Here is a 144179-nt window from a genome sequence, read left to right as displayed (position 1 = left end):
TAACGGGAAGATTCCATCTGCAAAATAAGTTGGTAGGCATCTAACCAGGGGCAAATCTGTGGCACTGGCTGCTACATCACTATGGATGTGAGCCCCGCTGAGCTAACCTTTCTGTGGTCGGGCACCTCTTCTTGCAGGCCATACTCTTTGTTTGACTATTCAACTTCAGCAAGCAGAGGCACAAACACGACCCAGAGGGGACAACAGAGCATCTCCAAGCCCTTTTCAGAAATGTGCCTCCTCTAGTAAACAAAAGGGGTAGCACTGACTTATCCCTGGGGCTCAACAAACTCTCTACCAGTATTGAGTGCTGAGTGTGCTCTTCTCTCAGCTTGGATGGTGTTCACCCATTATCCAAGGACCTTCCTGGTGGTACGTCATAGGTTCAGACGTCCAGCGTCACCCCCTAATTTCCATTCAGTTTCTATAGAGTGTCTGGTATTGGGGGCCAACAAAATCATTCCCCAAGTAAAGATGAACACAAGGTTTTACTCTGAGTTCTTGTTGATGGAAGGAAGCAAGAGCTGGTGTTAGAACCATGTTAGACTTTCGCAGTTTCAATCTCTTCCTCCTTGAGTCTTTTAGAATGTCCACTTTTGGCCACGTCCACTCTGTGCTGCAAGAGGGTGATTATCTGTATGCTTTTGATCTCAAAATTTTGTACTTCAAGGGTCTGATTTGAACAACTACCCAGGAAATTCCTGATGTTTTTTTAGGGGGTAGCCTCCACCAGTGGAAGCTGTTGAAGGAACTGAGCAGCCTCTTTATCAAGGCAATGGCAATGGTGGCCGACCAACTCGATCAGCTGAAAAAATGCACCTACCCCTACTAACAAGAATGACTGGTTGGGGCCTCATCCTCCACAGCAACATTTTCTTGGCTGAACTAAGTTCTTCCCTTACACTTACAAGCAAATCCTTATTATGAACGTGGAAGGTTCTCCTTTACTGCCCCATAGAAGCTTTTGATCATCAGAGCAGTGCGGACACCCAACGTAATCAAGGAAACCTACAGCTGTATTCAATATCCTGGACTAAACCTAAAATTCTATGAAAACATTTTTTGGACATTTTCTTCACAGGTAATAGTAAGTCTAGGAAAGTATATTGCTAGTTTTTTTATAAACAATTGTGAATTGGGCTCCGAATGAAGATGCCAAGAAGGAGGGAAATGCAATTAAATGGCTACTGAAATATTCAAACTCAGAATAACAAACAAATCGTGCATTGAGGTGCCAACATAGTAGGTATAGAGCATAACAGGAAACTGATCTCCAAAAAACCTACACCGAAGAGTGACTTTGGTGGCAATCAGAAGTATGCTTCATGATATCACTGGAACTTTACAAGATATGTCACACCATACCGCACATTTCAGATTGTTTCATTATGTCCTCTGGAGCAGTGGCAAGCTTTTTGTGAAGAGGGTATTAAAGGAATATTGTGGGGTAAAGTACTTGTGAGCAGGATAATGATGCCAATCCCACGGCAGAGAAAGCTGTGTTAAATGCATAATTGCCCACAGGTAACAAGTATTTCAATTTCCGCTAGTGGTGTGAAACTGTATTTTAACATTCTACTAGACCAATAGATTGAGGATACTGCTATTACATTTAATTCCAAACCTGACTCATGAAGCCTTCCTATTTTTTAAATATTGAGAGTCATAATCTGAGAGTAGGTTATGTGGTAGACAAGGTGCTGAGATAATAGCCTGTAGTTGATTAAATGTGCACCATTTCAGAAAAGATATAAACAATCACTGTCACAAAATACAAATGTTTGCCATGTTTCCCCATTTGTTCTCTCTGGACATCTGGTGGTCTTGTAATTTGGTATTGCTGCAGCATCCTGAAGGTGTGCGCTACCCTAGAAGCACACCTAATGGGCTCTCATTAGAAGCACAACTCATTTTATTCCAAAGTTGCTGTATCTGCCCCTCCGGTAATTCACCTGGTCTTGTGCAGCACTCCTTGCCAGCTGTGCAAATTGCAGGCATGTGCTGTAGGAGTTAAGGTTTATGTCATTACTAATTACCCCATACCTTTTGAACGGAAGGTATTTCCTGGAGAAATAAAAGGAGCCTAAAAAAAGCAGGATGGAGAGTGAATGTTTTAAATGTCCCATCTGCCTATTGTCAAAGTATACGGGAGTGGAGGAAAAGTTGTTAATATTTGGGTAAAGCCTTCCTTTAATGTGTTGTATAAGTAAAAGAGCTTCTCATGAGTTCAGGACAAGCTCTTCTCAAGCAAACAAGGGACACATCCTGATGGTTTCTGTGGTGAAAAGGAGAGTGAATTAGCATTTTATTTGAAAGTATGTCCCTAGAAGAGGAAGTGCACCACACCATTTTAAAGGGGGTGGGAGAACCTCAGGAATACTAGTCCTGTTAGTTGAGGGGGCATCGTTCAGAGTCAAATGATTTTGCTCACCTTGACCCACTCCCTAGAGAGACTGGTAATTGAACAGATGAAAAAACAGGAGACTTCCCTGCTTGCTGCTAAAAACCTGTCTGCTTGACAGGGGGCTCTTGGGAAAATCGCACCCTATTTCTCTGAATATTGATTGATCCAGAAAATTGCTCCAAAGGCTAGTGACAATATCTCCCGCTGAGTGCCAATAACATAGGGGGTTCAGTTCCTGCCAATGAAGTCTGCTTGCCCCGTTGAAACCTTTCTTCTGTAGCTGGAGAGGGAAGCAATTCCCATGACATGCTCATCTTGTATTTCCAACAGGCCAACACATTTCAGTGCAGGACCAGGAAGAGGAAAACACTGGACCTGTGGCAAAATACTTTTTATGCTTTGAAAGACTTTCTCTGCAAAAGCATCCCATCAAAAAACTATTCTGAAGGTTTTATTTTTGGAAAACTTGTGATATCAGAAGGATACCAAGATTAGTCTTTGATAAACTGGATATGCAGATTTGAAAATCCTAAAACAGCTCGAGCATGCTTGACTCTAGACGAAGAAGACTATTCAGCATCCACTGCGATCTTACATAATTCATTAGACAAATAATTAGGGCTAACATAAATTCAATATATACAATTGCCCCTTTTTCAGATTTGCAATTTCAGGTTTAATTGACATTGATTTATACACAGATGTTGAAGGACCTCTTAGACTTGTCTTCTGATTGCACTATGATGCAAAATAAATATTGCTATAATACATGGAAGGCCATAATAACCAAAGGAAATAAAAACGTTCTCAAGCCATTTTCCTGCAATATAACTGTGACTTCACCATTCAGATGTAATAAGATTATGACACCACTACTATTGTAATAAGTTATTGCAGTAAGGTTTTGCATCACAGTGCCGGCTGCCAAAGCCAGCAGACTGCGTGAAAGAGAGAACACTGACCAAAGTAAAAAATTAAAGAGATAATTAGCTTTTCAGCGCTTTTAAGATATTTGGGCCTGAAAATTCATAATTAGTATGCCATAAGGATATCCTTATGCTTATTATCGCACTAAAGGGGATCGTATTACGCATTGTAAAATTCTGCTATTTTTTTTGATCATTAATTACATTACACTGCTTGAAATGTATTCTGTAAAAAAATTTAGGCTAAATATCGACATGCTTATTTTCACAGTAAATATTATATGGTTAATCTACATATGGTATATCTTCTATAAGAATTATCGAGGAAACAAGGATCTAAAAGATGCTTAAAGAATGGGTGATGGTCTGATCATTTATTATATGCAATACCAAATGTTATAAGGGTTTGCAATCCGCCTTAGTGTTCTATGACCTAATGAAGAAACCCTCTATGAGCCTTATTCCTTCACATACGTGTGGCTCCAGAACACCATCGCCAGGTTATCGTCTGTCATAAGTATCATGTCCTAAATTTGGTTTTCAAAAATATCGCCCACATAAAAGTTAGCAGTAGAAACGCTACTCCTATAGGAACAATATTGTAGTCAACAATATGAAGAACAAACTTTATGTCAAATTATATTGTTGCATACAAAATCCTGTCAGGCAATTAACAAATGGTCCCAGAACATTTCTATGAATTGCAAAAGCCTGATAATGTACATTAGGAAATATTGTATTACACATATGTCTAGCAGATAAACAGCATACTAATTTGGAATGTCAGGGGAAGTTTGAAAAGTCATAATATGCTGAAATATAGCTTGAGCATAATTATTATTATTAAGTCTGAAGTTCAGTTTGTAGCAACCAAAGATCGGGCCTATGACACACATACATTTCGATGAAAATATATCCTATATAATATTTGTGAATTGCAGATTGATTTCAAGATACCACTTGTTAATAGTTACGGAAATTACCTTTAAGGTGTCAGTCAATCCAGTTCTCTATAATGAATGCAAGCACAAAGAACTAAAGTTTCTGGAAGTCCAAAACAATGAGGAACCTGTACAGGAAAGACAAGCAACAAAAGACTGTTTTTTATTGAGAATAATTATTTAATACATCCTTCCCTGTTCAGACAACAAATACATATGTCCCAGCGGAACAACAGAGCCAAGTGAAAAATCTATGTCACAGTCTGCAGATATTCTGCTCTAGACAGGTATCAGCTAAAGAACTGTAAGATAGCCCGTCTTTAACATGTTTTTTTGCACAGTAGGCACTATCTTCAGAACATTAGATTTCAAAATAATATTTTCTTCCAGTACTTCCAAAGATGCCCAAAGTCGGATTGTGAGAAACACTTTAAAAAAAAAGAAAAGAGTATATCATATCATAACCATGGTCTGTTTCATCCATTGTATATACAGAATATCTCATACACAACAAAGCGTAATAATATCAATGAGGTATTGAATTTAGCTTAAATGGAATCAGTTCCTTATAGCATCCAAAAGTTACTTCAAATGTGTTAGTTTGGATTTTCACAGAACCGAAAGGCACAATAATGATTACAAAATTATTCTTAAAGTCATACGTCTCACAGTTTGCTGTGACTTCTGTGTATTTCTTATATTATGTTTCTTCTGAAATAACGCCTCTTGTGTAAGTATGAACTCCAAAATCCACAATATGTATGATTATATTCCAATATTTCATATTCTGGAGTAGAAGATGTCATTCACTGTCCCAGATTTCCTCCAGTAAGGAGGTCTGGACAGTCCAGAGTAGTGGTGTGCTATGTAGTTGGGTGCGCTCAGCGTAGGAGAAGTATGACTATAAGAATATTTTTGTAAATTAGCCCTGAAGAAGCTCCGTTGGAACAAAAATTGTTGACTGTAGTTAATGATCAATTTTCGTACTACCGGCAAGTATGGCAGATTTGTAAAGCACTTATTTCAAAGCATCACAAAGAAAAGTCACATATATTGAAACATCACAGCTATAAAAACCAATTGCTAACAGCATCCATTCTGAAGTTTTCAAGAGCTTCAAATGTATATATATAACAAACATTTGAAATACAAATAACACGTGTGCCCCTAACTGCTGTAGCATGACTGGAACAACTGTTTTGAGGTCCTGAAAAAAAAAGCATGAACATTTATTTTGCATTCTAGGACATGATCAAGACTGAAACCATGTTGCTTTGCTGGTGATTTAAGGTTGTGGCACTGCTGTTTGGTTGCTAAAGATGTCTTGGGGACATTCTGAATGCTGACCCGGGAATGCATTCTGCCCATTGTTTACCATTGGCTTTGTGGTTTGTAACTCACATTTGCTTTAATTGTTTTAGGCTGTATTCTTCCACAAGCGCTCGCTTTCTGTTAACAGGCCTTTAAATTTTGTTCTTATCTTGTCACATTTGCTGTGCATTCAAAAACAGAGGTCAAATGTCAGGCTCTGTCTTCCAAGGAAGCTTGGTGTTTCCTTTCTCTGACTTCTAAGGGGTGTTAAAGGAAAGGCTTTTTTGTAGCACACAACAAAATATAAATGTATGTCAAATGAACTGTGCAAATATTTCAGAATATATCAGAATTAGGAAAGCACAAATTAAGCACGTTTTTTGTAGTTCTGAAGTGTGTGGAAACAAATATTTGAACAGGATCAAAACAATTCAATACACTAGGTGATGCCATTTCCACACACTATTGTTTTTTGTTCTGTATAGTTGTACCAGTAAAACATATGTCTGTGTGAATATAATGGTCATTTCATTTGAAATTCTGTTGTCTGTAATGGCAGTGCACTACCACACCATGCCGTACTCCACTCTATGCCATACCACTCTGCAACACTCTCCTCCACTCTTTGTCACTGTATGCCCCTCCACTTTACAACACTCTATGCTACTCCACTCCACGCCACTCTACTCTACTCCACCCCACTCCTCTCTATGAATCTACGCTCTACAACACTCCACTCTATGACACACTACTCTACTTCACTGTACAACACTCTGCGACACCTCACTGTACAACACTCTACTCCACAACACTACTCCACTCCGATACTTTCTGCAACAATCTACTCCACTCTACGCCTCCCCACTCTATGCCACAGGAGGCTGCTCTAGTCTATTCTATGACACTTCAATCTATCCCACCCCACTCTATGACAATCTATGCCACTTCACAACACTTTACTCCACTCTATGCCACTCCTCCCTGAGACCTTCTGTGCCACTCTATTCTATGACACTCAACGCTCCTGCACTCTACACCAATCCACTCTATCCCACACTAATCTACAACACTCCACAAGACTCAACTCTAAGCCCCTCCACTCTGGGACACTCCACTCTACACAACTCCCTCTATGCTACTCCACTCTAAGGCACTCTACTCCACGACACTCCACCTGTGACACTCCACCCTGCGACACTTTACTCTATGCCACCAACTTTTAGCCTTGGACAACAGCAGCAATGCTGGTGTACAACTTGGCTAAAACACATTGGCAAAGCCAATAGCTCTTGTATAGGCGAGACCTATTGTGTTTGCTAATGCTTGTTTTAACATGTAATTTTTCAGTTCATTGTTACATAGTTGCAGACCTACGAATAAATGTATTTTTAAGATCGCAACAGGCTTGGCTGATGCCATGTTATTGCAGACTGTGAGATGTTCAGTTATGTTTGTACATTTACGCTTTCTGGGGCCTGTACGGCAGGAGCACAAACCTAACAAGCTAACTTACTTTGAATTAGCAATCAGCTACTAATTAGAAGTCTACTGTTGATAGTCTATTGTGGCCTAATCCCACTTATATCCAATACACTAAAAATGTGTCAGCTGTTTAAGGAGCTCTGAGTGAGTCAATGTATTGCCAAGGGTAGAGCAATGAGTTAGTCTATGCATTATTAGGAAGAGAGTTATTTTTTACCAGAATTTTAGATTTCTGTGCAGCATAGCTCTTAGAAACTTAGGGATTTTTGAGTGAATGAGTATTATATCAAGAACAGAAATATTAGTGACCCTGGAGTTTTGTAAGGCTAAAGCTGTATAATGTTTAAGCAAAAGGATGAATACTGAATTAAAGTTTCTCCTTGCAGAAAATGTCCATTTTATCTGGGCCTAGATAGGAAAATGAAGTAACATCTAAAACATATTAAATATTTTCAGCCTTAATTAAATATCATCAATTAACAAGGATGGTTTCTAAGACTCATGTGGCAAAAAACAGAAACTTTTTTTATATGTTTAGATAATTATTATGCGGATCTAGTAGTACCACATAATGCTCTGAAAACACAATCTGTAACCAGCTGACCTGTGGCTTGACCCAGGCTCAATGTTTTGGGGAACATTGTTCCACAGCAGAGCATTCTTATATGTAGATGTACAAAAACCTAAATGCAATGATTTCCTGAAACTATCGTCCTTATTTTCCTGAATGCCAGACTACACTTTCTTGAATTTAAGTATTCCATTGTTGGTTTTACCACTCTGTTCTCTTTCTGATGTCTCTACTGTGCTACATAAATGTTTAAATAAAACAAATAATTGTTCTGGGGGTAATTTTCTATTTGATAGTGCTACTGAGGGGGCAATTTTAATTCTTTAAAACAGCAATTGTGACAGTGGCATTTCTTGTTGTGTTTTGAGCCACAGGGCATCATTTCTGAAGATAATAATGTGCACAGCGTGTAGGTGAGGGACATGACCATGCCCTTGAGCTAGAAAGGGCTGCTGCATCAGGGCAGTCTTGCAAATTGTGAACAATTAGTTTAATGAACGCGGTGCATATCAGACCATCTTTAAGCTCAAGGGCATAATTAAGTCCTTGGTGTTCCGACAATGTGACATTAAATTGGTCCTTCAGTGGTTCTACTGTGCTTTTCAACATCCAGGGTATTTGGAAGATGGCTGTTTTCACTATAATCCTATCACTTTTTTACTTATGTAAATATGAAATATTGCGTCATTTGCAGTACTAGCACCTATCTACAAATGACTTTTGGAGGCTCACACAAAGTCCCGCTGTGGAGTTTAAGATTATATGCCACACTGACTCAATGAGTAAACCCTTATATTTTAGTGTGTTGAGGTCGCTGGCAGGCAGCCCCACTCTGATAAGTGTCCCAATGCTACTGTTTCCCAGTGGGCTGCAGGTGTGTGTGTGTGTGTGGGGGGGGGGGGGGGGGGGTACTTTCAGAGTAGGATGGGCTGCCATGACCCCACTATACCCCATTCTAGAGGCATCCTGCAGCAGTGTGGGGCTGGTTTGGACATTTTTGTTATGGCAGATTTTGGATTCCAGTCTGGCCCTAGTGTTGTTAGTGGGCGTTTGTTTGTTACATGTAGTAGTGTACATGCCATGCTTGAATGTTGTCCTCACACAAGGCCATAGTGATGACGGCACAAGATTTTTGCAGGAGATAGTTTAACCCTTTTGTGAATTTCTGAAAATTGCACATTTCCTATTGAAGAAATCTATACACTCTCCCTGAGTCCAGGCTTTTCTTTAACCAGTCGGTGTCTAGTCTCACCACTTCTTTTCAAGATAGCCTTGGTAGATGTGACCAACTCAGGTTGACTGTAATTATGACTTCTTGACAAGGCACACATTTAAATTGACCTTAACTAGCTGGCAATATCCCCCGAAGTGGATAAGCACTCTTGCTCCAAGAGCAGTTTCTTGCACTCGTCTTTACTTCTGAAAGAGCTTTGTGGCATCTGCGGAGAGGCGCTTCTGCACAGGAACAGGACATTGCAAGTTACTTTTATCCTGGGCCCTAAATTCCAAAAAGCATAGGATTATAGCCAAAATGTCGTCAGCATACCTTGGAAGAAGGAAAAGCTGTAGTTTCCCTAGGACAGTGGTTTTCAAACTTTTTAATACCGCGCCGCACCCAGGTGGAAAAAAATCATTGCCCCCCCCCCAATAATTTTTTTAAACAATTATTATAAAAAGTTGGCAATATTTAAATATGTCTAGGCTTATTTAAACGTTGCAGGTAAGATATGCTACCTTTTTAAAAATGCAATAAATTATTTTCTGCTTAAAGCACTGTTATCTGCCTAATGTTTCTTTTGCCAGAGCCTGGGGCCCACCCGGGATCATTTGAGGCTCCCCTCAGGGGGGCCCACCCCCCAGTTTGAAGACCCCTGCCCTAGGCCCTGTTGCCCATTAGCTTTGGCAGGTAGCCCTACAGAGCTTAATTTGTAATATGTCAGTGCCAGGGCTCAAAGCCTTCCAACGCAGCGGACCCCACTGACAGCTCGTGCTACTATTGCCGAATGCCAGCATTACTTACTACCCATCATACTTAAATAAAGTGTGACATTTCGAACTATTTCAGGTCCCCCCAAGCTGTTGGGATGACCTGGAAGAGCGAGTTTTATCGCTTTTGAAGCTCTACGGTTGTGTTCTTCTGAAAAAGAGGACGATAGCGCCACCCTGTGTTGTACTCTTATAAATAAGTGCCGGAGTTTAGAAATGGTGCTGGTGCCAGGCACCAGCAGCACAAAATAAGCACTGCCTGATTCCACCTCTCTTTCCCTGACTTGCAGAGATGCCATCCTTCAAAGATACAGCTGGACCCTAAGCCGACTTCCCCTTTAACCGGTACCTAGCCAGGAATGGTGACTGTAGTAGGGGGTGCACCAGCTCTCACTGGTGCCATTGTCACTGAAACATTTTTCTGCGGCAACTGTCCAAGATATAATGACTCCTAAAGTTTGGTAACCCGGGGTTGGGGTCTACCCTGTTTGTTAAATCCAACTCCAGGGCCCACCTGTTTGAACACTGTCTTGGAGGCCAGTTATGGTTCCAACTGGTCTTCCCTTAATATGTACCCTTCAACGTCCATTGGACTCTGGGTACCCCAAATAACTGGGCATCAGACCTTTGTGAACAGCTTTGATTGTCAGACAGCAGGACTATTACAGTGGGGTGGTAATTCCCTTAGTCCATGGGCTTTTGGTGTTTACAACCTTGAGTTTTTAGGTATTTTGCAGATTCAAAGTCACCCGGCCGCAGTGCTTAATTTGTAAAATATTATGTTCTGGTGCCCAAATCCTTTGCTCAGCTGCTGCAACGACCGGTATCGATTACCAAGGCTGCTTAGTCTTAATTATTCCTCATACATCTGTAATCCGTGATCAAACACTCCCTCTAACTCACCCCGATCATCCTTTTCCGTCCATACTTTCTTCGTTTGTCACAGTTTCCCAAGTTTTTCTTCCTCCTTCTTTCCCGCTTTTGTGTTTTTCTCTTAAGTGTCTGTGGGCCCCTCCGGCTCAAATTAAGCAGCACCTGTCTTAAACCCACTGAGCTCTTATTTCTTGAGGGCAGAAGTGCTGAAAAACAAATACAGAGAGAGGTAAACTCATGCATGGGAGGCATTTTAACAAAGTGTAGAGCAAACACTTAGAGAAATGCAGTTTGAGGGAGACCGACTTTGTAAAGCACATTTTTTTGGGAAAGAGGGGTCAAGGGTCTGTGGTCTTACATAGCCCATAATGTGCTCAAGGTCCACATTTTGGAGAAGATAAGTAGACAAGGGGAGCTGAAGAGGTGGCGTGGAACCTACAGGCTTCCGTAGAGTCAGGTGTGAAAGCTGAGGCCAGAAGAATGTGCCTCCCCTGTGGGGAGACTGAGTGACTGACTTCCCTCTGTCCCAATAGACTTTCTGGGGGCAAAGGCCTGTGGGGAAGACCTTCAGAATTCTCTACAAGCCTCTGTCACGACAAATGACCCCAGGCGACCTAGTAGTGCTTGCACTTTGCAAAGGAGACCCCATCAGCCTCCGTGCCTCCCCTCCCCACAAAAGACTAATGGAAGCCAGATTTCAGTGCGGCTAAGCCTAGCTGGAAGGAGAGTGCTCCAAAGTGGAAATAAAATCCCAATTCTTGGGTTTCTGTGACGAATCCGAGATGAACGGCGTTCAGCGAAATCTGGAATAGGTTAGGGGCCATGGGCAAGAGGGGGGCTGGATCCGTGCTCCAAAATACAACAAAAACATCAAGCTTTTGTTCCATGATCAGAGAGATCTTGATTTACAACCATGAAGTACATTTCAGTTACAGTCTTAACATCAAGATCCTGGAGTGATGCCAAACTCTGATATCCGGCTTCTATAGTGATGTCACAATCAGAAATCAGGTTCTAGAAGTGACTTCACAGGCTAACCTCAGCAGTGCTTAATTTGTAAAAGCGTAAGTGCCGGGGACCTCGTCAGGAGGTCACTGAAGCTTAGCTTCTTTCCCCACCCACTGCCCCCAACAGTGCTGCCAATAATTGAGAGTGACAAGTCAGACTATTCTAGGCCCCCAATGCTATAAGAATGGCTTCGGCAGCATGCATTAGTAATTTTTGAAGTTTAGTGGGTCAATCAACAGCTGTTGTTTTGCTTATCGTTAAATTAGACAGTCAGCGCCACCATGTGGAAGACTGTCAGGACAGTCGGTGTTGGCAATTATGTGCCTGTGCCGAACACCGGAAAACTCCAGCTCCAATTAAGCACTGAATGCCAGGCTTCTGGAGTGATGTTAAAATCTAATATTACGCTCCTGGAGTGTCATCATGTTATGGAGTCCGGTTCCTGTAGCGATAGCACAGTCAGAAAGCGTACGCTTCCTGCACTGAGGTCAGAGTCTGAGTTCAGGTTCTTGGAGTCACGTTGCAGTCTTGCGACAGACTTTTAAAGTCATATCACAAGCAGATTCCTATAGTAATGCCACAGGCTTATGTCAGGATCTGGAGTGATGTTAATGTTTGATATCTGGCTTCTATAGTGATGTCACAATCGGAAATCAGGCAGTGGTGCTGGAACAATTTTCAGAAAGAGGGTGTTTCCATCAATGTAACATCGCTGACTTTAAAGGGTTTGTGAAAAATCCAAGCATCACACCGAGAACAAGTGTGAAAGCTGAGCAGTGTCTATTCAGCAGAAGAGTTGGGTTTCAGCCAATATTTATCATTTGGCATCACCAAGAAAAGTGTCTTGATTTGTTGTGATCCTATTAAACCTTTGTTTCCATCACACTTCAGAATTACAAAAAAAAATAACTTGTGTGCTTTCCTGGCAGCTGATATATTTTGAAATAGGTTTACAGTTAATGTACCAGTAATTAAATGTTGTTGTGTGTTGGAATAAAATTGACGTCCTACAGCTTTGCCTTTCAAACTCCCAACAAAACTGGCATATTGATCGCTGTACAAAACCCTCGCACACTGCAGTCAGCGAAAGAAAAGTAAATACCAATCCCCATGTCAAAAGAAAAGGCAGTAATTTGTCAAAAGACACAGGGCCTCATTACAACCCTGGCGGTCAAAGACCGCCAGGGCTGTTTTGGAGATTGTACCGCCAACAGGCTGGCGGTACAATCTTGTGGATTACGACCGCGGCGGAATCGCTGCGGTCGCACCGCCGGGACCAGCGGTTTACTGCTTTGGTTGTCCTGGCGGTTTTAATCCGCCTGGGCAGCGCTGCCCAGGGGATTACGACTCCCCTTCCCGCCAGCCTGTCCATGACGGTTGAGACCGCCATGGAAAGGCTGGCGGGAAGGGGAGTCGGCGGGCCCCTGCACTGCCCATGCTCTTGGCATGGGCAATGCAGGGGCCCGCAGGCACAGCCCCACACTGCTTTTCACTGTCTGCACAGCAGACAGTACAAAGAGCGACGGGTGCAGCTGCACCTGTCGCACGGCCGCAACACCGCCTGCTCCATTAGGAGCCGGCTCCCCGCCAAGGTTGTAATGAGGCCCATAACCTGCTATTTGTCCACTGTCTTTAGACACACAATAAATGTAACAAAATAACAAAATTAAAAGGCCTCTATTGTTCATCCGCCTTGGAACTCCAGCTTGGTTAAATTAGGGGTGCTGCAGCCAGCCCCACACTGCTGCTTCCAGCACTTATGAAATCAGATTAATGTAGTGACTTTATTGCCCATACCAGGCTTCTGAAATTATGTAAAATTCTAATATCAACTTCTTGGAGTGATATGATCTGAAGTGAGGTTCCTGTAGTGATATCACAGTGTGATGTTAGATTCCTAGGGTGACTTCACAGTCTGGTGTCAGGTCTCTGGAGTGACATCACACTGTGATATCCGGACCTGGAGTGATGTCAAAATCTGATATCATAAATCTCAAATGATTTCACAATCTGACACCAGGTTCCTGATATTGCAATCTAATACTTAGATCCTTGAGTGACATCAAAAACTGATATCTGTCTCTTCCAGTGATGTCACACCATAGCATCTTGCTACCACAGTGAACCTGAAGTCGGGTTACTGGAGTGATGACATGGTCTAGCCTCCTGCTCCTGCCGTGATGTCACAATCTGATGTCAGGTTCATGCGGTAATGTCATAGTGTCTGTGAGAAAGTGGATTTTTAGTTGGGGTGGATGGCCTTTTTGTTTAAAAAAAAAACCTTTATTTTTGCATTTACTGTATTCAATGAAACACAAAACATAGTGCATGTTGCCAAGTGCAGGTGACATTTTACGCATCTGAGTTGATTGACAGTGAGAACCATCACAGAGTCAATAATATCACATATCCCAAGTCCATAAGTGAACATAAATGTGCGTGACTCAGGACCTCACTTGCTAGCTATATCCCTCCTGTGCAACAGTGCTCTGCACACCCTCACATCCCGGGTCTCACTGGTCTGGTGCATTCTCCGAGTCTCTGGGTTCATTAAAAGTGTCCAGCATTAACCTCCAGGCTGCCAAGTCCTCAGTAGCTCTTTCGTCAGTGCGAGAAAGTCACAGGTGCTGCTCCTCCGCAACTCCCCGCTCAAGGACATCCCTGACCCATAGGGCCCCACTCAGAACCCGGGAGCCCACCCACTCAATGGCCACTCTGTGCTTAGCGACAAGCAGCGCTAACTGTAGGAACTTATACGAAATCTTGCATCCCCCGGGCTTTACCACCACACCCAGCTGGCATGCCCCAGGTGTTAGAGCGATGGCAATGCCTGTGGCCTCCTCAATTCGAGGCACCAACTCCTCACAGCAGCTGTAAACCCCGGCACACTGCCATGCCAGATGCAACGTGGCACTCTATGTTACTATCCTTCTTAGGTCCAGTTCAGGTTTCAGTCATTTAAACTTGACATCAACCCTGGTAGCTATGGCACAGAGCAGATGCGTTTAACTAAAGGAAATATGTGAAGTATTTAGAAGCACCAGAACAGTTAAAATGTCGAAAACACAACACAATAAAAACTCCACTCCAATTTATATGAACAGAAAGTATTTTAATGAACAAAAAGACAGCAAAATGACAAAAATCCAATAAGGTGAACCGGACATATTAATTTTCAAAGTCATAAACTGCAAAGGATCAACCTCAGGCAACTGATCGTGCTAGACAAGGACAAAGTCCAACTTCAGGGCTAACTGCAGTTGATCACGGATCAGAAACAGGGTCTGGGTTCATTCCGGTCAAAGAGTTGCCTTCCTCACTTAGAAACTGTTCTAGAAGTCGATGGCTTGGCGATGGGTTTGTCTGTATCGAAGGCAGCTGGGCGTGACAGTGACGGGTTGCAGGGGGATAGGGTCTGGATGCAGTTGTTGAGGAAGGCAGGAGAAGTTTGGGTTTCTGTGCTCTAGAGGTCTTCAGCATCAATCAGGTCCTTATCAATGGCAGCATTGAGGAAACTGCGGGATGAAGTCGAGGCGGCCTCGGCGTCAACCGATTCTAATGTTAATTGGAGAATGTAATAAGAGCTACAGCGACTTTAGGCCCACCGGTGGCAAAAAGTCTTGAAAATGTTTCTAAGTGCCCGGTTCTTAGGGTTAGGCAGAAGGAGTATACTCTGACACCAGCTAAGGGTTCCAGGACACCAGGGCCAGTGCTTGAGGGTCAGGACTCACTACAACAGGAGCCACCAACAGGGCCCAGAGCAGGTCCAGTTGAAACTGGTCATCTGGTCTCTTTCAGCAAAGTGGGTTTCGTGTAGCTTTTGTGTCCCTGTAGCTTAGCAGGAGGTCAGACAACTGACCCTTGGAGTCCACTCCCGAGTTGTGGGTACAAATAGAAGGATGTCCAGCTCTTGGGGTTCTTCTCACAGGTCTCATCCTCAGGTGCAGTCCTTCTGCTATCTTCCAAGGGACAATAGTGTTCTGAAAAGGGTGCCTAGAGATTCCACGTTTATACCTAACAGTTGCTTATCGGTAAGGGGTGACTCAAGGGCCCTCCCTAACTAACAGGGGAGAACGTTCCCAAGGGTAACCCTACCCACTCATGCAGCAATTCCCATGTGCCCTATTGCAAACAATCCCAGATTGTCCCTTCACCTAAAACAAGACGGAGGAGCCTTTTTCCCTTGTGCAGAGTTCCTGTGACCACCATAGAGGTGTGGCCAGGAAAATTAACAACCCCTCCTCTCTGGTCACTCAAAACCGGTTCTGGGGGGGGCTCCTCTTCCACTGGGATAAGAGCCTGTCTGACTAAGAAGACAAAAGGCAGGCAGGCCTAGGTGTGAGCTACATCAGACAGTGACAGGGTGAGGATCCTTTGAGGACGTGCAAGGGGCTGGGCTCAGCCTCCAGGTTGTCATGTCAAGGGAACGTCAACCTCTCCCCACATCCCAGGCCTATTTCTCAGCTCTGTTAGCCAATTCACACCTCATCAAGAAGCTATTCGGCCCCTGGGTGACAGTTGTAGCATCAGACAAATGGGCTTCTAGAGCATTTAGGGAGGTTAAAGGTAGCTTTTTAAAAGTACCTTTTATGGACTATTTGATACAAATCTGAGAAAAAAAACAAGAAAATATAGCAAAAAGATAGTCATGACTGCGCTGAAAGGAGCATTTTCCTGCAGTCTCAAAGTATTTCCTGATGCAAACTGTAAGGCAGAAAAAAACAATAGTCAGGGCCACCAGAATTATTTATCAGGGGTAGGTCTAAATTATGTGGCAGGTTTGAGTAAATTATGCTGCAAGAAAGGGCAAATTATGCAGCGAAATGCAGTTCGTTTTTCAATAGTATTACTTTATTATTTTGCCAATGTTACACTTGTTAACTCTGTCTGAGCATTGGTTGCACCTTTTTTGTACCAGTTTAACATTCAAATATATCAAAAAGCAAAAGAAACGTGACCGGTTAACCTTTGCAAGGGGCTTTCCACTTCGTGGCAACATGCATCATTGAATTTGTGCTAACTTTTGAACCATTTGAGTTAGAAACTATTTTTTGTGCGAAAACCTGCAGATTATGCATCAGAGGGTGGATTACATGGGGAATGTGGTGCATGTATAATAATGCAGAAAACTGCTGCAACTGCAAAACTGCATAACTCCAGTGGCCCTGACAATAGTATATGAGGTCAACATTTAAGGAAAAATGCCTACATTTAAGTTTCTACCAGAAGTCCCAGAGCATTACTCCCTTGACTAGGGGTTAGCAGATGTCCATTTGGGCAGAAAGATGGCCATCACTGCATCGATTGTATTTAATTTGAGTCCAACTAATACCGGCTGTCCACCATGCACAAAACATTTAGCAGCAGTGCACTTAACCCTGTTCCTCAAAGCTCTAGGATGAGTTTTGCTTTATGGCTGTGCAAATAAAATTGATGCGAGAGGACCCAATGAGTAGCAACACAGGCACTACCTGAGGTCCCTGACAACCCAGAATGTGTAGCTAATGATGGAACCATGTGAGAATAAAAAAAACATAGTCAGTTGGTGAATCAACATACAATCCCTCTTAGTAGGGCCTAAAATAGATTTTACCATGCAAACCTTCTACTTCCATGGTTTATACATAGCGGTTACCAACACTGGCTTCGTTGCGCTGTTCGGTAATTTGTGAGCTTATATATAAAATAATACCTGCCACTGTCTTCAACACAGTGTAATACCTATATACTGTTAAATCCCTACAGGCTTCATCTAATGCTTTTTACAATGAAAATAAGTAAGGAATACTCAAGTTTGTCAAAACTTTTCTTAATCGCCATATCAGACCTGTAGCATATGAGATAGCTTTTCCCTCAAGGCTGAGGCTTATCATTGGTTTGTCACCATAAGCTGTCAAGGGGCAGTATATTCGTCATATGCAGGCATACTTTCCTAACATTACAAATTTGTGCAAAATTACTGCTGGCAAACGCTATGCCACTCTTTTTAAAAGGACCTGACTAGTGCTATCACATTGCAAATCGTCAGTCCTAAGTGGTTTCTGATGGCATGGCCAACACCAAAACCTTTGCCTACGAGGGAAATTTGTGAGATTCCATGTGGCCAAATATTTCCCTGCACCCTTTAACACAATGTAATAATACTAAACAGTTAAATGTATATTGCTTTATCATGCGCTGTTAACAGTAAATGGGTCAGGTATACTGTGCTTGTGATAACTTTTCATAATAAAAAGATCGGACCTATGGCATCTAACATATTGTTTCCAGTGAACTAACTCAGGCCCATAGCCTTTAGCAATGACTTATTGCCATAACAAAATCAGGCATATTGTATTGATCATAAACTATCCCACAAGAGATCCATCAGGTATACAGTCAGAAAATTAAAAATATGTACACAGTTAGAGATCGTAAAACAAAATTCAACTCCTTCTAACAGAAGAAAACAACTTTTTTACAGTGAAAACCCTCCACATCAAAGTGCTTGACTTCCTAAGGTAATCTATGAGATTCCATATAACAAATAACCTGTCCATAGCCTTTAATACACTATCAGAACAAAGCACCCTTAAAGATTTAACAAAAGCTTTTCACAATAAATATGCCAGGCCTACTGCTTTTGGCATAACTTTTCATATTAACTTTCTGATTTATGGCATTAGCTATATTATTTCCCATTCAACCAATGAGGCGTACACCCCTTATGATTGGCTTCTCACCATAACAACTTGGACCACTGAACTGAGCATAAAAATCCCCACAACTATCAAGAATAAAGTCATAAAATTATACATCTATAAAATGACTCTTGACAAAACACAGTCCCTCCTAAGAGATCTTACGAGGATTATACCCTGAGAGTTTGTCACAGTGGGTAACTAAAACCAAAATATTTGCCTGCTACAGTAATCACTGAAATTCCATTAAGAAATTCCTCTTTACAGCATTTAACGCCTTGTAAAAACAGCCCACCCTAACAGTCTACTAGCTTTAACATAACAGTATTTAGATCAGACATATGGCAACAGACATAACTTTTCACTGGTTGATCACCATGATCAACTCAGGACTAGTGTATGGAGAGAAACACTTTCCAACAATGTGACCATAAGGCATAATATACAAATACATACCATATTTAAAAAAAATAGGGACCTCCTAGGTGGGCCTAACAAGGATTATCACAATACAAATCTTCTATCCGTACCAAAAGAGATTGTAAAAGTGAGTAATCACCACCAAAACTCTCCTCTAGCATGTAATGTGTGATAATCCACTTAACAAACTTTCTCTTTACTGGCTTTAGCACAGTGTAATAACAATTCACATGCAAATGCCCTTTGCTATCTGCTTGTCACAATAAATCTGTCAGGCCCACTGCTTTTGTTGTAACTTCAAATAATAAATGGATCAGGCCGACCACCCCTAAAGCCTTGGGGGTTGTTTTGACACCATAACCAACCCAATACTGCTTTACTGAGCATAAACTTTCCCAAAAGGCAAAAGGTGAAATACAAGCACTCATTTTTTTAGTGGAAGCACACAGCTTGTGCCCAATCAAATGACGTAAAGTGATTAGCTTATGGGTGAAGCACTATCCCTTTCTCAGTAGTGTTACTGAATGCTCTTGTCCTGTTAGTCACTTAAGGTATGGCGACAACTGCGGTCTTCGGGCAGACCTAAAACCAAGCTAAACATCAGGACATGCAAGAAGACTAGCTCTCTTCTGGTAAAGTCAGGTTATTTTCTGCAAAAGTCAGGGGTCAGAACACACAAGTAAATATTTTCTCTACATCAAAAGCAGTGCTTAATTTGAGCAGGTGGTTGCCAGTGGGGGCCACCAGCACTCAGTTTTAGTGACCAGCACTTATTAATCTTCATCAGACATTGGCACCAAGAGAGAAAAAAACAAACTCATTTTAAAGACGGAAGAAGAGAAAGACAGAAACACCGTCATAAAAGGAAAAAGCGGGGACCTGCAAATGTGAAAAAAATGGGCAGGGAATGCCTGGTGGTTAATTACAGAGGCTTGAGTACTTGCACCATCCGGGGGATTCTGAGCACAGCTGTTTAATAAATTAAGCACTAAAGGCAGAGTCTCTTACACAAAAGTCAGCTTACTTTCTAGTAAACTCGGGACAAGCAAGTAGGTGGTTCTCATTCCCAAAAGTTAGTTGTTTTTAGGTCGAGCGCACAATCCCTTTGACCTGTTGTAAGTATTGTGAGCTTTTAACCACGCCCACTGCACGTCCATCACTATCACTTGTTCCTGGGCTTGCCTTTAAAAAATCCTTTGTTATTATTGGTAAATACTTTATGTTTGTCCATCCTTGGGTCGGTTTTGTTACCACCTTGCAGACTGCCCTTGTTACATGGATAACTGCACGATTGCCGATATGTATAACTGCGAGCAAACGTCTTTTTGTGTCTCTCTTTTGCGCTCATGCTCATGGCGCTTTGAATCGGCTTGCTTATGTTAAATGTTTTACTTTTCATTTTCAATTTAAGTGGGTAAGAAAAGTCCAGTTAGGAATTTACAACATTAACAGCTCTAACTCGGGCAAACGTGAGACCGACTGAATTGCAAATGCTTGTTTTCAAGGGAAAGCACACAAAAGTCAGTCTCATTTTCACCTGAGTGAGGACAAGAAATTATGAAGTTCTTGTCCAGTAAAGTGAGTTTTTTTCCGCGACAGTCAGTGACAAGCAAGTAGACAAATCATATTTCACAAACGTCAGGTACACTTAAACAACAGTCGACCCAAGCTGGCAGACAACCTATTTTTTTGTAAAAGACAGTACAAGCAAACAGGCGGGTTTCTTCCAGAAAATGTAGGTTATTTTACACACAAGCCCCTCTCGTCCCCTCCCATCCCCTCTTCCCCTAACACAGCCAGTCACAAAAGAAACTGTGTTACACCCGTAAAAAAGATACTTAACTCAGACATCTGCCAAAATCACTGCCTCAGAAAGGTTATCCCTTTGGGAGAAAGAAATATAATTTATATCTCAGAGTTTACATTGTTCAAGAGAAGCGCTGATTTACTGCCAAATTGACCCGCTCTGCCTCCAGAGTGCCATTTGAGGGCTAGACTTGAGGTAGGCAGTAAGTGCAAATTCTTTGGTGTGTGGCTGGGATGGTACTTTGCTGTTGACATAATCTCTCTTTCGGTGAAATATTGCTATACTGTTCCTAAGGATGCGATCATTCCAGCGGCGGGGTCCTCCATCTGCGCCACGAAGCCTTTTACTGACAGTGACTAACCTCCTCTAAATCAAACCCTTTGAATATCACGGAAGAAATACTAAAACTGAAAAGTTCCAAAATCCTCAGTCTTCATCAAAATAGGACATCTTTCTCACCGGGAGTGATGCTTCGTTAAAATGGCAGATGCCTGGAGTGACGTCACCGCCTGACGTCCGGTGTGATGAGGGGCTGTGACGGAGAATATGAGGTTCATCGAGTGACGAGATAATCCGACAACGGCTGTAACTGGTGACGTCACCGTGTGATCTGAAGTTCTGGACTGACGTCATACTCGAGGTATAATTGCAGAAGTGGTGCCTGAGTATGGAAACATGCCCCTATAATGATGTCAGTGTCTGCAGTCCTAGGCTCAGGCCAAATTATTATAGTGATTTCTAAGGCTCACATTCCACACATGTTGTGATGTCACAGCTGGACATCAAGTCCCTGTATTGATGTCACAGACGCACCCAGTTCCTCTAGGCAGGTCACAGTCGGAAGTCAGAATCCCATAGTGAGGTCACAGTTGTGAGTCAACTTTCTGTAGCGGTGTCAGAGCCTAAAATCGGCAGCCATTTTGTTTCTGGAACAACCTCACAGTTTGACTTCTCTTGTTCATGAGGTGATGAGATGATATACTTTGGCATTTATTATTCGATTTCACCTTGCCATTCTTTTGCTGGAATGAGGTCACAGCGTCAGGTCTGTGCTTTCTCTGAACAATGAGTTGAACATAAATAGTGTGACCAGGCGTCCCGATTTGCCGGGACAGTCCCGATTTTCCACCAACTGACCTCGCATAATTTTAAGTTTTCCAAAGAAGGGGTAGTTGGCAGGGGGTATAGGAAAGCTATTTAATTAACAGGAATGATATTGGCTTTAAAAATTTCATTTTATTTACGTTCCTATAGCCTCTGCTGTCATTCTGTGCTGACGAGCGCTGTCATTCTGTCCGCTCGTTTGAAGTGAAATTGTAGTCCTTCTATTTTGTGAAATGTTCCGGGTTTGGGCTTTAAAATTCCGGTCACCCTACTTTAGAATCATAAAAGACACACATATTTAAACCTCAACTCTATGCCGTACAGAAACTTCAGAAAACACCAAAACCATAAAACACACAGTTAAAAAGTTCACCTTGAAATACACAATAATAAATATACAAAGCAGTTTGTTCTATGGGGGGACTTTATTCCAGACCATATTGTCGTAGGATGTGTCAGGCGCCATGCCTTTTCCTGGGCTGCTGTAGAGGCCACGCAGGATGGGATGGGATCTACAGAGTGAAGGGGGGGGGGGGGGGGGGGGTAATTAGTTTGTGGATTATTTTTGGAAGGGGGGGGCGTCTTGGTTTGTCTCTTCCAAGGGTCTCGTCTGGCCTGACCAAAGAAAAGCTCCTGTTTATGAATGTATTTCTTGGACACCGATGCGTTTGGGAATGTTCATATCCTCTCTCCTCCATCCCCCTTGTGCCCCAACCTACTGACCCCCTATTCACTGGAGGGCTACCCAGCTGGGAGCCCCGTGCCCTTATTTCATTCTGTTGGTTCTGTTTAAGAATTTTATGTAATGTCCCGCCGCCCCCTCCCCTGGTAATGGTGGTAATGAAATTGGCAGACAGTGAGGGGGCCCTCAGCTGCGCGCTGCCAGGCTATGATGGATTGCTCCCCTCATTAGGATGCCGAGGGGGTTACAGCCTAACCAGGCCTAGTTCAGCGGGTGGGGGCCTGTCACTGTCAAAGTTCTCCCCATCTGCGTCGAGATGCGGACGGGGGGATAACTCCGAGGGGGTCACCCCATTTTTGGGGTCCCCCGCTGCTAACTTCTGTCCCTTGAGTGTCTTCCCCGACCATGTCCACGGCGGCTCCCCTTTCACCAATCACAGCGCTCGTGACACCCACGGGGCGGCAAGGGCTCTTGGAAACAGTGTCATGTTATGGATTTTGGAGGCCTCAGACAGGAAACATTTTGAGGGTCCCCGTTAGGAACAACTTTGACTGTTATTGCCCATTTCCTGCTAAACCGAGCCCCATGACGCCAGAAAACATTCAATTACACGTGAAAGGCAGACCCACGGAAACATGAGTATGAAAAAGAAGGGGGGGTTCATTGGAAATGGCCCACTTTGCACAAGGCTTAAAGCATCTCTGCCTGGAAACCCAGGTGAGTGCGGCTCATAAAAAGCCCGGTGTGGGGGTCATGGGAAGGGAGAGGCTCATGGGAAGGCATGTACAAGGCTCATGGGAAGGCATGTACAAGGCTCATGGGAAGGCATGTATAAGGCTCACGGGAAGGAAGAGGCTCATGGGAAGGCGTGTACAAGACTCATGGGAAGGACTCATGGGAAGGCATGTATAAGGCTCATGGGAAGGAAGAGGATCATGGGAAGGCATGTATAAGGCTCAAGGGAAGGCATGCATAAGGCTCATGGGAAAGAAGAGGCTCATGGGAAGGCATGTATAAGGCTCATGGGAAGGAATGTGTGAAGCTCTTGGGAGGGCATGTGAGAGGCTGACGGGAAGAGGCAGGTTCATAGGAAGGCGGGTGTGAAATTCCAGGAAAGGAAGAGTCTCATGGAAAGGCAGCGGTGTCACCTGGGAAGGCTGAAGCTCATTGAAAACCACGTGTGAAGCTCATGGAAGGCGTGTGTGAGGTTCATGGGAGGCATGTGTGGTGATCATGGAAGGCATGTGTGAGGATCATGGGGAGGCATGTGTGAGGCTCATGGGAAGACATGTGTTAGACTCATGGGAAGCATGTGTGAAGTTTATGGGGAGGCATGTGTGAAGCTCATGGAAGGCATGTGTGAAGCTCATGGGAGGCCTGTGTGAGGCTCATGGGAGGCGTGTGTGAGGCTCATGGGAAGGCATGTGTGAGGTTCATGGGAGGCATGTGTGAGGTTCATGGGGAGGCATGTGTGAAGCTCATGGGAGGTGTGTGTGAGGCTCATGGGGAGGCATGTGTGAAGCTCATGGGAGGCATGTGTGAAGCTCATGGGGAGGCACGTGTGAAGCTCATGGGGAGGCACGTGTGAAGCTCATGGGGAGGCACGTGTGAAGCTCATGGAAGGCGTGTGTGAGGCTCATGGGGAGGCATGTGTGAAGCTCATGGGGAAGCATGTGTGAGGTTCATGGAGAGGCATATGTGACACTTATAGGATGGGAGAGGCTCACGAGAAGGGTGATGTGAGGATGCAAAGGCTGCTGGGAAGGCAAGCGCGAGACACAGGAAGGCCGTGAGATGCTTTGGGACAAGTCTGATGCTCATGCAAGTGCGAGACTCACGGGAATGGACTAGAGTCTGCTTGGACTGAAAGTTCTCTGTCACTACTTATGCTCCAGGGACTCCTCGCTAACATTGCTTTTCCCGTCTCCTGAAAGTACTCGCTTATTTATTTATTGCTCAATCGGGTAAAATAATCCATCAACAAATAAAACAATCATAAAATATTTACAACAATTATACAAAAATCTGCTTTAAAATTCATACAATCATAAGCACAAAAAAATCAGATCAAATTAAAATGTATGCTAAAAGCCTCCATCAGATATGCCAAGGCTGAGAATTCAGAAGCTGCAAAAACTACACCACTACTAGTATCTGTTATCTGTTTTGCATAATCTAAGAAATATTCTACAGTGCCTAATTTCTAAAGCCTACAAAGAAGAATAATGCAATTTCGTCTTGCTTTATAGTATGCTCTACAGAAAAATAAGAGATGTTCCCCATTCTCATTAAAAGAATTACAGCCTGGACATATGGATGACTTCAGTATGTTTTTCAACCATTTTTGAGCAAACTTTGTCAATGAATGTGTGCCTAATGTAAATTTAACGCATAGTGCTCTCATTGTGACTAGTTTGGTGTAATCCAAAAAAATCCTCAAACTTGGACTCACATTTAGCTGCAAGGAAACAGTTTGTAAAGCTCCCACCGCACTCCAATGACCATTTATCGGAAACAACTTTCCAATATCCAATTTGTACAGTTTTTGAGCCATTTCTGAGATCATTTAGGAATTTCAAAATAGTTGGGCAGTTCTAAGGTTTCGAGACATTTTTAATACAGGAAAACCAGGACAGTGAATGGACAGTGGACCTGAGCTTCAGACCGCATAAAGCCTCTCCAGATGGGCCTAGATCTTCTAGGACCCAATAACTTTCAATTATCCATGTTCACCCCAACAAACCTGGGCAAGATTGTCTGTATGGAGTTGGATTAATAAAGAGAGAAAAACCAGAAGAAATGTCTTTCTTTTGTGGTACTTCCCAAATTATTACCCTTGGTACCAGATCAAAGGCTACCCTCAGATCTACAAAGGGCACACAAAGATGACCAAAGTGTTATCCACTTAACTGAAAGGGAGACGAGAGTATGAAAATGGTACCCGTCCTTTGGCTAAGCGGCCGGGCACCACCAATCGGGCAACAGCCAATCAGAGGACATGCCTTCATTTTGCTCTCTCGTCGATAGAGCTATCGATCATTCGAGCTATTACCACGGCCATCCAAAAGTCTGTCCTTGCCTTGAAGAAGTATCAAGGTGACAATTTGGGGCCGCGTCACTACCAGATACAGTTGACTAAATACTATTTGGATACTGGACTACAACAGGTTAACTGATGGACAAAGGAAATGTGACACGTTGATTAAAAATACAAAATAAAACCAACAGAGTAATAAGCGATAGAAGCAAATTCACTCTGGAAATTACACAATGAAATGTTTCACCCTACTGACCAAACACCTCCGCAAAAGCAAATTAGACTTTGGTATGTAAAAGAAACATTTGGAAAATTATATGTCAGAGTACTAAAATGATCTGTAAAGCTGTAAATGCGGTATGGTAAGAGGTTTTTCCCTCATTTGCCCACCAATGAAGGGGGTAGAATAGCAAGGCACAGCAGTTTAGCAAGCTTTTCGAAAAAACTCCCTGAAATGACAGGAAAATGGAAGGTTCTACCAACTTAAGGAGTAGCCAACGCATCTCACTAGTGTACAAAGCTCTGAGTCTCTCTTGAAGGATACTCTGCTCTAGAATAATTCAGCTGGGCAGAAACCTAGACTGTTTCCCTTTCTGTGCACACCACCACTGAGCAAAAGACATTGCTGCTAGTGAAGCAGGCAGGTAAGTGGACTGTCTTCCCAGCAGAGGACCAGTCCTGTTCAGCAGAAGGCCCAAGTTTATCATTACACAACACTGCCATGAGGAGATCAGAGAGCTTAGGCCGGCCAAGGACAATCCCTGCTCAGCCAAGCCATCAAAGGATGCTAATGCCTTTGTAGCAGGCGTGGTCCTGTGCCCTGCATAGCTATGCACACTTTCCTTCAAACAATTCTGATATCATTGTAAGGTCTCTGTGCCTTGCATTTACATGTGCCCTTTTTTAAATGACCAAGGTCACCATATGAGGTATAAGTGACTCTGCCCTGCAGCACTAAACACCCCCTTTATTTAAGTAATGTTGATGCCCATGTGAAGTCTGATTGCCACACTACCCTCGTTCCTTTGCCCGAGACAGGCCCCCCAGAGTGCCAGGTCCCTGGCACCTCTGCCCGCTACTGATGCCCAGATTCCCTGAGATAGTCACTTTTCTCCCCTTTGCAAGTGGCCTTAGACAGCTTGACTGTTACTGATCCAGGTGGGCCAGACACCGCAGTCCTTGTGCGTTTTATGGTATTTATTTTTTAACATTTTCATCTTTATTTATAAATATTTGTTTTGGTCATCTTATTGGTATTTATCCATATTTATTTTGTGCTTTGCTAATAAACAAAGTTGTAAAATGGTATATTTCCACATTTATTTAACTCATAAACCTGCACTTATACTTTGATGCCTGATCAGTTTTAGCAAACTGAGCTTCCGAATATAAGAAAATACTACACCCACATGCACATATAGCATTGTACACAAATATGTGTTAATAATGCCTGTACTTAAGAAATGCTCATCCTGATTTTTAATTCTCTGTGCCTTCTATCTGTTCCACTGCTGGCCTGGAATTCATTAAGAACATCATTAATAGTCACTCACAAGAGACATAAATTTCTGTATGTTCCATTAAAAAAAATACAGACAGAACGCAGATTGTTTTCTGTCTGTATTTATCTGTAAAAAACACTAAAAATTGAAAATTGGGAGCCTTAAATATGCTGTGCTCTGGCCAGAATGCTCCCAAAGCAGAGGTGGGCTTGGCTACAGAGCTGCCATCAACCTATCAGTGTATTCCCTAAAACAATAAGCCACTGGGAATATGGAGGAGACACATTGATAACCTAAGACTCATTCCCCATAGTCCTTTCTTCAAAATCCCACTTTGAATGACAGCCTGAGACCCAATTTTGTTGTTTGTTAGAGATTCATATTCTCTGGCAGTACTTATCATCTGTAGAATAATATTTTGAATCATAGATCCATTACAACCGAAATGAATTTGCATACACAAAACTATGATATCGTTCTTCATGAAGGGTGAATCATATTGTTTACTATAGCTAGTGTCACGTTATAAACAAACAAAATGCAAGATGCTCCATACAGTGAGCAGTAATCGTGGAAAGTGCAATATGTGTGGCATGTAAAAATATATATATTTGGTGATTTTTAACAAGGGCCTTGCTAGGAAAAGGCAAGCCTTTACAAAGCACAAGTCTGAATTCCTGCTCAGTTATAATCATAAATTCCAGGCATCATAAATATCATGTTGACGTTTAGACCTATGAGTAGGTGCAAAATAAACATTTTCTTGTGGGTATATGAAATGATTGCCACGAGACTCAATACAGACTTGACTGACAAAGGACTCTCCACAGGCACCAACAGGTTGCCTTCCTCTGGTTCATAAAGGTTTGTGGTTTACCACAATGCACCTGCCCTACAGCATCTGTTCTGGACAGCTGCAGACTTCTGAGACATTTTGGTGTGGTGGTCCTTAGTCCGACAAGTGCCTCAGGATCAATATGGTCTGTCAAAGGCTCTGCAGAGAGGGAATGGCTGAACGGCGGCATGGAGTCCGACCTTGCCTCTCTCTTCAGAGCAGATCGGATGTTTGACTGAGGCCGCAAGGGCCTCGTGCTTTTACCAGAGCACCTCTGAAGCTCAGTAAGTCAAAGGCCCAGAGTGAAATCAAACAGCCATGTGTATTACACAACAATTATTCAGTCAACAGTACACTGTTTTGGTGAATCTTTCCTTGAACCTGTGGCTAAGTCTCTGTATAAACCTTCTCCAACTCTAAGTCATGGAAGAAACTATTTTCCAACAAAAAAACTTTGCTGTGGTGCAATATGTATTTATATACTTTGATAACTCTGGTGCAAAAAATTCCTAATGGCGCGTGTAGCAAGGTATTCCATTAGCATGTCCTTGTAGCTCTGTCGACTATTTTGAGGGGCCTCAGTTGTGCTTCTGTGCTTGTTGTCCATCTCTGCTTTGGTGGCAGTGTCAAGTTCAATGTAATGTGTGACTTACTGTGAAAAAGGTCTGCTGGAGGTCTTTTACCAGCTCCTTAGGCATCTCTAGGACAGTAACGTGCTGTTTGTCTACCAATTTGATATGTGTGGGCCTGTTGTTGCTGGTTTGTTTGGCATGTTGTGCTGTGTGTTGTTGTAGGCGTGTTATTAAGTGGGAAGCTTGCATGTGGTGTATTTTGGTGACAAGTGCTGTTGAGAGCAGTGTTATGGACAGCTATGTGTCAAATTGTTGGTGTGTTGGATGTATGTGGGATGTTTCTACTGTGTACTCTGTGTGGGTGGGTGTGTGCGCATCTGTGTGTGTTTGTGGCATCATGGAAGCAAGCCTTTTGGATTTCTCTTATTCTATATGTAAGGTACAGTTGGTTAGAAGGACAATATACAGGGAGTGCAGAATTATTAGGCAAATGAGTATTTTGACCACATCATCCTCTTTATGCATGTTGTCTTACTCCAAGCTGTATAGGCTCGAAAGCCTACTACCAATTAAGCATATTAGGTGATGTGCATCTCTGTAATGAGAAGGGGTGTGGTCTAATGACATCAACACCCTATATCAGGTGTGCATAATTATTAGGCAACTTCCTTTCCTTTGGCAAAATGGGTCAAAAGAAGGACTTGACAGGCTCAGAAAAGTCAAAAATAGTGAGATATCTTGCAGAGGGATGCAGCACTCTTAAAATTGCAAAGCTTCTGAAGCGTGATCATCGAACAATCAAGCGTTTCATTCAAAATAGTCAACAGGGTCGCAAGAAGCGTGTGGAAAAACCAAGGCGCAAAATAACTGCCCATGAACTGAGAAAAGTCAAGCGTGCAGCTGCCACGATGCCACTTGCCACCAGTTTGGCCATATTTCAGAGCTGCAACATCACTGGAGTGCCCAAAAGCACAAGGTGTGCAATACTCAGAAACATGGCCAAGGTAAGAAAGGCTGAAAGACGACCACCACTGAACAAGACACACAAGCTGAAACGTCAAGACTGGGCCAAGAAATATCTCAAGACTGATTTTTCTAAGGTGTTATGGACTGATGAAATGAGAGTGAGTCTTGATGGGCCAGATGGATGGGCCCGTGGCTGGATTGGTAAAGGGCAGAGAGCTCCAGTCCGACTCAGACGCCAGCAAGGTGGAGGTGGAGTACTGGTTTGGGCTGGTATCATCAAAGATGAGCTTGTGGGGCCTTTTCGGGTTGAGGATGGAGTCAAGCTCAACTCCCAGTCCTACTGCCAGTTCCTGGAAGACACCTTCTTCAAGCAGTGGTACAGGAAGAAGTCTGCATCCTTCAAGAAAAACATGATTTTCATGCAGGACAATGCTCCATCAGACGCGTCCAAGTACTCCACAGCGTGGCTGGCAAGAAAGGGTATAAAAGAAGGAAATCTAATGACATGGCCTCCTTGTTCACCTGATCTGAACCCCATTGAGAACCTGTGGTCCATCATCAAATGTGAGATTTACAAGGAGGGAAAACAGTACACCTCTCTGAACAGTGTCTGGGAGGCTGTGGTTGCTGCTGCACGCAATGTTGATGGTGAACAGATCAAAACACTGACAGAATCCATGGATGGCAGGCTTTTGAGTGTCCTTGCAAAGAAAGGTGGCTATATTGGTCACTGATTTGTTTTTGTTTTGTTTTTGAATGTCAGAAATGTATATTTGTGAATGTTGAGATGTTATATTGGTTTCACTGGTAATAATAAATAATTGAAATGGGTATATATTTGTTTTTTGTTAAGTTGCCTAATAATTATGCACAGTAATAGTCACCTGCACACACAGATATCCCCCTAACATAGCTAAAACTAAAAACAAACTAAAAACTACTTCCAAAAATATTCAGCTTTGATATTAATGAGTTTTTTGGGTTCATTGAGAACATGGTTGTTGTTCAATAATAAAATTAATCCTCAAAAATACAACTTGCCTAATAATTCTGCACTCCCTGTAATGTTCAGAATTTTCCTTTAAAAGTGCCTGTTCACTGTTGTCCAGGACCAGACCCAGATAGTGAGATGATCAGAACCTTTTAAAAGCTGGGATAATGTTTCTACTGCACATGTATGCCAAATAAGTAAGATAACAACTGGACCAACATATACAGTTGGTGACATGAGCAGAACTTATACAAACTTTTAAGTGCACAAAAGCTGTATATATTTCCAACTGATACGTGAATCACAGCGCCGCAGCAAGTTGTGAAACCAGGCAGCGGTGACAAACGTGATATGTGCATCCAAGGGTTAAAAGGTTTTTATTGATTTATTTAGATTTTGAAAGGGGGGTTCATGTCCCTAGCCCCTCTCATGCTTGCAAAGGTCGACATCTGCATCCCTAATTGAGTCATTCTTCACATCCCAGCCAGACTGTCTCTGAGCTTTCACCAGGCTGAGACATGACATGGTAGGCATGCTACCCTCAGCCAGAACACGTCTGATCAAGACATCTCTGTTCTGCAACAGCAAAATGTCTGGGGTAAAAGAAGAAGGGTGGCATTGGTGGAAATTCCAGTTGACTATTTACAAGTGGTCTCTATTGGAGCACTGTCCAGCTGGGTGCTGTGGTACACCCTTAACTGGGTGCATCAGGCTCAGACCCGGATAATGCACCCAATCACACTGAATGTGCTGTTGAAAAGCAGGTGCCAACTCGCATGGATTCTCCCTCAGGAGGGGGCAGATCATTACCCCACTCACCTATAGAGGAATGCCTGAGCGGTTTGTCTGACACCCACGCACCCCTCTGTAGCATTGCTCTTCGGGGGTTGCACTGACTATGTGCAATCTCTATGAGGTGCAGTGTCAGTGCCCACCCCGTCCATTTGGCCATCGCCGAATGGATGAAGAGCAGCTGCCTCAAACTCAATTCCGACAAGACAGAAGTCCTCATCTTCGGCTCCACCCCTCCGCATGGGATGACTCCTGGTGGCCTGCCACACTCGGAGCCACTCCCACTCCTACCGATCACGCATGCAGCCTAGGGTTCATCTTGGACTCCTCATTATGCATGACCCAGCAAGTCAATGCCATCTCCTCCTCCTGCTTCAACACCCTCCGCATGCTCCGAAAGATCTACAAATGGATACCCACCGAAACCAGAAGTACAGTCACCCAAGCCCTCATAAGCAGCAAACTGGACTACAGCAATGCCCTCTACGCAGGAACCACGGCCAAACTCCAGAAGAGGCTGCAACACATCCAGAACGCCTCTGCACGCCTCATCCTGGACATCCCCTGCCATATCACGGACCACCTGAGTAACCTGCACTGGCTCCCAGTCAACAAGAGAATCACCTTCAAACTCCTCACACACGCTCACAAAGCACTGCACCACACCGGACCAGAATACCACAACAGATGGCTCTCCTTCTACACACCGACCCGGCATCTCTGCTCCACCGACCTCGCCCTCGCAACCGTCCCATGCGTCCACAGAACTACAACCGGCGGTAGATCATTCTCACACCTCGCTGCCAAAACATGGAACACTCTTCCCACCCACCTGTGCCAGAACAAAGACCTCCTTTCGTTCAGGAAACTTCTCAAGACCTGGTTGTTCAAGCAGTAGCAGCACCTCCGCCCCCACCCCCCATTCACCTCCCTTGTCAGCGCCTTCAGACCCTAAAGGGTGAGTAGTGAGCTTTACAAATTCCTGATTGATTGATTGAATAGGCTCTTTGCCTCTGTGCACACTTCTGTGATAACACATGGGCAGAAAGTGAGAGAAAGCCACACTTTGTGATTGCACCTAAGCCAAATGTGACTCCGCATAAAACCTATTAGAAGGGGCTGCGCATGCATGTGTGGTCCCTTCTATGATACCAAAGCTCCCTGGGGGTACCACAAGCAGCGCGATGACTCAGGATGACTCAGGATGAGATGTGGTGTTCTCGTTGGTCAGGTGAAACATGAAGATGCCAGTTTCTAGAGGAAAAGCGTTTTACCTTTCCTATGGCCTTAATTGTCAGCTGGTCTCATATCATGAGGGTGACTTTCTGCCAGCCCTGGATGTCATTCAATAGCGCTAAGCATGATGGGAGTTGTAGGTCCCTACTTATTGTTGGAAAATCTTAAACTACAAGTCTCAACACGTTCAATGCTTTTGGCTGAAAATCGTTGCTGAATGCAGAAAATCACTTTGTGAAATAAATGTGAATTTCTCACAGAACTAAAAATGCACAGTGCACAAAATCGCAGCCCTATTGGCACTTGTAAGGAGACAGTGCATAATAGCGCACAAAAGGTCTGGAGAGACCCAAGAATATCAAATGTTAGTTATTCTCAAGTCCCTGCAGACCTAGAAGTTGATGAGTTTCATCTGTTACCTCTGGAAAGAGTTGTCAGAATGTGCTTTTTTAAACATGCTACTGAAAAAAATCACATTGTGTCTTGTAACCAGTTATTACAGTACAGTATTGTCTACTGTGATGATATTTTTATTTCACCAGAAGAGTTTCCCTTTATTTTCTCCCAGGACACTTGTAGCCTAAAAGCCTGAATTCTGCAACTAAATACAGAAGATGCCTTTTGTGAATGGGTGACATGATTTTCCACCAGTTGTTGCATCAACAAGAAGGGAAGTAGGCATGGTATTCAGTTATGGCTATTAGCTGGTACCATGGTTTTCTCTTTGCTACCCCGGCACTGCTCTTGATGCACTGGTCTGGGGGCACTGAAGGCTCCTGCAGGAACAGTGAGTAAGCAGAAGTCAGAAAGCCATGTTCATTTTTGTATTTATTTCACTCCTTGCCTCTTCTCCAGCCCTCAGAAGCACATAGGAGGCCGCTGAGTGTATAATGGATGGACACGAAGCCTACCAAGAGATGGATTCAGGGTCCAGGGGTGCATGATGTCACTTCCACTGCCCATGGCATTTTGCCAACATCCATCAACAAGGGCAAGCTAGCTACCCCCTCTTTGTATACCTGGGTCTCCCCATGTGCAGATCAAGTATGACAAATCAAGTGTGATTCCTTCAGCTCTGTCGAAGGACCTCTCACAAAGCACGCCGTGGGAGTGTGAGGCATCCATGAACCCCGAACTTCCAGAAAAAAAACACATCAAACTCCGAGCATTCACATCAGGTCAGCAATAGTTTAAAGCGCGCTTTCCAATGTGAGAAAACTTTGCCAAGTTCAAACAGTGTGCAACAGATGTTCTTACAGACTTGGCTCTTGAGAATAAAAACAATATGTTTTATCACATCAGTATAATTCGTCCTGTGACTAGGCCAGAAGCCAACAGGCCTAGAGGGAAAGATGCAGCTACTGGAGGCAATTACCCTGTGTGGATATTCTACTTGACCGGTTACAAATGGTTCCTTTTTACAGGCCCTTGGGTTGTGGGACATCTGTTGACTTGCCAAGGTTGGATTCCAGTTGATAGTTGAATATGGGTACATCTAATGGTGTATATTTGTTAATTTGTATTTAACCCTTAGAAGTCTCTTGTTTTTAATACTAGACACATAGTAAGGTACAGTTCAAAATACATGGCAATTCAATCCAAGACATTTATGGGCCAGCCGACCATGTATGGTTAACTGAAATTTCCGCCAGTGGGCGCTGAGGAAACCAACCGCATGAAAAAAAGGGCAGAATGTCTGACAGGCTTGAATCTCTGAAAAGCCAGCTGGGACGGGGTACAGCCAGGGTAAGTGTGATCAGGTAGAAATGGGGTGGGCAAGTGGATACTTGAGTGATGGCAGCCTTCGCAAAGTCTTTCGTTTTCCTCATTGGCTGGTCCCCCTCTTTCGGGTGCCAGTTCCTGGGGGCTGCAGGGCAACCGAACGAAAAAATGAAAGTTACAGAAAAGAGACAAATTGCTGTGGTACTGATTTTGGGGGCGCCCGGCGGCGCCATTCGCTCAATTTTCTCCAGGAGGCCTAATTGGGCGCCTCCCGAGAATGGCGCGATCCAGCCGCTAAAAGGATGTTGGTGCGAGGAAGATGGAGGGGAGGAGGGAGGGACTGAGGGAGGGCTGGAGTGGTCCTGGAATTGGCATCTCGGGATGGAGTCGAAGCCATTTAGCCCAGTGGATGCTGTGCCATCCCGATGTTGCCATGGATACCCAACGGGCCCGAGCCACAGGCCTCTATTACTGCCAGTCAGGCTTCGGGCCTAGTCAGCTCGGAGCAGGAAGTGGGGGCCCCTCCGGAATCACCGGCCCCCGGGCTCAGTGTTTTGTGAAATTGTAAACAGCATGTTGTTGATGACTTGATTCCGCAGGCCCCGTTCCCGGATTAATTAGCGAGTTTTGTTGTTTGATTAGTTTTGCCGGGGTGCGTATTTTTTTATGTTGTTTACATTTTGCAAACTGGAGGCGGGAATGAGCGATGTGGGAGGTGGAAACTGTTTACGGTGGAGGCGTTAGCGTAAGGAGGAAAGTTCTCGTCCGACAATGAGACCTGTTTTTATTTTTTATTTTGCAACAGTATAGATATATTGAGCTAATTGGTCTCATCTTCACTACGGTCGCCACCGATCCTGGTTTGCCAATGAAGGTTAGCTATCCAGATGGGAAATGATAAATTAACTTAGAGCTAAATTCTGTACCCCTCTGGAGACGCCTGTCTTCAGGGTGAGGGAACACCTGTTTTGTATAGTATCCTGTGATGTGTTCAGAGAGAGGCAACAGCTAGTTTGTATTGACACATTTGCTGTGTTGAGAGGGCGTCATCACCTACCTGGCTTGAACAAGAACCTGTGATGTGTCTAGAGGGCAGGGATACCTGTCTTGTATCGGAATATATCCTGTGTTCAGAAAGAGAACATCTGTCTTGTATAGGAATATATCCTGTGTTCTGTATAGGAATCTATCCTGTCTTTAGAGCGAATGGACGCCGGTCTTGTATAGGAACCGATGCTGTGTTCAGAGAATGGGACCACCTGTCTCCTATAGGGACCGATGATGTGTTTAGAGGGCGGGGAGCTCCTGTTTTGGATATGAATCTATACTGTGTGTAGAGGGCGAACACACCAGAGTAATACAGGAAACTATCCTGTGTTTACAGAAAGAGAACACCTGTCTAGGATTGCTACCTATCCTGTGTTCGGAGCAAGAAAAACCTGTCTTGACTTATGTAGGAATATATCCTGTGTTCAGCGAGAGGGAACACCTTTTCTGTATAGGAACCCATGTTGCCTTGAGTCAGAGGGAGCACCTTCTCTGTACCGGAAGCTCTCCTGTGTTCAGAGAGAGCACGTCCATCTTGTATAGGAATATATCCTGTGTTCAGAGAGAGCACATCCGTCTTGTATAGGAATATATCCTGTGTTCAGAGAACATCTGTCTTCTATAGGAATATATCCTGTGTTCAGAGAGAAGGAACATCCGTTTGCTATAGGAATATATCCTGTGTTCAGAGATAGAGAACACCTGTCTTGTATAGGAATATATCCTGTGTTCAGAGAGAGCACATCCGTCTTGTATAGGAATATATCCTGTGTTCAGAGAGAGAACATCTGCCTTCTATAGGAATATATCCTGTGTTCAGAGAGAGGGAACATCCGTCTTGTATAGGAATATATCATGTGTTTGGAGAGAGAACATCTGTCTTGTTTAGGAATATATCCTGTGTTTAGATAGAGAACATCTTTCTTGTATAGGAATATATTTTGTGTTCAGCGATAGAGCACCTGTCTTGCATTGGAAAATAACCTGTGTTCAGAGAGAGGGAACACCTATCTTGTATAGGAATATATCCTGCGTTCAGAGATAGCACACCTGTCTTGTATAGGAATATATCCTGTGTTTAGAGAGAGAACATCTGTCTTGTATAGGGATAAATCCTGTGTTCCCAGAGAGAACATCTGTCTTGTACAGGAATATATCCTGTGTTCAGAAATAGAGCACCTGTCTTGTATAGGAATATATCCTGTGTTCCCACAGACAGAACTATCTTTCTTGTATAAGAATATATCCTGTGTACAGACAGGGAGAACACCTGTAATGTATAAGAATATATCCTGTGTTCAGACAAGGAGAACAATCTTTCTTGTATAAGAATATATCCTGTGTTCAGACAGGGAGAACACCTGTCTTGTATAGGAATATATCCTGTGTTCAGACAAGAAGAACACCTTTCTTGAATAGGAATATATCCTGTGGTCAGACAGAGAGAACACCTGTCTTGTTTAGGAATATATCTTGTGTTCAGACAGAGAGAACATCTGTCTCCTAAAGGAAAACATACTGTGTTCAGACAGAGAGAACATCTGTCTTGTGTAGGAATATATCCTGTGTTCAGAGATAGAACACCTGACTTGTATAGGAATATATCCTGTGTTCCGACAGACAGAACAATCTTTCTTGTATAAGAATATATCCTGTGTACAGACAGGGAGAACACCTGTCTTGTATAGGAATATATCCTGTGTTCAGACAGAGAGAACAATCTTTCTTGTATAAGAATATATCCTGTGTTCAGACAGGGAGAACACCTGACTTGTATAGGAATATATCCTGTGTTCAGACAAGGAGAACACCTTTCTTGAATAGGAATATATCCTGTGGTCAGACAGAGAGAACACCTGTCTTGTATAGGAATATATCTTGTGTTCAGACAGAGAGAACATCTGTCTCCTAAAGGAAAACATACTGTGTTCAGACAGAGAGAACATCTGTCTTGTGTAGGAATATATCCTGTGTTCAGAGATAGAACACCTGACTTGTATAGGAATATATCCTGTGTTCCGACAGACAGAACAATCTTTCTTGTATAAGAATATATCCTGTGTACAGACAGGGAGAACACCTGTCATGTATAAGAATATATCCTGTGTTCAGACAAGGAGAACACCTTTCTTGAATAGGAATATATCCTGTGGCCAGACAGAGACAACACCTGTGTTGTATAGGAATATTTCTTGTGTTCAGACAGAGAGAACATCTGTCTCCTAAAGGAAAACATACTGTGTTCAGACAGAGCGAACATCTGTCTTGTGTAGGAATATATCCTGTGTTCAGAGACAGAACACCTGTCTTGTATAGGAATATATCATGTGTTCAGACAAAGAGAAGACCTGTCTTGTATAGGAATATATCCTGTGTTCAGACAGAGAGAACATCTGTCTCCTAAAGGAAAACATCCTGTGTTCAGACAGAGAGAACAATCTGTCTTGTACAAGAATATATCCTGTGTTCAGACAGGGAGAACACCTTTCTTGAATAGGAATATATCCTGTGTTCAGAGATAGAACACCTGTCTTGTTTAGGAATATATCCTATGTTCGGACAGATAGAACATCTGTCTTGTGTAGGAATATATCCTGTGTTCAGACAGAGAGAACACCTGTCTTGAATAGTAATATATCCTATGTTCAGATAGAGAGAAGATCTATCTTGTATAGGAATTATCAAATGACAAGGAAAAGCATACTTTAGAGTGGGATAGTGCGCTTCTTGATGTAAACGTTGTCTGGCCACACAGGGGTAGGACAAGTGTGCATCCTCCTGTGAGGTTTCACTGTGTTGACATCTACACGTGTATGTGCACTTCTACGCCTGATGAAACACACTGCATAGTCACTTAATTTACAGTTGAGAACAGGAACATCAAGTATTTCTTGTATGGGTTTTTCAGACAAAGTCTGTAACCCTAACCGCAGCACCTACAGTAATCTGGGTACAATAGCCCGGTCTAATCCGCTTAATTTGCTCAATTTACGCAAAAGCTCTGCACAAGTATTTTCGGATCCCCCGGAGCCAAGTCTGTCTCATTGAGACGGTTATAGATCTCATGTTGTCGTTCCTCATCAGGTTCCCGGATTATGGGGCAGCCATGTCAAGTCACGTCACATCATGGCAGCCTAGCGCAGTGGGCCGCCTGCTGCGCCTTTGCGACAGCCTGCGAGTGCGCACGACTGACGTGAGCTGCTGTGACAGCTTCCAGCAGAAAAAATCCTGTCAAACAAAGAAGGGGTTCGGTCTATCATCCTGCCACCCCCCAAGGCATTGTCTCAATAGCTTGGTACCCAGAAACCCCCAAAAAAGTGCAAACTCCAACCCACTCATGGTTACACAGAAGGGAATTGTTTGTCGGCCCAGAGAGACAGGAAGCGATATATATATATACACACACACACACACATATATATATATTTTCAGTTATTGATTCATAGACAGGAAAAGACAAAAATATAAACAGAGACAGAATGACGAGCAAAAATATTTACACAATTGGAAGCATAGACAGAGGAAGATATCTTATATACGCATATGGATTAACAGATATATGTGGGCCGATACATAGATTCCCAGATATGTATGGGATAAAATACACCCTGCTGTACATTACAAGAATACTGCAAGTCTTTGAGTATAGCGCTACAAATTCCTTTCTGAAGCCATGGAACTCCAAGGTGTCTTGTAATATCCTTATAATGTATGGCAGGGGAACTTTATCCCTTATCATAAGTGCTTGGACCACGAACCCTTCCCACAAACTGCTTAAATCTTTAGTGTGTTACTATTTTATATGAAAGAGATAGCATGTTTGCAGACATGAAAACTCTTTAGCACAAAACTAAACACATCAAAAGTTTTGTTGCAAAATAATTTTAGATTCAGCTCTTTCCGATAATTATAAAACAATGCAAAAATAAGTATATTGCCACAAATATCTCATTTTTGCTGACCACCATTCATTTAGTAAACAGATCAAAAGAAGTAAAGGCCACATGTTTATTTTTCCTTATTTAAATAAACTGCAGCTTTAATTATGCTCCATATCCTCCGTTTGCCCTTGGCTGCTGGCGGCAGGTACTGTGATGGGAACTCAATGTAATGAGCTATTATGTCATTTCCTTCTTACAGGTGACTAAGTGCATCACAATTTGCCTGTAATAAGGAAATTAGAGACAGGCTTTTATACAGTGATTGCTGGCTCCAATATACTGTTTAAATTATATATACAGGTAAATGCACACAAGTATAGACTGAAGCAGAGATAAATGCTGACAAGTATGCAATTCAAAGCATTACCATAGGTAGAGATACAGACGACAAAAGGTTAAACAGAGAACAGCAAAATACAGTTTCACATCGATCTATGTAGACTATATGATAAATATAAACATACAGGTGTACGAATCTAAACACAGCGAGAGAGATATTCAGACAGAGGAATAAACACAGATGAACAGTCCAAAGCATAGATATGCATATGTCATGCAGAGCGAAGATACAGTCAGAAATATGTACAGACTGAAGAATAAACACAGACAGACAGATGTACGGACCAGAGGACAGAGCTCCTTCCATAATCCCTCCGCTCCACCCAGCAGGCGCTAGCCACCATCCCACACATATGGAAAAGCACCGCCGAAGGAAGATCTTTCACCTAGCTCGCAGCTAAGAGCTGGAACAACCTGCCCATGCACCTCAGACAAAGCCCATCACTCACCATCTTCAGGAAGAACCTCAAGACTTGGCTCTTTGGATGAGGCAAGACCCTCCCCCAGCGCCTTGAGACCCTCACGGGTGAGTAGTTACGCTTTACAAAAACTGTTTGATTGATTGATGTAATCAGATAGACACATGGCACGAGGGATAGAAACAGATCGATATAGAGACTATGTAGGAGCTATAGAGAAATAAGTAAACAGATCAAGGCATAGGTAAATAAAGACAGATAAAGACCAAGGGAACTTGTGTGTCAGAATAAACAGGAAATACTTATTGAACTAGAAACATGAATAGTCACAAGAACAGATTAGCACATTAAATGGTACATTCCCAGAAATACAGAGGCAGCTGGAAACATGCATTTGCAAAGCTTGAAGGTCAGGGAATGATGTTTCGACGCATGCAGCATAGGCACATTTACATTAGATAACAAACAAAAGGTGAACTGTATTGAATGCTCTCTTTGGTACAGCCCTGCTTTTCTTTCACTTCAGATAAAGCACCAGTGCGCGCCAGCCGTGAGCACTATACTGCTCGGCAGACTTGAAGGGCCCAGATATAAGCATTATGCTATTTTAGGTGTTTTTTTTTGTTGCATACTCCAACCACATGTATGATCCCAAAGCACCTTGCCTGCAATCTGGGTGCCCTTTATAGCTTTGGGATTCTTGTTGACTGGCGTCACAGTAGTCTCTTACCACTGTATTTGGTTGTGATTCATGTAGTTTAGAGGTGATGATACTGATTTGTGCTTGTAAAGGCTAATGTCTTGTTTAGTGATGGACTATATTGGATAGTTGGAAGCCAGGCCCTGTTTTGGATTTGCATGGAGCATTGTCTGCATGGATGCATGTGCTGAAGGATGTTGCTTGTTTTCTTCACCTGGGGTGTATCATTGCTCGGCTTCAGTTGCTTCTAGGGGACGTGTTGCTGTCCTTACTGACTCTATGTCAAGGTGTGAGGTCTGAGAAGCCAGGTAGTCAGGGTTTTCAGGAGTGCCCGGGCATAATGTAATGTTAATTAGATTTCCGAAGCTCTCTGTTTCTTGGCAGGTGTCCTGGCGCGAAGAGATCCTGATTGAGTCCCAGTATGAGTTATACTTATATACCAGGAATAAAACTACGTTTTAAAATCTTTCCTAGAAGCCAAATTACTTGCACAATCACAACTTGGCAGGCAGTTGATTCCAGAGTGCTGCCACCCTGACTGAAAATGCAAGGTCGCCAATTCTAGAGGAGAGGAATCGGGCACCATCAAGAAATTGTCAGAAGCTGATCTAAGCTTGCGAGAATTAACATATTTGGAAACTTTCTGTTGCAAATAAGGCAGGCTGGGTTAGTGAAAAGCTCTAAACACATGGTGGAGTGATTTAACATAGTCCTTTTAGATACCAGCCAATGCAAAGCCTGAAGAGCTGATGTGTGGCCCAAGAAGGGCAAGCCTTGCAGCCATGTTCTGAATACTCTGTAATCGGGACAACAGTCCGGAAACTCAGCCCAGGAAGAGAAAGTTATAGGAAACCAGACAACTCTGAATTACTGCCTGTACAACCAGTAGGGGTGTTTGGATTGACAAAGCTGGCAGGACGTTAAGCAAAATACTCATCTGGTTGAAACAAACTAATTATAGATGGTTCACTTGACTGTTTAAAGACAAGCCAGCACCAGTCTGGAACCCCAGCCTGCAAATGTTTGGCCACTGGAGATGGAGAGAATCTAAATAGGTGGGGTGTCCCAAGGTGGTGGCTCCAGTTTGGTCTGGGCACTCACACACATCATTATTAAGGCATATAACCAGGGTGTCACTGCTCACAGTCTATTGCCTAAATGGTTTGTGCTCATATATTCTTTATCCCTCCGTGCAGTGGTTGTACCCCATTTCCTAAAATAGGTTTGCAAAGTTGTCAAGTGGATCCAAGTCCTTTGTGATGCCTCCAGACAATCCTGGCCTCTTAATCCACAGCATGCGTGTTGGGATTGTTAAGACTATAATTAAAATAGTATGTACAAAACTACAAGTCCTGGAAGGCAAAGTGCTGTTGGCTGAATAAATATGATGGGCAGATAGCATCCGACCAGACATGAATTCACATGGCAACTGTTGTTTCCTTGGTTAAGCGTTTACGGTTTAAGGTGCACAAGGACTGCAAGAAGATCGTTTTTGCATCTAGCCTAGAGACGCATTAGCTGTTTTGCCAAGCTCAAGTATTCAAAAACATTAATATGTATATATATATATATTTATATATGTTCAGCTGTCATTCATATTTTGCTTCCGACCACCACAGCGTACCGCAGAATGGAGCAATGTGTCAACCCACTGCAGCCACTGACTCTCTCCTCTTTTGCACTGAAAGCAATGTCATTTTTCTTTATCACATGTACAGCTGCCTACAAAGAATTGCATTTTAGTGCCAGTGCTGGTGGGCCAATAGTTTACTTTGCCAATGTTTTTATCTTTCCATTCCATTCTAGTCTTTTGTTAATTTCTTTGTCAACCTTGTGAGTTTAAACTAACCCAAAGGTAGTAATAGCTTTTCTCTATACCTATAAGTAAAGTTTTCTGCGATAGCATTAAAAAAAACTGAAGGGTTTTGATGCTGGTTCTAAGAAAATCTGCATTAACACTGGTCTTCACAATTATATATAATGGTTACTTTTTAGAAAAAAATCTACTATTTTACTGCAAGCCACCTTCCACCACATTTAGCATCATTATTTTTTTAATCATGGCATATGCATGCAGTTTTTCTTTTCAAATGTAATGTCGTACCAGCTTACTAAAACTAATACTGGCTTGGCCAATGCTTGTTCCCATTGCCAGTGCCAACTTTTCTGGACTTTTTATTGGTCCAGCTGTGTTCTAGAAGAAGCATCCTTGGTGACCAATTGCATTTCGGGAACATTTTCTGTGTATCTCCTCTGCTTTGAAAGTCTCTTTTGCTGACCTTGAAGACGCAAGGCTTTTTTACGACTTGAAATCACCCAAAATAAAGATGTTCGGTAACCAGTATTGCTCCAGTTTATTGGCATTTCGTCGGAGGATTGATGTTGGGGGTGAGTGGTGGGCGGATAAACCACCCAGAGGAATAGGGAAATTCTGCAAGTGATGCCAGAGAACGTGACTATGAAGGAAACTGGAGGTAGGCATTCAACCAAAACATCTTAATTAAAAAACTCATGTTCTAATGGTAGATGGTCTAATGGTGTGTAAATATTGGGACATTTTTTATTGTCAAAAGTTATTTCAATCACTAAAAAGTTGAGACTTTTGCTATTTACTGCACTCATGAATATGATTATCTTGTCAAAAGTGTTGTTCTCACTGGGTTCTCATTTAATCAGAAAAAGGCTTTTCCTCGAAAACAGAATCCATTTTGCTGATGTCGCATTAACACTGGAAACAGCCTTTTGAAGCAGTGGGAAATGTTAACAAGTGCCGAACATGCACAAGCCGAAAGCCTCGACCTACTGCTTTCTAGGAACAGGACGCCCACTCAACATGAACATTCAGGTTGCGTTCACAACAGGACCTATGCAACGGCGAGCACGCCTGGGACATCCCAAGAGTGTGGGCGTGGAGGTATTTCACAGCAAGTCCCTCGCCACACACACACCCCATCACGCAGGGAAGCGTGGGCGGTGATTGGCAGTATCCACGTGCCTGAAAAATAGGCCGCCATCTGAATATGTCCCCATGCCCTCATTATGGGCTGCGTTGTCAAGGCCCGCTGTGGGAAACCAAGGAAATGACAATCTCATTAGGGTCGGCCCACAAGGGACAAGCAGCCGCCCACAATGTGTCCGGAGCATCCTATCTGGCCCACGTGGCTTCAGTCTACCATCCAATGGGCTTTTCAGTGCTCCGCGTGGTTGTCTTTAGGAGCAGGGTGTTGAATCCAGCGGCTGTTGCTGAACATTTTTTTTTTTTTTGGGGGGGGGCGGTATTACTTCAATCCAGCCGAAAGACGAGTTAGGCCCAGTCGGATCCACCTTGTTGCAAACTTGAAAGGAATTGATTAGCGTCAATAGGTTTAACAATATCTGCCATCAATACCAGTGCATCTGATCTTTTGCTTCTAAAAGGGCAGTAAAACCTTGAGCTATCCAAGTGCTTTGACCTTTTTTTGCTGTTTAGCAGTCATTGATTACTAGTTTGTTGCAAGGTCATCTGGTTGCAAATTGGTGGCAACTGGAGGTGGTGACGGAGGCTCTGTTATTTTCTCTGGATCACAGTAATCGGCCTTCCTGTTCTTCGTTGAGCACAAACCAAGAACCTTCAGCCACAAGAATAGATATTTAGATTTGATTCGTGACTTGCCTTAGAGGGTTTTCTACGTTGTCTGCAGTTGTTGAGGTGTTGGTCAGCCCGCGTTGGGAAGCTGCTCAAGCTTTGCTATGCTTTGGATCTTTACGTGTATTGATGCTCTTAGACTAGTATCTCTTGCAGGAGGAAGGGTCAACCTTGACAAATTCTGGGAACAGGTCTGTTACCTCATACCTTTTGAAGGCTGCTTCATGAGGCGAAGGGCTGCCACATAATTCTGCGCGTAGTAACAAAAGGACTCCAGGAGGACGCAGTTATGAAACAGCGACAGAAAATACTCTTAAATAATTCAATGTAGGGTCTATTGACATCACTTGCATTTTGGATAAATACAATCTTGGGTAGAGTCAGGCACAGGTTATACTCAATGAACCTGAAGCCTGTTTGAAAGCACTAAATGTTATCACTGATTTAACCTTAGACAAATTTAGCCGTCAAACCCATCTCAGCAACAGAATCAGTGCAACTGCTTCATCACGGAACGTAAGCTTTCAACGAATCAGGCATGTTGTTTGGGTGGAAAAGTGTCACTTTTCTTTTGCTCTGCAGGTATTTACACCAACTTACAAGTTACAAAAACCAACTTAAGAGGCAAATAAACATTTATTGTCACTGGCCGTATCAGTGAGCAGCTTAACAAGAGACTCATTTAAAATAATTGGAGAATTAACATTAGCTACTGAAATGAGCTCCTCTCTGGTGTGCGGTGAAAAGTTATCCTTCTTGGAGAAAGTTCAGAACTTGGAGCAGTAGAGCTGTCTTTAGACCTCCCTTCACTCAAAATTCAAGCCTTCATTCAAACCAATCCATGTCTATGGCACATTAACTCATACCCGCCAGTAGGGGACTCTGTCACAGCCTATCCTACATTGACGTTTGTGCGGTGCCATCAACCATCTTCTGGTAGATATTAGTGAACCTCTGAAAACTCAATCTGTCGTTCAGAACTCAATTCTTCACTCAAGCCAAGGTGTCTCTTTGGCGCTCATTCACATTCTTCTCTATAGCTCACTCATGTCCCAGGCTCTTGTCAATATTGCAGAACTTAAGAATTTAGGTCAGAGAGGATCTGATATTTGCAGCAGCAGGTCCTCCGCTATGGCGGAGGAGCGTCGCCCCCCCGCGAGCAGCAGCCACTGTAAACCTTTAACAATAAAACAATGGTAAACTGTGTTTATTATTGTTAAAGGAGCAGGGCCATGGGGATGACCAGGACAAGGGGGAGTGCACAGCACTCCCACTCAGTGCGCATGTACGATTGGTCGGCCACCTAAGGCCGGCCAAACACACATGCACACTGTGCTCTCTCCAACCCAGCACTGTGTTGCCGGGCTGGAGAGAGTACGTAGAGGCTCCCAGTTTGGCTAGAAGCATCCAGCTAGGGCGTTCCAGCCAAGCCTAATGCTGCTTTTACGCAGTGTTAGGACTGGTCACAGGGCAGGCTGCAAGCTTGTGCCTCCAGTGACCAGGAAAGAGGAGCAGCGCGGCAAGGTATGTTTTTTGTTTTAAATTAAATATTTATTATGTTTTGGGTTTGCAATGGTTTGTGATCAAGTGCATAAGGCATGTGGCGAATACTCCAGCAAGAATCCGGATAAATGGCTCGAGGACTTTTGATCATGTTTCTGCCATCCCTGGTCCCTGTCCTGGCTGTTTAGAATAAGACCCTCTATTGGCACACCAGCAGTCAAAGATATTAACCTTGGGTGACTAAGAAAAAAACACACAGAATTCCTTCCAGAGTGCTCTCTCTGCCCCTCTTTCCAAGCAGGGTGTCATATTCAGGGCCACTGGATTCATGCAGAAATGGAGGCCAAATTATGCACCAGGGCTGACTATGCAGTAAGAAGATGCTAATTATTAAGAATAATGAGACATTCTCTGGCAGGATTATGTTGTCATTTTAACATGCAATAATAGAGAGTTCTGTGTTACACAGAGGGCATGACCTCAGAAACGAACCAGCACAATTACAGGACGGGTATAAGTGAACTCAGAATTAGCAGGTCAGATTTAAGCAATTAAAGGGGAGGGCGCTGTGGATGGAGGCGTAAAGAAGAAAAGCGATTTAAATATAGGGGTCACTGACGTGTGGGGACTTTCAAATACAGGAGAGAAGGTGAGGTGCAGAGGCACAGGAGCTATTTGTAGTAAGGGCAAAAATTACGCCTCACTGATGTGTGGGATCTTAAAAAAAGTATGAAGCATGGAATGATGGATAGAAGAGAAAGAATGGCTCTTTAAAAGTGTCCACCGAAAAGAAAAGCCTCAGAAGTGTACTGTAGGGGCAAACGTGGAAACTTGTCTCAGCTCGGTGGAAGTTTGTCCCAAAGCCAGAAGGTTTTTTTCAATACTTATGTTCTCACTTATATCCGCCTAGTCCCCCTCCATGTGACAATTTGCGAGACTGTGCCTTACAGTAAACCTAATAATATAAAAAGGCAACTCTGTGTAGTTTTTTTTAACAATAATTAAAAAGCAGATTAAACTTTCGCTGTAGTAGGTTTGTGTGAGAAAAGCTGTGCAAAGGAAGCCAGTTTGTTCTTTATACGAAGCTGGGCAGAGAAACTTTTCAGGCCTCACAAATTATGTAAAGTAGCTCTTCTACCAACGTCGACTAGTTTCAAGGCTGTGAATTAAGCTTCACCCACCCAAGGAAAATTAACAGAAATAGGTCAAGCGAGATGGCAGGCTACAGGTGAAATGTTTCACTCTGACAACTCGATACCTGTTGCCTTGTATGACATCATCAAAGAACGATTCTCATGTTATGTGAACAGAATCCCTATTGGTGATGTCACAGCAGTAAGGGAGACAGCACCATGTGTAGCTGGTAAATCATGGTATCAGGTTTACAAAACACGACTTTAGCCTAATACTGTACGTGAAGGCGGTCTCCAAAGTTTGAAATCCTAAACACCATGCCCAGGCCCACCTGAGCTCAATAAAAAATAAAATTTCTGCTGATTAGGATAAGTCAGTTGGTCATTCTTCATGTTAGCTTCAATGGGTAATCTAGTAGGTTGGGCGTCTTGAAGCCAAGAGCAAGTAGGCCGTTCATTCATCGAGTACCCCACTCACGCACAAGCGCCGCCCCTCGGTTGTGGAGGGATGGGTAAAAATACACTAAGGCAAACCAGGACTGGCACTGTCTACCAGGCCTGTTTGTTGGGCCTGTTGTCACTAGTGCGGTAGGATATTGAGGGAATGAAAGGTTCATTATGTCGGTGCCCATGCCAATCCCAACCAGATGCCAGTAGCTGGCTCGCGCTGAGTGGAGGCACCCAAGTACAGACCATAGTGAATCCTGCTGGACAGTAGTGGGAATACTCCGAGCTAATAACAGGTGCAAAGTGCACGAGCAGGGTTTGGGGGGGACAAGAATGAAGAGGACAAAAATTGCCTGAATGCGAAAAGTGTGGGAGGGATTGAGGCTAAAATCTGACATGCGACTGACTACTTTAGCAACACATGTCGCTTCAAGTCACTGGCTTGTTGGAAAGCATTCAGAATTCCTGATGGCCAGATTGTCTCTCAGCCAATGCCACGTTTGAGAGTGAGGTGAGCGAGTGCTAGAGGTATCTGCTACCATGAAACTAAGGGCTCCAAGTTGTAACCAGGCCCCTTTTCCCCCAGAACCCTAGGATACCTGTGAACTGGCAACACCCTTCCCAAGCCTCGTCAAAATCTTGGTGCTCTGGCCATCACTTTAGATTGTAAACAACTCACATGAGAAATTATTTATAACTATAGTACCACCGGTATTCACACTTCACCACGCCCGCAATGCTGTCTCCACCTATTCGTAACACCATCACTCTTGATCTCACTTTAGTACCAAGGAGGTTTCTACCTCATCTTTGTAAAACTTTGTTTCAGTCGCATAGTTACTAACTTCCTACTTTCTCAACTACCTTCATCTCCTTTAAATGATTTTCTTATCTCACAAAGCTTCCTATTCTGTTTTCTTTCGTCCACGGAGCCCATGTGTAGGAAGTTGGCTCTGTATGTACTATTTCAAAGTAAGAAATAGCATGCACAGAGTCCAAGGGTTCCCCTTAGAGGTAAGATAGTGGCAAAAAGAGATAATTCTAATGCTCTATTTTGTGGTAGTGTGGTCGAGCAGTAGGCTTATCAGAGGGTAGTGTTAAGCATTTGTTGTACACACACAGGCAATAAATGAGGAACACACACTCAAAGACAATTCCAGGCCAATAGGTTTTTTATATAGATATATTTTCTTAGTTTATTTTAAGAACCACAGGTTCAGGATTTACACACAATACTTTAAATGAAAGGTATTTCACTCAGGTATCTCAGGAACTTTGAATCAAAACAATAGCATGTACAGTTTTAGCAAAAATTTAAATAAGCTATTTTAAAACTAGACAGTGCAATTTTCAACAGTTCCTGGGGGAAGTAAGTATTGGTTAGTTTTGCAGGTAAGTAAAACACCTACAGGGTTCAAAGTTGGGTCCAAAGTAGCCCACCGTTGGGGGTTCAGAGCAACCCCAAAGTTACCACACCAGCAGCTCAGGGCCGGTCAGGTGCAGAGGTCAAAGTGGTGCCCAAAACGCATAGGCTTCAATGGAGAAAGGGGTGCCCCGGTTCCAGTCTGCCAGCAGGTAAGTACCCACGACTTCGGAGGGCAGACCAGGGGGGTTTTGTAGGGCACCGGGGGGGACACAAGTCAGCACAAAAAGTACACCCTCAGCGGCACAGGGGCGGCCAGGTGCAGAGTGCAAACAACCGTCGGGTTTGCAATTGGTTTCAATGGGAGACCCAGGGGTCTCTTCAGAGAAGCAGGCAGGCAAGGGGGGCTCCTCGGGGTTGCCACCACCTGGGCAACGGAGAGGGCCACCTGGGGGTTGCTTCTGCACTGGAGGTCAGGTCCTTCAGGTCTTGGGGGCTGCGGGTGCAGAGCGTTTACCAGGCGTCGGGTTATTTGAAGCAGGCAGTCGCGGTCAGGGGGAGCCTCTGGATTCCCTCTGCAGGTGTCGCTGTGGGGGATCAGGGGGGTCAACTCTGGCTACTCACAGTCTCGTAGTCGCCGGGGAGTCCTCCCTGTAGTGTTGTTTCTGCGCAGTTCGAGACGGGGGCGTCGGGTGCAGAGTGCAAAGTCTCATGCTTCCGGCGGGAAATGTGTGTTGTTTCAAAGTTGCTTCTTTGTTGCAAAGTTGAGGTCTTTGGTGAACAGAGCCGCTGTCCTCAGGAGTTCTTGGTCCTTTTAGATGCAGGGTAGTCCTCTGAGGCTTTAGAGGTCGCTGGACCCTGGGGAACGCATCGCTGTTGCAGTTTTTCTCGAAGTGGGGAGACAGGCCGGTAGGGCTGGGGCCAAAGCAGTTGGTGTCTCCGTCTTCTCTGCAGGGCTTCAGGTCAGCAGTCCTTCTTCGTCTTAGGTTGCAGGAATCTGTTTTACTAGGTTCTGGGGGCCCCTAAATACTCAATTTAGGTGTGTGTTTAGGTCTGGGGGGTTAGTAGCCAATGGCTACTAGCCCTGAGGGTGGCTACACCCTCTTTGTGCCTCCTTCCTGAGGGGAGGGGGGCACATCCCGAATCCTGTTGGGGGAATCCTCCATCTGCAAGATGGAGGATTTCTAAAAGTCAGAGTCACCTCAGCTCAGGACACCTTAGGGGTTGTCCTGACTGGCCAGTGACTCCTCCTTGTTTTTCTCATTATCTCCTCCGGCCTTGCCGCCAAAAGTGGGGCCGTGGCCAGAGGGGGCGGCCATCACCACTAGCTGGAGTGCCCTGTGGCGCTGTAACAAAGGGGGTGAGCCTTTGAGGCTCACCGCCAGGTGTTACAGATCCTGCAGGGGGAGGTGAGAACCACCTCCACCCAGTACAGGCTTTGTTACTAGCCACAGAGTGACAAAAACACTCTCCCCATGTGGCCTGCAACATGTCTGGTGTGTGGCAGGCTGGCAAAACCAGTCAGCCCACACTGGAAGTCGGGTATGTTTTCAGGGGGCATCTCTAAGATGCCCTCTGGGGTGTATTTCACAATAAAATGTACACTGGCATCAGTGTGCATTTATTGTGCTGAGAAGTTTGATACCAAACTTCCCAGTTTTCAGTGTAGCCATTATGGTGCTGTGGAGTTCGTGTTTGACAGACTCCCAGACCATATACTCTTATGGCTACCCTGCACTTACAATGTCTATGGTTTAGCTTAGACACTGTACGGGCATAGTGCTCATGCACTTATGCCCTCACCTATGGTATAGTGCACCCTGCCTTAGGGCTGTAAGACCTGCTAGAGGGGTGACTTATCTATGCCATAGACAGTGTGAGGTTGGCATGGCACCCTGAGGGGAGTGCAATGTTGACTTAGTCATTTTCTCCCCACCAGCACACACAAGCTGGCAAGCAGTGTGTATGTGCTGAGTGAGGGGTCCCCAGGGTGGCATAAGACATGCTGCAGCCCTTAGAGACCTTCCCTGGCATCAGAGCCCTTGGTGCCAGGGGTACCAGTTACAAGGGACTTACCTGGATGCCAGGGTGTGCCAATTGTGGAGACAAAGGTACAGGTTAGGGAAAGAACACTGGTGCTGGGGCCTGGTTAGCAGGCCTCAGCACACTTTCAAATCATAACTTGGCATCAGCAAAGGCAAAAAGTCAGTGGGTAACCATGCCAAGGAGGCATTTCCTTGCACCATGTCTTTCCCTTCACCAGCTCCATGTCTCCATCTCACAGCTCTCAAGTAGGTTTCTCCCTCACCTGTCTGATTCTGTTTCACGTACCCCAGGTCTTTCCCTACTCTCCATCTCGTGTTTCTCTCTCTACCTCGCAGACCTCAGATTTTGCCTCCCGTCGCCTCTTTCCGCAGACCTCACGCCTTGCCTTTCCTCACATGCGTGACTCTGCCTCACAGACTCCGAACTTCCTGTCTCTCATCTGTTTGTCTCTGTTGAAGGTACCTTATGTCTTCCCATCCCTCGCCTCCCTCTCTGTGGCTCTCTAAGTACACACCCTTGGCTTGCATCCTACCCAGCCTAACGCTTGGAGGTTACCGTACCTCCATATCACTCTTACCTCCCAGGACATCACACACGGACAGCAAGACTGGTACCCCAGCTTACCTGGCCAACACGATCACCTTTTCCGGTGGCTGTTGGCACACTCTGAACCAGGACATCATGAGACTGGAGACGAAGTAGTGTAAAAACAGAACAATAAGTAACAGGCCTTCTCCATCCATGCACCCAGGATCTGGAACAACATCCCTGTATCCATCAGGACTCCCCGAACTCTGCTCCAACTCAGGAAAGCAATAAATAATCCTGAAAGAACACTACTCATGCTGCAGTAAGAGTCCACAAATCAGCCGCCCCTTCTATCACATCGACTAAGTCTTTGCCTTTAACCTCGTACAATGCTCTTCTGCCTTTCAGATAGATTTGCACTAGATAAACACCACATACATACATGATGTAGCAGCAGGTCCTTTCCGTCACTGTCATGGAGTTGCCATGCCCCATCCTGCAAATATCAGAGTCCAGCTTCTTTCAAGTCATGACATGACATCAGGTATTGTCTCATCTTCCTCCCTCATTGCCTTATGTCTTCCTTGCCTTACTGCATTCCTCCCAAACTTTGGCCCCCGTTTCAGCCATCCAGGTCATATGTAAACTTCATGCTTCGTGTCCATACTTTCAGGGCGATGCAGTAAAATATCAAGTGTGCAGAATTTCCTTTTCATGAAAGATTCAAAATTATATAAACTTTGAAAAGCTTCACCTGTGGGTGAATGTTCTTATACAGAAAATGATTTTGTCAAAGAATTTTCTGCAAAAACGCCTTTTTGTGGAGATGTTGCCCTCTAAATATGCTTTGCTCTGTTTTTTTCACAAAAGCTACTCACATGCAATTTTTAATTCTTTTTTTAGACTTCACACGTGGTTTGTAAAGTCAGCAAAGTTTCCAAAAGCTCTTAAAATGGTTTGCGAAGAAAAGCTTTGCAACTGCACACACCCCTTGTCAGTCCACCTCTACAGAGCTGGAGACTGTCCAAGTGGTCATTTCATCTGACCAGCTACAAATGGTCTCAACAGCACCCACTTGTGATACATGGGTTTTTGGGTGCTGGGCCATGTATGTGCGACAGAAGAAACAAGAAATTCTACCGGTTACGTTAAAAAAAGCTGAAACCAACAAGCACCACTGGATAGTAACAACCAGTTCCAAAGTGCAACTGGGATCAACACGAATTGCTTCCAAACCAGCGCGATATATGTTCAAAACATGTGTGCCAGCAGCTTGGTCCTGTGGAAACCTCTGGAAATTGTGCCACGTTTAAGAGAGGCCATCGTGCACCACTGGGTGGGTGTTATTGGGGCCTCCCAGGGCGCTGATGGGCATGACTCACCAAACACTGGAGAGAACATTCAGTCTCCCCCAGGTTGGAAGGCATGGGGCGTGCCTGCCAGCTTGTTCTCTTTCTTTGGGTGTTCTATGGTAAGTAATGTGCCAACCTCGGGCTCGTGCATTCTTCTAGCGCTTTGAAACTTTTATAAACAAAAATCAATAACACCAGTCAGGTGTGGTTCTGGTTCGTGTACCGGGCTGCAGTGCCCAAACCCCTCTGGGTTTAGGGGCGTAGCTTTAAGGGGGGGGGGTGTTATACCACCCTAGTAAATGTATTTTCCGATGAATAGTTGGGTACAGGTGCTTTCAGTCGGGTATTGTGAGCTGTCAGTCTGATTTTACCAGGGATTTTTATACACACACAGACAAAAACGCACACACACTTCCCCCTCTCTCTGTTTTGAAAGTCCTTAGAATATAAATTATTTTACAAAATATTGCGTTCTCCCCTTAGTACTCCCACAGGTTTCTCGCTTTCCCCTGCCTCTTGAGCCCCTCATGCACCCTGATTGTCCTATAATGTATTTAAAAATGATATGCTAGCCTGTCAGAAAATCTGAAGCAACCCCCAACCCCACGCTTGCTAACCAAGCTACGCCTCTGCTTGTGTGACCAGACTCCTCATCTCATCATCTCAACAAAAGACCAGGCACCGAAGGTCGACCTCCAAAAACAAAGATTTGGGCGGAGACCTCTGACACGCAGGTTTCCGTTCTTTGTAACTTGCACCCCCTCGTCTCTTCGTGGAATCAGAGCTGGAGAAATGCTGACAGAAAGAACAGCCTGCCTCTTTGCCAATGCTTGTTGAAGGCCTGCGTTCGCCTCGCGCGTGATCCACGTCTCTCATGGAAACTGGCACCGAGCAGACCAGCGTGACACGCTGACCTGTGTCACCTGTGACATATTCCTCCGTCTTACATGCTTGCTTACTGGTAGTTTCACGGTAGTTTGAGCATGTTTCAAATACTAATCCATTTAGAGGAAAAAAAATCTCCGCCTAATTCAGAACTCGAAAGCGCTCTGCAGTGAGGCTCTGGGCTGACTCCCTGTGAGACACAACACAAAACGAACCGCGATTTACCCGGCGCTTAATTTGTAAATAAAAACGTGCAGGTAAACTCTCCTCTGAGACGCGGGGCTGCTGAATTTAAATGTGGGACACCGACTATTGTGGGGGGTTAATCCTAAACCACCTCGTAGCCTCTTTAATCCATTTACAGCCACTCCCTGCCCTTTCAACTCACTCTTCCAGCTTTCTCCCTTTGTGATGCTTTTTCGCTTTTCTCTTCCTCCGCTTTTCCCAGATGTGGGTTTTGCTCTTACTGTGGCATGTTGCAGACAGCTAGGTGCGGGTGCCCCGCACCGGAAACCACCGGCTCCAATTAAGCACTGGATTTACCACACCACGAGCGCAGCACCATTGGACTGCACCGCAAAGGAGCCCACGTAAACGATATTAATATACCCCCTGTTATCTGGAGTTGGGGGGTTGTGACACTGCCCCAGATTTTCGGCTCTCCTAAAAAGTTGTTCCATGTTTTTTTACTTAGTAGAACCACTGTCAACAGAAAATGACATCGGTGTATTTTCAAACACACAGACACTCAAGGCATCTTTGCGTTACATCCCCTGGTGTGGACAAGTAGTCACTATAATCGGACCACCGCCACCCCCCACTGGATTTTGTGGCATCAAAATGGACATTTTGTGGCCCTTCATTGCATTTTTTGCAGGAATTTTGCGTTGCTTTATTTTACCAATATGTATTGGTTTATCATAATTTCAAGCCCCCAAAACCTCACACCTCAAAACCAGTGCTTAATTTGTAAATAAAAAGGTGCTGGTGCCCAAAGCCCTCCTCAAACACGGGGCTGCTGCAATTAAATGTGTGAACACCTAAATAGGTAGCGTAATCCTGAAGCCATCTCAGGCCTCTTCAATCCATATAAAGCCACTCCCTGCCCCTTCAGGTCACTCTTGCAGCTTTCTACTTTCTCTCTTTGTGACATTTTTTTAGTTTTTCACTTCCTCTGTCTTTTCCATATGTGTCTATTGCTCGCAGCAAATGCTTGAGGCAGAAGAATAAGCCCCGCCCTAAAATATAAGTGCTGGTGCTCAGCACCGGAAACAGCAAGCACAAATTAAGCACTGCTCAAAACCTGCCATTAACCTGCCCTGTCATCACCGTTTTATGAGATTCTCTTCCTCTCCCAACACCCTCATGCCAACACCTTCCTTTGCCATCACTATAATGTCACCCCCATCCTAGGCCTTGAACCTCCCCACCCAATTCCTCTGCCATCGTCCTCTCTTCTCTGCAGCACCCTCATGCTCCTCTGTCCTCACCCTGGTCACTGTCCCGCTCTGTCCTCACCTCCCTATACCTTCTGCCTCACCCTCCTCCCTTGTTACACCTCAGGCTTCGCCGTCCCCTTCAATCACCTTAATGTTTGAATAAATTGTAATCACTTAAATCCTGAATCTGTTTTTGCACATTTTGTGACTGCTTCTCATATCCTACACCCCGGGGCGTAGCTTGGACAGTAACAGTTTCAGATTTTCCAACAATCAGGCTGGCACATAATGTACTGTATAATGTATAATACATTATACAACAAGCAGGGCACACAATAGGGGCTTAAGGGGCAGTGGAAAGGGAGATGAATGCAGATTGGTAGGGGTACTAAGTGAGAGAAAACACTATTTTGTAAAATACCCAACACTTTTGGAGGCTTTCAAAGCTGAGAGAAGGAGAGTGGGCGTGTGTGGGTTTGCTTTTGTCTTTGTATATGTATGTGTAAAAATTACTTGTCAAATCCGACAGACACTTCAGCCATTTCACCATACCTGGCTGAAAGCACCGGTACCCAACAATTTACCTGAAAATACATTTAAGGCGGTGGAGTTGTAAACATCCCCCCTTAAGGTATGGGTAAATGTATGGTTCAGGGGAAGGCAGTGGTAAAAGGAGATAAGAGTAATTTTATGGTTCAGAAGAGGTAGAGGAAGGGTAGTAATAAATTAAAAAGTTAGGTTTGAGGGTACCCCAAAAATAAACAAATATACATATATAAAAATATATGTACAACTTTTATTTGAAAAAAAATACACACACATATATTTATACATACATAGACTTACCTTGCCTGTAGTTAACCTGCGGGGTAAAGTCACTGCAGCTAAACGCACCTGCGTGGTAAAGGCATGCGTAGTAAAAACATACATCCGGGGCAGAGTATCTTACACTGAGAGTACTACAGTTCTTAGACTCATGACTCCATACTGACAGCGCTTTCTGTCACAGGCTTGGTCCTCATAACACTAAAAACAGACGCCACTAACCCCAGTAAAGTTCAATGACTGACCCTGTTGCTATACACACAGAAGTCTGAAGCGATTGCATTAACCACCAGAGCTCTCCCAGCAGAACAAAGTATTTCCTACAGATACTTTAACTTGTATTTTTGTCATTTAAGGGGTGTGCATTACGCATTAGAATATAGAGCGTGTTGCAAGTGAAAGCCCTAAAAATTAGTTATGGAATATATATTTTTTTCTCTAAGTGTGACCCTGCTCCCACACTCACTGACCCCTTCCCGTTGTACTAAGGAGCTGTTGCCATCCTTTTTTCATCTTGTTTCTGACCTGCTCCCAAGTGCGCGAAGGTTGTTGAACAATTTAAGTTTTCTCTGCAGCATATCTCAGTGAGTCACCAAAGGTGAGGCGCAGATAAGATGAAACAGGTTGGAGTCCTCCGTACAAAATGTTGGGGGGGGGGGGGGGGGGGGGGCGGGGGGGAAGGGACTCACGACTGGCTGTCGGGCCTCCGCACATGCTTGCAGGAGGAACCAAGCAGTGTTTCGAGGAGTGGACATCGCTCGAGGCACTCGGCTTCTGCAAGGAGCTAAAACGAAGGTTCCCTTGGTCTGGCTCCAGACAAGCATGGCGCGGGCACCTCACAGCAACCATTGAGCAGACAACCACCACTGAGGAATAAAAAAGCATAACAGATCAAACAAAAAAAAGGGAAAGCTGGTCAGATTTCTTATTTAGCGGCCAGTGTGACAAAAATCGCAGGCATCGCGCTCTGTAGATGATTTAGCGGGAAAACAGAGATTTGCGAAATTGCTGAAATTTCTGCATAGTGGCTGGTGGTGTTTTGGGAGGTGCACAGGGGCGAGATTCTGGTGCTGGCGAGCAGCCGCTCCAATTTTCGCTGGAGCGAACCGGATGTAGGCTGTCGAATTAAAAATTATAAATGCAAAGAGCGCACACCTAACATGATCAGATGCTATATTGAAAAAAAAAAGCATAACATACTGGACTGAACGTAATACCGGTGGGCACCGTGCATGAGATGTTACAAGCTACATTAAATGTGGTATAGTAACAGAAAGAGATTGTAATGGATTGATGAATTATAAAATCGTGGGGATGCTATTTCTAAAAAGAGAGTATACATGTCTGTTATCAAAATTAGGACTTCAGGAGGGGAGTGTTGTTGGGTTTCCCATTGGCTCAAACTATTATAGTGGCTACTTCAAACTGGAATCCTTTTGCAACTGACAGTATATTTTTGGGGGTCGCTTGATGAAAGAATCTTGCGATAGCCTAACTTGACGTCTAGAATGAGTTGAGAGATCTTTGTAACATGGTCTAAAAAGTTTGAAACCTTCACCCTGAAGATCAGCGGGCACCACAAACAGACGTTTATAGAGGTGGAGTAATCAGATATTATGAAAAAAATAAACCCTTCTGGGCATGGTCTATCTTGTGTAGGAATTAGCCGCCCACTGTCTGTTGTAATCCTTGGATGTGGAAGGGCAAAGAGCGTGTGGGCAGTTGGTTATTTCACTGCATGCCCCTAACCCAGACAACATCCTTCTGGGAGGTGTGGGTGGTGAGTGACAGGTTCCATTTACCCCCAGGATAAAAATAAACTCAACCAAGGCACAGATATTGTCTTCTTCTGGCCTGTTTATTAGTAGAGTTGTCATCGCCTTCTGTAAGATGCGGCAGACAGGAAAAGCGATATAGGATGACAGGGGGCCGCCTACAACATGGCCATTCCAAAACCACGTGGTGGCAGACATCGCCTATTGGGTAGCGGAGGTGTGGGCGTGTGTTTTTTTCACTGCATGCTTCACATACGTTGGCTCCATTCGTGATGGGTGTGTGGGCGGTGAATGGCAGATCACGCTTGCCCCAAGCTAAACAGCAATGCAAAACAAGACCCCGATATTGTCCCCCGTTGACCTAATCATTAGTAGAGTTGTCTCCGCTTGTCGTAGGACGTGGTAGACAAGAAATGCTCGTAAGGGTGACAGAGGGCCGCCCACGATGCAGCCAGTCAAAAACCACATGGTGAGAGGTGGTCCTCCATTGGCTGGTGGGGACTCACATTCAGTGGCGTACCAACCCACAGAAGTCAGAAGCGGGGAACGCAGAGAGGAATATCTTGTCTGGTAATATGAAGGCCAACATCTGATAATTTAGGGTGAACAAGGCACAAATATGCACTGCTCACCGTGAAAATAGGTAGATTTCTCAGCTGGCTTGTGCCTTTTTGCGGTCTTTAGTGCTGGTGATGCTTGCAGAAACAGCACTTGAATAGAAAATCACCTGGTTCGCCTACATACTGGTCTAAAAAACATGATGTGTTTACAGTAGGGCCCCCAACTAAAGATGACAACAGTAACAAAATGGAGCCCACTATTGGTGTTGGAGGTGTGGCAAGTTGTATGCCCCATGCAGGCTTAATGGAGGCTGCAGTGTGCAGATCTTTGTCCTTGGACGGGCCTGACTAAATTATATTTGTACCTTTATCTAATCTTGGAAAAATAAGATTGCCTTGATCATAAACAGGCTTGCTGTATTTTTTACCACAATCGTGCAGTAAAGAGACATTTTACACCGAATGATTGGTGACTGCTGACCAGCATTATTCGTGCATCAACTTACAAGAAGCCAAATTGATTTTTTTTAAAAACATTTTGTTCTTCTTAGGTGGACTGATTAGAACCAGGGACTATAACGAGAGGGGCAAAAGTTATTCATAGGGGTTGAAAAAGGGTTGACAGTCTGTGACATCACAAACATTCAGCCAAATGACATATGACGTTTGGTGCAGCAAACTTTTGGCAAATGTGGCAAGTATTATGATCACTATTGGTAGCACTCAGATATAACTTTTGTCCAGCCATGTTCATGTCACCCATGAAACCTCAGGGGCTTTCTTCTGCACCCACCAACCCTTCCCTTGAAATGGCCTTGTTCATGGTCGGAGCTACCTTGACGCTTAAGCGCTGTCGACTGCGACACAGAAACTCCAGATATCACAGATACCACTTTGGCATGACATTCGCACCCTCACGTAATACGGCTTTGAAAAGAGGACTTCGAGCATTTGATCTTAAGGTGACTTCCAGGTCTTCTTTCAGAATATTACAATTGCTGTTCGGCTCCAGCTTCACAAAGCAATATTCCTGGTAGACTGGAGGTGACATTTACAAGAAAGCTCAAAGGGCCTGATTTGCAAAGTTATTTTTTCTCAGCAATTACTTCTTACTCCTGGAAACTAAAGAGCACACATCTGAGTCAGGAGTGTAAGTCAGATAATAAGGTTGGTGACTAAGGCAAAAAAATACAGGGTTCAGTACTGAACTCCAATTTAGGAAACAGTTGAAGACCCCCAACATCACAATGCATTAACCATGCACAAACCAGCTGCCTCTCCTATCACCCGTTAACTCTATGCTTGTCTTTGACCTTGTAGAGAGCTCTGCAGGCCTTTGGCTGGACTCAGAATCCACATATAAACATACATCAGCCATACATCAGCCCTCCGTACTTCAAAGGTCTGAATCCAAGTAAGGCTTCTGAAGCTACTTCTAGTTAAAATGTTACTGGGTCATACAAATGATTGAATGTGCTACACAATCACTAGTAACACAACATATTCCAACAGGGCACAGTTTGCTAATGTGGATTTACCTGCTGCATACATACTCGCCTCCCATGCTGTACAGTTGTATCATACCTGGAGAGTACTGGATGCCGCTAAGTTCAAGCTCCCTGATGCTACATCCTTAGTGGTGCCGCCTGCCATATAAAATGCAGCTTTCCTCAGGAAACAAATCCTTTATGAACTGGAAGAAACAAAGCACAGGGATCTGTCAGAGGGATTCAATCTAATAAAGCGCGCCAGCACAACCCAGAGGTGCCTTGTTCAGCTGGACATGCTGATGGAATTCTGGTGCAGGACTGCATCAGAGGTCAGAGCTCTGCAGTAACATTAGACAAGAAAAGTGCCATGAAGTCAAGAAACATTACCCGCCAAAAGTGTCATAAGCAAAAACAAGAAATAGCAAAAAAAAAGTGTTAACTCAAGTGGAGAATTCACAGGCGAGATTTCCTCCACTGCAGGGACAATGTGGTGATAGAATTCCATTAGTGGATTTTTTCCAAGTGTAGTGGTGGAACTCTGCTGAGGGATGTTACGCTGTATATAGTACTAGCTCCAAAAATTAGAGAACCTTATGTTACGGCCTAAGTATAAACCAGGCCCTTCACAAGGAGAAACAATGATAAAGCTGGAGACAGCGGCTGCTCTGTGGGTAATGAACAGGTTGAGAAGCGGTAAACTGGATGAGGCCGGCAAGCTGTATTTGATGACACTCTAGGTTGCCCCCTGCTCACCGTCAGTAGCCTGTCCGTGCTACAGGTATGGTCTGTCAGTCCATAACTTCCAAGTCCTCATGTAAAGCAAAATGTGTAGCACATATAGGGGGTCATTACGACCTCGGTGGTCTTTTCAAAAGACCGCTGAGGCCGCGGGAGACAGAATACTGCCATTGCCGGCGGTATTTCTGTCTCCCTATTATGACATTTCCGCTGGGCCAGCGGACGGAAACAGTGTTACCGTCCGCTGGCCCAGCGGAAATGTCACATCAACATTGCAGCCGGCTCGTAATAGAGCCGGCGGCAATGCTGATGTGCAGCGGGTGCAGTAGCACCCGTCGCGCATTTCACTGCCCGAAATTTGGGCAGTGAAATGCGCGACGGGGCTATGCCTGGGGGCCCCTGCACTGCCCATGCCAAGTGCATGGGCAGTGCAGGGGCCCCCAGGGGCACCCCAAGCCCCCTTACCGCCGGCCTTTCCATGGCGGTGTGTACCTCCATGGACAGGCCGGCGGTCGGGGACTCATAATCCCCAGGGCAGCAGTGCTGGCACCGCTGCCCTGGGGATTATGACCGCCAGGCGGAATCCTGGCGGGAAAGTGGAGGGGCCGGCGGTATGACCGTGGCAATTTCGCCACGGTCATAATTGCTGGTGGGACACCGCCAGCCTTTTGGCGGTGTTACCGCCAACATACCGCCGGCCGCCAGGGTCGTAATGACTCCCATAGTCTGTCCTCCATTGGATATCCCAGTTGACCAGTTCCAAATGACTTCTACTTGATCTCTTTGCAGCAGATGGGTTTACAGATTTCTAATGAAATATTTTGGAGAAAATTCTAGATTATTTCAGTTGCATTGTTGAGCTGGTTATTTCCACCTGGTGGAATCTCCTATTTTTGTGTGTTTTTAGTAACCAGAAGATTATTTATTTTCCCCCCATGCACCATACATAGTGCAATTTTAAAAACAATTCCACACCCTTCAGCTTTGATTCAGTGGAAGCTATATGCAACTGGTCATCTGGAATTCTCACAAGGGTTTTACTATGTTTATTCATTTGAAGGGTTCTTCGCCATGACCCCCTGCCCTCTCCTCACCCCAGTACGTAGGTATTTTATAACATTATAATGTGCTTTGAGGATAAACGCCAGGGTATTGGGCAGTGTTACAAGTCTGAGTTAATCTTGGCAATATAGTTTCAAACACTAACCTTGGGTTCCGGGGTAGCATGCTGCTTGGCGTAAAGCGTGTCAGCTCCTGGTGAGGGGTACTAAGCGCTATATAAATGCAATTACAATTACAGTTGTTTTTCAGTTACAAGTGGCCAATATTCACTGAATATATGACATTACACATATGACACACATTATTTCAAACTGTAAAAGGCCGAGGTTTCTAACATTATCCCCGATCGGTATTGCCCCAGCACAAAGTCTTCAAGGGGTGAGAGGTCAGCCTCGTGGACCTCAATTAGAGGCTGACAGAGGTCGCAGCTGCTCCCTGTGGCTTGCTATTTGATACCCCTGGTGGTGCCCTGCTGCCCCTGATCTCCAGGGACGTTGGGGCAGCAGGACATACAGAATCGAAGCTGGGCTCTCAGGGCCCTCTGTTTTCCCTAATTTTACCGCCTTCCCCTTTCACAGGCCTCTCATTAGCTTTTGCGAGATTGAGGATGGAACGAAGTGCTAGGCCTGGCCATCAATGGCGGCAAAAGTGTGCGTGACGTCACATCCGCTGCCTTGGCGGGTTGTGGAAATGACGTCCAAGAGCTGCCTTTGAAGGGGGCTCTTAAGAACTGTGCAGTAAAGTACGCTTAGCTCCCAGCCCGGCGTACAAGTGGATGCTTCACTCTCCAGATGTTTTCCTATTCTGGAAGAGGGTGTAACCCCGACATGAACTAAATACTTCAAGACTCGGGAGGGCAGCCCCGCCAAATCCCTTAAAACCAGTCGGGCTGCTGCCACGCCAGAAAACAAACAGAAACCCACAGCAATTGCTCCAGGAAAAAAAAAGTAAACGTAATTTCAGAAATCACATTTACTGCAATTTAGAGCTTCGTTTGTGTACATTCGCCAGATTGGAACCTTCTGGAAAGTCTGCCCCCTCCTCCCCCACGAGGGTCGTGAAGCTGGGGCGAGTTTGGTCTCGGCCTCCTTTTTGAGTTTCTACGCCTCGGCTGGAGCTCTGGTCGTAGCCTGTCTGCCTTGACGTGCCCCCTTCATTTTCCTTTGCACCCCCCCCCCCCCCAAAAAAACATTTTCTTCTTTGAGATGGGGAGTGCCATTTGCATGTGTGAGCCGGACCCCTCTGGAACGGATCGGACAAAGGGGGCAGGACAAAAGGGGGAGCGAGCCACGTCTGACCCAGCTCCCCGGGTTTGTTCCACTTGAGTCCCCCGTTTGTGATGGTAATGCCCCGAGCGCCCCCTTCCCTCTCTGCCCCCACCCTTTCAAGGGGCTGACTCGGGGAAACCCTGTATGTACTGTACCAGCCTATGGGCCCTGGCAAGGGAAAGAGATCTTAGCCCCCACCACGAGCTCACCCCCCCATGCACCCCCTGACTCTCGCCTTCCTTACCAGGTAACCACAGGGTGGCACAAGGTGGCTGCAAGGCCCCCGCCCCCAAACAGCTGGCATCGACGTCCCTATTGAAAGCGCCTCGATGCGCATCCTGAACCCATTCTGTAGGCACACAATGGCGGCCATGACGGAATCCACACCCCCTGGAGTGTTACTCCCCGAAGACCACCGCAACCTCTGGTGAAGGCCTCCATCTGTTCCAGAGGGCCACACCACAGACCTCCCTTTGGCTGTTTTGTGTGCGTGGCCTGGTTGTGTCCTGTGTGCGCGTGGCGTGTTCGTGGACGCCTGTGCGCGGTGTGTGCAAGCATGCTTGAAGTGTATGGGTATGCGTGTGAACGCACGTGTGTGTATCGTGCAAGTTTGTGCATGCAGTGCCGAGACCGGGTCATACATGTCATCATTTGCATGCACCCAGGCGGGCGATTTTCAGGTAAAAAGAGGGGAGTGCAGTTAGCCGGGTAGCAGTTATGCATTTGAGATAGGAAGAGATACAGATCAATTCGACCTTTCAACATTTTTGGGGGCAACATTTGTGAAACTCCGCTTTAGTGGTAAAAGTTGTGAAGTTGAGTTTGTAATTTAGCAGTACTTTGGGATTGTAGTTCTTTTGTCACTGGATGGACGCCTCTCTGGGTGGAGCGCCTAAAAGTATTTCAATATAGTGCAAATTTGCAGTACCTGCCGGCTGCCGCTTGATTGCTAAATACTTTTCAGTGTTAGAAATACGTCTTACACTATTCTTGCTTGATGTACAAACGCTTATCCGCTTTCCGCACGTAAAACCCCCTGTGTGTTTTTGTCTCGGTGCATGCGTGAGTGTGGCATGATGCTCTGTGCTTTTCAGGTTGTGTGCAAGTGCAGGGCTTTGATGCATTGTGCGCAATCTCCGTGTGGCATGCCTCTTGTATATCTGTGTACAGTGTGCTAGTAGGCGTGTGTGTTCGAGGGTGTTTGGTGTGTGCACACACATGCATGTAAGTGTGTGCCATGTGTGCACGTGGCGTTTGAGTGTACGTTGAAAGTGTGTGCACGCGGGTGCCTGGGTCCGTGGTGCTGATGCTGTTTGCAAGAGATGAAGTGCACATCACACAAAGAAACAAACACTTTATGGGGCTGCAGTTGCTGTGTCACGTGCCATGATGTAAAGAGCTGTATGTGCCGTAAGCCCCCGGCCCTTCAGCTTCTCCGTTGATATAACTCCACCCCCTCCCTCCTGTGCATATGTTCCTGGCTCACAGGCTGTCTTGTCATCACCAGCTGCCCCCTGGGTCCCTTCTCTGACCCTGGCATCCAGGACCCACAGACACAACAATTGCCCCCACTCCGCCTCTCACTCAGTCCCCACCTCCCCAACCTCATGGGACCGAGTTTTAATTTTCGTTAAAATAAAGAAACTAAGGGCCATATTTATACTTTTTGACGCAAAACTGCGCTAACGCAGTTTTGCGCCAAAAAAATTAGCGCCGGCTAACGCCATTCTGAAGCGCCATGCGGGCGCCGTATTTATTGAATGGCGTTAGCCGACCGGCGCTGCCTGGTGTGCGTGAAAAAAAAACACGTACACCAGGCAGCGCCGGCGTAGGGAAAAATGGTGTTTGGGCGTCCAAAAATGGGGCAAGTCAGGCGGAGGCAAAAAAATCGTCTTAACCCGATTTGCGCCATTTTTTTTGGGCGCCCAGACGCCATTAACATGACTCCTGTCTTAGCAAAGACAGGAGTCATGCCCCCTTGCCCAATGGCCATGCCCAGGGGACTTCTGTCCCCTGGGCATGGTCATTGGGCATAGTGGCATGTAGGGGGGCACAAATCAGGCCCCCCTATGCCACAAAAAAAATTAAAAAAAATACTTACCACAACTTACCTTTTCTTCCCTGGGATGGGTCCCTCCATCCTTGGGTGTCCTCCTGGGGTGGGCAAGGGTGGCAGGGGGTGTCCCTGGGGGCTTGGGAGGGCACCTCTGGGCTCATTCTGAGCCCACAGGTCCCTTAACGCCTGCCCTGACCCAGGCGCTAAAATCCGGCGCAAATGCGGGTTTTTTAGTCCCGCCCACTCCCGGGCGTCATTTTTGCCCGGGAGTATAAATACGACGCATATGCATCGCAGTCATTTTTTAAGACGGGAACACCTACCTTGCATATCATTAACGCAAGGAAGGTGTTCACGCAAAAAAATGACGCTAACTCCATGAACTTTGGCGCTAGACGCGTCTAACGCCAAAGTATAAATATGGAGTTAGTTTTGCATCGAATTTGCGTCGAAAAAAACGACGCAAATTCGGCGCAAACGGAGCATAAATATGCCCCTAACTACTTATTAGTGTCTTGGGTTTTTGATATTTGGGATAAAATGCCCCTGTGGTACACCATAAGGATTTTGCAAGTCACCAAGGAATTCCATGAACCTATAGAGGAAATCTTCAGCCTTCCTCCTCTATAGTAAAAAGCATTAGCAAAGCCAATATGTCTCGCGACTTAGAACTATTGAATTCGACAATATTTTTTAACCATGTTGTACAGCACTGCAGCTACTGTGCAGCATGTCTATTAAAAACATGACACAGCCCCTGCAACATTTTGTAGGCGCATGCACGCATTCAACACATATATAGTTCAACATGCATATGTGCAGCTACAAAATAATGTGGGCGTTTATTTTTTCCTTTTTAGTTACTAATCTGAGATAGATCTGTAAATTAGAAAAAAAGAACATGATAGCGCCATCTTATAACGCTAACCGCGTGGGGTGGTGGAGAAGCACACTGAAGTTAGAGAACACAAGATGAGTGTGTCTAGTGGGAGAGAACCACATGGATGAGCGAGAGTAATGTGGAGTGGTGGGAAAAAACACACATGAGAGAGAGCTGGAAAACACATGCACTTTGACGAAGTGCTTAAAGGAAAAAAAAAAACCTAAAAACAAGCAGTGAAAGTACAAAAGCCAGACAATCAAAGAGACAGGTAAGAGACTCTGGGGGTTATTCTAACTTTGGAGGAGTGTTAATCCGTCCCAAAAGTGACGGTAAAGTGACGGATATACCACCAGCCGTATTACGAGTTCCATAGGATATAATGGACTCGTAATACGGCTGGTGGTAAATCCGTCACTTTTCCGTCACTTTTGGGACGGATTAACACCTCCTCCAAAGTTAGAATAACCCCCTATGTACCTCGGGAGGGATAAACACAAGACCGATAATCTAGGACACAAATAAGAAATAGGCAAATGACAGTAAAGCCAACCAATGGGAAACAACAGGCAAGATGCAAGCCCCTGTGTGTCCTTGGTAAGCCAATTGCATAAAGTCAGTTTGCGCTGTCTGGCAGGGGCGCAACTAGCCTCAACCTTTGAGGGGGGTTGCTAAGAATGCCAATGGATGTGGCCATTTTAAGAGTTTGAGATAAAATTACGTGTAAGGGCTCCTTTCACTGAGGAACATGAAGGGTGGTTTTTTTTGGGACAATGTGCCACATTTTGTGTTTTAAAGAACGCTGGGCCTCAAGCAAATCAGGACTTAACCACCTTGACACAATTTTAGGATTTTTTCTTAAGAAATCGTAGCAAGATCACAAATGTTGTATTTTAATGTAGTATAAATACCTTTTGCTTTTAAATCTAATAAAGGAGTGTAAATTCGCATAGAAGTGTGGCCTAAATTTTGTAGAGGAATTTTCATGATGCAGACAGCTTGGGCCAGATGTAGCAAGCAGGTTTGCCCATTCTGTGTCTATGGGAAAATGTGTTCTTACATATGGCCCTTTATCACTACCTACTAATCTATATCTCTCGTGTCTTTCTTCCTTCACTGTCTCACCTGTGCTCTTCTCCTAATTATGCTTCTATATTCTTTTGCAACATCCCTCAAGAGAGAAGTTGGATCCGCTTTTCATTACAGAAAAATAACTTTGAAGTATAGAGGATGGAGACAAACAAGAGCCAGGAAACTCTTCAAGATCATGTAAGATGCTATAAACCCAGAGTCAGCCCTTGATATCTCAAGAAACATAGATATTAGTGAGAAATTTTTCCTTTGCTGCAAAGCTAAAGTAATAAAAAGAAGATCTAGTCTTCTTTTGCCATCTCAAATTTGGACACCTTCTGAAGAGGCCCAAAGTTTAAAATTTGTCAAGAAATGCTCAACCTTGAAGACGATAATTCTTGCAAACCTGATGAGCCCAATCTCTAAAATTGATTTGTCCTCTCAATTCTTATATCCTATCCCTGGAAAAAAAGTGAAATACCTAATTACACAATTTTCCCTATCCAACCAACACAGTTAGCACCCCGTATCAAGAACTAATCACAGACTTCCTAAAATTTAGTCAAATCAATCCTCTGCTTGAGAAACCTGATACAAATTCAGAGGACCTCAACAGTTTCACCCAATATCAAACTTCCCCTCCCTTACTAGTGCAAAGCACTTGAAAGTGTGTCTCTAAATAGCTAAAAGTTCAGATTGATTAAAACCAGCTCCTCAATAATCTTCAGTCAGGATTTACACCACTGTCAATAGCGAGATAACAATATTATACATAGTCTACTTTGTGCATATGTGTCAATGAAGAGTCTTGCTTGCTTGTACTTCTTGACCTGTTTGCAGCATTCAGTATGGTCAGCCATGCCTCCTGCCTGAAAATCATTGAAGGATGGGTAAGATGGGTTGAGTCCTAACTAGCAATCACTGATAAGTGAAGCTGTCTGACTTTATATCCAGCCATTTCAACAAGAAGTTCCTCAGGGGTCCATTACCCCTCTAGCCAAGCTCTCCCACCCTAACATTATGCTCCTTTGTTCTTTCCTGAGAGAATAAATCGTTTCATTTACACTCTGATGACAATCCGCACAGGCCAAACCAAGACAAGTGAAAACCCTAGAACACTTTAGTCAAGGATGACTCAACATCTTCAGTTAATCCCCAGAAAACTATTGCAAAAGAGACTATACTAAATCAGGCTGCATTAGAAAACCAAGCCATTTATACTAACAATGACTTTAAACCTAGTTCTTTTTAGACTTGACTACAGACATTTTCTCCTGACCAGCATTCTCAGAATCCACCTGGCCCCTTAAAAAGCCATCCTCATTGCACTGCTAAACTTATCTCCTTCACCAATCGTCCCACAGCATGCTAAATTTCCCCCAGTTAACTATTAATATTTAATCATTTACTAACCCCCTAACATTTAAATGATCAAGTGATAGCTCCCCAAACCTCTCGCACTCCAGCTATGAAGACCCTTTGCATTCAGAAGACAAATCTACTAAATAAAAAAGTATTACAAAATCCCTACTCCTAAATCACAGACCTATACTCTAAAAAAAAAAAGCGAAAGTCATTTGTCCCTCTAATGCATTTGTCCTCTCCTTCCTTGAGGAAAAAGTACATTACACTTTGTAGGGTCCAGATCACTCAGAAGAACAGAATTGCATTACAATTCTTAATTTAAACCAGAACTTTGTGAAAAGCGTCTTTCCCACAGCAAATAGGGCTGACATATCTTATGTCAATTTACATACAGAGTTCGAATTTCTTTTTAAATGAAACTCCCAATGGTGACAAGATGCAAGCCAGCCTCCAGAGAGATGAGTGAATCAAAAACCTTTTGCAATTGGGAATATTACAGTCGATATTTAGGTGGATTTTAATACTCTAAATAAAATGAGTCTCTTCCAGTTTTCCATTGTCATTGGCTCCCCAAAAATATATGGATTCATATGCATATGTTCCATGTGTTATGTGCTGTTTAGTATCTCTGTCCCAAGGTGAAAAGTAGGTATTGCAGGTAGGAAAGGGTCTTGAGATTTTTCTTGACACAGGAAGGGCTGGGAGTACCTTTGGGGACGTATCTGTGCCTCAGCTTTCTTCAATGGAAGCAGTGCTCTTAAGGAAGTTTATGCTACAAGGAATTCTTTCAACACATTGTAGTTGACAAAAGAACATTCTGCACAGTCACTGCTTTCCTTACATATAACTGCTACACATAAAATGTATGGGACAGATTTATCAAGAGTTTGCTCTGCGGTGGCACAGCATGACACAAAGTCTAGATGTGGTATTTCCTTTCCACAGCAAAATGTTTGATCTGAAAAGTACCTTTTGTAGTGCAAATAGTGCTTTGCACTCCCTTGTGTCAAGAGAGCGTTTTATGGATGGTACTTGGGTGTTCCAGCACAATCACCCATGGTTTTTGATGCAAGACCTAGCTACTACAATTGTTAGCGCTTCACGCAAAAAATAACCTTTCTTTGAGACCTTTAGGTAGGCGTGAAGAATGAGAACTGTTTTTATCTCTCCTAACATTTCACACTTTGAATGTGTGCTGGATTGTATAGCACACACCCCATGTAGTAAATGTTTTAAAGTCTGTACAGGTGTAGTATTTTGTACTGACATGGTCTATTAGCAATAAACAACACTATGCTAGACAGCAGGCACAGACCTTTGCGCTAAGGTGCAAAGTTTTGTGCGTGGCATTAGGGGAACTTAAAGACCATCAGCCCAGGGTCACACAGCATCAGTTGGCCATATTTAGTGAATATGGCTTTGCTCTGCTTCCCCCCCCCTGCACAGCAGAGACCAGCATTTTTGCTTCTGCACAGTGTTGCGCTGTATTTTTGTGAATCTGCTCCGATAGGTACAAGATGAGCCTTTTTCAAAAGGTCTCTGGCAGGTTAATTTTGAGCCCATGTTCACAATTAGTCAATGCCAATCCTCTGGGAGTACATGAGGGCCACATTTCTTATTTCCCATCTAGAGTAGTTGGGGCACCAGTTGGGTAAATTATTTCATCTAACATCAGCGGTATGTAAAAAGTAGGGGTATGTGAAACTTGCAGAATTTGCTTTTGTATAATTTCATTAAATTTCCAAAACTAAAGCGAAATTACACAAAATGCAAAATATGTATTTGGTGCTATATTTTAAGGCAACATGCCATGCTTGTATACTGGTCGTTCACACTGTCCAGGCGCTTTTTCTAAATTTTCATAGGAAACAGTCTGCAATCACACAATATGGCATAATTTTGGGAATTTCACGCAACAAGTATAACGCAAAATTGTGCAACATTACACTGGCAGAACAAAAATCTCACCCGTGGCCTTGTTTAAAACTTTGCAACATTATGAAGGAAAACAAGGGCGTAATCTTGGGAGAAGTGTGTCGCAGAGAGTTCTTGCACTATGCAACAGGAATTATTTATCATATTGAACATAGGCAGATTGGTAGTCCTTTCAAGAGATTCGTAAATCGAATTTCAAAGATATGTAAAGAAATGCAGCACCAGGAAGGCAACTCAGCTCAAATAGTGGTGCCAAAAGGGATGGATGTTAATGTGACAATAGCAGCCTATCCTAGGACACCAAGCAGTCAGCAGCAGAGTTTGCAGGCCGAGGTCTCGCTCGAGAAGGCATCAATGCTTTGAGGGAGGCTGAACAACTGGACACCAGCCACAGTCCGGCTACTCGAGCTGACGGGGATGGCCGAAGCTCTTTCAGCCCAATGGGTGTTGCACGCTTGCTGTCTGGTAGGCTCAACCTTAAAAACAGTGTGGCTCAGATTGTACAAAACATGCAAAGATTCTATCTTTCCTGCAGCAACATATAGCAGAAAAAAACACATTGGCATAAATATGTCTTTTCTCCTGATCACTTTTTCTTTTGGGAAGATATCAGAAGAATGAAAAGCCAGTTCTCCTTCTCCTTGTTTGAACTGCAGTGGTAACCATGCTTCGTGACCAGCTGCCCACCCTGGCAACACACATTATGACATCGGAACTTAACTCTAATAACTTATTACAGTTGAACAGCTACCTCATTTCTTTGTTACAATTGACTAGAGATGTCATACATCATCTGTAACAGGGACATTTTGCACAGGTTTGTAATAAAATATTACAGGCTACCAAGTATCATGCAATTATAACGACTCTTTCATATAGTGTTATCTTGCACAATTCTCCAATCACTTTAAGTGAAAGGTACTGTTATTACTTAGTGCGATGATGTACACTTGTGTGCTGCAAATAGGATGAGGTGCTGACGGTGCTCTGCCTAGATTTAAACCTTAAACCTGGCTTTGACTTTCCCATCTCAGCAGCAGGCGCAATGACCTGCTAAACCATCTTACAAGGCCACGTGGGAAGAGTAGTGTACATTTTGCTGAGATAGATCAGGAGGCATGCATTCTCCAGAAATCTGTTTATAATATGTAATTTCCAGGCTTGACTCCCTGCTGGAGGCAACTCAACACTTTGGGCCAATTACGACCTAGGCAGATGGGATACTCCATCACAAACATGACAGATATCCTGTCTGCCATATTACAAGTTCCATTATATCCCATTGAACGTGTAAAAAGGAGGGCAGGATATCCGTTAAGTTTGTGACGGTGTATCCCATCCGCCAAAGCCGTAATCAGGCACCTAGGCCCTCATTACAACCCTGGCTGTCAGTGTTAAAGCGGCGGTAACACCGCCAACAGGCCGGCGGGGAAAAAAAATGGAATCATGACCACAGCGGAAACCGCCAACACATACATCCACTTTAACACTCCAACCGCCATGGCGGTAGCAACAAACACCGCAGCGGTAACACCCAACAGCCAGGCGGAAGACAAGGTTCGCCCACTGTATTACAAGAAGCCTATCTGCCACTATCTAAGGAAGAGTCAGGACGCCATGGAGCCCGAGCTGCAGGTCTTCCCCATGCTGGTGTATCAGTTCATATACCAGGAGCACCAACGCCGGCGACGATGACCACGATGAGTACTGCACCTAGCACACAAGGGGAGAGGGGAGGAAAAAGAGAGTGACACACACAAGCAACACCCCCACCTTCACCCCCAACACCATACACACAAACACATGCAACAACATTACATATACACCCTGTTAGAAATGGGGTCTCTAGTTGGCAGTCGGTTTGCACCCTGTCCAAGTAGGGACCCTTACTCTAGTCAGGATAAGGGAGATACCCGCTCAGATAACCCCTGCTCACCCCCTCGGTAGCTTGGTGTAGGAAGTTGGCTATGTATGTACTATTTCAAAGTAAGAAATAGCATGCACAGAGTCCAAGGGTTCCCCTTAGAGGTAAGATAGTGGCAAAAAGAGATAATTCTAATGCTCTATTTTGTGGTAGTGTGGTCGAGCAGTAGGCTTATCAGAGGGTAGTGTTAAGCATTTGTTGTACACACACAGGCAATAAATGAGGAACACACACTCAAAGACAATTCCAGGCCAATAGGTTTTTTATATAGAAAAATATATTTTCTTAGTTTATTTTGAGAACCACAGGTTCAAGATTTGCAAACAATACTTTAAATGAAAGGTATTTCACTCAGGTATCTTAGGAACTTTAAATCAACACAATAGCATGTACAGTTTTGGCAAAAATGGCAATAAGCTATTTTAAAATTGGACACTGCAAAATTCAACAGTTCCTGGGGGAGGTAAGTATTTGTTAGTTTTTCAGGTAAGTAAAGCACTTACAGGGTTCAAAGTTGGGTCCAAGGTAGCCCACCATTGGGGGTTCAGGGCAACCCCACAGTTACCACACCAGCAGCTCAGGGCCGGTCAGGTGCAGAGGTCAAAGTGGTGCCCAAAACGCATAGGCTTCAATGGAGAAGGGGGTGCCCCGGTTCCAGTTTGCCAGCAGGTAAGTACCCGCGACTTCGGAGGGCAGACCAGGGGGGTTTTGTAGGGCACCGGGGGGGGACACAAGTCAGCACAAAAAGTACACCCTCAGCAGCACAGGGGCGGCCTGGTGCAGAGTACAAACAGGTGTCAGGTTTGCAATAGGTTTCAATGGGAGACCCAGGGGTCTCTTCAGCGATGCAGGCAGGCAAGGGGGAGGGCTCCTCTGGGTAGCCACCACCTGGGCAAGGGAGAGGGCCACCTGGGGGTCACTCCTGCACTGGAGGTCGGATCCTTCAGGTCCTGGGGGCTGCGGGTGCAGTGTGTTTCCCAGGCATCGGGTTCTTTGAAGCAGGCAGTGGCGGTCAGGGGGAGCCTCTGGATTCCTTCTGCAGGCGTCGCTGGGAGGGCTCAGGGGGGTCAACTCTGGCTACTCACAGGATCGCAGTCGCCGGGGAGTCCTCCCTGTAGTGTTGGTTCTCCGCAGGTCGAGCCGGGGGCGTCGGGTGCAGAGTGGAAAGTCTCACGCTTCCGGCGGGAAACGTGTGGTCTTTAAAAGTTGCTTCTTTGTTGCAAAGTTGCAGTCTTTGTGGAACAGGGCCGCTGTCCTCGGGAGTTCTTGGTCCTTTTAGATGCAGGGTAGTCCTCTGAGGCTTCAGAGGTCGCTGGACCCTGGAGGACGAGTCGCTGTTGCAGTTTTTCTCGAAGTGGGGAGACAGGCCGGTAGGGCTGGGGTCAAAGCAGTTGGTGTCTCTGTCTTCTCTGCAGGGCTTCGGGTCAGCAGTCCTTCTTCGGCGTCAGGTTGCAGGAATCTATCTTGCTTGGTTCTGGGGGGCCCTAAATACTCAATTTAGGGGTGTGTTTAGGTCTGGGAGGTTAGTAGCAAATGGCTACTAGCCCTGAGGGTGGCTACACCCTCTTTGTGCCTCCTCCCGGTGGGGAGGGGGTCACATCCCTAATCCTATTGGGGGAATCCTCCATCTGCAAGATGGCGGATTTCTAAAAGTCAGAGTCACCTCAGCTCAGGACACCTTAGGGGTTGTCCTCACTGGCCAGTGACTCCTCCTTGTTTTTCTCATTATCTCCTCCGGCCTTGCCGCCAAAAGTGGGGCCATGGCCGGAGGGGGCGGGCATCTCCCCTAGCTGGGAAGCCCTGTGGCGCTGTAACAAAGGGGGTGAGCCTTTGAGGCTCACTGCCAGGTGTTACAGTTCCTGCAGAGGGAGGTGAGAAGCACCTCCACCCAGTACAGGCTTTGTTCCTGGCCACAGAGGGACAAAGGCACTCTCCCCATGTGGCCAGCAACATGTCTGGTGTGTGGCAGGCTGGAAAACTAGTCAGCCCACACTGGAAGTCGGGTATGTTTTCAGGGGGCATCTCTAAGATGCCCTCTGGGTGTATTTCACAATAAAATGTACACTGGCATCAGTGTGCATTTATTGTGCTGAGAAGTTTGATACCAAACTTACCAGTTTTCAGTGTAGCCATTATGGTGCTGTGGAGTTCGTGTTTGATAGACTCCCAGACCATATACTCTTATGGCTACCCTGCACTTACAATGTCTAAGGTTTTGTTTAGACACTGTAGGGGCATAGTGCACATGCACCTATGCCCTCACCTATGGTATAGTGCACCCTGCCTTAAGGCTGTAAGGCCTGCTAGAGGGGTGACTTATCTATGCCATAGGCTGTGTGAGGTTGGCATGGCACCCTGAGTAGAGTGCCATGTCGACTTAGTCATTTTCTCCCCACCAGCACACACAAGCTGGCAAGCAGTGTGTCTGTGCTGAGTGAGGGGTCCCCAGGGTGGCATAAGACATGCTGCAGCTCTTAGAGACCTTCCCTGGCATCAGGGCCCTTGGTACCAGGGGTACCAGTTACAAGGGACTTACTGAAGTTACAGTCAACACTGCACACACAGATACTGCAGTGGCAGGTCTGAGACATGATTATAGAGCTACGTATGTGGGTGGCACAACCAGTGCTGCAGCCCCCCTAGGAGCATTTGATTTACAGACCCTGGGCACCTCTAGTGCACTTTACTAGGGACTTACCAGTAAATCAAATATGCCAATCATGGATAAACCAATCAACTGTACAATTTCGTCAGTCTGCTGTGTTTGGGTGCAGGTGCATGAGCAGGATGCTGTTGTGAGGTGGATGGCTGTTGAGTGGGTGTGTGCTTGCGTTTGTGTACTTTGGGAGGAGGGGTCACAGACACAGTGGGAGAGGACACAGGGGACGTGTGCATGGATGTGGGGGTGGTGGCTGCCAGTGAGGGGTCTCCTGGGAATGGTGGTATGCTCCCAGGATCCTTGCAAGTGCCTCGTGGGGAGTGGGTTCCCTGGGCCTGTCCTCCCCCTGTCGCACTACAGTCCTCCCAGCTTCCCTGTTGTCCTGTGCCTCTGTCCCCTGAACCGTGTGCCCACTGCCACTGACCCCAGGTCTCTGATTGTCTTGGGTTTGTGGGGTTGCCTGGGGTACCTGTAGTGGTGGACACACTGCTGATTGACGTGTCCTGGGGACAGAGGTATGGGTGCTGTGCTGGTGTTTACTGAGGGGGGAGGCTCTGTGGAGGGTTGGGACAGTGGCAGGGTAACCGACTGTCCAGAGGTCCCTGATGGGCCAGATTGGTCATCGTGATCCAGGCGTGCAGAGCTGCTGTCATCACTGTGGGCCTCTTCTGGTGGCGGACTGGATGTTGGTGTCACCTCCTCTCCGGTGACGTTGAGTGGGGGTCCTGTGGGGATGTAAATGCAGTGTTATTGTTACTGCGTGTGCCATCTTGTGCATGGGTATGTTTCCCTCTATGGTTGTTATTGGCAAGGCAACTTTGGCTTATGTGAGTTGTGATTCAGTTGGCTAAGTGATGGTCACTACTGTGCATGCTGTGGTGATGGGTGTTCATGCAGGTCTGTAATGGGTGTCCATGCATTGTTCTTGCATGCAGGGCTTGGTATTGGGATGGGTGGGTTGTGATGGTGGGGTATATGTGAGGTGGTGGAGTGATGGGTGTGAGGGTAGTGGTGGGAGTTTGTGATGGCATGCAGGTAGGGTGGGGGGGATAAAGTAATAAAAATTTGACTTACTGGAGTCCAGTCCTCCTGCTACTCCTGCGAGGCCCTCAGGATGCATGATTGAAAAGACTTGCTCCTCCTATGTTGTTAGTTGTGGGGGAGGAGGTGGGGGTCCACCGCCAGTCCTCTGTACGGCTACCTGGTGTCTTGCAACCACGGAACACACCTTCCCCCGTAGGTCGTTCCCCCTCTTCCTGATGTCATCCCTTTTTCTGGGGTGCTGTCCCACGGCGTTGACCCTGTCCACGACTCTCCGCCATAGCTCCACCTTCCTAGCAATGGACGTCTGCTGCTCCTGTGATCCGAATAGCGGTGGCTCTATCCGGATGATTTCCTCCACCATGACCCTTAGCTCCTCCTCTGAAAACCTGGGGTGTCTTTGTGGTGCCATGGGTGTAGTGTGAGTGGTATGTGTGAGGGTGTGTGGGGCGATGTGTTGGGGTGTGTGCTGTGAGGTGCGTGGATGATGTATGGGTGCTGGTGTTATATGGCTCAGATTGAGTGGGTGCTCCTGGCTTGTCTCTCTGTCAGTTGGCAATATTTATTTTCCTTGTTAGGGATTGTGGGTAGTGTGTGTGTGCGTTTATATTGGATTGGGTGTGTGGGTGTGGTGTGTGTATGTGTGTCAGGAGTGTGTAGTTTGAAGTGTCCAAAGTGGTGTTGTTTTCTTGTTGTGTGTGTATTTTGAGTACTGTGGTGTGAACTGCCAATGGTTTATCGCGGTTGAAAGACCCCCTGCGGTGATTCATGGGTCCTGATGCTGTGGGCGTATTTCTGTTGGCGTAACGGTGTGGGTTTTGGTACCGCCAGTTTATCACTGACTTTTGGGCTGGCGGATTTGTGTGGGTGTTTGTATAGTGGCGGATTTCTCTGTGTGGGTCATAATACCCGTAATGGTATACCGCCGCGGTCACGGTATCTTGGCAGCCGTCAGCACGGCGGTCGGTGGCATTTACCGCCAGGGTTGTAATGAGGGCCCTAATCTTTTAGAGTGGGATAACACGAGCACCACTGAGGTTGGTAATGCCATCTGCGATCAGGTTAATATCAGGAGATAACGTTTCTGGTGCACGTGGCTGGTCAGTGTTGTTCGGACCCGTGCCCAACACCAAGCCAATTTCTAATACAATGTACATCTCCCTAAACATGTTCCTGCAAAACTGTCCTGGCGTGTGCAAGAAATCACTGTCAATGTTGGTTAAAGATACCGGAATAAAGAGAAGGAGGGAAGGGAAGTTAAATTAAAGAGAATTTGTGAAGTAAACAAAGAGGGGAAGTAAGTACAGGGAGAAGGAACAAGGACAGAAGAGAGCTTGTGTGATGTACAAGACAGGAATCGAAAATGGAGCTTGAAGGCACAGAGAGAAAATAGAATTTCCAAGGTAAACAAAGAGATGGGTGGACAATGCGGGGTGTGACTGAAATGAAAGGTAATTTGTGGTTTGCATTCAGAGTGGGGACAAAGTGGAAGGTAAGGCTCGGAGAGAAAACAGATTTAGTGAGGCAGACAAAGGCAAGACAAGAAAGTGAAGGACAGAGGTGCTGAAAAATAGAGAACCTCTGCAGTATACTAAAAAGGGGAAGAACATGAGGGAGCCAGACAGTTAGGAAAACAAATTCTGATGTTTATCAGTAATAGAGGCAGTGAGATGGGAGTGGGAGAGAGACACTTGAGAAAGAGAGACAGTTTGTGAGTGAACTAGACAGAAAGGGATAAAGAGAATATAGAAGGAATGAAGTCACAAGAGTGGTCAAACTGTATAGACCTTGTCCACTCTCCTTCTTGGGGTTCTAGAGGTTAGAAAGAATAACACTTTTTCAGTTTTCATAGCAATAGTTTGTTGCAATTTCTCCAACTGCTGAATGGGCTTTCCTTTACTTCCTCTGAATGCTTATCTTCACACTTCCTAAACATTGGTCAAGTTGGTTTGCTTTCTCACATGTTGGTAAGTGTCAGCCCACTCAACTTGGTGTTGTCCTCTTGGGCCGGTCATCACCTTGTTAGGATGTCCTTGCTCCTGTTTAAGTGGCAGCATCCTTCTTATTGCTTCAGCTCTGGCACTCTGGGTTGGCTATGAAACTTGTGGTGATTGCTACAGACCTGATAATGTAGCCGTGGTTATGTCAGGTTGACTTTGATCATCCTGGCTCTTCCACAACATTGTTGGGCTGGCCACATCCTGTCGAATGGGTATGTCATTTTTGGGTGACCTTAGCCGTAAAGTGTTGGTGCCATTACCCATGTTTGCTTGGTGCTACTCTTGTTGAGCCAAAGGAAAAAGGTGATGGGTGGAATGCTTGAATTAATCTCAGCCACTGGCAATCACTCGGGCAGCATCCCAATCCATTATTTTTGGCCCACCATGCCATCTCAGTTTGGACCCAGCCATATGCAAATCAGCTCTGACCATGCTTCTCATAGGAACAGTCCAGCCAGAACTGCCAGGCCAGTCCTCCCTGAACCAGAACACAAGCAACCTAGGGTGGGTTTTGCCCTTATTAAGGTTGTTCAGCTAGGGATAGCTTGGCACCAATGGCACAGTGAGCCTAGGATCATGTCTGGGCATACCCGGCACACACAGGGTGTCAAATGAAACAACAAAAAGGAGATGGGTGAAATGCTTGAATTAATCTTAGTCAGTGGAAATCATTCGGCCACATCCCAATTCATTATTTTATGCCACCTCAGTTTGGATCCAGCCATATGGTGATCAGTGTTGACCTTGCTTCTCTTAGGAAAGGTCCAGCCTGAACGGCCAGGCCAGTCCTCCGTGAACCAGAAAACAAGCAAACTACGTCCTGAAAATCATGGACCAAGAGGCAGTCTGCTCACTAGTCCTTGTGGACCTTAGCACAGCCTTTAACATGGGGGACCATACAGCACAACTGAATACCTTACAAAACAGGACAGGCATAGATGGCGCTGTCCTAAAGCCATTTATATCCCACTTGTTGGGCAGGACCAAAAACAGTCAACAGTAATCAACATTTATCCTTCACTTCTCCCTCTCTGCACAAACTCCACTAAGTTTTTATCTTGGTCACAACACTATATCCTAGACGTAGAACCTTTAAACGATAAATTAAGAGACAATGGCCTGATTTTCGTCAGTATGATGACGACTCCAATGCATTGGGTCTCGTGTTTGCTCAAGTTAGAGCTATTAACGTTGTAAATTCCTAAATTGGACTTTTCTTGCCACTTAAATCGAAAATGAAAAGTAAAACAGTTTGACATAAGCGAGCCGATTCAAAGCGCCACGGCCGCCTTGAGCATGAGCGCAAAGGAGAGACACAAAAGGAAAAAGAAGTTTGTTCACAGTCAAAATGTATTGGAAAAAATGCAATTATCCATGTAACAGGGTCGATGGCCAAGACGGTAAAAAACTGCCCCAAGAAGGGACAAATGCAAAGCACAAAGGATTTTTGTAAGGCAAGCCTATGAACGAGTGATAGTGATGGGCATGTGGTGAGCATGGTTAGAAGCCCCCAGATAGATTACAACAGACCAGAGCACTTGCTGCTTGACCTAAAAGTGAAACAGACACATTACAATTGGGCTTGGAGAGGACTTAAGCTTGTCTCTCTAACTACTTTTTAAAACTAATCAAAGACAAAACTGAGCTTTTGCTCCTCATGCCTAACAACAACTGCCTAACAACCACTGCATCTTTGCTCATAGCTTGATTCTCGACTCAAATCCTCTTGGAAGAAGGCTGATTATCGTAAATCAAGGAAAATCACCAGCCTTCATCCTCCTTAGTAAACTCTCTATGTAGGAGGACATATATTATGTAGCCAATAATGCACATTGGCACCTAAGTACCCTTTGCAACTTGAATTTCCTCCTGCTGTCACAAGAGCTGAAAACACTTGGTCAAGAATTAGTTTTCTCCCAATTTCATTACAGGCATAATTTACTCACAGGCATCTCCAAATCAAGATTTTTCGCCTCTGGGATGTGCCCTGCATGCAGTAAGACTTGAATGTACCACAAAAAAGACAGGTCATTTTTCTCCAGTTCTAAAACATCTAAACTGGTCTTCAGTGGACATTTCGAGAACGGCTTGAATCACACATGAGGCCTAGTATCATAACTCATCTGTGCCTGTAAGAACGAAGTTACAAATTCTACACATAAACAGAAGTTCTAGGAACAAAGATAGGCTCGCTCTAGAAATACAAAAATTCAAGACACAAAAAACTCTTAAGCAACCCTTTTCTGGGGGGATGCACCAAGAATCTGGAATACCACCCCACCAGCATTCAAACACTCTCAGAATGCTTTCAAGGGTGAGATGAAAGAGCACTTATTAGAACGTGCAATCCACACGAAAGTTTACAATGTTATCTGATGTGATCTCACCTTTCCATAAATAGTATACTAAGATTACTGTCTATCTATCAATCAATCAACCAGTCGACTTTTAAAGCACGACTTGTCACCTGTGAGGGTATCCAGGCGCTGCCAGGGTCTCGGTCGAAGTTTCCAGCATCCTACAGAACTCCTCTCTAGAAGTGTCACTTTCAAGCCGTCTCTGGAGCTGTTTAGTAACACCATGATGCCCCAGCAGCGCCTCCGGCTTTTCATAATTTCATACCCCTATGCTAAAGTGGGCAGATTTTGAATACCAAAAACATTTCATAAAAATAAAAGAAGGACTACAATGTTACATCAACCAAGCAGCTTAGAATGACAGCAATAGTCCACCTAAAATCACAGAAGATGCACTGGGAAAATAAATAAAAAGCATTTGTTTAAACCCAGTAAGATATATCTGATTTAAATTCCTCTCCAATAACAACTGCTAACTAGCCAAGGCTTGTAACACATAACAACATGCCTCCCTCTGCTTTCAGTCAACTCTTAGTCTTTGGTGTTGGGGCGTGCCCTTAAGACCTAGTGCTTTAAATGGGTAGGTACTGCCCGGTACTGAGTACCTGCCCTTCTGTAATTTGAAAGGGAGCGGCACCTGCACTTCTCAGCTCTGCTTCAAAGCGCTTAATGGGAGAGTACCGGCACTTCTCAGCGCTGCTTGAATGCATTTAATGGGAGAATACCGGCACTTCTAAGCAGCAAACTGGTACTGTGGCTAATGAGTTTCAGCATTTCAATATTACCATTTAAAGCGCTGTTAAGACCCTACACGGTGTCGCCAGATAGAGTGGGCCGGAGGGTTCAAGGCCCCAGCTGCTCACCTCCTTAGGGCCACCGCTTATGGGGAGACGCAGCCTTTTCTGTCCCCTCCCCTGGGGAGCGGCCCAGGCCGCGTGCCAGGCCTCGTGCCAGGCCTCGAGCGGCCTTAGGAGACCCCCTCATCCATCACTGCTGTCTCGCTCCCTGCCCTGGGTTCAATCCGATTAGCGAGACGTGACCCCCCGTGCAGGCGCCCTCTGCCGCCCTCCTCCCAGTAACCCCCAGCGCCGGGCCGTGCCAGGGCTGCCCATCAGTTTCACGACCGCAGAGGTCACGGCGGCTAACCTGAGGGGATGGGAGAGGACCGGTCCATAGGATGTCTGTATAGCGCCTTCTCTTCACTCAGGCGCCGTGTAGGCATCTATAGGGTCAGGAGAGCTCTTCACAGGAGTCCTCTCTCACCAGACTTGAACGCGGTATAGGTTCCTATAGGGGACAGGAAATCTGTTGACTGGATACTGCTTTTTGCATACCTTATCACTGTATAGGTTTCTATAGGGTCAGGGGGACCCGAACACGACATAGGGACCTATGGGTCCACGTGATCTCTTCCATGGACACAGCTTTTTCTAGAGCTAAACACGGAATATTTTTCTATGGGGGAGGGATCTCTTCACTGAAAATAACTTTACCCAGACCTCAACATGGTATAGCTTCCATAGTTTTGACTGACACGGGTTTCTGCAGAGCCCTGCATATACGGGTTTCCATTGAGCGCGGGGGATCTCTTCACTGGAAATAACTTTCTCCAGACTTGGGCAGGGTATGGTTTCTACACAAAGCAGGGGGGCTCTTCGCTGCCCACAGCCTTCCCCAGACCTGGGCATGGTATAGTTTTCTGTATGGGGCGGGCATGTCTTCGCTTTAGACTGCCTTCTTCGGATTGAGCACGGGTTAGGTTCCTATGGGGGGGGTGGGGGCAGGAATGTCTTCACTAGATATGACTTTCCACAGACCTGAGCATGGCACAGTTTTCTGTATGGTGCGTACTTAGACTGATTTCTTCAGCTTGAGCACGGGTTAGGTTCCTATAGGGCAGGGTGCTGCAAAGTCGGTCCTGGAGAGCAGGGTCCATGCCAGATGTTTAGCATATCCACATTTAGAAAAAAGATGTTTCAGAAATCTACATTTTTCTAAATGTGGATATGCTAAAAATCTGGCATGGACCAGGCTCTCCAGGACCTACTTTGCAGAACCCTGCTATAGGGGATGGCGAATGTCTTCACTTGATATGACTTTCCACACACCCGAGCATGGTATGGAGTCCTCCGAGGGTGAACAGTCTCTCTTTACTCGACATAGCTTTGCCCAGACCTTGGCACAGAATGGATTTCTCTATGGTGCTGGAGCTCACTTCACTAGATACAGCTTTCCACAGACCTCAGTGTGATATAGGTTCCTATAAGGGCAGAGGATCTCTTTAAAAGGCACACCTTTCTGCAGACCTGAGCAAAGTATGGGATCCTACAGAGGAGAAGGGATCTTTTTACGTGGACCATTATAGTGGTCACAGTTTTACAGGGTTATGCTGGGAAGATTCCGCTCTCCTCAAGACATGAATGCAGCACAGGTCGCAGGTCCAAGCACAGCTTTCACCAGGCGTGTAGGGCCTATAATGGACAACTCTGGGGTTGCTTGTCGGTCTCAGCTGAGGTTGTCATGGAATGGAATGTTAATATCAGGACATAGAGGAGAGAAGCTAGGAGGTACCATTGAAGCGCACCCCAAACACTTGAGAAAGTGGCTCCTGACTGCTGCCCATCCGCTTTTGTGCAGTGTGCTGTTTAAAGGAGGGACACTGGAATTATGCGGTTTTGCAGCTGTTGCATTTTCTGCATATTTATGAATTTGCCGCATTTGCTACATAATCCATCAGCTGAGGCATAATTTACAGAAATCAGCAAAAAAGTTGTTTCTACCTGAAACAGATCAAAAGGTACTAAAAATGCAGCCACATATGTTGCCATGCGGTGGAAGGCCCTTCGCAAAGCTTGAGTGGTTACCTTTCTATTGCATATTTCTGCATTTTGGTGTCCAAGGGGTACTAATGAGGCAAACCCTTTGCCCAGAAAGTATTAACGTGTAAAAAAAAACAAAGCAAAGATGTAATATACTAGCACAAAATGTGCTGCAGTGTGCTGCATAATTTGCCGTTACTTGACACACAGTTTGGTCCTACCCTGCCGCATAATTTGGCCCCAGCCACACAATTCCAGTGGACCTGTTAAAAGAGAATGATATGTGTGTCTGTGTGAGGGGGGATGTCACTGCCTGTGCCAAAAATTCCATCCATGTTTCAGCAATTGGACTGAGGGGCATTGGTGAAGCCTCTGTGGGTCCATTGTTTGATTACCAGTGGTGGCTGCAGGACTGAAGTGCGCTGAGAGGGGGTGTGTGCGTGTTTATGTATAATCCATGCTGTGAGGAACAGATCAGTCCTCATAGCGTGGGGAAGCACTGTCGGGCCCAGACAAACACTATCCTTGTAAAGACAGGTGCGTTATGAGGACCTGTCCCCGTAGTGTGTTTAAGTAGTTTCAAGTGAGTGTATAAAAAAACTAAAAGTGCAGTTATATTTGCCTTGGCCCGCCTTATAACCTTCCCTCCTGTCAAAGCACGCATGGAGTTAGAATAGTAAATACACACTTCATTACGTCAATGGCCGGTCCTTGCACTGAGCTGTGCACAGGTCTCATGATGTGTTTACAGGCTGTGGTGTTGGTAAGGATGCAGTTGCATTTGCAGAGCCATGTGTGGGTCCAGGATTGGTAAGAGCAGGGATCCTGCAGGTTGGCACTGCAGAGCAGTGTGTGATCTCAGTACTGCAGTAGCAGGGGTGTGGGTAAGGTTTGAGGTGCACTGGCAGAGCTGCATGTAGGTTCCAGTGCTGGGCTTGCAGTGAGTGCTGCTGGTCTGGTAACTTAACTCTGCAGACCAATGGCTCCACCTCAGACATCTGTGTGTAATCTGGGGTCATATTTCAAATCCAGCAGGGTCCATGCACCCTTTCATCCTTCTGAGGCACATCAAATTGGTACTACTGAGCTGGGTAATAATCAACATCTGTTATCAAGTGTCTAGAGATGAGGCAAATTATAAACGGTGCTAATTGTCATGGCAGGGAGATTTGAGGTGCATTCAAGGAGCCCCAAGTGTAAAGGAATAGCAGGGCGTGGCACACTTCTGGAATGAGGTGCCCTGGCCGAGCTGTGTGTGGATCTCAGTGGGACAGCAGGGGGTGACCAGGTCTGGACAGAGGTGGACTGGCAGAGGTGGGCTCCTACACTGGGATACCTGCAGTACTGGAGGTCATTACCGAGATGTGCACTGACAGACATGGCTGTGGGTCCCAGGCGGGACAGCAGGGCGTGACCCAGGCCTGGATAGTGGTGCACTGGCAGAGCTGTGTATTTCTGACTGTACTAGGATAGTAGGGGGGGTGTAGACAAGGACTGAGGGGCATTTGCCGAACTGTGTGTGGGTCTTGTAGCAGAATACCAAGGGATGTGTTGGGTCATTATTGAGGCGCACTGAGAGAGCTGTGAGAGGGCTCCTGCACTGGGACCGCAGGTGGTGCTGGAGGTCATTTCTATGGTGTGCACTGGCAGACAGGGCTGTGGGTCCCAGTACTGGGACATCAGGGGTGACTGAGGCCTGCATTGAGGAGTACTGGCAGAGCTGTCCTGGGTCCGAGTACTACGAAAGCAGGTGGTGCTGGGCTCAGGTACGGATGGATGTGCACTGACAGAGCTACCTGTGGGCTCCTGCACTGGGACAGCAGGGGGTGGATGAGGTGTGGACAGAGGTGCACTGACAGAGCTACTTGTGGGCTCCTGCACTGGGACAGCAGGGGGTGGCTGAGGTGTGGACAGAGGTGCACTGACAGAGCTGTGTGTATCTCCCAGTAGCACAGCAGCACAGGCCGCTGTAGGCCTGGATTGAGGTGCACTGACAGAAACGGTTTTAGGTCCCAGTACTGCGGGAGTCAGGGGGTGCTGGGCTCGGGTACGGATGGAGGTGCCCTGACAGGTATCCTGGTCCTAGTACTGGGGCAGTCAGGGAGTGCTGCCCTGACAGGTGTCCTGGGTCCCAGTACTGCGGCAGTCAGGGGTGCTGGGTTGGTGTACAGATGGAGGTGCCCTGACAGGTATCCTGGGTCCTAGTACTGGGGCAGTCAGGGGGTGCTGGGCTCGGGTACGGATGGAGGTGCCCTGACAGGTATCCTGGGTCCTAGTACTGGGGCAGTCAGGGGGTGCTGGGTTGGGGTACGGATGGAGGAGCACCAACAGGTATTCTGGGTCCTAGTACTGGGGCAGTCAGGGGGTGCTGGGTTGGGGTACGGATGGAGGTGCCCTGACAAGTGTCCTGGGTCCTAGTACTGGGGCAGTCAGGGGGTGCTGGGCTCGGGTACGGATGGAGGTGCCCTGACAGGTGTCCTGTGTCCCAGTACTGGGGCGGTGAGGGTGTGCTGGGTTGGTGTTTGGATAGAGGTGCACCGACAGGTGTCCTGGGTCCCAGTACTGGGGCAGTCAGGGGGTGCTGGGTACGGATGGAAGTGCACTGACAAGAGGTGTCCTGGGCCCCAGTACTGGAACCGCAGGGGGTGCTGCCGGGTACACAGCTGTCTGTGGGTGGTCTGAATATTGCAGCAGCACAGGTCGCTCCGGTCAGGACTGAGGTGCAGCCGCCGAGCCCTGGGTGGTCCCCGGACTGGAATAGCCGGGGGTGATGGAGGTCAAGGTTGGGGTGCATCGATGGAGCCTTGTGCGGTCTCAAGCTGGAATAGCAGGGGGTGCTGCACGTCGGACCCCCGGAGTGGCCGAGGGGTGGGCGGGGGGCCTGCACCTGTTCGCGCCCGCCGGGGTGAGATGCTCGGAGTCCCAGACTGCAAGGCCGGACTCCCTCAGACGGTGGGACTCTCCCAGGAAGCCGTGACACCCCGTCCTGCTGAGCAGGCACCCCGGCTCTGTAATGGCCATCGCCCCCCTCCAGCTCCAGGGCAGCACCTCTGGGGGTCGAAGCGGCCCCTTTCGTGGTGATGGGGGAAGCTCGACAGGTGGCGAGGAGGGTCAAACTTCTCCACTTCAGCAGGACTCGTCTGGCGCCAACCCAAGCAGGGTTTCATCATGAACCCAGGACGCGCTTCAAAGATGGGGTTACTGCTTTCCCATAAGACACAAAGAGGGGTGCAGCTTTGTCAGTAATGATGTCAGTAATTGCCGGGGTTGCTGAGCTTCAGATTTTCAAACAATCAGGCTGGTGTATATAATGTTGAAATACATTAAACACCAAGCAGGGTGCATGAGCAGGGCCTAGGGGCGCTCCTGGGAGAGGGCTGTGGGCTGTAGGAGTACCAAGAGACAAAACACAGTGGCCCTGATTAGAGAGGGCCTTACACCACTTTCGCGCAGCCTTAACACCATTTTTTTTACGCTACGGTGGCCTATTCTTCTCATCAGATTTACAAAGTGGCTCAATGCATGTATTGTGCCAAAAGGTAACACTTTGCGCTATGTTATTCCTCAGTCAGACATAATGTATGCAAAGGGGGCGTTCCCCCGTTAGGGGAGCCGAAAAATGACGCAAAGAAATCAGTAGTTCCCAGCCTTTTGACTTCTGTGGACCCACACTTCATCATTACTGGATTCCGGGAACCCCCACTGAATCATTAATGGAATCCGGGGATCCCCCCCACTGAGTCATTATTGGAAGCCGGGGACTCCTGCCTAAGCATTGTTGATGATTTGAACCGCAAAACAATACACAAAAAATACAGAAACAAGCGTTCATCAAACACATACACAAATTATAACACATTTTATTTAATTTACAAACAAATATAAAGAAAACAAATAAAAGGTTGGAGCTTTTCTAAATTTAATTGAAGCCACACATCTTCCTTAATATATTCTTTTTGATGCACCGCAATGCTCCCACGAAACAATTTAATTTAAGGCTACTAATTTAATTTTTAGCCTCCAATTTCAAATTCCTTATTATTTACAGTACTTTTTAAATTGTACATTTAGCCATGTTATTTATATACACTTTATTACTCTTATAATATTATTTAATTTTCTAAGCAGTCTTTTTTTTCAGCATTTTTAACGCCTGCTCAGAGCAGGCATTAAAAGGGGCACACCATTGTTTACAAAGGGCCCTGTTACTGTTTTGGCGCTAACCTTGAACAGTACATCAATAACATCAAAAATGTTGACGCTATTGCCCTTTCCCTGTGCCATGGAGCACCATATCTTAGATTATGTGCACACATGGTGGGAGTGTGGGGGGGGGGGGGCGCTAAGGGGCGCCAAGGAAAGTGGAGCGGCACTAGGTGCAGTGTCACTTTCCTTAAATCTGCCCCAAAATTTTGTACTAACCAACAATTTGGAGGACTTTCAAAACAGAGAATGCTGGAGTGTGCCAGTGGCGTAAAAAAACTTGAGGGGGCCCCCTGTGAAGTCCCTTGAGGGGGGGCCTCTCACCTGGACCCAGTCAGGGGCGTGCCGCCCGTGCACAGTGTACTATGCTGAGAAGCCACCCTGGAGCTCGCTCCCCCTGCACCGCGGGGGCCTTTGTTACACCACTGAAGCGTGTGTGCGTTTTTGTCTGTGTGTATGTAAAAATTCCTGGTGATATTGCACAGACACCGCACCATACCCGACTGAAAGCACCTGAACCCAACTATTTATCAAAAATTATATATTTAATTTACTACGCGTAACATTCCTGCCTCCTTTAGCTATGTACCTTATCATATTCTAACAGTTCATCAGTAGGTCACGTCGATTATTTCCTATCATTGACAACTCACGTCATCCTCGTGGTGTCATCACTACCACCCAAAATAAGGCCTGATAATTGCCTACGAGGAGTGACTTAGGCAACAGGCAAATCCCTTCTTCAGGTCTTCCAGGCACCAAAATCACAAACTCACAAATCAGTGTACATGACACCGGTAACAAACCAGAGGTGGGCCAAAAGGTGATAGGCCAGGGACTTCTCCCAGGATGACCCAGGCTCACCTGTGGGGTGGACACCCCCGAATCACGTGCTTAGGCATCCCCGGAGAGATGAGAGTGCTACAAGGCCTTACTATAGCTCAATGTGCGCTACACTAATGCCAACAAAATAACATATGGTCCAGGGTGCCTTCATCAAAGCTGTCATTCTCCAGGGACATGTGTGGGTTCAAGTTGTGATCTAAAAACACTCCAACATCAGAGATGTTAGTGACAGACAATATGTAAATGGTCAGTGCTCGGTGCTCCTGTGAGCAGATCCCTTGCTTGATTTGTTAGCTATTTCACCACAGTACTGGAGCATTCCATAGCGGCTCGAAGGTACTTAGCGCTTGGCTTCGGTTCTTGCGGTAAGGTCCTCTTGTCATCAAATTGTGTTTAAAGGGCCACCCCTTGTCATTTTTTCCCTACTTTTTGCTTCCCCCTTCTTTCTCCATTTTCTGCTTTTCTCTCTGTCGCGCTCGGTGAAAGGTTGTTAGCTGGGATGCAGAGAACGGCAAGTGGTGGCTGTGAGAGGAATTACAATGGCAAGGCATACCTTCTACCTCACCCTGCCTGGTAGAGAAGCTTACCAGCCTCCCCAACTTTTTTTAAACTGGTCTGTCATCCCCTGCATCCGGGTCCTTGACCCACCCGTGTGGGACATGTATGCCCCATGTGGATGTCACACATATATACATATCTGTGTGTGCAGAAGACATGTGTGGAGCATGTGTGACACGTGGCTATAGCCACATCAGAATCCATTTTGTGCTTCCCTTCATCCAAATGGTACCTAAGCTGAATTGTTGGAGTGTGCCTGACAGCAGATGTGAATTCCAGGGCTCCAGCACGACATTCCAGGGATATGCTTTGTAGTTTTCGGATTTTTGGGCTTGGAGGAAAGGAGACAGATGCTCTCTTTGAAGCTTAGATAGCTGCCCCTGGCAGTTCCTGACCCATTAACAGATATTAGAGTGGAAAAGAACCCATCCTATGGGGCCACTAAATGTTCTTTTTATTTAATGCTATGTTAAGAGGAACACCTACACTGACATCCTGTTTTGATGGCAAGATAATACCAATATTTAAGAAGGGCAATAGATGTGATCCTGCAAATGATCGCCCGATCAGCCTTCTTGATGAACTACAAAAATGGTTTTCTTCTGAACCCGATCCTAAAATCAGGCTGGGTTCAGGAAAAGGATGTGCAGCACTGACCAGGTTTTCAGGTTGCACTTAATTGTGGCCAAGAATGTCAAACTTAAGGGAGTTCCTTATATGCTGTGTTTGTGCAACTTTAATCCGTTGTTGACTGTGTTCCGGGAACATATTATGGTCCTATCAAAAATCTCACTATGTTTGCGTGACGAAAACGTGGCTGTTAGAGGGGGAACCGCGGGGAAAATAGACACTTTTTTTGCCAGGGATGCCTCATGCCTCCACTCAATTTTTTGTTACCTTGTACGTAAACCAGGTGGTTGAGGAGGGTAAAGAATGCATTGACGATGCTCCCACCCTTGGTGGGGCAAAGATCGCCACGCTAATATTTGCGGATTACGCACTTCTGGTTTCTAAATCCCCTATGTGTCCACAGTCCCTTTTAAATAAATTTGACGTTTTGACAATTGAAAGGGGTTAATAATGTGGAAAGACAAAATTATTGATGTTTAGACCACACAAAGGTATGAGAAACAATTTCACCCTAAACAAATCCAAGCTGCAATAGATGGAGTCGCCCCTTATTTAGCAATCAACTTGTCATCTCTTTGGTAGTCTCAGGTCTCCAAGATGAGGGACGTCCAGGCACAAAGGGCAGGGCCCGTGTCCTGCCTTGCTGCAAAAAGTGAAGGACATTATGGGGGTCATTACAACATTGGCGGTAAAAGCCGCTTACCACCGCGCAGAAGACTGCCAAAACACCGCTGCGGAATACCACCACGGTCATTATGACCCATAGCTTGGAATCCTCCAAAATCCCGACACCCACACAAGTCCGCCACACCAAAGGTCAGTGATAAACTGGCGAAAACAAAACCTCCACTGTCACGCCAACAGGAATACACCCACACAATCACGTCCCACGAATCCACGCGGCGGTCTTTCAACCGCGGTATTCCATTGGCGGTACACACCGCCGCACTCAAAATACACACACATTTACCAAACACAACCACATTGGACAATTTGAAATACACACACCTGATACACATACACACACCCACACACCCAATCCAAAATAAAACACACACCCACAAACCCCTACGACAACAATTGCGACAGAAGGCCAGAGAGAGACACCACCACAAACAACAATAGCATCCACAGGCACTCAACACCATCACTCACACAACATCCACGCACCTCACACAACACACCTCTAAATATCACCCCACACATCACAACACACAGCACCCCACACATCACCCACACCACCCCATGGCACCGCAAAGACACCCCAGGTTTTCTGACGAGGAGCTTAGGGTCATGGTGGAGGAAATCATCCGGGTAGAACCACAGCTATTCGGATCACAGGTGCAGCACACCACCATAGCTAGGAAGATGGAGCTATGGTGAAGAATCGTCGACAGGGTCAACGCAGTGGGACAGCACCCAAGAACTAGGGATGACATCAGGAAGAGGTGGAACGACCTACGGGGGAAGGTGCGTTCCGTGGTCTCAAGACACCACCTGGCGGTTCAGAGGACTGGCGGTTCCCCCAGAACTCACTACATGGGAGGAGCAGATCTTGGCTATACTGCATTCTGAGGGCCTCGCAGGAGTAGCAGGAGGAATGGACTCTGGTAAGTCAAACCTTTAACTACTTCATCCCCCACCCACCTGCATGCTATCACATACCCCCACCCTCGCCCTCACCCCCATTACTCCAACTCCTCACATATGTCCCAACATCACAAACCACACATCCCAAGCCCTGCAAGTAACACCAAAGCATGGACACCCATCACCAATGCATGGCCACTACACATACCCATACATCCACCTAAACCATTATCACACAAGGTCCTACACAGGAATGCAAGCACTGGGGTACACGGTCACCCACCCATTGCACACCATGGCATACCAGATGCAATAATCATGCTTTTACACCCCTGCAGGACCCCTACCCAACGTCACCGGACAGGAGGTTCCAGACGTATCCACTCCACCCACAGAAGAGGCCCACAGTGATGACAGCAGCTCTGTCCAACTGGATCTAGATGACCAGCCCAGCCCATCTGGGACCTTGGGACAGTCGGTTCCCCTAACACTTGAACAGGCCACTACAGAGCTTGCCCCCTCTGGAAACACCAGTGCAGCACCCAGCCAGCGGGCCCATACCCCTGTCCCCAGGACACGTCAAGCAGCAGTGTGTCCACCACTACAGGGAACCCAGGCTAACCCACCACCCCAACAACACCAGGGACCTAGGGGCAGTGGTCGTGGGCACACGATTCAGGGGACAGAGGCACAGGAACACAGGGGAACTGGGAGGACAGCTGTGCGACAGGGGGAGGACAGGCCCAGGGAACCCACTCTCCACGAGGCCCTCTCCAACATCATGGGAGCCTACCACCATTCCCAGGAGACGGTGGCAACGGTACTGGCCAAGTTTCAGGAGACCCAGCGGCTGCTGGAGGAACAGTATTTGGGCTTCAGGGAGGAACTCAAATCCATCAATACCACCCTGGGCACCATTGTAGGGGTGCTGAAGGAACTCGTCAACACCAGGAGGGACACTGTGGCACAACAAGGGGCCCGTGACACTAGCCAGGACGATGAACTGCCCACCACCTCCGCCGGTGCTAGTGGACAGGAGGCACCGCCACAGGACCACCACACCAGCACCCCACCCCCTGCAGATGGAGAACCACCCCGCAAGCGGTCCCTGAGATCCAGGACAAAGACAGAGAACAATGCCAAGACCCCCGCCAAGAAATGAGACCACCCTGATTGTCATCCTTCTGTCCCACTTTGTCACCCTGTCCATCCATCAACTGCCCCAGCGCCACTTCCTATGCCCCTTTGGACAATGCACCTGTGAGACTAATAGACTGGACTCTGCCATGGACATTCCTCCACCATCACCCCTGACCATTTTACCCACCCATCAACTAATTAGCACTTCAATAAATACCCTTAAATCACAAATCAATCAGGATCTGTGCTTTCGAAAATGTGCATTAGCAATAACAGTGGAAAAATGCTAAATCCAATGTAATGTCAACATACCTATGTCACACAGCTCCAGTCCATGCAGAAACAAAGCAGATGTCACACAGTGGGACCCACATCTCTGAAATCGTAAGGGAAAGTGACAACTCAGTGACCATACACTGGGTGAAAATGACAGACAGATGAGAGGTAGTAGATTTAAATCAGACGTAGCAGGCAGTGTTGTTTTCTTACCTGTGTCTCACTGGAAGTATTGATGAATAACTGTATTTCTGTTGTCGATATCCTCTTCCTCAGCTTCCTCGTCTTCACTGTCCACAGGCTCCACAGCTGCCACAACACCTCCATCTGGACCATCCTCCTGCAGAAAAGGCACCTGTCGTCGCAAAGCCAAGTTATGAAGCATACAGCAGGCCACGATGATATGGCACACCTTCTTTGGTGAGTAGAATAGGGAACCACCTGTCATATGGAGGCACCGGAACCTGGCCTTCAGGAGGCCGAAGGTCCACTCTATAATCCTCCTAGTTCGCCCATGGGCCTCATTGTAGCGTTCCTCTGCCCTTGTCCGGGGATTCCTCACTAGGGTCAGTAGCCATGACAGGTTGGGGTAACCAGAGTCACCTGCAAATGTCGAGGGACAACTGTTAGACACACACTGACTGATAGGGACATCCCCAGCCCCAGACACCTAGTCACACTGTATAGGGTCCATGTCCTCACCTAATAGCCACACACGGTGCCTCTGGAGTTGCCCCATCACATAAGGGATGCTGCTATTCCGCAGAATGTAAGCGTCATGCACTGAGCCAGGAAATTTGGCATTCACATGGGAGATGTACTGGTCTGCCAAACACACCATCTGCACATTCATCGAATGGTAACTCTTCTGGTTTCTGTACACCTGTTCACTCCTGCGGGGGGGACCAAGGCCACATGTGTACCATCAATGGCACCTATGATGTTGGGGATATGTCCCAGGGCATAGAAATCACCTTTCACTGTAGGCAAATCCTCCACCTGAGGGAAAAAGATGTAGCTTCGCATGTGTTTCAGCAGGGCAGACAGCACTCTGGACAACACGTTGGAAAACATAGGCTGGGACATCCCTGGTGCTATGGCCACTGTAGTTTGAAAAGACCCACTTGCTAGGAAATGAAGTACTGACAGCACCTGCACTTGAGGGGGGATTCCTGTGGGATGGCGGATAGCTGACATCAGGTCAGGCTCCAACTGGGCACACAGTTCCAGGATTGTGGTACGATCAAGTCTATAGGTGATGATCACATGTCGCTCATCCATTGTTGACAGGTCCACCAGCAATCTGTACACAGGAGGATGCTGCCATCTACTCACATGCCCCAGCGGACGGTGCCTATGGAGGAGAACAGCGAGTAGAGAGTCAACCAACTCTGAGGTATGTAAACACAGCTTAATTCGAAAAATGTAGCACATCGACATATGCCTGTATTAGTGTTTAAGCAAGGCCTAGATATGTGTGACGCAGTCCAAAATAATGCCATTTGGCACCCTGAAATGGCGACTGCCTGACCTGTAAAGTGGGACAAGGGGATATGAGTTAACTGCGCTGGCGTTGCACACCGTCGCAGTAGGTGGTTGAAGACCGCCGCGCAATCCTGCGTTGGTTACCATTGTACCCTATGGGTCCGAGGAGCCAATGACGATGTACGCCGGTGGTGACGGTATGCACCGCCGTGGACGTGACCGCCATTTTCTCACTGTTCAGTCACTTGATACCTGATCTTCGACAGGAGAGGACCTACACTGCAAGTGCTGCTGTTACCTCAGTCTGGAAGAGACAATGGCTCGTGTGTCTGGGGAAAGGGCCCCTGCCTTCAGAACGGAGGAGTTGGACAAACTAGTGGATGGGGTCCTCCCCCAGTACACGCTACTCTACGGTCCTCCAGACAAACAGGTAAGTACACTGTGAGCATGCTGTATGGGCAATGCCTGTGTGGAGTGGTGTGGTTGAAAGATAGGGGGGGTGGTTAGATAGAGGCGTGCATGAAACGACGGTGAGTGCATGTGCGTCATGGCAAGGGTGGGGATGCGGGCCAATGACTGTGACGGTGCGGACGGTTATATCTTCTCCTTTTCCCCTGTACTATTCCTGTAGGTCAGCGCCCACCAGAAGAAGGACATTTGACGTGCCATCGCCAAGGAAGTCCGGACCCTGGGGGTCTACCACAGACAGAGCACTCACTGCCGGAAAAGATGGGAGGACATTCGCTGCTGGAGCAAGAAGACGGTGGAGGCCCAGCTGGGGATGACCTCCCAACGTGGGAGGGGTGCCCGTCGCACCATGACCCCCCTGATGTTCCGGATCCTGTCGCTGGCGTACCCGGAGTTGGATGGGCTCTTGAGGGCATCACAGCAGCCACAAGGGGGGGGAGTACACTCTCATTCTTCTCATTCAGCGCGCATTGGAGGTGTCTGGGTCGGGGAGGTGGGCTGTGGGTTCCCCTAGGCCAGGGCGAGTTCACTAGGCAAGGTCCCTACTTAAGGCAGGCCCTGTGGCACCCCACCTGTGTACAGTGCCAACTACACCTAGTCAGGCTCCTGTGACATCCATGTGTGCAGCAATCAGGCCTAGCCTTGTAACCCATGTCCCTGGGATTGATTAGGGAACTCCAAGTGCAAGTGCACAGCGTAGTGCAGGGGGCTTAAGTGTCTGTAGTGTCTGCCAACGGTAGCGGTATTGCATGCACTGAACATGCCTTTCTTCTGTCTCCCCCCCCCCCTTTTTGTGGTTTCCCTGTTCTTGTGTGCATTAGCATCATCAGGCGGAGGAGCAGTGGCACCGGAGCAGGAGAGAGCTGCATCCCACATGGCCCTGGAGGGCGACACAACAGAGTCTGAATTCACCAGTGGGACGGAGGGCAAGGGGAGCTCCACGGCGGGGACAGGAGCTGAGACCAGCGATACAGACTCCTCCTCTGATGGGAGCTCCCTTGCGGTGGCGGGCCACTCTGTGCCCCCGCATCTACAGGTACAGCCACCACCCCCCTACCTACACCGCCCTCCCAGCAGCCCCTCAGCATTTGCCCCGTGCCCGCTCACCCAGGAAGGTGGGCATCTCCTTCACCCCAGGCACCTCAGGCCCTGCCCCAGTCACCCCTGCTGCCCTCAGTGAGGAGGCCATTGACCTCCTCAGGTCCCTCACTGTTGGGCAGTCTACCATTATGAATGCCATCCAGGGTGTAGAGAGGCAGTTGCAACAAACCAATGCATACCTGGAGGGCATTCATTCTGGTCAGGCAGCCCATCAGCGAGCTTTTCAGACTCTGGCCTCAGCACTGATGGCAGCCATTGTCCCTGTTCTCCAGCCTCCCCCCTCCAACTTCCTCCACCCAGACCCAAAGCCCTGTACCTCAGCCTATCCCAAGCACACCATCAGACCAGCATGCACACATCTCAACACACAAGGGAAGCTCAGGCAAACATAAGCACCACACATCCCACAGGCACTCACGCAAGCATCATACACATGCAGACACACCAACATCCACTGCCTCCACTGTGTCCCCCTCCTCCACGTCTCCTTCCTCCCTCCCTGTCTTGTCTCCACTCACACCTGCATGCACTACATCCTCAGCCACTACGTCCATCACCAGCACACCCACCACCACACCCCGCTCATGTGCAGTCACCACCCCCACTACCATTCACACATCCCCTGTGTCCTCTACCAGTGTGTCATTGAGCCCCCCTCCCAAACTACCCAAACGCAGCCACACACCCACCCAACAGCCATCCACCTCACAACAGCCTCCAACCCATACACCTTCACCCCAAGTCAGCAAAAGTACACCTCCTACAACCACTACCTCTTCCTCCACTCCCAAACCCCTTACATCTACCCATCCCAGTGCTCCCAAAAAACGTTTCCTGGCCAAACATGACCTCTTCCCCTCACCTCCCCCACCGCTTCAGTCTCCTAGGGGCCACCTCTCCAAGTCACAACCCAGCACCTCAGCCACAACATCTGCGGGACCAGTGGTGCCAGTAGTGACCGACTTCTGGAGTGCGCCAGGCAGCAGGTCAGCCAGTCTGGCAAGGAGCCAGAGCACAGACAGTCCCCCACCTGTAAAGCACAAAAAGTTGGCCAGTGCCCGGCGGGAGAGTGGAAAGAAATCAGCCACCAAAGCCGCTCCCAGGGGTACAGTTGGGAGTGTGGAGACAGCTGCGCCACCATCCGAGGTGGGGAAGGGGCACAGTAAAACCGGCAAGTCTGGGAATATCTGCACGGCGGACAAGACCGCCACCAGTACCGCTGCCCAGGACACCGCCGCCACCTGCACCGCTGCCAAGGACACCGCCGCCACCAGCACCGCTGCCCAGGACACCACCGCCACCAGCACTGCTGCCCAGGACACCACCGCCACCAGCACCGCTGCCCAGGACACCACCGCCACCAGCACCGCTGCCCAGGACACTACCGCCACCAGCACCGCAGGGCAGTGAGCGCCAAAGTTTCCGACGTTAATGAGGCCACCACGAGCTGGATGAAGCACTCTGGGCAAAAAGCCCCCTCCAGAACCAGTGGAGAAAGGCATCCACTACCTCAGTCCTTGTCAGGATGAAGCACTCTGGGCACAAGGCCCCCTCCAGAACCAGTGGAGTATCACATCCACTACCTCTGTCCTTGGCAGGATGAAGCACTCTGGGCACAAGGCCCCCTCCAGAACCAGTGGAGAATGTTATTGACTTGAGAGGCTGTGGCTTTGCACTCCCCAGGATTGAACATTGGGCATGGAGCCCCATCGTGGATCTGGCGTCGTGCACTCATCCGGCTGAGGTGCCACCCCTTCCCTTCCCCCTGAGGTGCCTATTTTATTTCTATCTGATGTGCCAGCAGTGTTCTCTCCGTCTTGTTCAGGTATTGAGTGTGGGCCTCGCCCATGCCTTTTGGGCCCAGTGGTCCACGGACTATGATAGTGGAATCCCTTGGACTTGTATTCTTGGTGTATATATTTGTTTATAGTGTGGATATCTTAATATATGTATATATTTTTGAATACTGACTTTGAATATATTACAATAATTCGACTCATTTCCTTTTGTCCTTGCATTCTTCTAGGGGGGGTTGTAACTGTGATGCATCATGATGTATTAGTGTGTGTGTTGTTGTGGGTGAGGGTGGGGGTGGGAGTGTTGCGTGTGTGTGTCACTGTTTTTTCCCTCCCCCTCCCCTGTGTCGTAGGTGCAGTACTCACCGTGGTCTTCGCCGCCGGCGTTCGTGCTCCTGGTAGAGGAGCAGGAAGATAAAGGCTGGAAGAATCTGAAGTTCCGGTTCCATGGCGTCCTGGTTCCTCGTGGGATGTGTAGAGGTGAGCGTTTCCCTTTCCAAGTCCTGTTTCCGCCGTGTTTTTGTTAGCGGTGAATCCACCCCAGGAAAAGGTGGCGGATTGGCCTGTTGTAATTCCGTGGGCGGTACATTGTATTCCACCAGTCTGTTGGCGGTTACCGCCGCGCTGTTTGGTTGTACCGCCATGGCCGTCGGAGCATTAAAGTGGCTGTCCATGTTGGCGGTTTCCGCCACGGTCGTAATTCCATTTTTTTTACCGCCGGGCTGTTGGCGGTTTTACCGCCGCTTTAACACCGACTGCCAGGGTTGTAATGAGGGCCTATGTGTGCCCTGCTTTGCAAATATATCAAACACAGAGCAAGAACGCCGCTCTTTATGGATCTGAAATTTGAGGTCACTCAGACTTGGCAGATCTGTCTAGATGCAAAAAAGTTTTCTTAACAACTCTGAAGAGAATTCTGTCTGGCTCTTCAACCCTTCATTTGTATCTAGATTTGGGGGATCACGGACCACCTGTCTCCCATGTCAAACTAAGACTCATCTTTTATTGCACAAAAGTCTGGGGCCCACCAGAGCTAAACCCCCTTAGAGCTGCACTTGACAATGTACTGGGTCAGTGCAGCGTGGGGTGATTTAGGTAAGTCAGGATTATGCTGGGGCAAATTGGTCTCTCATATTTAGGACCAGACCAACATGATTAGGTGTGACAGTGCCTCAGACATAAATACAGCGTAGATGTTGTGGCCCGAGGGAACCCAGCTGTCTAATATCAATCATGGCGAAACGACTATGGTGTTTTCATCAGAGCGGATCGTAAGTGATATATCAATTGAAATTCAATAACTACAGCAATCTGAGAATTTTTATCTAAGGACAGGCCTAACAAGGCATTGCTCGCTGGAACTTGGCCCTTTAAGGGGGATCTTGGCGCAGTGGTTTGTGGAAGACCGCTGGCTGCTCAATGCACCCTTCTGGCTCAACAGTTATTGTTTCCAGTTCCCTAAATTATATTATCATTCCTTCCCCCCCCATCCCCTACCCCAGCTTTGGAGGTCCACTGTCAGAGTACATGTATGTCCTTGTTTTCAGTTTAGGCAAGCCAAGTCTGCAGTTTGACGTTGGTTGGGGACATCGCTGCTCAAGGTAATGTGCACCTTTCTCTGCCCACCGAGTGGAACTTGCCCGTTTTTTCTCACCAACTCTGCCCATGTTCATTGTGGTCCACATTAGATGCACAGATGGACACTTGACCAGGGGAGCATAGGCTGCGACAGTACCATGGTTTGGTAAGTTTTGTTCCTCAGGTTCTTCCTTGGCCCCACACACCAGCACCCCCACCCAATCAAATGTAGAGCTCACCCCAGATGCAACTATGAGTGAGGAACAGCTGATGTCTTCATCTATAGGCTTGGGCAACATTTAAATTATGCTGAAGTAATCAAAGTAATTTTTGGTAATTTTGCATTACTCTTTTGACACGGAATTACAGAAAATTTCATAGTAACGCTCATTCACATGATTGTAAGTAATTTGGCACAAAAATCCTACCACATGAGCACAGGAACAACCAACTTACAGAGGGGATCAGCGGGTGGCTGCCTCTGTTCGTGTTCTGTTCCATTTATCACTATTTTCTTAGTGCAAAATGCATCCTTGGGTCCATTTTGGTAGATAGTTATCCTTGCCTCCTTAAAAGGTTCCCACACCGTCTGTGCGTGCACATGCACACGTCCACCCACGTATGGGTGGCGATCTTTGAATGTTGTTAAGTTTTGTAAAAACATTAAGAGATAGCTACCTAAGCTTTCCCATGTGCAAGCATAGTCTACTATCTGAGAATGGTTTGAAAGTACACTCAAAGATAGATGTCCATGAATAGGCATGCATCTTTGAATGGTCCACCTGATCCAAAAATATAAAGAGAAGTTCAAAACCTTGCCATTGTCATGGACTCTGACCTCTCAATGTGTGCCCAAATGGGCATACTAACCACATTGGCTTTCAACACTATAAAGACATTTTGTCACATTTCGGCCCTAGAATTTCCTCAAGAGGTTCAAGCAACAACACCACTGATCTGTTCAAAAGTGGATTACTAACTTTATTGTTAGGCTGAAAAGTCTATATTACAGATTTTCTCTGTCTGCCAAGAGATGACTCCAGAGAATTCAGAACTCAGCCATTTTTACATTTAAAGAAACGGCCACACACCTCCCTTGCCTTTATTACCAACGACGACAAGAACTTCATTCCAACTATTAGGCATCACTGAAAGGCAATAAACAACAAAGGTCCTGCAATTCCTCCATATGAAAATCAACAACTACTCCCAACTTAGGAATTCACATTCCAGGCTCGCTCCACAATAAATCATTCTACTTTCCAAAAGGGGAACAGTCTGCAGCGCTAATTTCTGCATGCAGGCTGCCAAATGATGGACATCCCTCCCAGCATAAATAAGAATCACTGACAACCAACTGGAATTTAAACAAATGGTTAATTGCTGTTTATTCCCAACCTGATCATACTGGATTCTCTGATGGACCATCTTCGACAAACGAGGACACACAACGAGAATAAAGTTTGCTCTGTCCACCATCAGAAGCTCTAGGCAGCTTGTCTAGATCTTCTGCAGGAACTCAGTCCATCTTATCTGCACACAGACCTTCCTCTCACCCTGTCACTGTATAATTAAATGTAAAATCAAAATATTAGCAAACACGCAAATACTCAGCTTTTTCCTACTTTCATCTGCGAATTATTGAATTGAATCCAACATCAGGGGTAGTAGGATCTGTATAAATGCATTTACAGTACAATACACACACAAACACACTCACACACACTCACTCAAAAGCAATATGTTTTTAGGAGTACTGTGGGATTTGTGCACACATGCCTAAGGGGAACACAGAGCACCCAAGAACCACTTATTTGTAATAAAAAAAACAGGAATAGCAAAAACTAAATTAAAGAAAAACATATACACACAAAAACTGGAGAGCACAGTAATTAAAAAGAGCAACTATATTGAATTGCAAATCGCTTTATGGAGCGCCAAAATGGATTCTTCACACTGTTAGGATAAAGTGATATTGACCATATGTCCATCACATATAAACAGTCTGCGACTGCTTGGAGCTAAATGGATTTAATTAGTCTGGTTGCACCAAACGGGGCAGATGAAGTATTTGGAGTGGAATTCTCATTTTCTCTCCACAGCCCAACCTTCCGGCAGTTTCTCCTTTTAGGTGTTGGGTTGGCTGACGATGGGAAAGCTGCTTTCATGAAAAAGTTGACATGCATTCCTCTACAGGAAGTGGAGAGGGTTAAACCACTGATTAGCTTCATGGTAGGAAGTGACGACATTAAAACATAACAAGAGCACAACAGAGGAAGGGCTAAAGTGCACAGTGAGAAGGGGACACGCGTGAGGGCACAGGGCCGAAATTAAAGAGATTAAAGGATAAAGAGGGCATATTGGACAGATGAGGAAGTCAAGAGAATTAAGGCACAGAGCAAGCACTAAACAGGAAGTGAGAACTTAGGACCGGAAGTAGAGGTATTAAAGCACTGAACAGTATAGATTCGCACTGTAGGACCCCGGGGCAGCAGGATGGGGAGATGACATATCTACAGCCCAGGAGAACATGGAGACGGGGCCTGAGGGAGCGGTGTGGGTAGAACATCTGGGACGGGTAGAGCACAGTTTGTAGCAATGTAAACGGCACAAAAGATACCGTCCACCCCAGCCCCTGTTCTGTTGTTCTTGGGCTGGGTGAGCGGGGACATGACAGCTGGCAATGAGGCAGTCTGACACGCACAAGTGCCTAGTCGGCCTTCCTCCGTCCTACACGCAGTCGGCCATGGTGCCACAAGAGCCTCCATAGTGTGGCCTCACCACTGAGACTTCACCATGATTGTCAGGGTGTCGCCCTGCTGAACCCGCAGTGGAAAGCCGCGATCTGAGCGACAGCATCACCACAGCCCACAAAGAGAACTGCACACTAACCCCAACCAGAACAAGCGAGGTGAGCGACCTTGCCATAAGACACACCCAGTCAGTGAAATCTCCGAGCAGTCATCTTGGACTGAGCAGGTCGCTGAGACAGAATCCAGCCACCATTCTGGATTTGGCAAGTCAGTCCCATAGAGCTGCCATTTTAAGTTGGGCTCCAGCCCCCTGATAGTGGGAGACACACACCATGACCTGCGTACCTGGAAACACACTTCAGTGCTGCCACTTTGGACTCACGGCAGACAAAAAATCATCATGTCTCCAGACAGGAGAACCACATATGATGCTGCAGCTTTCTTGAAACAGTCACCCCTGTTTGACACAACAAAAAAAACACAACATAGGCGCAAAGTTGGCTGGCTGGATTGAAAAGTTCAATGACTTCATTGAGGCACTAGAAGAATAAGACGATGCTCAGGGACTCGGTACCTCAAGGGCCAAGCAGGAGATGGCATCTAGGAGACCCTGAAGAAAATCCTGCAGGAGGGCATCATCACGTACGAAAAGATGAAAGACACACTTGCTAAGATGTTTGACCCCCCTACAAATAACATAAACTATGAGAGATACACATTCCACAGAGCCCTCCAGAAACCAGGTGAAGCAATGGATGAATTAGTGGAGCGCTCTGAACCTGTCCTCAAGCACTGCAAGTTCAACAAATTCAACAATGAAGAAGGCATGTGATTTAGGATCATTGATAGATGTGAGTCAGAGGCATTCAGAAGACGCATGCTTAAAGAAACTCACTCACTTAAAAAATGCTAGCCACAGTACCCGCGATGGAACAGGCTGAGAAACATGCGGCTGCAATGGAAGCTGGGAAGATCAACAAAGAGACTGTACTGGCCATGTGCAGCAGTCACCAGACGCCTAAAGGCAAATGCAAGCCCACACCCAGTGGGCCCACATGAACATGTTACGGATGTGGCCTGTCCTACTCACATAAAGGGAAATGCTCGGCCATAGGGGAGGTGTGCAAAGGGTGTGGGAAGGAAAAGCACACAGATCCGAGGAAAAAGCAAGGCACCATGTGCAGAACATGGCATTGTCAGCTAGATGTCAACCATCCACCTCATCCTCCACCCAGTCAACCGCGTTGACAAACAGCGACAGTGAAGAAGACAGATATTTCCTGATGATGTCAGCACAAGGTAAGGTGGATAAGAGGCCCGCTGTCATCCTCCTCATGGGAGGCACAGTAGTAGACTCATCGACAGCGGTGCATCAATAAATGTAATAGGTGTGCACGATCTAGTGAACCTACCAGGCAACCCACAACTGACCGAAATTCGGAAGATGTACTTGTGGGCTGAGGGAAAACCGCTGAACTGCCTGCGGAAGGTTCACCACAGCCCTTAAGAACAAGGAATGAGAAGAAACTGTTAAACTCTATGTACTGGAGCAACAGACATTCTCACGCAGAGTTCTGTGAGTAGCCACTGCCGCTAAGCTGGGGATCATGGATGTACGCCCAGGGTGTGCAGGAATACTGCAAGTGGAGCCCAAAGAGGGTACCAACAAATTCACAGTCGTACACCTGAGAGTGAATAACCACACCATACCCTTCATGATTGACAGTGGGGCCTCCATCAATATGCGGACCCTCGATTGCTTCAAATAACTCAAATCACCTATGAGCCTAATAGAATTCGACATCCAAATCTACATGTGGGAAGCATCCAAACCCCTACACATCTGAGGATCATTTACAGCGACTGTGAAACAGGGTGAGACAGCCATTGAAGCAACCATACATGTACTGCAAGGCAAAACAATAGGTGGATGTCTCCTCCGCTTCACCACAGCCACAGAAATGGGTCTAATCTCCATCAATTACCAGGTACAGGCCAGACACAGAATCAAAAAACAATTCCCTGCACTCTTCAGCAGCCTAGGGAAACTGAAAGGTGTGCATGTCCATCTCCACCTCAAACAGGCATTCTGCCCTATAGCACAAAAACCCAAACGAGTGGTGTTCCATCTATAAGAAGCAGTAGAGAATGAAATCAAGAACCCCCTTTAACTAGACATCACTGAGCAGTCTATAGGCTCCACCCCAAGGATGTCCCTGATTGTTGTGGTGCCAAAGAAAGACAGACCAGTAGACGTCAGGATTTGTATTGAGATGCACCAGCCTAATGAAGCAATCGAGCAAGAAAGTCACCCAGGCCCACACATTGCAGACATAATACTCAGCTGAATGGAGTGGAAATCTCCAAGCTTGACCTAAAAAAATGGGTGTCACCAGCCAGAACTTGAAAAATGTTGCCGATACATTACAGCTTTCTCCACACAATTGGATCTTTTCCGATACAAACACCTAAACTTCGGAATCTTGTCAGCAGCTGAGATCTTCCAAGATGTCATTTGAAGGGTCACCCAGCCGGTGACCAATGCGTTCAACTACAGTGGTGACATTATCATATTCAGAACCACACACATGACACACAATGTGACACTTAAGAAAACCTACCAACTACTAACTGAAGCTGGGCTCACCCTCATTGCAGAAAAATGCAAGTTTCACAAAACCGGCCTGAAGTTCTTTGGTCACCTACTCTTAGAAAAGGGGATGATGCCAGATCCAGACAAAGTTCTAGCCCTCACTGCAGCTAGCTGCCACGAGATTCAAACATGCTCCGATCCTTCCTTGGGATGGTGAGTTACTGTGCTAAATACATATGCGACTATGCCACCATCAGCGCCACAATCCAGGAGCTATCCAGACAAAATGTAGTCTTCAAATTGTCACCAGAGTGTGAACAAAGCTTTCAACAGGTAAAAACAGTGATCACAAACGTGACCATTATGGCCTTCTTTGATTCAAAGGTAGATGCCAGTCCAGTAGGGATAGGAGCCCTCCTGGTGCAACACTCAGGGGGCCCAGATTCCCAATGATATGTGGTAGCATATGCCAGCAGAAGCTCATCAATGGCTGAGATAGCATAATCCCAACCTATGATAAGTCTGGCATTGGTCTGGGCCTGTGACATTTTCCACTTTTTCCACATCTTCCTATTTGGAAAAGAGCTAACCAACATAACCGGCCATCCTAACAATTTTTGGAAATCCCCGAGCCAAAATGCCACCCAGGGTTGAAAGGTTGGGGATTTGCCTTCAAGAATCCAACTATGTCAACATCCACAAGCCTGGCAAATAACATAACCCTGCTGACTACTTTTCAAGTCACCCAATACTTCAGTTGAGGCAGTGCACACCCATTGTTGAAGAGTACCTCCACTTCATAGTCAACACAAGCATACCACCAGCACGCTTGGTCGCCACACAAGCAGCTACAGGGCTACAAAAATCCCTTCACCACTGATCAGATAGGTGGAGCTATTTTTAATACTTACTTGTCCCTTCTGGCAAGTTGACACTGAACAGGTGTTCTGTTTAGTTGAAAAGTGGAGGTGCCAAAAAAGATGCCTTTAAATCTTGTTCCTATGTCACATTTGCTCTGTGTTTACAGACAGAGGTCAAAAGTCAGTTTTTCTTGCAATTAATTCCCCTTCTGACTGCAGAGTTCCAGGACTTTGTAAGGTGAACTTTGTGACCTGCTGCTTAGAATGTAAATTAAGGATATAGGGTGTCCCTTTTGCCTAACACACAACATTTAAATGACTAAGCCAACTGTGCAAACATTTCAAAATATATTCCAGTAGTTGTGAAAGCCCTTTTCGATATTTCTGTGTGATGAAAAAATGTTTTAATAGGATGAAAACAAATCAGAATTCTTTATGTGTTGATGTGCAAAGGATATGTTTTCTGACACCCAATTTTCACAGATTGTTAATACACTATGGGGGTCATTACAACATTGGTGGTATAAGGCGCTTACTGCCGTGCAGAAGACCGGCAACATACGGCTGCGGCCGCAGAATTCCGCCACGGTCATTATGACCCACAGCTCGGAATCTGCCAAAATTTAGACACCCACACAAGTCCGCCACACCAAAGGTCAGTGATAAACTGGCGAAAACAAAACCTCCACCATCACGCCAATAGGAATACGGCCACACTATTACGACCCACGAATCCACGCAGCGGTCTTTCAACCGCGGTATTCCATTGGCGGTACACACCGCCGCGCTCAAAATACACACTATTACAAAACACATCCACATTGGACAGTTCAAAATACACACACCTGATACACATACACACACCACTCCCACACACCCAATACAATATAAAACACACACCCACATCACCCACAAACCCCTATGACAACAACTGCGACTGAAGGCCACAGAGGGACACCGCCATCTACAAACGAACATTCACAGGCACTCAACACCATCACCCACATAACATCCATGCACCTCACACAACACACCACTAAATATCACCCCACACATCACAACACACACCAACCCACACATCACCCACACCACCCCATGGCACGGCATGGAAGTTCTTGTCATCCAATGAGAAATTTGATTGCAAGCATATTCAAGTTGGAACTATTTTATTGGAGATTAATAAGGACAGATGTGTCGTGGCCTCGCAAAAAAATTGGCAAACTATAGCCTGAACAGCTTATACCAAATACAAAAAGATAAGCCTTGATAAAGTCCTTTGTAGGACGAAACACGTGTCGGCTGAATCTGGTTTGGATCTTGCAATCAATTTTCTCATTGGATGACAAGAACTTCCATTGCCCTAAGTCAACAGATTGGACATTTTACACTGATTTCATTGATTAATTGGACTAGGGTTTACTGACTCTGAGTGCTTTGGAGATGAATTGTCTTTGATTGAATCATACAATCTGTGTAAATTTATTGTTATCTGTGTTTGTAAATTGATTCTGCTTTGGACCAATTTTTGTCAAATAACTTTTATGTATGTATATATGGTATATCGGTATTATTTGTATTAAACCAGTTAATTGAATAATATAGTCTTGGAACTATCACACATTATTGATATCACATTTGATCACACTATATTTGCTTTCGGAATTTTCCAGTATAATTGAAGGATCCATGGACACAACTAATAATACAAGTAAACTGTTTGGGTGTGCTCCATTCTTACCTTAGATACCATCCTCAAACTGCCCCAGCTCCACTTCCTATGCCCCTTTGGACAATGCACCTGTGAGACTAATAGACTGGACTCTGCCATGGACATTCCTCAACCATCACCCATCACCATTTTACAACCCCCTCCAATATTGAGCACTTAAATAAACACCCTTAAAGCACAAAACAATCTGGAATCTGTCTGTGATTTCGCATTAGTGTATTAGCAATTACAGTGACAAAAAGCTCTTTCAAATGTAATGTCAACATACCTATGTCACACAGCTCTAGTCCATGAGGAAACAAAGCAGATGTCACACAGTGGGACCCACATGTGTGAAATCGTAAGAGAAAGTGACAACTCAGTGACTATACACTGGGTGAAAAGGACAGACAGTAGAGAGGTAGTAGTTTTAAAGTACATGTAGCAGGCAGGTTTGTCTTCTTACCTGTGTCTCACTGGAAGTATTGCAGGATCACTGAGTTCCTGTTGTCGATGTCCTCTTCTTCTGCTTCCTCGTCTTCACTGTCCACAGGCTCCACAGCTGCCACAACACCTCCATCTGGACCATCCTCCTGCAGAAAAGGCACCTGTCGTCGCTAAGCCAAGTTGTGAAGCATACAGCAGGCCACGATGACCTGGCACACCTTCTTTGGTGAGTAGAATAGGGATCCACCTGTCATATGTAGGCACCTGAACCTGGCCTTCAGGAGGCCGAAGGTCCGCTCTATAATCCTCCTACTTCGCCCATGGGCCTCATTGTAGCGTTCCTCTGCCCTTGTCCTGGGATTCCTCACAGGGGTCAGTAGCCATGACAGGTTGGGGTAACCAGAGTCACCTGCAAATGGCGAGGGACAACTGTTAGACACACACTAACTCTTAGGGACATCCCCAGAACCAGCAACTATTCACACTGATTTGCGTCCAGGTGCTCACCTAATAGCCACACCCGGTGCCTCTGTAGTTGCCCCATCACATAAGGAATGCTGCTATTCTGCAGGATCTAAGCGTCATGCACTGAGCCAGGAAACTTGGCATTTACATGGGAGATGTACTGGTCTGCCAAACACACCATCTGCACATTCATCGAATGGTAACAATTCCGGTTTCTGTACACCTGTTCACTCCTGCGGGCGGGCCAAGGTCACATGTGTCCAATCAATGGCACCTATGATGTTAGGGATATGTCCCAGGGCATAGAAGTCATCTTTCACTGTAGGCATATCCTCCACCTGAGGGAAAACGATGTAGCTCCGCATGTGTTTCAGCAGGGCAGACAACACTGTGGACAACACGTTGGAAAACATAGGCTGGGACATCCCTGATGCTATGGCCACTGTTGTTTGAAAAGACCCACTTGCTAGGAAATGGAGTACTGACAGCACCTGCACTTGAGGTGGGATCCCTGCGGGATGGCGGATAGCTGACATCAGGTCTGGCTCCAACTGGGCACACATTTCCTGGATTGTGGATCGATCAAGCCTGTAGGTGATGATCACATGTCTTTCCTCCATTGTCGACAGGTCCACCAGCGGTCTGTACACTGGAGGATGCCGCCATCTCCTCACATGCCCCCACGGACGATGCCTATGGAGGAGAAAAGCGAGCATAGAGTCAACGAACTCTGAGGTACGTAAACACAGCTTACTCAGAAAACTATTCATAAACTGAATTTTGCCTGTATGAGTGTTTAGCCAAGACCTAGGTATGTGTGACGCAGTCAAAAATAAAGCCATGTGGGTCCCGGAAATGGCGGCTGCCTGACCTGTAAAGTGGGACAATGAGATATGAGGTAACTGCGCTGGCGTTGTACACCGTCGCGGTAGGCGGTCAAAGACCGCAGCGCAATTCTGCATTGGTTAACATTGGACCCTGTGGGTCCCAGGAGCCAATGACGAGGTACGCCGGCGGTGACGATATGCACCGCCGCGGACGTGACCGCCATTTTCTCACTGTTCAATCACTCGATACCTGATCTTCGACAGGAGAGGACCTACACTGCAAGTGCTGCTGTGACCTCAGTCTGGAAGAGACAATGGCTCGTGCGTCTGGGGAAAGGGCCCCTGCCTTCAGCACGGAGGAGTTGGAGAAACTCGTGGATGGGGTCCTCCCCCAGTACACGCTACTCTACGGTCCTCCAGACAAACAGGTAAGTACACTGTTACCATGCTGTATGGGCAATGCCTGTGTGGAGTGGGGTGGATGAAAGATGGGGGGGAGAATGAGACGTGCATGAAACAACGGTGAGTGCATGTGCCACATGGCAAGGGTAGGGATGCAGGCCAATGACTGTGACGGTGCAGTTGGTAATTACTTCTCTTTTTCCCCTGTACAATTCCTGTAGGTCAGCACCCACCAGAAGAAGGATATTTGGCGTGCCATCGCCAAGGAAGTCCGGACCCTGGGGGTCTACAACAGAAGGAGCACCCACTGCCGTAAAAGGTGGGAGGACATTCGCCGCTGGAGCAAGAAGAAGGCGGAGGCCCAGCTGGAGATAGCCTCCCAACGTGGGACGGGTGCCCATCGCACCATGACCCCCCTGATGTTCAGGATCCTGGCGGTGGCGTACCCGGAGTTGGAGGGGCACTTGAGGGGATCATAGCAGCAACAAGGGGGTGAGTACACTCTCATTCTGCTGATTCAGCACGATTGGAGGTGTTTGGGTGGGGGAGGTGGGCTGTGGGTTCCCCTAGGCCAGGGCGAGTTTGCTAGTTAAGTCCCCTTTTTCAGGCAGTCCCTGTGGCACCCCACCCCACCTGTGTACAGTGCCAACTACACCTAGTCAGGCTCCTGTGACATCCATGTGTGCAGAAATCGGCCATAGCCTTGTAAGCCATGTCCCAGGGATTGAATAGTGGACCCCAAGTGCGCGGCGTAGTGCAGGGGGCCTCTGTGTCTGTCGTGTCCACCAACAGTAGCGGCATTGCATGCACTTAACATGTCTTTCTTCTGTCTCCCCCCCCCCCCTTTTTGTGGTCTCCCTGTACTTGTGTGCATTAGCCTCATCAGGCGGAGGAGCAGTGGCACTGGAACAGGAGGGAGCTGCATCCCACATGGCCCTGGAGGGCGACACTACGGACTCCGAATTCACTAGTGGGACCGAGGGCGAGGGGAGCTCCACGGCGGGGACAGGAGCTGACACCAGAGATACGGACTCCTCCTCTGATGGGAGCTCCCTTCCGGTGGTGGCCCCATCTGTGCCCCCCGCATCTACAGGTACAGCCACCACCCCCCCTACCAGCACCGCCCTCCCAGCAGCCCCTCAGCCTTTGCCCCGTGCCCGCTCACCCAGGAGGGTGGGCATCACCTTCGCCCCAGGCACCTCAGGCCCTGCCCCAGTCACCCCTGCTGCCCTCAGTGAGGAGGCCATTGACCTCCTCAGGTCCCTCACTGTTGAGCAGTCTACCATTTTGAATGCCATCCAGGGTGTAGAGAGGCAGTTGCAACAAACCAATGCATTCCTGGAGGGCATTCATTCTGGTCAGGCAGCCCATGAGCGAGCTTTCCAGACTCTGGCCTCAGCACTGATGGCAGCCATTGTCCCTGTCTCTAGCCTCCCCCTCCAACTTCCTCCACCCAGATCCAAAGCCCTGTACCTCAGCCTACCCCAAGCACACCATCAGACCAGCATGCACACACCTCAACATACAAAGGAAGCTCTGGCAAACATAAGCACCACACATCCCACAGGCATTCACGCAAGCATCATACACATGCAGACACACCAACATCCACTGCCTCCACTGTGTCCCCCTCCTCCTCGTCTCCCTCCTCCATCTCCACTCACACCTGCATGCACTACATTTTCAGCCACTACGTGCCTCACCAGCACACCCACCACCACACCCCGCTCACGTGCAGTCACCACCCTCACTAAAATTCACACATCCCCTGTGTCCTCTCCCAGTGTGTCTGTGAAGCCACCTCCCAAGGTACACAAACGCAGCCACACACCCAACCAACAGCCATCCACCTCATGACAGCCTCCAGCCCATGCACCTTCACCCAAAGTCAGCAAACGTACACCTCCTATGACCACAACCTCTTCCTCCACTCCCAAACCACCCCCCCAGCTACCCATCCCAGTGTTCCTAAGAAACTTTTCCTATCCAGCCTTGACCTCTTTCCCTCACCTACCCCACCCTGTCAGTCTCCTAGGGCCCGACTCTCCAGGTCCCAACCTGCCACCTCAGCCACAACATTGGTGGGACCAGTGGTGCCAGCAGTCACCGGATTATGGAGAGCACCAGGCAGCAGGGCAGGCAGTGTGGCAAGAAACCACAGCACGGACAGTCCCCCACCTGTCAAGCATCAAAAGTTGGACAGTGCCCGCCGGGAGAGGGGAAAGACACCAGCCACCAAAGCCGCTCCCAGGGGTACAGTTGAGATTGTGGAGACAGCTGCAACACCATCCAAGGTGGGGAAGGGGCACAAGAAAACCGGCAAGTCTGGGAAGATCAGCACGGCGGACAAGACCGCCATCAGCCCCGGTGCCGAGGAGGCGACCGCCAGCAGTCATACTGCCACAGACAGGACCGCCTGCAGCAGCCCCGCTGCCCAGGAGGCGATCGCCAGCAGCACACTGCCCCAGACAGGACCGCCAGCAGCAGCCCCACTGCCCAGGAGGCGACCGCCAGCAGCCACACTGCCACAGACAGGACAGCCAGCAGCAGCCCCGCTGCCCAGGAGGCGACTGCCAGCAGCCACACTGCCCCAGACAGGACCGCTAGCAGCATCCCCGCTGCCCAGGAGGCGACCGCCAGCAGCCACACTGCCACAGACAGGACTGCCAGCAGCAGCCCCGCTGCCCAGGAGGTGACCGCCAGCAGCCACACTGCCACAGACAGGACCACCAGCAGCTGAACCGCTGCCAAGGACACCGCCGTCACAAGCACCGCTGCCAAGGACACCGCCGCCACAGTCGCTGCTGCCAAGGACACCGCCGCCACAGGCACCGCTGCCAAGGACACCACCGCCACAAGCACCGCTGCCAAGGACACCGCCGCCACAAGCACCGCTGCCAAGGACACCACCGCCACAAGCACCGCTGCCAAGGACACTGCCGCCACAAGCACCGCAGGCCCATGAGCGCAAAAAGCTCTGACGCTACTGAAGCCGCCACGAGCAGGATGAAGCACTCTGGGCACAAGGCCCCCTCCAGAACCAGTGGAGATTGACTTCCACTACCTCAGTCCTTGGCAGGGTGAAGCACTCTGGGCACAAGGCCCCCTCCAGAACCAGTGGAGATTGACATCCACTACCTCAGTCCTTGGCAGGATAAAGCACTCTGGGTACAAGGCCCCCTCCAGAACCAGTGGAGACTGACATCCACTACCTCAGTCCTTGGCAACATGAAGTACTCTGGGCACAAGGCCCCCTCCAGAACCAGTGGAGATTGACATCCATTACCTCAGTCCTTGGCAGGATGAAGCACTCTGGGCACAAGGCCCCCTCCAGAACCAGTGGAGATTGACATCCACTTGAGAGACTGTGGCTTTGCACTCCCCAGGATTAAACAGTGGGCAAACCACCCACTGTAGAGACTTGAGAGACTGTGGCTTTGCACTCCCCAGGATTGAACAGTGGGCAAACTACCCACTGTAGAGACTTGAGAGACTGTGGCTTTGCACTCCCCAGGATTGAATAGTGGGCAAACCACCCACGGTAGAGACTTGAGAGACTGTGGCTTTGCACTCCCCAGGATTGAACAGTGGGTATGGGACCCCTCGTGGATTTGGCGTCATGCACTCAACCGGCTGAGGTGCCCCCCCTTCTCTTCCCCCTGAGGTGCCTGTTTTACTTCTATCTGATGCCCCTGCAGTGTTCTCTCCGTCTTGTTCGGGTATCTTGTGTGGGCCTCGCCCATGCCTTTTGGGTCCAGTGATCCACGGACTATGATGGTGGACTCCCTTGGACTTGTGTTCTTGGTGTATATAATTGTATATAGTATATATTTGTAAATATTTTTGATGTATGTAATTGAATATATCAAAATTTTTCGACTCTTTTCCTTTTGTCCTTGCATTCTTCCAGGGGGGTCGGGGGTGTAACTGTGATGTATCAGTATGTATGTAGCGTGTGTGTTGTAGTGGGTGAGGGTGGGGGTGTTGCGTGTGTGTGTCACTCTCTTTTCCCTCCCCTGTGTCGTAGGTGCAGTACTCACCGTTGTCTTTGCCGCTGGCATTCGTGCTCCTGGTAGAGGAGCAGGAAGGTAAAGGCTGGCAGTATCTGGAGCTCGGTTTCCATGGCGTCCTGGTTCCTCATGGGGTGTGTAGAGGTGAGCGTTTTCCTTTCGAAATCCTGTTTCCGCCGTGTTTTTGTTCGCGGTGAATCCGCCCCAGAAAAGGTGGCGGATTGGTGGGTTGTAATACTGTGGTCGGTACATTGTTCCCGCCTGTCTGTTGGCGGCTACCGCCGCGGTGTTTGTTTGTTCCGTCTTGGCAGTCGGAGTGTTAAAGTGTCTGTCTATGTTGGCGGTTTCCGCCACGGTCGTAATTCCTTATTTTTTTACCGCTGGCCTGTTGGCGGTCTTACCGCCGCTTTAACACCGACCGCCAGGGTTGTAATGACCACCTATATATTTTTATCAGTAAAGCTTAAAATTAGTGGAGAGGTTTTTGGACATTTCTTGGAAAGTTACCATGTGTAGATGATAATACGTTACCACATCATGGTTTAGTAATATACTTATTAAAATTGAGTGATGGCAATTTTGTTAGTAAACTAAAAGAAGTCCTAGGTTATGTCGGCTAGACCTCATGGGTATGTGGGCTAGATTCTTGTGATGCATGCAGCAAACTTTAGTCTACTCAAACAAAAGATTTTTTTTGTACTGCAGAAAAAGGTGACTCTGTAAACTATTTGCCTAGGAGCACACAATTTGAGACCCGTTTACTGGTCAAGTACATTACAGTTAGGTCAAGTAGATTATTTAAGTTACTCGACCTGCAGGTCTAGTAACATTTTTATGATTTTTCGATCGACAACATAAAATGGAAGCAAAGCAAGAACTGGGGTGGTGCCTCTAAAGAAATCAAAGCCTTTAATAATATCAGAGAGGAACTTGCCGTAACACAACAAGGGCTCATTTTGAGAGGTTCGAACATCGTATTCTACACAACCGAGCCATAAAACTGGCACATGAAGAACACCAGGGACTAGTCGCCACAAACTGAGCCCTGAGAGGGAGACAGTGGTTCCCTAAATTAGACCCGATAGTGGAAGATGAACTGCGAGCATGTCACATGTGCACTTGCCTATCACCTGCTACAAGGCAACTACCACTAGAGGCGTCCAAACTACCAGACAGACTGTGGGATCACATGGCAGTTGACTTTTTTGGCCCCCTCACCACCGGCAAGTACCTCCTAGTGGTGTAGATGAATACCCATGATTCCCACTGGTCAAAATTATCTTATCAACCAATGCTGTCCAGGGATTCGGTCACCTGAAGACATCTTTGCGACGTCAGATAATGAACCCCTGTTCTACATCAGGGAATTCAAACACTCCATAGACCTCTTGGCCATTAAACACTGTAGGAAAATGGCTCCCTGTTGCAGTTATCCCCCCCACTTTTTGCCTGATATTTATGTGAAGTGTGCTGGGACCCTGCTAACCAGGCCCCAGCACCAGTGTTCTTTCACTAAAAATCCACCATTGTTTCCCCAATTGGCACACAAAAGGTACCAGTGGTACCAAGGGCCCAGCGACCAGGAAAGGTCCCTAAGGGCTGCAGCATGAGTTGTGCCACCCTAAGGGACCCCTCACCTAACACATGCATGCTGCCATTGCAGATTGTGTGTGTTGGTGGGGAGAAAAAAGGCAAAGTCGACATGGCATCCCCCTCAGGATGCCATGCACACAAACCACTGCCTGTGGCATAGGTAAGTCACCCCTCTAGGAGGCCTTAAAGCCCTAACGCAGGGTGCACTATACCACAGGTGAGGACATAGCTGCATGAGCAATATGCCCCTACAGTGTCTAAGTCAAATCTTAGACAATGTAAGTACATTGTGGCCATATTAAGTATATGGTCTGGGAGTCTGTCAAAACAAACTCCACCGTTCCAAAATGGCTACACTGAGCACTGGGAAGTTTGGTATCAAACTTCTCAGAATAATAAACCCACACTGATGCCAGTGTTGGAGTTATTAAAAAGTGCACACAGAGGGCATCCTAAGATTCCCCCTGTATTTTACTCAATCCTTCGGTGCAGGACTGACTGGTCTGTGCCAGCCTGCCGCTGAGAAGGGTTTCTGACCCCATGGGGTGAGAGCCTTTATGCTCTCTGGGGCCAGAAACAAAGCCTGTACTGGGTGGAGGTGCTTCACACCCCCCGCAGGAACTGTAACACCTAGCAGTGAGCCTCAAAGGTTCAGGCTTCGTGTTACAATGGCCCAGGGCACTCCAGCTAGTGCAGATGCCCAGCCCCCTGGACACAGCCCCCACTTTTGGCAGCAAGTCCAGAGGAGATAATGAGAAAAACAAGGAGGAGTCACCCTCCAGCCAGGACAGCCCCTAAGGTGTCCTGAGCTGAGGTGACCCCTACTTTAGGAAATCCTCCATCTTGCTTTGGAGGATTCCCCCTAATAGCATTAGGGATGTGCCCCCTCTCCACAGAGAGGAGGCACAAAGAGGGTGTAGCCACCCTCAAGGACAGTAGCCATTGGCTACTGGCCCCCAGACCTAAACACACCCCTAAATTGAGTATTTATGGGTGACCCTGAACCCAGGAACTCAGATACCTGCAACCTGAAACAAGAAGAAGGACTGCTGACCTTAAAGCCCCGCAGAGACGACGGAGACGACAACTGACTTGGCCCCAGCCCTGCCTGACCATCTCCAGACTCAGAGAACCTGCACAGCGACGCATCCGACAGGGACCAGTGACCTCTGAGGACTCAGAGGACTGACCTGCACCTAAAGGACGAAGAAACTCTAGTGGACAGCAGCTCTGTCCAAAACCTGCAACAAAGAAACCATCTTTAAAGAGACTCCAGCCTCACTCCGAAAGGGTGAGTCTCAACACTCTGCACCCAACGCCACCCCGGCCCGTGTCCAGAGAAACCAACACTGCAGAGAGGACCCCCAGGTGACTCCAACAACGTGGACACTCTGAGACGACCTCCCTGCACCCCCACAGCGATGCCTGCAAAGAGGATCTAGAGGATCCCCCTTTCCGTGACTGCTCGGTAACAAAGGAACCCGACACCTGGAAGAAGCACTGCATCCGCAACCCCCAGGACGGAGAGGAACCAACTACCGGTGCAGGAGTGACCAGCAGGCGTCCCTCATCCTAGCCCAGTCAGTGGCTGACCCAAGAAGCCCCCCTGTGCCCTGCCTGCATCGCCAGAGTGACCCCCGGGTCTCTCCATTGATTCCAATCTACAACCCGATACCTACTTTGCAAACTGCACCTGTCCGCCCCTGTGCCGCTGAGGGTGTATTTTGTGGGCCTGTTTGGGACCCTCCCCAGTGCTCTACAGAACCCCCAGGGTCTGCTCCCGAGGACGCAGGTACTTACCTGCTAGCAGACTGGAACCGGAGCACCCCTGTGCTCCATAGGCGATTATGCTATTTGGGCCCTACTTTGACCTTTGCACCTGACCGGCCCTGTGTTGCTGGGTGTTTGGGGTTGACTTGAACCACCAACGGTGGGCTGCCTATGCCCTAACTTGTAAGTGCTTTACTTACCTGAGAAACTAACCAATACTTACCTCCCCCAGGAACTGTTGGTTTTTGCAGTGTCCACTTTTAAAATAGCTTATTGCCATTTTTGCCAAAAATGTGTGGATTACTGTTTTAATTCAAAGTTCCGTACTTGCCTGTGTGAAGTACCTTACAATTTATGTACTTACCTAAATTCTGAATCTTGTGGTTCTAAAATAAATTAAGAAAATAATATTTTTCTATATAAAAACCTATTGGCCTGGAATTGTCTTTGAGTGTGTGTTCCTCATTTATTGTCTGTGTGTGTATAACAAATGCTTAACACTACCCTCTGATAAGCCTACTACTCAACCACACTACCACAAAATAGAGCATTAGTATTGTCTAGTTTTGCCACTATCAACCTCCAAGGGGAACCCTTGGACTCTGTGCACACTATCTCTCACTTTGAGATAGTATAAACAGAGCCAACTTCCTACAAACACCACAAGATAACTTTGCTGTGGCCCCAAGCCAATGGAGAAGTGGAACAGTTCATGGGCACCCTCATGCAAACTACACAGAGGGCCACCGAGCAGGAAGTGGCACGTGAGAAAGCACTGTGCCTAGTCCGGCCCGCTTCTCACACCAATCCTCACTCGATGACAGGAGAAAGTCATGTTTGGGTGATCCGTCAGAACCAAACTCTCACAATGGACGTTATCTCGCCCTGTGGAGGGTGACAAGATCAAGGTCTAAGACAGGGTTAAGAAGAAGATAAAGGCGTATGCCGATGCCAAACTGCAAACACATGACACCATCCCTGAGACTGGCAAGTAGAAGGCAGTCAAAGTAAGAGAAGAAAAGTGGACACCCCTTAGTGACCTCTCCTAGTGACAGCCTGGAAAGAGAGCATGGTCATGGCAACCTGCACAGAGAAGTCCATCACACGGAATGTGTCTCACTTCAAGACAGTGCCCCCACCCTGCCCAAGGAAGACAAGCAGGTCGAAGAAACAGGACACCAAGAAGTATCCACAGCTCTTCCTGTGGATCGTCAACAGAAGAAGCACCACTCTTGACCTCAACAACTCATTGAGAAGGTGTTAGCTCAACAGAAACTGAGGTTCATGTTTAAAATGTGGGGTGAGGTTTGGGGGGTGGAGCTGAGTCGGACTCTAGGTCCCCAGAATGGGAGATGGGACTTGAGGGACAGAGCATCTGGGACGGGAAGAGTACAGTTTGGAGCGACATATGTGGCACGAAATAAAAGATACTGTTCACCCCAGTACCTGTTCTGTCGTTCTTGGGTTGGGTGAACAAGAACACGGCCAACAGAGTAGTAAGTGTACTGCTTGTGCAACACTAATAGGAACACGAGAAGCAACTTAACAAGAACCAACTTTATTAACTATATAAAGAAACCTCCATGATGTGGCCAGGCCCTGACTTCTGCTCGTAAGCCAATCTGAACTAGTGTTATTTGCTGTACGTCAGAGGATGCGCTGAACTGATGGCACTCCACCCTCCCTCACATAAAGGAAAGTTACACATTTTAGTCCATGACTGTAATCTTTCTGGAGGCCGGACAGACAACCAAGGGGTTGCTACCAGAATGGGTTTTTACTGGCATGAATGACAGGGCTTTAAATGGGCCAGGTCCTGCCAGTGCTCAGCACTGGCACTTCTAAAAAGCAGGTGCTGAGACAAGTCCCTATTGGGCTCTGCAATTGTGCCCTCACCCTCGGGGTGAAAAAAAATATTCATTCTGCAGCATTGCCACCCTGCACTGCCTTTGATGCATCCTCAAAGAGACTGGTTATATAGTCCTTTCACAGTCTCATCATTTCAAAACTGAAGCATTTTCAATATTTTATACAAAAAAGCCATTCTTTATCTCATGTAACTAAAACCCAGTGACAAAGGCAATAGTCCTGGCTTGTTGTAGGTGTAATGTCAGTTGTTGTATTACATATCTGGATGCAATGACAGAAAGAAGCAGAAAATTAAAGTCGGACGGCACACTACGCAAAGCACAGATTTTTAGTTTACGTGTTTTTAAGCCACGCCCATAATTACATCGGCCACGTCCCGTCAAGAGACCCTCCAGTTTTTTCATCCCACTTAAAGCCCTGATGACTGATATTTTAATGCTGCGGCTGTTTAAAAAATTAGCAAAAGCTCCAAAAGCGGTTGTTGCTTCCTTTCATCCATATATACTTCAAACAGTAAATATAAGAAGAAAGCAATTTAAAATATATTATGGAGATGCCATAATGTTAATTAAAGAAAACAAAGACAGAAAGGCCTTGTTAAAAATGAATATAGACGACTTCATGTAAAGATCTATTTAAGTTTCATGTCAGGCCTTTGCAGAATCTTAAAACGTGAACATATGGTTGGTATATTTCCCTGGGAAAGGTGGCAACCCACTGGGACATTGCCATGGCAAGGGCAGGAGTGGGTGGTGAAATGTGTGGGGGCAATATGGATGGAGATCCTGAAGAGAGAAGGCAACGAGCCAGGGATGATGATGTCCACTAGGTCACTGTCTGAGGTGACAGGGCCTCCCTCATCTCCTTTTATTTTCATAGTCTTTCATCCGCTGCTTATTTTGAACATATTCCTGCAGGTTTCTGTGTAATTCCTGCCCTTATTTTCCTTCCAGAAAGAATTCGCTGAGCACTTCCCAGTTATGCTGTGAGGAACCTCCGGAAAGTCCCTCACGGTTTGGCACAAGACATTGGCTAGTGACATCTTCATCAGTATGGTGATCTATGCACAACTTTCTTTAGTGCTGGCATGCGTGGCACTCCCATTCTAAGTGCCTGAGGCCATCATGGAGTTTTCTTGAACCTGAAGAGACCAACATGAGTGGCAAAAGTATTGATATATCTTGACGGCCTCTTTATCTCGAGCTAACGATACCTCTTGTTAAAAAGGAGCTTGGAGTAGGTCTGAGCATCAATGAGGAGGTGAATCATGTCTCCTATCGGGAGAGAGTAATGATGTTTAATGTGGTTTGCAAGGTTGGACTGTTGCCTGCTTTCGAAAATGAGAATTTTTGTCTGCAGATTTTCTTTGTTGTATTGGCGCAACTGGGGAAGCCCATTGGTTTGACCCAATCATGATATTATCTGCTGAGCCCACTAGCTTCTGAATATTCTGGGGTACTCCCCTGATATGTCCTGCCACCAACTTGAAATGCTCATCTATGTGCAGGGTGGGGGTCTACTTTTTTTCAAACCTGTTAAGGAAAAGTTCAGGAAGTGCTTGGAAATGTCAGAGCAGTCAGATGTTTCAATCCATGCATTAAGGTACGTGGAGCAGGCAACCTTCACAGCCGTGCGAAAAGTCAAGTTGGAACCCATGCTGTTTTCGAATTACACCACCAAGTTTGCAGAATCAATTTATCTGGCATTGGTTGGGCACTGGTGTGGTTGGGGAACAACCCTTGTAGGGAATCAGTGTGGCTCAAACATGTCCAGTGTGTATCAGGACATTGGTGGTTTGAAGATCAACTTAGGGCCTGGTTTAGAGTTTGGCGTTTGGGTTACTCTGTCACAAACGTGACGGATATCCTGTCCCCCATATTACGATCTCCGTAAGCTATAATGGTATCGTAATGCAGCGGACGGGATAGCTGTCATGTTTGTGATGGAGTAACCGCCTCAGCCAAGCTCTAAATCAGGCCCAATGTTTGGTAGCTTGGCAAATTCAGTGTCTGTCAATACTTTAAATGTGGCTTAACTAAGGAAAGGAATTGCATATCAATGATTTGTACATTGTTTATTAGTATGGTGGTGTTCGCAAACTCAGAGATGAGGCTGTTTCAGATGGGGAATATATCTTTTAATTTTGTAGTTATTTCTCTCACATGGTTTGAAGTCTGTGTGGGGAAAGTGCTTCTTGGCACCTCTTTCGTGGTTGCTCTGGCTTGTGCAGAGTAACTGGATTAATCAGTGATTCTGGACCGGCAAAGTTTCTGAGAAATGTCTTTTCCTGGCAATGGCATTCCACTTCCCTTGAAGGGCCGGCAATTCCTAAAGAGGTCCACTATGAGCTTCAGTCTGACTCCCCTGTGGATGTGAGCCTTCATGCAAAGGTGATCATAGGTGGCGTCCACAGCTTCAGCGTGGGCTGAGAGAGCGCAGTGCAATGGCCGAAATGTCTTCCAGTTGTCTTAGCCTTTGGAGGAGTCTTTCTTTAAAACATGCATTGACAAGGCCAATAGGTCCCGCCTATTAGATCTATTGGCTTTCGGCAATCTTTTTCAGCTATAATGTACAGAGTCACAGATGCTGCAACATTTTGTAGGCATGCGCATGCATACAACATGCATTTGTGTGGGCATTTGTTCTTTTTATTGACCCATCTGAGATGGGTTAGCAAATTAAAAAAAAGAAGAGTGAAAGCTCTGCTTTAAAATGCAGCACAAAATCGAATGAAAAAAGTTTGAAAGTATGATCAGGTTAATGGAGAGAGTGGAGGAAACGCAACACAGAAGTAGGGGGACAGGCAACACAAACAAAAAGAGCAACGTGAACAGTAGACAAGAAGCACACAGAGGTGAGAGACTGCAAAACAAATGCATCTGTAGGAGATAAACACACGGGCAAGAGTGAGTAACATGGAGGGGGTTGAAAAGCACATGATGTGACAGCTGGAAAACACATGCACTCCCATGGATTGTTTAAACAAAAATAATAAAGTAGTCCCCTTAAAAGCAAGAGGTGGAACCATAGAAGCCAATCAAAGAAATGCTAAAGAGGTCATGCTCTGGGGAAGGGAAACATCACAAGATTGACAAGCTAGGGTACAAATGAGAAGCAGGCAAATGAGAATAACAATAAAGCCTAGCAACGGTAATCAATGGGGGAGCCACAAACTACTATATGTTTCGGTAAGCCCACAACATGTCTTTCACAATCAGTCAGCTTGTGCCACCTGGTAGACTTAGCCTAAAAGGTACAACTGACACCCAGCAATGAACTGAGGTTTCAGTGCCTACTCACCACTGAAGTTGTCAAACTCACACACTCTTAAGCAGTTATTCAGTCTGATGGCACGTGCGTCAATTGTTTCCTTCTGATTTATGTCTCAGCTTGTGGTACTTGTAATGGTCAAAGGCAACTTTCTTTTTCGGCTGAAATTATTTAATCAAACACTTCCTCAGCCAAGCATATGTCCCATTGTCAGCAGGAGAGAGGTCGAAGGCGTTTCCTTTGATGTCTCATAAAACACAATAAAGCATTTTATTTCTTACATCTTCCTTGATTCCAATGTTTTCAGTGTAGATTTCTGAATGTTTCACACGGTGCATCCATATGGGACCCAGACTTTGTGATTTTCTGGTGTTGAACGGAGAAGGCACTGCCCACTGAGACACCATCTGCAGGCATACAAGCTAGAACGGAACCTCTCACCAGGGGTTTCAATTCCCTCCCCACCCACTTGATTCAGGTTCAGATTTGGATGCACACATGAGCACCTCATCATCGAAGGATGCCATTTTTGCGTGAATGATCCGGATGCCCTCACTTCTAACAGCTGAAGGGGTCACAGTACTCAGAGGGACGTGTGAGGATGACGGACAGCCTCATCGCCACTGTACTGTCTGAGCAACACCATAGGCACAAGGTGCCATTCAACCGGAAACATCTTTATTAACTAGAAGCAACCAGATGGTCCATTTGTTGGTATAGATTTTGCAGGGCAGTAGTGAGTCCATTGGCTGCTGCTCAGCTCTGGGGCACGGGGCAATTAGTCGAAAAAGTTATATTATAAAACTGGCAATGGATAGGAGCCGGAGATATTAAGCCAGAACATGAACACTGGGCAGGAAAAAGAGAGAGTAAAGTATGCAGTAGGGACAGGAAGGGCAGCAGGTTAAAATATAAGGCTCTGGGGGAGAGAACATTAAATATAGGGCCATGAAGGAGAGAACTTTAATGCACAAAAGGTTACCCAGTTGGACAGGAAGTGGCGAGATAAAGGCATGAGAAGAGTGCATAGCTGGTGGCGGAGAGATGAAACTCAAAAGACTGGACAAGAAGGCAGAGAATTGTCACTGGTCAGGAAGCGGAAATAGGTAAAACACAGAGTGGGAGCTCATAAAACAGTAACACTGTTTTCCTTGCGGCTAGGTGGAGGAATTCTAATTATAAGATTTAATCAATGAAAAATACGTACCAGCTACTGGTAGTGCTTGTGGTTCAAAAGGGAGCACATTATCAAATTTGACTCCCAAAGCTTTTGCAACTTCTACTGTGGGTGGATGAGGAGGCACCGAATCGAGCCACCACATCATGGGAGAAAACTGATTTGACTTCCTGAACAAAAGAATTTCTGTTTTGTCAGTGTTGCATTTTAAGTGTTTTTTTCCATCCAGCAAATCATTTTTATAAAACATTTGTTAAAATTCTGTTCAGACCCCAAAGAGTCCTTATCAGAAGATAGAATCAATTGAGTATTGTCTGCATAGGAAGGGGTTGCAATTCCGTAAGAAGTGATCAAAGATATCAAGGGGGCCATGTAAACGTTAAATAAAGGAGGACTAAGTGATGAGCCCTGTGGGACTCCAAATGCTAGAGAACTCTCCTCCGATGAGTACTGACCAATAGATACTAAATGTTTCCTGTCAGCTAGGAAGGAGCTGAACCAGGCCTTGTCTGAAATGCAGTTGTTCAGGAGATGCTGAAGGAGTACAGAATGAGAAATCGTATCACACGCAGCTGATAGATCCAATAAGATCAACATGACACTATTACCAGTATCCGGCATCATCTTAATAGTCTCTGAGACTTCTGTAAGGGCAGACTCTGTTGAGTGCCTGGGTCTGAAACTGGATTGACAGAAATGTAATGCTTTGGAATTTTCCAAATAGGTGGAAAGTTGAGCGTTCAAAATTTAAAAAAATATTTTATCTAGTATCAGAAGCAAAGAAATAAGTCTGAAATTGGCCAAAACCGAGGGGTCCGCTGAGTTTTAAAAAAAATATTTTTTTAGTGGGCTGACCCCTGCCACTATCCAAGCTCCTGGGACTTCCGTCAAAAAGAGGGAAGTAATTAGTATCTGATTTATAATCGGAATCACTACATCAAAGGCCTTGTGTAGAATAACTGGTGGGCATGGCTCTCGAGGGGAGCCAGACGTACGCAAGAGGATAGCTTGGCGTGATTGAGCTAGAAAGATTGAAAAGTGGCTAGGGTAGATTGAAGTTGCTGGGTATTCACTACATCTCCATGTGTCTGGATTAGAACAACTGCATCAAAGCCAAGTTGAATTGTTAGAATGTTTCTGCAAAAAAGCTAGATAGCCTGTCAAATAAAGCCTGTGATGGGAGAATAATCCTTGATAAGGCATTGGGTTGCAAAAAAGATTTGGAGATTTGAAAGTTTTTAGGGTCACACTTTGCTTGTCCCACTTGGGTAATAAAATAAGCTTTTTTGGCGTGTCTTATCAATTTATGGTAGGGTTTCTTGGCCAACTTAAACCTATTCAAATCTTTGGATTCATAGATCTGATGCCATTTATGCTCAAGTTGCTTATAACCAAACTTCTCTTTGGCTAAGTCTGGGGTGTACAACAGTGCAGATGGGATGGGCCAGTGCTTCTTCATCTACGACATCCAGAATCCAGTGACTGAATGAACCAAGACTGCCAGGGAACCTTCTCCTAAGGCAGGGGGAGGAAGTAGACAACTGACTCGACAGGTTGGAACTTGTACGTTTCCCCCGTTTGCGAAAACAGGAAGGATTTGGATATTGGGGATTAGTTGGAGAACTGGCATCCACTGTTAGCTTGAAAGAGACCAGCCAGTGGTCAGACCACACCAGGACTACAGGTTCACCCGGGACAGACAAGGGGAAACTAGTACTGATCACATCTAGGGTGTATGTGTGGGGCCGACAACTAATTGAGAGAGACCCAATACTGTTGCAGTTCTCCAAGGTTTGGAGAGGGCTAAATCTTATCGAAGCTCACAAGATTGGACAACAAGAGGAGAGAGTGAATAAGCAGAGTGAGCACTGGACAGGAATCAGAGACTGTTGAAGGACAGAGATGGCACCTGACAGTAAATGGGAAGTGTGAAATTATCTGGACAGGAGGAGCAGAGATTGGAAAGCAAGAATTGAGTGTTACTGCGTGCATCATAATTTAACCACAGTATTGCAGGTCAAATATCCACCTACAGGTCCATTGTAGCCTTAACAGTGCCACCCGAATCATGTTGAAGTGGGGTTGATAATAGTGGATCTGCACTTACTTTGATGATATATTGGTAGTCCATATTATGGCCATAATGCATCTGAAGGCATTGGATCTCTCCTAGTCCTGTGTGAAACCAGACAGTAGATTTTCAACGTGTATATGTCACAGTTCCTGTGAGTATATCGTTCAAAGACATAAACCAGAATCTTAGGGGTGTGGCATGGGCAGGCTCACAGAGTGGGGATGCACTAAGGGGAAGGTTGGGCTGTGTCAAGACTGGAGATGGTCCCCGATTGCTGATTCCCTGTTGGTTCTCAGATGCAGAATAAAGATCTGCTTGTGCCAACCAGTCTGTGTGAGTATTCACTGTGGAAATACTACACTGGCAAAAAGGCATGCACATGGGCCTGGGTTGGCACACTATGTGTGCTGGCGGGGGAGACACTTGGGGCCACAGAGGCTCTGGGGCTCCAACTCTACCTCCAACTAAAATTACACATGTGGGTGTCCCGGGAGGGCACCAAGACGCCCATAACAAATTGATTTGTTTTTTTTAAGTCAATAATAAATGAGCGGCTATTTAATTTTCTTACCTTGGCGATGTCCCTAGAAGGGGCAAGGGAGCCATCAAGCATTTTTTGATGTTGGGGGTGGGGGCGCAGAGTGCAGCAGCTCCCCAGCAACATTAAAAACAATCAAAGTCTCCTGGGTCATTAAATCCTTGATCCCCCGGAGAACTCACCATATTTTTTTTAATCCTTCCTAGCTGGAGCTCTATACTCTGCAGCTGGAGTGTAAATCCTGCTTGTGGTTATTTTTATGATTGTATTTTGTTGGCTGACAAATTTTAAAAGAAAGACTCACATGCTCTGCACCCAATTTCTCACTGTATCTGGCCAAGTTTATATGCAGTAAGGGAATAGCTGGCCGAGGGGATTGGATGCAGGGCCTGGCCACATTTGTAAGCTAAAGTAACTATAATTCACACACTCGCCATGGGCAGCTAATTACCCCGCATATTACTACACTCATAAAATATTCTATAACACCATTGATAACGTAACTGCAACATTTGAAATTACATTATTGATGACAAAACTGTGCATGGTGGGCAGCGAGTAATAGTTACTTTAGGGCTGGAGCTATAGTTACTAGTGATATCTATAACTGGTGAATTTCAGTGTTTTTTTTTAAGTTTAAAACATTACGTTGTCACTATAATTTTCCCTTATCTATAACATCAGTCTAACTTTTGTTTTTCCAGTGAATTACTAGGGTTTTTGTAATGTAAGGCAATATTTTATTACTATATTTAAAGCAAACCACACGCTGCGCACGGCAGTTGGCCATGAGGGGCATGGGGCTGACCGCTCATGGCCAGCCCCTCCATCTACCCCTCTATGTTTACCTTTGTCCGTGCACACATTGGATTTGGGCCCAAGGGCAAACAACCCCCTACAAGCAAGCTCCCTCATGCAGCACATCGACCTATAAAATGCACAGCATGCGTTTGGTCGTTCAGGTTTTGGCTGCACTCAAGCAGACTTACTGACATTGTCAAAGAGTCACACTAACAAAACATAAAAGGTGTGCCTACTGGCTTTTTCAAGGGGTGATATATATATATTTATTATCATCTTAGCCCAGAAATCACCAGTATTTGTATTCAAATGTATATTTTAGTAAGTCTTACAATGCAATGTTTAATAATAGCTTAGGGTATGTTATACTTATTAGGGATAACAATAACTGGTGAATTTCAGTGTATTTTCAAGTTTAAAACATTATGGGGCACGGGCCCCATCTTGTCTCATTCTAAAGACGCCAGTACACTCACATGGGTTAATTCGTATTCTGATGCCTTAGATTTGCAGCGTTGTCTGTGGCTAAGTTTTCCAGGAAGAGATATGAAACGTTATTCAAGGCACCCCTAGCTGTGTAAGTACAGTGATGACATTTTGGTAACAGACTGAACAAGAGCTTGATGAGAGGTGTGTGACAGTGTGCATTGCACCTGCAAGTTTGAATGAGATTATTGTCAGCCTGGGCTGGCATTTTGTGGGCACATCTTCTCGTAATAAAGTATGCGAACTGATCCAGAGTTAAAGACCCACATCAGCGGAAGATGTCCCCTCCATTTGCTCATTCCTGGAAATGGCCAGTGACTGCCCAAGGTATATTCTGGACTTTGCCTTGATCAGTGCTCCTCCCATGGAACTCAAAGAAAAAGGGCAACCTCATTTGTCACCCCATCAAGAACCTCACTGCAGAAGTAACCTGCCTGACTAGTTTTCACCCTGCTCTGCATGTTGAAGTCATCACTGGTGCTTTTATAGTTGTACTGGGTGCAATAATGACTCTGTGTGAACCCAGTGCTAAGTCTCCACAACTCTTCACTGCATACACCAGAAGACGACTGACTAAACATCAGAACAGGTAATCCCAGGCAAGGAAAGAGAACCTTCTTCTGTGGGGGATATTTGAACATTTTTGTTTGTTCCACTATGAAAATTCTTCCACCACTGTAGCTAATTACCAGGTGCAAAGGCCAAGACACTGCCTTTCATTGAAAGGTAGAGCCAGTAACTGAGGGATATGGGGCTGATGTATATGTTGGTGGTGGGATACTCCACCCCAATGGCAAAGGAGTATCCTTACTGCAACATCACGGTCTGCCTGCCTGATCTAAATGCGAGCGGATCTTAGATGTAACCATGGAAAAGACTAGTCTGTCTCCACCATGTTTCCACCCCTCCGATATCCTGACTAAGTAAGGACTGTGAGAGGTTGACCTCTATGCCTGCCCATCTCATTTAGATGGGCCAGAATACAGGTCTGTTTTCACTGCCCATCACTGCCAGGAAAACCCTGGCAGTAAGGGACAGTGAAAACTGTCTAATGCCTCTTTGGGAGATAACTCCCATGGTGACAGGGGCACTTTTTATTTACAAAAAGAAAATCCTGCTTCCGGTTTTCGTTTTGAAAAAAAAAAAAAGTAAAGTTTGATGGATGGCTCTGTCATGTTGATGGTGCCCTGTGTTAAAATTAAAAAAGCAGACTGGAACCGCCGTGACAGTGGTTGCTGCCAATTCTTCAGAAATTACCGCTTGCAAGCCCTTATTAGTTCTGCTGGTGGGAATGGTCAAGCAAATTTTGCTGGCCGGCCGAGGCTTGTGGGAAGCACCTACCCAGGGCCAGCTTGGCGGTCACTGCTAAATTTGTCAGGCAGTTACTTTGTTAGGACGACAAAGTAGTTTACTCCATCACCCAGATGGAGTAAACTCTGTCCACTAAAAAATAAATTAGGCCCAACTCTTCTTTATAGTGTGCCAGCCTCATAAGGACTTAAATCCTACGAGCCTTTTTCAGTTGAGCCTACCACTAAACATAAGGTATCTGGTTGCAAACTATTGATTATCGACCTACAGGGGCTTATAGCCCACCCATTGCTTAACATTGGTTGGCTGTATTGTCACTCAATTGTTACTCTCATTTGCTTGCTTCTTTGTCAAGGGCTTTCCTTGTCCCATCTCCTCCACCTTGTGCTTGCCCCTCCCCTGCAGCTAAGCCTCTTTTAAGGCACTACTTCTTTCTTTTTGCTTAAGCACTGTAAGAGAGGGCTTGTGTTTTCCAGGTCTCTTCCTCATATGCTTCTTCCTTGTCTTCGCCAAATACCGACCATGTAATGCTCCATGGTGCTTTTGTTTTGTTTTTTTACTTTTACCCATGCTGCACAGCATATTGCTAATGCTGTACAGCATTGCCAAAAGGTAAAATTGGTCCCAAAGGCAAGACTTATTGGTTTGACAATGCATGTTTGAGATTCTATTTGTCTTCTATGAGGGCTGGACCCTATTGAAGCAGAATACAGTTAGTATCTTGTGAACAAGCTGACCATTTATCCACGAGCAGGAAGTGAAGTCTTCAAGACTATCGCTGTAGATGTGACATTGATTGCTGCAACTGATGTTATGCATACTCAGCAATGGAGAGACTTGGGCACAGTAAGCTGAAAGCATTCAAACCTATATAAGGCAAACTGCTTAAAACAAAGGGTCTACTACTCAGAGGAGCCCTGTTGGTCATCTCCAGGTCACTGCAGAAGGTGGTTGTGGGACTTGATCACAAGAGTTACCACAATGTTGCGCTAACAAAACACTTTGCACGACCGCACGTTTGGTTCCCTTTCCCAGATCAACTGGTGGGAATGTTCCTGTCTTGCATGTTGAGGTCTGAACAACTAGTTCACACCTAAGCCCCTGGAGGTGCCTTTATTGTCATAGGGTTTCTGAATAGCCATGGCCATTTATTTCTTTGGACCAAATACAATCAGGGAATATTTACTGGTCATCATTCATGAATACTTAAGATTTGCAGCACATCTGCAAATAATGTGGTTTGCTGTGTATGGCATATTCCTGTATTTATTTATGTATGCAGTGTTTGTATGGACTAAATGCTGTTGAAAGCGGTGGAGCACTGTACAAGGTCAAAAGTAAGCATACAGTCAATGAATGACAGCAGAGGTATCTGATTTCTGGCCTGTTAATGCATTGGGATGTTATGTTCTTTAAAGAGGTGCTTCCTCAGCTCTTTCTTAACTTAGAGCAGCTTTGGGGCGGTCTTGAGGGACATAGGGGTATTACTCCAGATCTTAGGTGCATAGATGGGAAGGGTCTTCGGCCTTGTTGGCGCCTGATGACATCCTGGATGTAGGTGTGCAAGAGCCAACAGAGATGGTGAGCTTTTCTGCAAGATAAGCCGGGATGCTGGTTGTATAGGCTTCGTAAATGTTGCAGCTCGTTTTGAAGATGGTGTGAGCTGGCAGAGGAAGACAATCGAGTTCCATCAGGATGGGGAAGATCTAATCATATACCTTCATGCCCTGGATGAGACGTGCTGAGTTGTTCACAATGTCCTAAAGGGGTGCAAGTGTGGACTCTGGAAGGCCATGGAGGAGGGCATTGCCACCACTCAGATACAAAAGTATGAGGGTTACAGCAGACGTTTTGAATTGCTTCCTGGAAGAAATTGCTTAACATTTTTTTAGATGAGACAGCTGGTACCAGTCAGTGTTTGTTTTAGTAATCTGTCCCTTGAGGGGGAGGTTGGTGTCCACGGTGAAGCCTAGTGACTTGGCATTTACCCAAGACTGTGAAATCTGGCAGTGGCCATATGTTCTACGGAAAGGTGTGAAATGATTTACCTGCTACATGAATTTGCATCACTGGAGGATCAAACCCTTTGGGCTTTAGGTCCATGGAATTGTGGACCATGTTATGGCCATACTGAAGAAAGCATGCACATTGGCAAACTTACTAGGAAGCTGGTTACTTATGGAGTCTGTCAAAACTTGTTGAAACACACCTTGTGGCATCACAGGCACATCCCATGCCTAGCTGTTCTGTAGATGAAAAATAACCACCTATACTCTAGAGTGCCAGCATCATTACTGTGGGATATAATGTCAAGTTCAGATGAAGAATACAAACAAGGAAGCTTTTGCCGACAAAAGGAAGGGAGCCATTTCGATCAGCTTTTGTCAAGGAGATCTAGTACTGGGAAATGGAAAATTCTCCTTTAAGGTTGCTTCATCTTTTGATTCTGCCTGACACCCATGGATCAATGCTCAGAGCCCAGACACAAGGACGTTCATTGACCCTAAACTTATCTTTCTTCAGGAGGCTGAATGGTGCTCCCTGTGTGGTCTCCTCCGACCATGGATGGTCTCTCAAATAGAGAAATCACCCCAGATCCTCCTAGTTCTTCACCCCCAAAGGCATACTCCTCCTACTTAGATCCTTGAGTCCCAGGCCATCACCGCAACATCAGATTCCTGAACCATTTATTATGTTTAATGGAACACAACTGCAAAATAAACCGCTAGCGTCACTTCCTGTCAATGTGTCTTGAGGACACGCAAACCAGGACCTTGGTAGTGTGGCCTGCGACACTGCCAATACTAGAACTTCGTTGAAAATGTATCATTATTCCATGCAATGCAGTGCAGCAACTAAAGTTGCAATGCTGTGATGCATAAAATGGAGGGGGGGGGGCAGGACAACGCAAAGCTACAAATATATGCTTCATTCCCTACAATGGTGCACTTACCAGCTGCCTGCTGCAAGCAGCCACCTTTGCACCGTGGCGCAAAGGCATGTGTGAATCTAGCACAGGATTGGTACTGGAGCGGTTCTATTCCACTACCAAATTCTATGCTTAGACATAGTTTAATTTTTGTATGACATTGTATGTGTGCTGTACAGTACAGTGCACATGCGTTAGAAAAGTTGAAGAAAAGGAAACTCTGCTCCTAGTTTGCACTTGCCTCAAGAAGGCGTAGGTTTTTTCTGCAAAGTGCTGGTCACCGATGTTAGGAGATTGGGAATTGCATCACGCCAATGGGTGGTTGCCCAGGAAAGTCCATGTACCACCCATTATACACTCACATGATGCATAGTAACACAAGGTGCTACTTTGTGTTACTTTTAGGCAACTTTCCAGCTTTGCACAGGAGAGTAAATAACAAATCAACACTTTGCACTGGTTTGCATGGCTTTAGCTGTTGAAAATGTGTCCCTTCCTCTGGGTCCTGAGTTCCATGTTTTGATATGATTGTTGTTTCCCTGATGATCAAATAGGATATGTTGTGTAAGTCATTTTTTGTGAGTATTCCCATAGACACTACCATAGTAGCAACTTCAAAATGTTGCACCAGTTCTCTCGTTCTAATTCTTCTAGAAGTTTCCTAAGTGGTTGGGTCCTGCCGTCCACCCTCATCCTACTCTTAAATTCCTCCCAATCTGGCCCAGAACGATGTGTCTCCTATAACACGTCTTATCAACACACCTCCAAACACCCTCGTTTGAATATCTCCATTGTGAGGAAGTACAGACCTTTATTATTTATCTAAGTCTACGATACTCATTTTATCAACTTCAGCAGGATTAAATGGCAAGCAATCCGTGTCAGTTCTGAAACCTGTGACTTGTGGGGTCCACATTGATATCTGCAGTTAGCACATTTACCCAGCGAACAATCTTGTTAGTACAGTGCAGGTATTTTGCAAAGCATTGAAAATCAGCAGGAAGACTGCACACTACGGTACACCTGCTCTTGTTTCCGGTTTCCATGGGGCGATAGGCGAGGAGTTCTCTAACAGTCAGTGGTTAATTTGTGCTTGTTGTTTCCGGTGCAGAGCACCGACACTTACTTTTGAGGGCCGGCGCTTACTTCTCTGCTTCAAGCATTTACTTCGAGCAAAAGACACGTGGGAAAGACGGAGGAAAAGAAAAACGAAAAAGCGTCACAATTGGAGAAAGCAGAAAGCTGCACCAGTGAGCTGAAGGAGCAGGGAGTGGCTGTAAATGGATTAAAGAGGCCTGAGGTGGCTTCAGGGTTACGCTGCCCCAGTATTATGTGCTTGCACATTTAATTGCAGCAGCTGGGTGTTTAAGAGGAGGGCCCAACTCTCCCTTTTCTTTTTTTTTCTTTTTACATTCCCCAATGTTTGGCAACATTTAATGAAAAAACAAAAATAAGTGAATGACTCCACCTGTCACCTTTGGACAAGGCTCTAATATGCCACCCTCTGCACTGAGTGTGGGGGCACTCACTATCGGTCACCCGCTAGTAGGCAAGGCAGGGGCTACTAATCAAGTCTGCATGTAAGCAAAGTATTGTCTAAAAGAGCTACCTTGCCCTTCGGCCAGGCATGAGGGCAAAATGCTGCAAGCGTCAACTCTACAATGTTGTGTAAGGCAAGGATAGGAAACACAACCCCTTGGGTAAGACATGGGGGACATTTCTCCACCTCGGCCAAACTCTTTGGCAACCCACATATTTATGCAAGGTGGGGGGCTCAATGCTTCAAATGTCCACCACCCCTACCCTTGGACAAGGTGGGGGTACTACTTTCCACCCCTGGCCTTGAAAAAATGGGAAAGGGTGAAATAAATTCTGGCACCCTTTCAAACGAAAATCTAATGGAAGGGCTGTAAATACTCCCTTTAGACTTGGGAAAGGCAGAGGGAGGGTTTTATCTACCCCTTGAACACTTGGACAAGGCTGGAGGGAGGGTTCTATCTACCCCTCCCACCCAAGGGTAAAGCAGGAGGGAGGGGCTCTAGCTATTCCCCCCCCCCCATGGGCAAGGCAGGGGTTCTAAGAAAGACCAGTCCTGCCATGCAGCGCAATACTTTTTTCTTCGTCAAACAAGTTCACACAAAGAGTACCCTATAAAGAACAATCTCACAAAATGCATCTATTATTAAACACAAGGGCGTCCACACGAAGGACGAGCCTATTTTACCACACACATTAATGTAATGTGAGATATTGTAGATTGTGTAATTAGTTGAAAGAATTGCTGTAATAAAATGCCAGTAGTTGCTGGATATTACTGCGGCGCAGAGGAGGCCGGGTCCATTGCTGGAGGACTTTTCCACTGGAATTATGCTTGTAAGGGATCCTGAACTCTACTTCGAGTTGCCCTCGTTGTTGTACTTTTTCTAAACTTGTAGTATGTTTGGAATCAAGTTTGTGCTAACATAACCGAAAGTGTACTGTCTTCCATTTTGAAGTTACGCCGCACTACACCACATGACCATTATTGTTGCTGTCCTTATCTCTGCCCTAACTGGTAATTATGAGCTTTCCCATTCTTTGGGATGAAGATGTATCCACGGACAACCACGGAGGCCGCTCTGTGTACAATGTGACGATTCATGTCACCAGAATCGACACTGGGAGCCTGTGAAACCAATGTCACGGCGGCGTTGTGAGGGACTCTTCAAATGTATTTTGTAGTGAAGTGTTTCTTGTTGCCTGTTGCCCATTGGTGCATATCCCGAGAACTGTGTGTTCGCGTAGTAATGTGTGCAATCCTTTATTTAAAGTCCTTTAAAAAGACCTTTTATTTTCCACTTAGAGAGAACCCCCATATTCCCACTCTTAGGGAGCGAATCTATGCCGGATTTACTAATGAACTTCACTACGTTCTTTGTACCTATGATCTGCATTCTTGCTGATAACCTGTTCGATGATATTTCGTGTATTTTGCCTAATAAGTTTCTACATAAAGCCTTGAAACTTTGACCTGTGTCTGTCATTCTTATTGAGAATGTCACAGTCTTAGTTCACTATTGAGACTTATAAAGGATAGAGAGGTGTCCAGTCGGGGGAGCATTAAAGTCCATCTACCAACTACAGCGCTCCTAGTCCGATCCCTGGACTCACCCAGGGTAAGTCGAGGTGATATAGATTTGCACACCGACACCATTTAGTGAATGATGTTATAATAGGATTTAAACCCAACCAGACCTCATCTAACAAAGGGACCTGTGGGACCTTTATTGTTAGAGTGTTGATCATGCGAGATTGGGTAAGTGGGAAGTATTTCCCTTTTCACTGGATTGTCTCTTTAAGGAAAGCTGTAGAGACTTTCTCCACAAACTTCCACATGAATGGCACTCATTAGAGATCCAGCCCATGCTGCTGGATGCCTTTGAAGTAAAAACAACATCTGCAGTCTGTTTTTACCAAGACTGCATGGATACCTTTTTTAATTTATTTGGATAACCCACCTGTAACCCTACTCCCCTCCCTGTCTACGCCATCTCCCTTCCTCCTCTTCACTGCCATCCTCCTCACCTTTGCTTTTCTTTGCCCCTGTTTTCTAGCCCTGCCTAAAGATGTATCCATACCTCTGCCATAGTACCTTTACCCCATAGAATAGTGCCTTTGCACACCCTGTACCTTAATACCTCTACCTACAGCCCAGTAACTCTATTGCTGCTTCCACCCTAGTACCTTTACCTATACTTGAGTATCTCCAAGCTACCCATAACCTAGTACACTACCCCTCCCAATGCCTTAACCTGCCTAAACACTAGTATTCTACTCTCCTCCTTATACCCCAGTACCTCTACCCCAGCCTACGCCCCAGTATGTGTTCCCTCCCTACCTTAATACCTGTACTCGACAATTCAGAGGCCCTCTAGACTTACCTCTGGTCTAGTACACTTACCCAAAGCAAAGTTCCTCTATCATATCTATTCCATAAAACATCCCCCATCCACACTCCCTAGTAAATGTACACATACTTTTACCCAGGTATCTCTTCCCATACAAGCCTATACTGCGGCTATCCATGTGTATATCCTTGTGCCCATATACATATATGTCCCCGAATACATCTCCTCATGCATATACCCTAAAAGCTATATACATACATAAATAGGCAAGGAACTCTCCCATGTGTGCACAATTGTGAATCTACCCTTAACTATGACGTATCCGTGTGTATATCCTAATATAATAACCCCTAGTTATACCCTGGTTGCCTTGTACATATATATACCATAGTAACTCTCCCATGTGTCTACTATTGTGCATCTACTCATACCTAACCCAGTGCATTCATGCAAATACCCCAGTACCCCTTCCATATGTGTATTATTGTGCCTCTATCCATAACTACACTAGAGCTGTCCATGCCTATACCCTGATATGTCGACCCCTGCATATACCTTAGTGCGTTTACATATACATATACTCCTAGAGGACAAATCCCTCTTCCGGGGAGGTTTCAATTATTTTAAGGGCACGTCCAGCCGTGGGTTCAGCATGTCCTTCGGGGTCCACCCTGTGATGGGGTGGCTGATGTGCAGTGCTTAATTTGAGGCGGTGTTTGCAAGTGGGGGCCACCGGCACTCATTTCCTGGAATCCGCACTGGTCTGGTCCAGAGCAAGAGAGAGAAACACATAAAGGAGGAAAGAAGGGGGAAGAGAAAGATGGAAAAAAGTGACAAGGAGAGGAAGAAGTGCTGAAAATTAAATGCAAAAGTGAAATAAAGAGGAAGGGAGTGTCGGGTGGAGGATTAAAAAGACATGAAGGGGAATCAAGACTATGCCTCTATCATATTCAGCACCCCTTTACCTATAACTGTTGGCAAACATGGGCCTTTTAAGTAAAAGTTTGGGGCCCAGCCTTTATTCTTTTACAGATTAAGCACGGCTAAGGTGACAATAGACATTCACTTTTTCAGGACATGGAGCACATCTCTCTAGTGGGTAGAGTAACTTATAACCCATTCATCCATTTCATGCCTCAGGCAGGGACCGCCCTCTGGGCTGGTCATCTGATACTAGAGATTGGTGCATTTAGGAATCAATCAAGTTTACCAGGTGCCAAATTTGCCACCCCCTGCCTTATGGTTGATTGCACAAGATCTGCTATAGTTAATATGGTCTGATGTACCCAGGGCCACTGGAATTGTGCTGTTCTGTGGTGTTTTATGCATGATTATGGATTTGCCGAATTTGCCACATAATTCAACATCTGCTGCAAAATTAGAAGATTTTACCCCAAAAAAATGGTTTCTAGCTCAAATGGATTCAGGGTTGCTAAGCATGGCAACACATGCTGCCACGCAGAGGAAGGACTTCCGCTAAAGTTGCCTGATCACATTTTAACTGACTGTTGCTGTATATGTGTGTGTGAAACATTTACTAATCAGCTGGAACCTTTGCCCAGGCTGTGATAACTGGTGTAAAAAAAAAAAAAAAGATGCAGTCATATTGTCACAAATTGCGGCACGTTATGCTGCACAATTTGCCTTTTCTTGCTGCATAATTTAGACAACCCTGACACATAATTTGATCATCACCTGTAGCATAATTTCAGAGTCATTGAATATAGTTCATATTTACAAAAACATTGCATCTGCTGAATTGTCAAGGTAAGTATTCATAGGGAAATATACATTTTCTGTTTTCAATTCCTTTATCTACTTTTGGAGAAAGACGCAGTCAATATTAGGGATGTAATATTCTTGTAGGTCAGTCCTTCGACCATGACATCTTGACCCCCCTCACCTCCATTACAAGGAGTATTTGTTTTTTGGTGATAATTTAATGTATTACAAAGGCCATTCCAAGAGGTATGTTTTTGCTTTTTTCAATTGCTTAGGACATGTTAAATTATTCATGGAACAGAAAAATTAATAGCTCGAGTTAGACGCTGCAGCAATATTATTTTCAAAGAAGTGTTTTTAGCTGTGAAGATAGCTTTGTAAAAGGTGATAATTGCATTGCTGTAGCTGCCTTTCCTTCCTTCCCTCCAGGTTTCCTCCATCTTGCTTCGAGACGTTTCCCCTTCCTCTTGTGAGGTTTTAGGCTCTAAGTAAACTGAAGCAAAACATTTCAATTGTATTTATATAGCGCTTACTACCCCTGAGGAGGCATCGAACTGCACGCTACTCCAGAACCCCAAAAGGTTTAGTGATGGATTAAGATGTGTCTGGCCTCCACCTTCCTTCAAAGGAGGCCGCTAAACAGTGCTTAATTTGAGCTGGTGATTTCCGGTGCAGAGCACCAGCACTTATTTTTGAGGGTAGGCACTTATATTTTTGCCTGAAGTGAGCAAAAGGCATTTGGGAAAGATGGAGGAAAAGAAAAATGAAAAAGCGTCACAAATGGAGAAAGAAGAAAGCTGCAAGAGTGATCTGAAGGGGCAGCGAGTGCCTGTAAATGGATTAAAGAGGCCAGAGATGGCTTCAGGATTACTGTCTCAGTATTCTGTGCTCGCACATTTAATTGCAGCACCCGCAGTGGCGTAGCGTGGGGGGTGCAGGGGGGGGCGGCTGCACCGGGCGCAACATCGGGGGGGGGGGCGTGCTCGCACTCGCGAGTGCTAAAATCCACGGGTTAGGGGGCGCAAATTACTTGCCTTGCCTCGGGTGCTGACAACCCACGCTACGCCACTGAGCACCGGCATGTTTCAGAGGAGAGCCTTGGGAACCTGTACGCTTTTATTTACAAATTAAGGACCGTCTCTAAACATTTTCATTTTTCTGCTGGAGAACATGTCAAGCTTCTCCTCTGAGCCAGGGATGAGAGACCTTCCTTCACCCAGGACCACTACTCCTAGAAAGAAATTAGCAGAATGCAGCTCGTTTTAATATCAGTGAACCACACAGGTCTTTGGTGTGCGGGTGACTTTATGTTCTCTCAGAAGGTGACTTAAATAGGACTGCTTTATGATCTGACCTGAGTAAGCAGATAAAAGTTTCTAAAACGTTACACTATCGGAGGCGCAGTAGCAATACACACCCCCTGCTGAGGACGTCTCACTGTGGTCCTCCACTGCGCTGCTTGTGCATATAAATGCATATAGATCCTGAGGACGTCCTTATGTGGGCCTGGTTTTTGATGTGATCATTAACACAATAAAAAAGTCTGACACCGAGGTGTTTGGAATTCATTGAATGCGATAGCTATCATCTATTATCAGTTTATTTTGTTATATGAAGGGGGCTATAACATTCAGGTTTTGGTTCTTACTGCACCAAAATCTGTATGCCCTTGTAACTGATGGCTATTTTCTCCCTTTAAATTCTGGCAGCTGTGACCTGCTGAAAGTCACTTCTGGCATGTACCTGGTGCGACAAATACACAAAACTCATAATTCCAATTAGCGCAGTAACAGGATTTACCACGCATATATGCAGGGCCGTTAAGATTATGTGGCAGGGGAGGGTCACATTATGTGGCAGAGGCGAGTAGATTATGTGGCAATAACATGCACATTATGTGGCATTATGCTGCACATTTTGTGACACTATTACATCATTATTTAGTCATTTTTGGGGTCGAGTCTGCAAGTGTATGCGCTTGCCCATGTGTCTTCTATGTTGTTATAAGTAAAGGGCATGGAGCCCGCCTGTCGCTCACCATTTGTTGGTTTGCGCGGCACTCTTCTTTACCACCTGGTAATTCGCCAAGGCATATCTGGCATCATTTCCGTTCATCGGTGTGGAGCAGGGATCAAGCAATAATTGATTTCAACTTCTTAATACTGTCTGGGCCTTAGATGTGCCTCATTAGTACCAATTACACACACAAATATAGCAATAAACCACAGAAAGGTGGCCAGTCAAACTTTGCAAAGGGCCTTCCACTGAGTGGTTACACGTGTTGCTGAGTTTTTACTAACTTTTGAACCATTTGAGCTTGAACCAAATTAGTATTTTTTCTTAAAATCTGCAGATTATGCAGTTGATGATAGATTACGTGGCAAATGCAGCAAATTTACAAATATGTAAAAATCATAGCGGCCACACAATCGTATCATTTCAGTGGCCCTGCATACAGGTAACTCTGAACCTATTTGTATTGAGGGCTGTAGCAGCACTACTACTTTGAACCATAGGGCGTATCTATATCACCCCTTGGAGGTTACATTACTCGTCAGTATATTCTTGCTGCTACCAAGAAATACACAAGTATGTTTTTTTATGTGCCTTATTATATTGCCGATGATTACATACTCATATAGGTCTCCCTGGCCTTAGTACTGTACATATGATTGCATGAAATTATGTTGAGATCACTACTATGACCTACACTAACATCCCATGTACAACACCACACGGCACGTAAATAAATACTATTTTCACAGCTCTATCCACCATGTAATGTAGTGGGAAGTACAGTGTAGTGGATGTAATCTAATTCTCCTGCGATGTACTGGGGGTATACTTTCAGATGTTTAGCAAATTACCTATTCTGTTAACAAACTTTTGCAGCACTCAGTCAGTCTTCAGGGTGGCAGTAGCACTGCAGAAAAAAACACTTGATAAATACCTTTGAAAAGGTATGATTGTGAGTATGTGTGGTGGATCTTGCACTTCAAATCCCTCAAGGAAGATGCAGAAGAGTTTGTCATGAGTTGAGTCTGTAAATACCTTTAGATATGTCCGTAGGAAATAACACTCAATACTTATGATATGTGGAATGTTTAATTGTGCCGGAGTTGCAGGTGGGGTCCACCTGCTCTCATTTTTGGGGAACCAGGACTTATTCTCATCATCAGACTTTGACTCAGAGCAAACGAGAGGAAGGCAGACAAGAGGCAAGGAAGAAAGGAGGGATTAAAAGGAAATTGCATGATCGTGATAAAAAATATAGGGCCAGATTTATGAAAAGTGGCGCATCATATCATGGTGTGCTACTTTTCTTGCACCCTATTGTGTCCCCTCTAACACCACCATGTGTGCGCAGTATTTATGATATGGTGCGCGTTAGGGAACTAGTGTAAAAAATGTTGAAGCTAGTTTGGCGCTTTGCAGGATTAGCACCAAAAATGTTGACACTAATCATGCAAAGTGAAAGAGGGCTCATTGAAAACGATGGGAGCGTTATTTTAGCACCTGCCTTAGGCAGACATTAAAAATGACACAAAAAATGGTCTCCTAGATTCCACTGTGCCATTTTTCTGGGCCCGCCATAATGCCCCCTCGCATACATTATGCCTGGCGCAGGCATAATTTGTTGCAAGGGTTTACAAAGTGGTGCAATGCGTGCATTGCGCCACTCTCTAATTATGCAGCAGCATTTTTGCCAACCTAACGCCACATAAGCATAAAAAACAATTACTCAAATGTGGCGCAAGGGGCTCATAAATATGCCTCATAGTATGCGTAGGGTAGTGGAAGTAAGGTGCACGAGATGAACTCAAGACTAGCCTGCTTTGATATTCAACAGTACAGGCATTCAGTGGTGCCAGAGGTGGGCTCCTGAGGAAAGCTTTGGGCTCCAGGACTTACATTTTTCACAGATGAATCAGTGGTTATGCTGGCAGGGTTGTCTCTTCCAATCGCCAACCTAGAACCGCCTGCAGACACACCTGCCACCGATTGCTGAAAATGAGTTAGTCCAGAGAGCCTTAAGTGCAGGCAGGCCAAAAGGTACTGAAAGTGGACAGGAGGAGGATGAGTGAAACCAACTTGTTTTGATGTCCCACACTCAGTCCACTCCCCCTCCTCTCTGTTCTGTCTTTCCTTTACATGCTGTGTTGCCTGCGTGGGAGGGCTCCCACTATTGAGTCATCATGCTCTTCCAGCCTGGTCTCAGAAAAAAAGAATATATCTTAATTGTTACATTCCAGAAAGGCCCTTTTCCCCCTGATTCTCACCATCCTTCATAGATCAGTGCACAGGGTTGTACACTCACCCTGGCACTTCACACAGCTTTTAAGCCTTGAACCCCACCTGGAAAGTTTGCAAGGCAGGAAGCTCAGCTCCACAGTGTGGACCACGATGTGACCCGGATGTGTTTAGTTGAGGTCTTCTGAGGGGCAGGGTTGAGCAGAGGCAAGGGTCTCACCCCTCACTGGGGCTAAGACCACTTGTGTTAGCCACGTCAGACTTAACAACAAATGGTTGTTGATATATTACGATTTCTTGTGAATGGTGCAGTTGGGTCTTGTATTTATATGTGGTGTGTTGGCTGAGTACTTGTACGTGTTGCAAGTGGTTGCTGTGTGACATTGTGATGGGTGCTAAGTTGAGGTATTGCACTTTGTTGCATCATAAAATGTGGACAGTGCTTCAGTCCGCATTCTGGGTGCGCCAAAGCACATTACTGGATAGGTAGATCTCTATACTGCGGGGAGTACATGGCTGGCATTTATTGTGATCTCATGTGACAAGCGTGTTGGTGCCATACGTGTGACCAGAGTCGTTAGACGGAGGAAGAGGTGTGAAAGTTAGGTACACATTTATAATTGTAGGCCCTAGATGACGGGCTAAACATAGAAACATGAGTACAGGGATATACAGCATTTGCTGCGCCTACGGAGGTGAAAGACTTTATTGCTTTCTGAACGGACTACAAATTCTACTGCATTTACCATGATGCATTGGGGTTGGACTTTGTTGCTGGTGTGTAGGCAGTGTGCTCCTTTTCAATTGTAATCAGGTAAGTGTTTTTTTAATTACTTTTTCTACCTACCCCCCCCCCCGATTGCCATGCGCTGCCCCACCCCTTAAACGCACTGCGAGCCACTCCTGTGGGAATGTACTGTCTCTACAATGTAAGTAGTCAGGGAGGGAACTCAAGATGCTTGAAAAAGTCTTCTTCCCTCCGCAGAGCAAGCAAAATCTTTTCCATGCCTAGGAAATACCAAACTCTAATGTACTCATATGATTGCATCCCCTCCTGGTCTGGTTGGACCTACTCCTATGGAACGAGTGTAGTGGTTTTGGAAAGCAGTGCCACCGGAGCAATAATTTGCCTACTGCCTTGTGGCCATGAGCATGGGAGTGCCCTTGTCTGCGTTTTGCAGGGTAGGTTTCCATTGAGACTATGTTAAAACTTGCCCTATTTCCTTTGCCCATTTGGCTTCAAAGGTGGCTTTGTGTTGAGTTTCGCCCTCCAGGAGGATCTTGCAGATTTCAGAGACTAAATGTGAGTCATAGTCATATTGGATATCCTAGAGGAGTTTCTAAAATTAAGTCAGGTGGTGAGTGGTTGCCTCCCTTTTGGCATCGGGCCTGGATCCAATGTCTCACCGAGGTGTACCTGTATGTTTCGAACTGTTGGATGGCAAAGTCGCTTTTAAGTTGATCAAAGGCTTTATCATCCCATACTCAAAAAGGTTTCCAATTTTAATACATCAAGTTCCCCGCCAGAGTTGGAAAACCCTCTTGTCAAGTTCTGGGGGAAATTCCAGGTTCCCAAACATGAGACATAGGGGCAAAGGAAAGCTTTTGAGCCTATCCCCACTCCTGCTTGACTTAACACGGCCAGCGTCACTTGTGTAACATATTAATTGGTCTGCTCTTCGGGGCTGTAAGGAAATGCCTCCTTGGCATGGTTGCCCCCTGACTTTTTGCCTTTGCTGATGCTATGTTTACAATTGAAAGTGTGCTGAGGCCTGCTAACCAGGCCCCAGCACCAGTGTTCTTTCCCTAACCTGTACTTTTGTATCCACAATTGGCAGACCCTGGCATCCAGATAAGTCCCTTGTAACTGGTACTTCTAGTACCAAGGGCCCTGATGCCAAGGAAGGTCTCTAAGGGCTGCAGCATGTCTTATGCCACCCTGGAGACCTCTCACTCAGCACAGACACACTGCTTGCCAGCTTGTGTGTGCTAGTGAGGACAAAACGAGTAAGTCGACATGGCACTCCCCTCAGGGTGCCATGCCAGCCTCTCACTGCCTATGCAGTATAGGTAAGACACCCCTCTAGCAGGCCTTACAGCCCTAAGGCAGGGTGCACTATACCATAGGTGAGGGTACCAGTGCATGAGCATGGTACCCCTACAGTGTCTAAACAAAACCTTAGACATTGTAAGTGCAGGGTAGCCATAAGAGTATATGGTCTGAGAGTTTGTCAAACACGAACTCCACAGCACCATAATGGCTACACTGAAAACTGGGAAGTTTGGTATCAAACTTCTCAGCACAATAAATGCACACTGATGCCAGTGTACATTTTATTGCAAAATACACCCCAGAGGGCACCTTAGAGGTGCCCCCTGAAACTTAACCGACTATCTGTGTAGGCTGACTAGTTCCAGCAGCCTGCCACACTAGAGACATGTTGCTGGCCCCATGGGGAGAGTGCCTTTGTCACTCTGAGGCCAGTAACAAAGCCTGCACTGGGTGGAGATGCTAACACCTCCCCCAGGCAGGAGCTGTAACACCTGGCGGTGAGCCTCAAAGGCTCACCCCTTTGTCACAGCACCGCAGGACACTCCAGCTAGTGGAGTTGCCCGCCCCCTCCGGCCCGGCCCCCACTTTTGGCGGCAAGGCCGGAGAAAATAATGAGAATAACAAGGAGGAGTCACTGGCCAGTCAGGACAGCCCCTAAGGTGTCCTGAGCTGAGGTGACTCTAACTTTTAGAAATCCTCCATCTTGCAGATGGAGGATTCCCCCAATAGGGTTAGGATTGTGACCCCCTCCCCTTGGGAGGAGGCACAAAGAGGGTGTACCCACCCTCAGGGCTAGTAGCCATTGGCTACTAACCCCCCAGACCTAAACACGCCCTTAAATTTAGTATTTAAGGGCTACCCTGAACCCTAGAAAATTAGATTCCTGCAACTACAAGAAGAAGGACTGCCTAGCTGAAAACCCCTGCAGCGGAAGACCAGAAGACGACAACTGCCTTGGCTCCAGAACCTCACCGGCCTGTCTCCTGCCTTCCAAAGATCCTGCTCCAGCGACGCCTTCCAAAGGGACCAGCGACCTCGACATCCTCTGAGGACTGCCCCTGCTTCGAAAAGACAAGAAACTCCCGAGGACAGCGGACCTGCTCCAAGAAAGGCTGCAACTTTGTTTCCAGCAGCCTTGAAAGAACCCTGCAAGCTCCCCGCAAGAAGCGTGAGACTTGCAACACTGCACCCGGCGACCCCGACTCGGCTGGTGGAGATCCAACACCTCAGGAGGGACCCCAGGACTACTCTGATACTGTGAGTACCAAAACCTGTCCCCCCTGAGCCCCCACAGCGCCGCCTGCAGAGGGAATCCCGAGGCTTCCCCTGACCGCGACTCTTTGAATCCAAAGTCCCGACGCCTGGGAGAGACCCTGCACCCGCAGCCCCCAGGACCTGAAGGACCGGACTTTCACTGGAGAAGTGACCCCCAGGAGTCCCTCTCCCTTGCCCAAGTGGAGGTTTCCCCGAGGAACCCCCCCCTTGCCTGCCTGCAGCGCTGAAGAGATCCCGAGATCTCTCATAGACTAACATTGCGAACCCGACGCCTGTTTCTACACTGCACCCGGCCGCCCCCGCGCTGCTGAGGGTGAAATTTCTGTGTGGGCTTGTGTCCCCCCCGGTGCCCTACAAAACCCCCCTGGTCTGCCCTCCGAAGACGCGGGTACTTACCTGCAAGCAGACCGGAACCGGGGCACCCCCCTTCTCTCCATTCTAGCCTATGCGTTTTGGGCACCACTTTGGACTCTGCACCTGACCGGCCCTGAGCTACTGGTGTGGTGATTTTGGGGTTGCTCTGAACCCCCAACGGTGGGCTACCTTGGACCAAGAACTGAACCCTGTAAGTGTCTTACTTACCTGGTAAACCTAACAAAAACTTACCTCCCCTAGGAACGGTGAAAATTGCACTAAGTGTCCACTTTTAAAACAGCTATTTGTCAATAACTTGAAAAGTATACATGCAATTTTTATGATTTAAAGTTCCTAAAGTACTTACCTGCAATACCTTTCGAATGAGATATTACATGTAGAATTTGAACCTGTGGTTCTTAAAATAAACTAAGAAAAGATATTTTTCTATACAAAACCTATTGGCTGGATTTGTCTCTGAGTGTGTGTACCTCATTTATTGTCTATGTGTATGTACAACAAATGCTTAACACTACTCCTTGGATAAGCCTACTGCTCGACCACACTACCACAAAATAGAGCATTAGTATTATCTATTTTTACCACTATTTTACCTCTAAGGGGAACCCTTGGACTCTGTGCA

The sequence above is a fragment of the Pleurodeles waltl genome, chromosome 12, assembly GCF_031143425.1.
Source record: "Pleurodeles waltl isolate 20211129_DDA chromosome 12, aPleWal1.hap1.20221129, whole genome shotgun sequence".
NCBI classification, from domain to species: domain Eukaryota; kingdom Metazoa; phylum Chordata; class Amphibia; order Caudata; family Salamandridae; genus Pleurodeles; species Pleurodeles waltl.
The sequence above is the reverse complement of the archived record's forward strand: the minus strand, read 5'-3'. Positions refer to the sequence as shown.